The sequence below is a fragment of the Tympanuchus pallidicinctus genome, unplaced genomic scaffold (assembly GCF_026119805.1).
Source record: "Tympanuchus pallidicinctus isolate F22 unplaced genomic scaffold, pur_lepc_1.0 scaffold26, whole genome shotgun sequence".
Lineage (NCBI taxonomy): Eukaryota > Metazoa > Chordata > Aves > Galliformes > Phasianidae > Tympanuchus > Tympanuchus pallidicinctus.
Genome location: NW_026294743.1, coordinates 11825429 through 11969607, shown reverse-complemented (window position 1 = coordinate 11969607; position 144179 = coordinate 11825429). Strand labels below are relative to the sequence as shown.

Here is a 144179-nt window from a genome sequence, read left to right as displayed (position 1 = left end):
GCAAAGGATATTCTTGCTGTGTCCCTCTGGCTGTGACTGGCAGCCCAGCCAGAAGAGGGGACAGACTTCCAGGTTTGGCCACCCATGGTGCTCCATCAGGTCTTGTCCCACCTGGCTCTTCTTGCCTCCATGGCTGATGTACACTCAGACCAGGAACCTTCCCTTTGGCTCACCACAGTAACTCACACTTGATAGGAAAACAAAATAAACTGAATTTAACTGATGAATGGTTTCAGGTTTTGGAGTGCCCTGTTTCACTAGAGAATCATGAAGACTGTCAGACTATCAAAAGTCACCTTAGCAGTTAATCTAAATCAGAATGAGTTTTACCTTTACAAAAACAATGACCACTGCTACTGAAAATCCACTAATCTGCTTTCCACTCAGTGAGAATGCACAGATGCTCCTGGAACTGTAAAGTTTGTGCTGAAATGCGTCTGAGAAGATACACAAGCAGCTGGCTGTTGCTACCTTTTATGTTAATCTGTAGTGCAGAGAGTACAAAAGCTGCTAGCATCCCCTGGTACCCCAGAGAGACACTGACTCTCCCTCTCAGCCTATTTACAAGGAAGGGCCTGATTTTTCCTAGGCATACCTGGCTGAAGAATATGGTCCTCTCAGCCATCTCTTCTCCATGACTGCAAACTCTGAGTGGGGAGAAGTGTTTCCCAGCCAGACCTCAGGCTGTCAGCAAGTGCAGATAACACATAACTTTGCCTTTGTCTGTGCCCGGTCTGGTGGTTGGCAACCCTGCACATAGCAGGGGGTTGGAACTAGATGGTCATTGTGGTCCTTTTCAACCCAGGCTGCTCTATGATTCTATGGACACATATACATTGCTGCCCCATTGCTGCTTTTCATGAGTAATTCACAAGGTTTTTGGCATCTTTCCAATACCAATTAGGGAAAGGAGACAATAAGGGCAGATAGAGTCAACAAGGAAGGGCTGCTTCTTACGTTTGCCATGAGCTGACTAGATATTTAAAAGCATGTCATAAAGAAGTGGCAAATTGCACATCAGGATTTCAATTTAGATCAGTTCTGGAGTCAAAATATGCGTAGGGCCTTGTACTGGGTATATGCTGCATGGTAAAAGCAGAAGGACAGCTTGTGCTCTGAAGGAGCCTCCAATCCTCGGGCCAGGAGTCAGCTGGAGAAAGAACCAGCTGGGTTGACAGAGTGGTGTGGTGAAATGCAATCTGAAGAAGATGTGGAACAGCTGGCCTAAATTGACTACTTTTCTTTGATAGCAGCAGCCAGTTACTAATGGTGACAATCAAGGCCCACGTGGTTTCAAAACTCAAAAAATCTTTTCCTGAATCCTTATGAGCAGAATTGAACTGTGCATTAACCTTTTGTTGCATTAAGAGCTCATCAAACCCAGACAGCTCTTAATAGCTTTTCCTGATGAACAAATACCCACTGTCCAAAGTCAGAAGAGGTGAAGGTGGTAGCACAGCTAACTTGGGGTGCCTTTGGTTTATGAACCAGAAGAACTCACAAGGTATGTGATTTTTTGCCTTTTAGTATTTGACATTTTTAAGAATTATTTTTCTTCTGCACCATTAACTCATTAGCTTGAAATATGTCACCATGATAGGAAAGACTTGCATGGAAACATTCATTAAGATAGTGTTAATACAATGTCGGGAACGGTAATGTTACAAATTTAGTGTGACACAAGTACTCTTACTGATTCTGTAAAAGCCAGAGGAGAGTGTTATCCTAAGTGGATATTATTATAATTTACATACCAGATCATGTAACAAATCTTATTCTTGCAGCAAATGCTACGCATGAAACAAATTGAACTGTTAAGCTATCTGACTAGCAGCTAATCAAATCAACCACAGTGACCTGGCAACAGATGGAGGCAACACGTAACCTTGTTTGGTGCAAGGGCTGCTCCTGAAACTGGCAGAAAATGGTGGTTACCCACTCATTCTCTAGGTGGACCCCTGATATGACCCTGTGACTGACTCTCTTTTCCATGTGTTGTGTGAGACCAAGTTATTGCCAACAAGGGAATCAGGCTTGTATGGGAAGCTGGGGAGAGAGCTTTGGGACTCAGTAGATCAATTTGATGGCTGAACTTGATGATCTTGAAGGTCTTATCCAACCTAAGTAGAGTCAGTGAATCAATGAATCTATGACTGTGTAAACACCAAAATTGGGATTTACGTGGGTTGATGGATGTTTAGTGTTAAGACAGATCAAGGTGGGCTGGCAAATGCAAGTTTGAGAAAGGAGAGAGAAAAGAGAAGAGGCCTTAGTTCCTTGTTGACATAGGATGTTCAGTTCTCTTTCCTGACCAAGCCCTGGCCTTCCTTTACTGTTGCAGACTAGTTTATGTTTGTGTTAAAACCTATTCCTAGTGTCTGTGCAAGCATGCTTCCTCTTCTGAGTCTGTGTGAGGGTGAAGTGGGGCTGTCTGGTGCCATGGCTTGTGGTGGCAATGGTGGGACAGCCCTAGGCTGTACAGATTTCACACTGGTAGCATTTTAAGATCAACTACAATTCTAAAGTATATAATTTCTAACATGCTATCACATTTAAGAATAAATGCAGAAAAAATATAATATTTTGCTTTATATTTAAATGATTATGGATATTTACATCAATAGAAAGGGAAAATGCAGAATAGGATGATAAGTGGCAATCTCAGGGCTGTGTGTAGGCCAAGTATTTGCCCCAGGTGTCTTCACTCACTCAGAACAACATTAAAATATGGCCTTTTGGAGCCCAGAGGAAATGCATCTCATATGATTAAGGAGCATTTCTTACAAAAGTGCTGGACAAAAGTGCCAGAAGCAATTTCAACCCCTTTTTTTCCCAACCTTTAAACAGTTGCCTTTACAATGTCAATATTCACGTTTGCCATGTACACACAGATTGCCATGCCCCTACCCACACTGACATGTATGCTGAGCAATCTGCCAGCAGCTAGCCAAAAAACACCTCTGGTGTGTTTATGCTTCTGTAGAGGGCTGTGTCACAGTTTAGGCAGGTAACGTGGTCCATCCTCTCAGCTCAAAACAGGATATATTTTTTTTCTTTATAAAGACACAGAAATATTTCTTTAAGATTTCCAGTTGAATATCTTTCTTGGCACACTCATTTATACTCCCCTTAAAGGGCACATTATTAGAGAAACTTGTGCTAAACAGAATCTATGCAGCCTATTACCAGGGCACTTAAACTATCACAAAGCCAAAATAAAACCAACAAGAAGATAGCAACTGCTTATTGAGAAAATTACACATGATCTGGCTTTATAAACTTTGTTTGTCAACAGATTTTTTTTAAAGCATTGAGTCTTTTTCTATCTAAGGCCACAGCCAGAGAATATTGCCTTGTGATCTCCGGCTACACAAAAGCAAATTGCATTCTTTCAGCTTCCCTGCATAAACAGAGTACAGATTTTTAGACAGCAATCCAAATTACCAAGCCATTAATAGCAGATGAGGTAGATGGTATTAAATAGCAGCACATAAACTAGATTGCTTCTCTTTTCTTCCTGAAGCATTAAAATTTTCCAGGATATGTTTTTTTTTTTGGAGGGGGGGGGGGGGAGGGGGAGGCAGAACATTTTGTCTCATTTTACAAATGTGGTATGAAATGAAAAGAGAAAAAGCGCTCCCTCACTCCTCCTCCCCAGCTCTCCAAGGAGGAGACTCATCTTTGCACATACAAGGAAAACAGCCACCCACACACTGGAGCCCTTCAAGCAGAAAGCACCTGACAGGAATTTAAAAGTAGGTTTTCAATGGCAAAGTTGGCAGAAATCTACATGAAAGTAGTTTTTAAGGGAAGGGTATTATGTGATATGAATTAGATGAACACATGGAGCTGCTCTCTTTTTTTTCTTTTTAGCTGTAGAGTCTAAAATTAGATTTTTGTTATCATGATCAAACAGTGCATTTGAACTGTTGTGCCTGCAGATGAGGAATAACAACAATAAAATACAGGGGAACGTTATATTTTAATTAAAAAAATCTGGAATTCTTTAGAAATGTGTGCTAGCTGCTTGAGTTTTCAAAAACTCCACTATACACGGAGACAGCAGTGTGCATGGAGCATCTGAATGTAAATGTCAAATAAGTCAGTAAGCAAATATGGAAATAGCAAGTTGTTTACTTGATTTTTAAGGTTGCTTTATTAAAGTAGATGAAGTATTTGCAGTTTTGCTTTTGGGAAAAAATAAAAAGGCATTTTGATAAGAAGTATACTAAATTCTTCCAAGAGGTTTTCAGCTCTTCATACAGACATCTAAAAAGCGTTGCATTTCTTATCCTTTAGACCATATGGTTACATTAAGTACTTGCTTCTGACTGAGTTAATTCTTCTGTAATTAAAGAGGAAGGAAGCAGTTACTGCCATTTAAGACCTCTCTTAAATTTTGCATTGCCATAACAATACATAGCCTGAATTTAAGCAGCTTTCTTGGTTTTTGTTTTTCTCTTTGCTCGTTGTACAGCTGAAGCTAAGACTCTGTACCTATTTTGTTTTCTCTCTGGTGCAAAGGGCAAATTTTTAAATGGCTTGCTGATTGGCAAGCTATAGATAACTGAATCAGGCTAATTTCACTCTGGCTTTTTTGTTGAACTTGATTTGAATCTTCCACATGTCAATGGCACAACCATTGAAATGCAGTCACTTTCCTTGCAGAGAGCTTCCTCCAAATTGCATCATTTGTTATTAAAACAAAAGCTTGGCTTCTGCATTGCTCCAGTGGTGGTGAACGTTTTCTTCAACATCACTGTCACAAAGCTGTTTTGTACCAAATATCTGAGGACAACTGAGATCTTTTTGCCTATTGCCTCTCATATAAGTTAGCCTAGAAGCTGCTGCGTTAAGTCTGAAATTCAAATTGCTCTGCACACCCCCAGGGGCCAGACTTTCTGATTCCTGAACATCTGCAACAAGCCAGTGGTATCTGCAGGTGCAATCAGTCTGGCTTCTCACCCATTAATTAGGGAAGCATAGTTTGCTCAACTATTAATACACAGAATAGCAATTTAAGCTATTTAAGCTCCTCATCCTTCTGGCACCCATAGAAAACCATTACTCCCAACTACCAGCTTCCTTTTATCTCTACTAGTGTTAATCATAGGTGTGAAGTACAGAGAAAAGTGGATTCATTTCTAAGATAAACTATCTGTACTGTCCTTAACCATGCCTTTCTGAGTCACCACCACATGGACATCTCTGCCTCTAACCCTCTTGGCTTCACAAAGGAGAAATATACTTGGAGAGATCAGACAAGCAGGTTTTGGTGGTGTCACTAGCTGGAAGTCCTTGCAGCAATATGGATTTGTTAGTTTGTACCTGAAGCTGGATGGAATCATAGAATTGCAGAACCACTAAGGTTGGAAAAGACCTCTAAGATCATCCAGTCCAACCATCCACCATCATCAGCATTCCTCCACTTAAGCATGTCCCTTCCTACAACACCTAAATGCTTCTTGAACACCTCCAGGAATGGAGACTCCAATGGAGATGGAAACAATATATTTACTGTTCAAAGCCTGTAAGCCTTGTTTTGGGCTGTTCCATGAAAATGCAGGAGCTGTTGTTTGGCATATGCCAGTATCTTTGAAATGATGGATCCATCACTGGATAAGTGTCAAAACCTTGTAGTTTCCTGTGGTCATTTGATACCTGTACCCCCTTCAGACCCTAGGTGCTCTGGCCAATGCCAGGTGCAACAGCAGAGGGACCAGTGTGATGGAAAGAGGAGAAAAAAAAAAAAAGTTCACCCATCTCCAAGAATAGGCTCTCAGTAGAAAATCCACAGAGGAGGGATCTCCAACAAGAGATTCTTCCACAGTGGCAGTCAGCCTTTAAGTGAGGTCTAACGGAGGTGAAACCAGGCTCCCCCTTCCAGTAACTCAGGTGAATTGCCTTCACTTGTGCTCCCAGGGCTGACCAGGTCTTGTCTCCAGGTACTCAATCAGTGGTTCAGACCATGACTCAACAGTTCCCACACACCAGGATACAAATTTTTTATGAATGAGATAAAAGGAAGTGTGAGGATGAAGTAACTGGTGATCACTGTAAAGGGTTATATCTGGTGTCCTAGTGGTGTGTCAGTGTGGATTATTAAGGCAGAGATAAAAAATTATGGGAAGAATTAAGGGAAAACAAAAATAGTAGTTGATGAGCTAGCCAGTCATTCTGAAAGTTATATCCCAAAGCCTAATTTCAGGATACGCTCTTGCATACCTCAGACTTCATAGCTTCTGCTGGCCCCATTTCTGTCAGCACACAACAGCAGTGAAGGACAGCTGCTGCAGCTCTGCAGTGTGAATTCTTGGATCTGTCACTCATACAGGTTTTTGCTGTAAGCATTTCTAAGCTTGTGGTAGGTTTCATCTGAGAGCACAGCGAGAAATAACTCTCTCTGTTTGAATGTAAAACATACGTCTGAGAGTGCTGTGAAAAGTCAAATGTTTCAGCTAGTCACAAAAAAACAACAGGTAGTGCAGATGAGTGAATTCGATAAATGCTTGCACTGCATGACTTTGTTGCCCAGACACGGGTAGTGCAAAGGCTATAAATTATTCAGTTCTCTAAGGTTTTTGAAGCATTTGTAAGAGATAACCAACCGTAGGGATGACTCTGCTTTTTGCAGCAAACAGAAGGCATGCTCAGCTCTCCTGGTCTGCGCTGCTCCTGGTGTCCCACAGATCCTTATCAGAAATGCACTTCTTACACCAGCTGCATATACAACAAAGGTGTGCTTAAAATGAGGATTAGGTGAAACTACTGTTTCCTCAGCAGCGTTTGATAGGACAGGAGGGTATGGCCTCAAGTTGTGCTGGAGAGGTTCATGCTGGATGTAAGGAAAAACTTGTTTTCAGAGAAAGTGGCAAGGAACTGAAATGGGCTGTGTAGGGAGGTTCTGGAGTTGCTGTCCCTGGGGGTATTCAAGAAACTTGTGGATGTGTGAGGGACCTGGTCATTGGGAAATAGTGGTGATTGGTGAGCGTATGGTTGCACTAGATTATCTTAGAGATGATCCAGCCTTAGAGATTTTCCAACCGTAATGATTCTATGTGCAGCACACCACACAAACTGGTTCAGTCAAATACCTCTTCCTCATTTTCATCCTTAAAAGTATGCATGTTATATAGCATCATCTTTCAAGTTTTTCGTATGGTTCCTATCTCATAATGGGACCTCAGCATCAAACAGAGCCTCAGTGTGTTTCAGTTGTGAAGGTGCATAATCCTACTGATATTGCTCTGAATCTGTATTTCTGTTACGTTGAGCAGAGAAGGTGCTTGAAAAGCTGGTGTGTAAGATGCGTAACACTGAGCTCCCATGTCTTTTGTGTGTCCAACTCCTACAACACTCCGAGGTTCCTGAAAGTTAATTCACCATCTTCTTTCTTCCATGCCACTGAGCACCAGAACAACGCCAGCTGTGTAGTCCCTCCCACTCTAACACACTGCTGCACCACCAGCAGGCTTTGACAATAAAATCCCTGCTCCTGTTTCTTGAAAGCAATGGAGACATTTCTCGTCTCCAAGAAGCACTGCCTCTACTTGGAGGGGTAGAATTTTGGAGGAAAGATAAAAGGATTGAGTGGAACTCAATGAAAAATAGGAGAATTGCTCTTTACAGCAGTTTTAAATCTTATCCTGTGGACTTTCCAAATAATGTATGCAATGAATGGCTTGCAAATGTGAATAGATCTTAGAAGATGTGCATTTTAACTTTCTGATGTCATAAAATTCTAATCTCAGGAAACTTTCTACTGAACTACAGGGACTTCTCTCATTTTAAATCTCTTTCAGAAATGAGTTATGGATTGCACTGCAGCAGATTACCTGTCAGAGTAAAATCTTGCAACTCTGTGATGGTACACACGTTTCCTTTTATGACTTTATAAAATGCCCTGTAAACAAACATTATGAATATGTAACCGATATCTGAGGTCTTAGCTCATAAACAACTCCATGCAGCCACAGGACAGGTTCCAGTGTATTTGACTTCTTGTAAAGGAGGATAAGTCAGTTGGTGCTGATTGGGAATGAGGCAAATTGCCAGGAGAAGTTAGTATTTTTTAATCTCTGCCTGCCATTTGTCATTGGGCCAAGACGAAAATTTCCAACACTGCATGAACTTTGTGGCTCTATTTAAGTATTTGGCACTCCCACAGCGTAGCAATTTAAATCACCTACTCATTTTGAGGGTTGTTCTACATTTTTTCCTGTTTTTAGAAAGGTTACTAAGGAGAAGAAGATAAGTTGTCAAGCGTTTTCTTTTTTTTTTTTTTTAAATCACTCTGACTGCAGACCTAAGTATGACACTACAAAGACATTCTTCATTGTGTACTGCATATGGCTGGCATGGTGTTAACTTTTCCCAGAGCAGCCCATATATTGCTAGAACTCTGTTGATACCAATACTTTGTCTCTTGCTGAGCAGTGCTTGCACAGCACCGAGGTTCCCCCAGCGCCAGGAGGCTGATGGTGGGCAAGAGGTGTGGAGGGGACATCACAGGAGCAGCTAACCTAACCCCACCAAAGAGATATTCCGTACTGTATGGCGTCACACTCAGCAATAAAAGCAGTGAAATGATAAGGGGAGGCTCTTGGCATGAAATGTCTGTCCTCCCAAACAGCCACTATGCACACTGATGTCCCAAGACGTGGCTGAACATCACATGCTAACGAAGAGTAGAGAAAAATGAACAGTTGTTTTCACTCTCTTGGCTTCCATGCAGCCTTGGCTTGTTTTTAACTCTTTCTTTCACCTTTGGTTGAATTATCGTTGTCTCAATTCGTGGTACTTTTTTCCATCCTATTTTCTCACCCTTCTTCCTTTGAGGTAGTGGTGGAGTTTAGATGCCCATCAGAGTGGAACCACCACAGATTGATGTTATGACATCATGAGCTTGTTCATTTTACTTCACTTCTGTGTTCTGATGTAAGTGAAATAAGGCAGCCATGAAACTTAGCAGAGGGAAATTTGTACTCTATAGGGATTCAGAAGTTACCTATTGTGATGTGGCCACTCTTCTTTTTAATTCATGTAGATCTAGAAAAATAGCCCTGAAATATTTTTTAACTAATCTCATCAGGAATGAGCTGAAAAGTCTGATTTTCGAGGAGATAAAATTTCAGATAAAAGCACCCTGAGCCAAACTAGATGTGGTGGAGAGCACACGGACAGGAAATAATTCTTCTGGGGAGACAGAGATGCAATAAGTGATACTGCCACCCCTCAATATCAAATTGCTTGATAGAAGATGAGATTGAAGAGTAGCTAGAAAATTTGAATAAGGTTTTATCTACTACAAAAAAAATTACCTGTATCTTTTCAAGAGCCTGGCTGCTAAATTTAAGAAAATCAAACACAAGACAAATTCCATGATTTCCCCCCCCCCCCCCCCCCCCGTGTGTGTATATGTGTATATATATATATATATACACACATACACACATATATATACACACACATATATATATATATATGTAGCTTTAAAATCACTTTCCTACATGACTTACTAACAGAAAGCCATGAAATAAAAGGGAAAGCAAAAAACAGAAGTGTGATAAAACATCATGGTAAAACTAATGTCAAAATGATTTTAAACATGCTCAGGGCTGCAAAATGTCTCTGCAGCTGTGTAAGAGATTATTCTTTTGCACCCCTGTCTCTAAGCTTGCTGAGGACACAGATGGACACATCTAGGCAATTCCTGGTCAAAGATAGCAAATCTTTTGTCTGAAGATTTGCAGTCCAGGGGCAAGGAGAGAGATAAGCCTCAGCTTAATGGCTGGGAAGCAGTCTTTCGTGTGGCTTATCTTGAGGAAGATGCCAGCTAAGGGGTAATGCACATGGCTCTTCCCCAAGCACTCTTCTCACTCTTTCAGCTTTCTCAGTTTTTCCTCCTCTATTCTTCCGTGATCACTCCTGCATGTACTACAGTAGTTGCTTCTCTGGCTGTTCAGCGAGGTCTCACATGGCTCTGTCTGGGATCTCTTTGTACATTTTATTTCGTCATCTCCTCAATTGCTCATCTCAGCTACTGCCTCTAGGAGTGTGAATCATAAATCTTCCTCTCCTATCTTGTCACTGCAGCAACAACTCACCGTAACGGCTGTTATATCAGAGGTCTTTCTTTTTTCCATCCACATTTCTCATTATTAACTCCTTCCTCATTCATTAGTCATCAGTCAGGACTACAGCTTATTTGACATCCTTCTATGATGTGAGTACAGGTCCTTACATACCTATGAATTCTGTGGATACCTTTTTGTGTACTGTTGCTAGGATGGTATCTTATTTTATTCTCCTATCCAGATAAACTAGCCAGGCAATTACTAACCTTTTTATCAAGGAGTGTAGTGATGAGACAAGGTCTAACAGTTTTAAACTAAAATAGGGTAGGTTTAGATTAGATATTAGGAAGAAATTCTTTACTGTAAAAATGAAGAGGCCATGGCACTGCTGCCCAGAAAGCTGTGGGTGCCCCATCCATGGTGGCACTCAAAGCCAGAGTAGATGAGGTCCTAGGCAGCCTGAGCTGCTGGGGGCAGCCTTGATGGCAGAGGTTTAGAGCCAGATGGTATTTAAGGTCCCTTCCAACTCAAGGTGCTCTATGATTCTATGATTCCTTTCTCTTTTATAAATAAAGTATCGGACTGCCCTGTTTTACTGAGAATTTTTTGAAAAATCAGATCACTTCAAATGTAAGAAACCTGTGTTCCTCTACAATGCCCTCAACAGTCTGTCCTCCTCTTATTAGATATTACTGCCTTTCACTGAAGAATGATAGCATTTTTCAGTTGTTTACTTTTCTGTGATATTTGATATTTTCCAGGCTTTCCCAGACTGCAGCTCCCATGGGGGGAGGGCAAGGCAGGGGTGGGGAATCACCTTGTCGTAATTCATCAAGCTATCTCATCATGACTCAAACATTCTGCCTGTTCTTGATGTGTAGTGAAAACTTAACAACAGACATGTTGAGTTCACTGCCTCTTGATCTTGTCCCATGTGCATTATATGTCTTACACCTCATCTTCTACTAGAATGCAAGTTGGCTAGGAATAATAACAACATACCTCTTTTTTTGAGAAGCGGCTGCTCCTGTGGTTTGGACTTTGCCCACTAAGGGTCTGACTATGCAAATAAAAGAGAAATCAATTAAAAGGAGTAGTTTAGAGGTTTTTATTCCTCAGCAGGTCATCCTCAGCTGAGAGGAACAAATCACCATCTCAGCAATCCTCAGCTGAGAGGAACAAATTGGGTTTGCTCCTCATCTTTTCATGGTACTGTACTGTTCTAGTCTCTTGCATAGGGATAATACACTGCATTTCGTGTCCTCCCAAAGCACCTTAATAGCTTCCAACATTGAAAAAATAAATAATGCACAACTCTGTTATCATAAGCTTTTATTCAGTGTTCCTGCTACTAAATCTGATTTAAACCTAAGATGAATATATAGTTTATTAGCAAATATACAGAATCAATTAGTTACCATAGCAAACACTACTGTTTGATTGTTTTCAGCTAACCTCATATTTTCTCATTAGGGTTTACATTGGTTTTCATTTCCTTACCAGTCAAATGCTCCTCTGATGCATATTACCATCAGGTTACCGATTATTAAAAAATGGAACTAAAGCTTTTCCAGTATGTTTTCATAGTGGTAATTCTTGAAAATCATTGCAGATTGGACTAAGATCAGACATTTCAAGGTAAAGCCAATTTTAATGGCACTTCTTTATAAGTTGCAAGAGACACTCAGGAAGGAAGTTGCTTTCTTTTTAAACTAATGTGCTCTTTCTGAACCCACTCACATCTTAGTGTAATTTAAAAAAAAGTCTGTGCATTAACAGACTCTATTAAATTTGATTTGGACCATTTAAGAAGGGCGTAAGAAGTAGGTTATTTTACTGTAGGTGATAATCACATTTAAAATCTTGAGCGCAAGGCAACATGAAGTTAAATATATTGTCTCAAGAGGCTAAAAGTACTTCTGAAAATGTCAGTTTGTGGATTTCTATCAGGCTATAGAAAGGGAAAGCAGACATTCCAACCAACAGAAAATGTTTCAGGGAATAATAATTTTCAAGAAAAGCTATTCATTGAAAAGGCAACAATCTGAAAGCAGTGACACCAAATGGAAATACACACGAGAATTCCTTTGTAAATTAGTCAACTTTTTCAACCCAGTGACACCATTAACAGTTATTTTTATCATTACTGTCTTAATTTGCAATGTGAAAATACTGTAAGAAGATTGAGAGAGATTTTCTTACAGAGAAGATTACAGAGAAGATTAAAAAACAAACAAACAAACAAAAAACACATTTTAAAGTGTTGAAAGAAACTAATGAGAACCTTTCCAAGATGGATTCTTTGTTGGTTGGAGAACACAATTTGTGGCTGGTTCTTCATGAACTCCCTCTTTTAACATACTAAATTTTTTAGATGTTGTAGATTATAACATCTCCAATTCATCACGTTACCAGCTATTGAAATGTTAGCTTTGACTCTTATCTCATTAATTTTATCCACCTTCAGAACTGAAATACTAGAAACAATTTTGTTGCCAAGTTGTTATCAGTATTACAAAATGCTCCTGAGTGTTTTGAGCTTCTAAAATCTTAGTTGATGATGAATATTTTCATTTCAAGAGATAAATTTCTAATATCTTGCAACTCACTTGATGAGTTTTTGCATAATTCTGAAATACTGTTCTGAAATGTTTCTGAAGAAATTTTGACATGTTTTGTTCTAAGAGTTGACATTTTTTCTCTGACAGCTGAAACATGAAAGGAGGCTGAGGACATGTTGTGAAAAATACTGTGGCAAAGATGTGCTCTGTTTGTTGTTGATGATGATTTTTTTTTTTCTTTTTTTTCCTCAAAGCATTTGTTCTAATGGAGTTCTAATTTTGGGAGCTTGATTAACCAGGTTGAAACTGTGACCTTCTTCCAAAGAACTTAAAGAAATATCATAATTCAGAAGGTAGTAATTAGATTAAGCTAACTGGGTCACACAGTCTGGTAATTTATAGGGCCACTCTGTTTCAGATTTAAGATCATCTGATAATATAAAGTAATTGAATTCATTATAAACAGTGAGATTCTGGATATTTTCATGCTATACTATTGACATCAGAGGAGAAAAAAAAACATTTTTTTCACTGAAGATTTGTATCAGTACATTCCTCATTATAATGCTTCATGTGTGTGAACTGTCTCATTTAAAAAACAAAAAACATTTTACCACTTCTATCCATCTTGCACTATATATACTCTCGCATTTTCTTTCATAAATAAATACCTCTTCCTATGTTAATATTTATGTAGCAAAGGGTATTCTAATAGACAGATTTTAAAAAAGCTGAAATCTTTTTAAAGAGAAAACACAGACAACCATCATGGCTTCACCAAGGGCAAATCTTGCCTGACCAATCCGCTGGCCTTCTGTGACAGAGTGACAGCTTTGATGGATGGGGGCAGGGTGATGGATGTCCAGAGGAGGGCCACTAAGATGATCAGAGGGTTGGAGCATCTCTCCCATGAAGAAAGGTTGAGGGAACTGGGATTGTTTAGCTTGGAGAAGAGAAGGCTGCAGGGAGACCTCACTGTGGCCTTCCAGTGCTTGAAGGGAGCATACAAAATAGAAGGGGAACAACTGTTTATGAGGATGGGAAGTGATACAAGAGAAAATGGATTTAAACTGAGGCAGGGGAGGGTTAGGTTAGATATTAGGAGACAGTGGTGAGGTATTGAACCAGGTTGCCCAAGGAAGCTGTGGATGCCCCATCCCTGCAGGCATTCAAGGCCAGGCTGGATGTGGCTCTGGGCAGCCTGGTCTGCTGGTTGGTGACCCTGCACACAGCAGGGGGTTGGAACTGGATGAGCACTGTGGTCCTTTTCAACATATGACATTCCGTGATTCTATGATTTCACTCTTTACAAGTCAATCAGCTGAGGTTGAGTTTGTTGAGGTGTTCTTGAGTGTTTACTATCTTTTCCATTTAATTTCAGTTAGCTTGTAGAAGAAATCACTTGAGTTATTCACCCAATGGTTTATTTATTCAAATATGTTAGAAATTATATTTAAAAAATAGTTTCAAGTTAGCTTTTAAGATGTCTTCAATTTGAGCAGTTCACTGGATGAGTAGACATCTAGAATTTGTCTGCAAATATAATACTACAATTCCCTTCCCTTATAGGAAGGAAAATCAGAAAAAGACTGGGATTGAGAGGTTTTGCTCTGCTTGGTAGTCGAAAACATAAGATCTGGCACAAAAGAGACTTGACAGACCACCTACAGAAGAAAAAAAAAAAAACCACAGAAGAAGAATGTTAAGAGGTTGTTCTTCTCTTTGCAAACAAAAAAACAACTGCATAAAAATAAAGTGTTTGCTGTAGAGACAGGAACATTCAGCTAGGTAATGCAGCTCTAGCAGCAGCCATTTTCTAAATCAGCCTCAGAGAAGTCCTAAACATAGCTACTTAAGTGTATGTTATGTTTTATTAAACCACTTGCTCCTTCTCAGTTGTTAAGACCTCGGAGTGCTGATGGAGAATAGATTTTGTCCTACAGAAATATTGTCCTGAATTAAAAAAAGAATAAACAGAAACTCATATCTGTTAGCTTTTCTCTCTCACCCCAGATGGAAACTAAGTGCTTTCTCTTTTTCTCCATCTACAATCAGACCTTAAATTAAAAGAGCAATGGTTTAGAAGCGTGTATTATTCTGTTAAGGTCTGTGTCTCAAAGCTTGCTGGGGACACAGGTGGACTTGTTCAAGTCCAGGCAAGTCCTGGGCAGGGCTTGAGAAATCCTTTCTCTGGATAACTTTGATGGACAAGGCCCGGGCAAGGGTTGTGAGATCCTTTGTGTGGGGGACGCAGATGGACAAGGGCAGGGGCAACAAAAGAGAAATGAGCTGCAGCTAAATAGCTGTGAAGCGCTCCTTTGTGTGGACCTATCTAAGGACGATGGCCATCTCAGGGGCTGCTCAGTGACTCTTGCTCAAGGCCCATCCTTGTCACGTGGGCAGGAGAACAAGGAGGGTAAAAGAGGAACGGAAAACCATGAGGAGAGGTTTTCTGGCAACAGATTCCTCATGAAGCAGAACAGAGGATTCTGACAACAGGCTCCTCATGAAGTGACACCTGCATGCTGCCCAACTCTGCTGGGCTGCTGCCTGAGCGCTGCTGTTCCTCCCGGATCGGCTCGGCGCCTGCCTCCGCCGCCTGCTCGCTGCCCAACGCCGCCACGCTGCTGCTCCCCGCCCCCCGCTGCTTCTGCCTCGGACCTTCAAACGCCGTGCAGCGGGACGCTGCTGGATCCTGTGGTGACTCTCCCCGCTTTACGCAACTCGTGCTTCTTTCCCATCTTTTCTATCGCCCTCCTTCCCTTCCCCGTCTCCCTGATTAGGGTTTGTAACAAACTGGTTGGACCAGCATATGAACCGTTGTTTCTTAATCTCCCGCCGGGTATACAGATGTTAAAAGATCCTCATCTCCCTCCTGTAAATTGGAGCGAGACAAAGCTATTCCAAAGCCAGTCTTTCGGTAGAATGGGATTATGATGGGATTAAGATAAACACTGGCTGCAGATGTGTATGTCTGGGAAATACAGCCTTGCTGTATGACATCCATGCACTGTTATTGTGAAGGAGACATGCTGCAAGGCCACAGCTGGGCAGCTGTGAGAAAATCTATCACTTATGGCAGAGATCTTCAGACCTGGGTTGGCATCGCCAGCAGCTGAAATTCCTGGAGGTGTGAACACTGTTGGTATTGTCTAAGGAAAAAAAACCAGACAGCTCAGGAAGACCTGACAAATGTGTTCTTGCTCCTGCATCGGCATGCTAGGGATGGATACTAGTATACACACGTAGCTGTTGTTCACTAGTAAGGTACCAGTGAAAAAAAAAGACGGTTTAAAGACAGTTAATTCTGCTTACCACTGGGGAATCATACAGGGGATTCACTAGCCTGGCCACTGGGGGAAAACAACAGGTGTTTCTACTTGCAAGGGGCTCAAACAGGTCAGTACCCACCTGCACCCTGCCTGCCCCAACAGGTGGACCACCAGCACACATTGCAAATTGCATAGAGAAGAGCTGAGGTAAAATATCCTCCCTTAATCAAGCTCATTGATTTATACTTACTTGAACAGTGGCTCGCTTAAATTTTTCAGCAAGGAGTCGTCAGGATATGAGGAGAAGATTCTGCTTCGTGGGCTGTTGTGGAAGTTTTTTGTGTCAGTGTGGTTCTTATTTTCTAGCTGAAAGCTGTAGTTCAGGAGCAATGACTCAGGTGGTTTCTCTTGTGTCTGAGAGCAGCAATTATATTCCCTGTTCTGTTATGGTTAGTCTTCAGTGTGGGGAAAAACGTATATGGGTGGTTTAGGAGGCTGGCTGTGTTCCAGAGCAGGAGACACGATAGGTTACCATTGCTACAGTAAGTGTATAAGCAAAATTGAAATCTCCATATTGTTAGCATTTATTTTCCATAATAGCTTCAGTTATCTTAAATATAGTATTGTCTTTGAATTTATCTTCTAAGAGATAACAGTGGCTGATTATGTGAATGTTTACTTGAAGTTTCTCATTTATATGCTGTTGTGTTGGGTGTTTTTATTGATCTACCTGGTGAGAAAAGTAACTTAGTATGTATTTCACATATTCATTTTTCTGAAGTTAAATCCTCATGAGTTTGTAACTTAGACACATGTTGATCTTGAGAAAGGAGAACTCTTTCATAATTTTTCCTTTGGAAAACTTTTTCTGTCACTGCTTTGTTGGGAGGACAGTAAAACAATTGTTACTGGAATCTTGGATTGAGAAGTAAATGGATGCTTTAATCTCCGTACATCTTTAGCACTGTGCATTTCCTGAGCCTCTGCTAAGAGGTGGTGATGGTATTTCCTGAACTTCTTACACAATTTGATGTTGTTTTTGACACTTAAAAGCTACCATGTGGAAACTTCAAAGAAAGTAACATTTTTTAACAAAGGAATCTGAAATTTTATCTTAATTGATTTCAACGTTTTTCTCAGTGCAGGGGCAGACTACAGTTTGAAATAGATGGGTGATAACCTTTCTAAATATAATTCTGTGTTATGAAGTCCATGTATGAACCAATCCAATTCATGTGAGAGTAATTAATGTGCTTCCAATTGTTCGTTCCATCTGTTTCAAAGGAATAGTAGAGGTTCTACTTAAAGCAGTGCAGAGCTGTATAAAAGCATTTATTAGATTTATTAGATTTAAAAACTAGGGGGAAAAAAAAAGAATCCAATGACAAAAAATGAATATTTTGAAGTGTCTGGCGTAAGGGAGAAAATGCACTATTATACAAACTTGTTTCCCAGAACAGAAAATGAGTTGAGGAAAATAGCATCGAATTAATTGAAGTTGAGCTACAGCTGAAAATTGAGTGGTTTTATAGAGCAGTTAGCGAATGAAGCAGTGCATTAAAACTGCAGAGCAGCCATTTGTCTCGATGTTAGTGTGGTGTAATGAGTCTGTTCATTTGTATATCGGTGTATATCTACCTGACAGTGGTAAATATAATCAAACAGGTGCTTTGTTTGCATTACCTTGTGAAGGCAACTTGATATATTCTGCAGGAAAGCTGTTGGCAGAGGGGTTAGCTATGCATCTCAAAGCATTTTTACTCAGGCCTTTCAGCTATAGCATTAACTCCTCAGACCCGAACTACATTTCTGAGCAGTGTATAAGGAGTTGCATGGTAAACAACATTGAGCAATAAAGAAATCTTCTTAGATTTGGAGATGTGGCTAAACTATAACGATAACTAGTCCTTTTTCTGGTAGGTGAATCAGTAGCCACAGCATGTGACTGGTAGGAGATTGATTGGGTTGCTTCACGGATGTATGGTGAAATACTGTTAGTGACACTGAACCTCGTTAATCACAAGGCAGTTGTTCTGTTATGTCTAGTTTAAGTGCAGTGCAAAAAGATTTCTCAAGTATTCTTTTGTATCAGTATTTCACAGTAGTACATAGTTAAAATATCCTCAACTGCTACACAAACATCTAAGTTTTGTCGAGCTGGTATCATTCCATGGGAAAATCAGAAGAGAGAAACCAGCAGTACTAATTAGATGATAAGTAGTCTGGATGCTGGCAAGTTCTTTTCCAGTTAATACTTCGTTTCCTGAAGGGAGAGGTTAGCAGGGAGTGCTAGTGCTGTAGTATGTTCTCCAAATCCCCTGGTATTAGAGCATTGGAGCGATAACAAAATATAGGTTCAGTGTGGTATGTTAAAGAACATTAGGACCTAAGGTCAAGGAGCTGCAAAATTCATTAGTCATGTTTTCTAGCAGAAAACCAAGGCTTTTTTATTAAAGCACTTAATGGTACGTGAAGAAATAATTGCAGAATCCTTCTCTTGATTCACCAGGGGAAGTGTTTGCTGTTTTAAATGTGTATTCCATAAAAGACACCCCACAATTAAGTGTTTCCCCTATTCAAATTAGCAGATCAAACCCATGAAAAGGCTCTCCCCATGCAAACAATGACAATAGCTGCTGCACTGTGTGCGTTTATTTTCAAATGAAAAACACTGTTGTCTTCTTAGCTAATAATCTCTGCCAATTTGGCCTGATTGATTTACGGCGCATCATTTGCCATTGCTGTCCAAATAATCTGTATTCATGCCAATAAAAGGCAGTGTCAACAAGTGCAACAATAGTGCGCTTGTTTTTTTCACTGCTCCAGAAAGAAAAGACATCCTGGGTTCAGAGGGATCCTGAAAGAAATGCTGTTAATGAATGGCCTTCCCAGCTGTGCATGCTATGGTGAATGAAAAGTCTCCCGACAGGGTATTGCATAACGGTGTGTCAAATGTGCCTTTCTTCCCTCCTTGTTGGGTGGTGTTGACTTCAGTGCTGTGGTGCAGGATGCAGGCAGAGAATCAGCCCCATAGGCCTAGTGAAGCCGAAAGGTTTTATCCCTGTAGGCAAAGTGACGCTAAAGAAATGCGGGATAACTTTCATCTTTTCTCAGCTCTAGTTCATCCAATCTAATGGGAGTAAGTAGTTATGCAAACTCCAGAGAGCAAAGAGAAAATTAAGTGCTGTGATCCTTCACTGGTGCTTTTATTTTCCAACCTGGAATAGTAACTCCCTGAAATAGTAACCATGCTCCGAGTCCTACTCAAGAGCGTTCCACATTTCAGAGAAATCTGATTTTTCTTTCACTTTTTCCTCAGCCCTGGACCCCCCAGAACAGGATCTGATTTGGCATCAGTCTCCAGTAGGCTACCCACATCATCTGGAGAAGAGGCTTTCTGCAGAGTGAATGAAACAGCTGCAAGTGTTTTTTAGTGAGGGAAGTGAAAAATGTGGCGTTAGAGGACTTGCAACCATTGGAGAGTTTCTCCAAGTATTAGGGGACTGATTTCAGTCCCTCTCAAATGGAGGCAACGCCACTCATTGCACAAACATCTTTTTTATAACATGGATTATTGGAGTCACTGGACTTCTCAACTAAGTCCAGAGACTTCATCCCAGAGCTACTGTATTTCTATAACTTCGTAACTTCTATAGAGTGTTATTTAAAACCTCCTTTGCAGTGGAGACCCTAATCAAGATCAGAGCAGCACTGAGATGCATCAGGGGTGACGTTATTTAGATTCAATAGTATGTATTGTAAGAAGCAAAGATGAGTATGTGCCAAATGGCATGTGGATGCAGGAACATCTTCTCAGTTACTGGGAGACATTCATTTAAAAAAGAAAAAAAGAAAGAGAATTCATTAGAAGTTTCTGGGTTTTTATTACAAAGAATCAAGAAGTAATACTTTGATGCTTAGCAAAATGAGTACTGTTTTATTTTTTGGATGTCTTGATGTTCCAGAGAGAAAAATGTGAAAAATGTCTGCTCAGGTTGTTGTAAAGACAAAAATGGAAAACATAGAGACAGAAATCTGAATGGATTTGCAGGTTTTATGTCTTCATTTCGGAAGTTAGTTCAATTTGGTCGATATTAGATCATTTATTCTGCACTCTAAAGAGGGGTAACTAACTTCTGTTCGTTGGTTTGCTTGTTATATTCATTTAGGAACAGTTTATCCTTATTTTTGTTCTTGCTTCCCGTTATGTCTTTTTCTTTCAAGTACTTTACTTTCTCAAAAAAAAAAAAAAAAAAAGGCCAAAACACTTGTATATTTTCTGTTCAGAAAAATAGCATGTTGGTTGCTGTTGCTGGGTTTTATTTATTTTTTTTTAATGAACACAATATGACTTTGGAAATTCAAATTAAGTCACTCTTATGTTTCTACTCTTTGAAGAAATTTATGTGATATTTGAGGAATTAATGATGTTTAGAAAGTAATAGAAGTAATCAGTATAAGTGAATCACAATTAGGTAAGAAAATTAAGTCAATAAAAATTCACGGTTGATTCCGCTCTAATAGTAATCTTGATCTTGACTATGACTTTTTTGATGATATTTGGCTTCAGTTAAAATTATCATATTAGTTATTTAGTTTGGTAGCAAGTTTTTGGTTCAGGAACATTATCCACAGACCACTGATTGATTACATGATCATAAGCTGTTCTTAATCTGTCATCAGAAAACAAGTAGTGCAGTCCTTCGGTTCTTCATCAAAATCATTCATGCATATTGTTCTCATTCTGTTTCAAATGCACTATCTTATGAAGAGCTTTGAAATTTAAGAGTATTAAGTAGAGTTTATTCAAGTCGAGTTCTACCACTCACAAGAACTGGAAATGCTAAGAATACTTCAGACCCTGCTGCTATAGCAGCATGGATGGGTTTAGTAAGATAAACAAATGTAACACCTTGCGTGTGAAAGCAAAGCATTTACCTTTGATTGTTTATCTGAATGATGCATTGTTCCTTTTTCAGTAATGTAGTAGAGATGAAATAAAACCTTGATGTATATTTAGACAAAGGGTAAAATTAAGTTATTTCCAAAATATTTGTTTTTTTTTTTCTTTCTGGTCCAAAAGCTTTGTCAGTTCCCTGCCTCCCTCTTTGAACCATCTCTTCAAAATTCTTTGTAGTTTTTTTTTTCCTCCTTGGCCCTTGGTTTCAGTTGCAGAAGTTTATGTTCGCGTGCGTTGTACAGTCATCCCCATATCCTCCATCTGAAAATTTTACTCTAAGAGCAAATGTGCCATGTCCTTGGATTTATATATCTGTTGTATTAAAAAAAGTTGTGTGAGGCTATTCCAGCATGCGTTGTATCACAAACTTCATTTTGCATTGTGCAATTTAGCCAATGCAAAAACAGTGTGTTTTTTCTTCTCGCATAATAGAATCACTGGTACTCCCATAGCCACCTGCAACCTTACTTGCACTGCTGTCTGTGTGCAGCTCCTCTCCTCCTTGCTCTTCTTTCCTTGAAGCTAAGCAACCCTTTTAATCATTTCTCAGAAAGATGAACTTGGCCCTTCTCATAGCAGCAGATTACTTATTTTGCACATTGTATTCTCTGCATGTGTCTAGAAATTCGGCCTAAGCCAGGAAATGAGACCTCAGGAAGCAGTAGAATGTTGCTAATTGTTGCATGGACTCCTTGCCTTGTGCACAGCTATTTCAGCTTTTGTTTGCTAGGGCAGAAGTGATGAGATGTTTCTTGGTATGGAGTATGGATGGCTACTAGCTCTCATTAGCACACTCTCCCATTGTCATGGGTACCATGGGTGCACGTGGCAGCCATATCTGTTTCTAAAGCCATATGTCTGATGGATTTTAAGGATGGTCCTTCAAGTCCCTTCCAACCTAAACCACTCTACAAGTAAGGGCTACTTTCTAAGACTTAACTACAAAGATTACTACAAATTGAGAGCTTCCGGTTTCTCTAAAACAAAAATCAGCAAAGTCTTCCTATGGTGCTCACAACCTTCTAATGGGATCCACAAAATATTGAGTCTTTTGTTTTTCATGTTCTGTGCAAATCTTATGGGGAGCAGCTGAGGGAACTGGGATTGTGTAGTCTGGAGAAAAGGAGGCTCTGGTAGATCTTATTGCTCTCTATGGTGACCATGGAAGAATGTGGCAAGGTTGGGACTGGCCTCTTCTCCCAAGTTACAGCAATAGGATGAGAGGTAGTGGCCTCAAGTTATTCCAAGGGTGGTTCTGGTTGGATAGTTGGAAAAACTTCTCCAAAAGAGTGATAATGCACTAGAACAGGTGTGATGGAGTTACCATCCTTGGAGTTGTTCCAGAAAAGTGTAGATGTGGCACCTGGGGACATGATTTGGTGGGTTATATTAGTAGTAGGTGGGCAGTTGGACTTGATGATCTTAGAGGTCGTTTCCAACCTGAATGATTCTGTATCGGTTTCCAATTTAACTGTTATTTCTGTCTGTTTTCTGTGATGCAAGTATGGTTCTTTGCTTTCAAGGAATTTGAAAGTCTGTCCCCTTCCAGTCATCTTCAGTGATGTTGTGTTGATTCTTGCCTCTGGTCATGCTTAGTTCTGGCCTCTACCCACTTGTTATTTTCCTTCTGCACTAGAACCTTTTCTTCCACTCCTTGTACAGTAATATACTGATACATTCAGTAATTAGGTAAGGAAGGAAATGTTGTATGACAAGTTGCTACCTTTACTTCTCCTGTCAAAAATCTTTGCCTAGAGGACTTAGCAAAACAGAAAGTACTAGCAAAACAGAAACAACTAGCTACTAAAAATGGATATGTTTTCAATTTCTTCGTTCCATTCAGCTCTATCTCTGAAGCTACTCCTTTTGTTTAATATTAACAAGAATAGTTATGAGGAGAAGGATGTTTTCACTGAAGTTTTCATTTGTGGCTATGCTGTTACAATGGCATCGGTGCTTGTGCTACTGTGCAACTGCTAATAGTAAGTCGTATAGAAGTGAGCATAATTTCCAAAAGGCAGCACGTGCAAAAGCATCATCTGAGTCTCTAAAAGAGAAATGCAGTAAAGCTCTACTGGATGTGCTCTTTTATTGCATAACTTGACAAAATTCATTTTTAGCGTTTTTATCCTAGCATTTGGTTAAAATTTGGGTTGCTGACTTACAAAAGCTCAAAGGTTTATTTCAAGGTAATATTGATTAAGTGTATTTTCAGACAGACAGTTTTTTTCACAATTCAGTGAAAATAACTTGAAATTCTTTTCTGATATTTCCTTGTTTAGAGCCACAAAAGAAACTGAAAACAATTTTAAGATTGCTTGCTTTTAAAAAAAAAAAAAAAAAGTCAAGGTTTGGAGCAATGCTTTTTTAGTGAAAAGTGAATATTGGTCAATTCTTTCATGATTTGTGGTTGAATTGTGAAGTTCACAGTATCCTTAAACTCAGTTATATGCTGGCTGGGAGTGCAAATCTTTGAACTCTGCCTTTAAGTATAGTCTGTGGTGGTTGGTTATTTTTAACTGTTACTTTCTGCCTATGTTTGTAGAGAAAACCCCTCAAATATATGAGGGATAATTCAAGATCTTTTCATACGGCCCTGTGTCTACACTTTGTTCCAAGCATAAGCTTGGTAAAACAGCACAGTCTTTCATTCTTCACATCCTGTAAATCATTTTGTTTCCTCATTACACTGACTGTAGTGTGCCAGTCCTTCTGAGTTATGTTGTTTATATGATGCTGACAGCAGGAGCTTGTTTGAAAACAGACGACTTTTCTTTAAATAGCAACCAAACTATAAAAGGAAGGGAGCAAAGATCAGTACTCTAAGGGCACTTGAAACACCAGATTTTCAGTTTTATTTGCTTTGGATTAAAAAAAAAAATAAAAATCGGGTTTTCATCAACACAACGCTGTAAAATTTCCAGAAACTCATGAAGGTCATCATCTGTGAAATGCTTAGCATTCGGTAGATTCAACCTATGTTTGAATGAGGGCTCTTCAAGAAGGGGAGTCATTGCATTATTCTAGTATGTCTCTGTATTCTTGGGTAGCAAGCTAAATATATGCAGTATGGGAGTGCTGCTGTGGAGGTATTCATCTGTCACAAGTGAATAGTGTAGTATAAGCCACGTGTAGTTGTAGGTATGTGTTACACACAGCTCCATACACTGCTCCATACGTGCTAACATCCCTAGCCATAAATTTCTGTAGCCTTTACTTGTTTTGAAGGACAGATAGGAATTGTATTCTCATCTGTGCTTACATTTGCATTCCACCTAAACTTCAGGGTTCTGCTAAGTGCTGGCAGAGTAATACAGAGATTCCTTGCTTCCTCTCACCACCTCCCCCCCAGTATGTGCTCCACTGCTTCTTAGCCACCTTAATGGCATGCTTTTTCTTTCACTACTCTCCAATTCGCTTCCTAGTTGTTAATTTTCCCTAAGGCTATATACAGGTCTTTCTGTTTTTCTTTTTCCCAAATGGAAAAGGACATATGATTTGTTATTTAATTACTATTATTCATGTTTGAAATGAAGCTGGGCAATCTGTTACACCAGTTCTTTTAGCTCGGCTTCCCCTCTATCACTCTTTTTCTTCTATATAATAAGGACGTAAAACACAAAGCTATGAATTGGTCTCTGTTTAGATATTAGCATGAAACAAAGCTAATATTACTCTGAACTGTGTGCATGAATCAGGTACAGATCTCTGATACTGTTTAGCTCTAAATGAAGAGCTATGTTAGAGGAAACATGGGAGAGGAAAAATAAAATGTGCCAATAAACTAAGAGCCTGGTACTTCCCATTTTGCACATCACTAAATTGTGGAGTAAATGTATCTAATAATTTTCATACGATATGTTATAAAGCATTTGGATCAATACATTTCAAGCTGATTACCAGGCTTCATTAAGAAGGCATCTTGAAATTATAAGCATTACTGAGTTGTCAAGTACTTGGTGTCTGAATGTCAGGTTCCCTAGAATTTTGATGATTTCAAGGTTAAAAAGTTCAGTAAATAATAGAAGTTTTGATTGAACATTTATTCCAACGCTATGTTGTGAAGTTGAGTGGTCCCTTTAGAAAGGAACCGATGGATTTGTCAGTGATATTCCCTTTAAAATTACGTCTTGCTTTTAAAACAAATTGGATCTGTTTTAAAAACAACAACAACAAAAAAGCAAGAGTGTTCTATATGTGTATTCTCTGGTGTTTTTCTTAAATAACAAACAGTGAAATATATAATACGTGCTGTATTACGGTGCAGGACATTGACTCTCACTACCACAACCATACATAAATTTAACTTGTGTGTATTTATACACATGTGTATATATTCTGTCTATCGTGGCTGCAAATCTGAAAAACAAAACAAAACAAAACCACCATCTAGGAATTAAACAGTGAAAAATTCAGGGAATGTAACACAACATTCGTTTAGTAATAAGTTGCCATCTAATAGATACTAAACGTGTGATGTCTGACTATGACTTCCAGCTACAGCTTTCTGAATAGAGTGTAAGATGGGATTCCTTTGTCTTTTTTTTTTTTTCCCTAGAGCGTTTCCAAACAAATTCCAAGTTTGAGCACATAGTTCTTGATTTAATTAACGTTTCATCTACGGCAGATCACATTCTTAATTTAATGTGATGTGTTATTCAGTCAGAATAGACCAGCCTTTTCATTGGCGTGTATTTGTGTTGAGGGACATGGTTTAGTGGGAGCTATTGGGAATAGGTGAACGGTTGGACTGGATGAGCTTTTAGGTCTTTTCCAACCTTGGTGATTCTATGATTCACCCATGTCAGTCAAATACAGTGCACAAACGAATAAGTACAAGTGAGAAGTAAGAGTATTTTATAAATTTACATAGAAAAGCCAACTTTTTCTTCAGTTGATGACTGTAGCATATATTTGTGCATGCTGTCTATCCTGCTTTTTATTCCTGTAAGATGCAATTTCTTAGGTAGATGTTTGATTGAAGGCATAATACGTTCATGGCACAAAATCAAATAATATCAATGACGACATGCTGTTTGAATACCAAATTGTTATTGTTAGTTCTTCAGGGCTATAAAAATGCATTATAGTCCTTTAATCGAAGGAAAAAGGAAAGAAGATAAGAAAAACTGTTAGATATTAGATGAACAAAAACAATTTCTGTCTTTGCCGTTTCAGTCAGGGCTATTCAAACGTGTCAGGAAGACTCTTGCAGTGCATTTTGCTTTCGCTATTCAAACGTGTCAGGAAGACTCTTGCAGTGCATTTTGCTTTCCTACTGCAAAAGGTTTTGTACTTCATATTGAAAGTACAGTGTCTTTCCAAAATAGAAGGGTGTGGAAGTAGGCAGAGAGCTGGGTTTGAGTTCTCCCAAGCAAATGCCAAAAGCAACGCTGAAATGAAACTCTTAGCTCTATTTAACAGCTTCGTGGGAGCAGAGCTCATGGTTGAATGGGAAGATACATAGCTTAAAAATATTTTACAGCAATAAAAACTATTTTCTTCATCCAAGGACAGGGGTTGTTTAAGCCTTTATTCCCCACAACAACTTCTCACTAACCACATTAAAAACCCCACAGACTTTTTCTCACTGTGACTTGTCCCAGGGTTTTCATGTGCATTTGTTTAGTTAGAAGAGAGGCTTGTTTCTTTGTGTAAAAGAAGGACAAGATATAAAGTGCTGAATGAGTGTGTTTCAGCTGGCATCCAGCTGTGGGGAGTGAGTACATTAGAAGGCCTACTATGCATCTCATCCCGTTGTAGCTGACAGCAGTTCCTGAGACCATTTTCTCATCAAGATGGAAATCAGATAACAGTCGATCCTGTTGGTAGAAAGAGATTCATGCGAATGTCCCAAAGCTCTGGTGCCTGAACTGCTGTGGGAAGATCCAGGTCAGTATCAAATGATTTCTTCCACAAGGTGTGCAAAGATGTTACGTGGTCTTAAATGCAGAAATCTAGTGGGTACGGATGAGGAATATTTTCACAGCACGTTGCTTTACTTACGATAACTATTTGTCCTATGAAGAGCTATTTAAAAGTATGAGTTATCACCTACGCTTTGACGCAGCATAAAACAAGAGGCTATTTCTAGCTATTTATAATACAGCTATAAAATTTTGCTCTTAGTAGCTTCTAAATATATATTTATACATAATCCATATTAGGTGGTCAACCTTGGATGGGTATTTGAAGTATTTTCAGTTTAACACGTTCAGCGTTTGCTATGCTTGATTATATTTCTTCTTACTGCTGATGTGGTTACTCTTGTCCTCATCACTATTGCCTTATGTCTGGACAAAACAACACTTGTCTATCTTGCCTGGACAAGATTTTTCTAATGACATGGACCAAGAGTGCCAGCTATGATTTTCTCTCTAATCAGCTTGTCACCTCAGTACAGAATTAGGTAGGATGTCTGGAAATTGTACCTGATGGGATTTGGTGTCCACTGTAGTCTTTTATCTCATATCTGTAGTTTAAACTGTGCAGTCACCTGGGCCAGATGACAAATCCTAAGCCCTGAATATTATTATTTTTATTATAGAAATACTACAATCTTTTTACTATATTATATAAAGGATATAAATATTTGCTGTCTGGATTGGGTGGAATAAATTCCAAGTAGCTGTATTATTTTAACTGATGATTATGTAACTTAGATGGTTTCTTAGTCAGGTTGGGCATTTTGGCCAAGAAAGGTACAGTTTTATGAATTACTTTCTCTGATAAAATTAGGAAAGGGATTTGAGCATTATTAGGGAATCAAATTTGAGTTGGCCTGAGTATGCAGTTCTCCACCACGGTCACGGAGGTGGGAAGCTAAAAATCAGAAGCCTTGAACGTGCATTTTTCGACGTGCTGTGAGAAACTATAAGCAAAGTCTCATCCACTTTGACTCTGACCATATGAATCTTGGGGACCTTTATAGGTACAAGCAAGGGCAGACTTAGCTTTGTGCTATGGTCAGAAGTTCTGTTTTCATTCATCTTAATCCTACCTTCTCCTTTACCAACACTAGCCTTTGCAAGGAGCTCCAGGGCATTCACAGAGCCAGCTGACTCCCTCATCAAGTATTAATCAAACCTTGTGTGCAGAGATATCCTTGAAAACCATTTTGTCCTCTGCTTAGATTCTGTACTTAACAATGAAGTACATCTTAGATCATTTTTTCATACAGATCACGTGTCTTGTGTGATGGATCATGAAATCTATATTCTCCACAAAAGTAGGAGGCATGGTTTGAATTCTGTCCTGCTTTATTGTTTTTACAAAGTAGACCTGGCATTGCCATCATTGTGGTGCTTTTATTTCCTTTAGTATTTGTATAATGGTGTCACAAGTAGATTTTAGATATTGCATATTAAAAAATATGCTATTTATCATCTGCTTGAAGACATGAAAAGAACTGTCAAGATTTTAGTGATGACTTATGTGCCTAGCTGTACGTGCTCTGTTTCACTTCATTTTATTGTTTATTGTCCTGTAAATTACTATTAGGTGAATAGGTGAACGGTTGGACTGGATGATCTCTTAGGTCTTTTCCAACCTTGGTGATTCTATGATTCTATGATTCTATTCCTTTATTTTCTGATAAATCCACTCCCTGCTCTGTCTTCCACTAAAAAGTATGCAAGTTAAAGGCTTTGCATATTCTTTATGTACAAATCCACTTGTGTGACTGCCATACAGAGAGCATCCTGTCTTAACAGAGAGATATATTTCTTGTTTTATTGTACCTACCAGAGTGCAAGAAGCATTAGAAGAAACAAATACGTATGGTGCTCTTGTTTGTAAAGAACGTGCATGTTGACTCTTTCATTCCATAGGCAGAAGCCACGTATTTTTAGTTGCTGAGAGTACTTTATGTGGAAATGTTTTTTCCTGGAGTACAGTGACACTTGTAGTGCTTTATGCTTTGATGCTCATCTAAATTATTTCTTGTAGTAGCTTGAAGTTGAAATGTTGACAGATACGCAGCTGTCATTCAGACTAACATTACTGAAGTTGTTAGTGCTTGTTCCAGCTGAGCCCCTTACTTATGCTTGTATCTGCCTTAACAAATTTACTTTCCTAATGAGATTTAGGGCACTACTAGGAGTCCTCTACCCAGTCTGTTTTCATACTGAGCAGAATCTGTAAGAAAGAGGATGGAGAAAACCAAAACCTCTCCTTTTTTGATTCCCTTCAGTCTTCCTTTCCATTGCACTTTATTTCATTTTTCCTTCCTCTCCATCACAGTGAGCACGTGCATAGTAAGTGGCTGGATGAACTGGTGGAGTTTCCAATTTACTCTGCTACTTCTGTCAGAAAGGTGAATGACAGCTGTTTTTGTACACGTTGCCAAAAACTTGCCAGAAATTTGCGGAGGGCTCAATCCACATGAAGCATGGATCAGCTCATAGGTACAGGGCTGATCCCTGCCCTGTTTCCACTGCCTTCCAACACGAACCTCTGAAGCTACAGTCTGACTCACCTCTGTTCACAAGCAAGGATTAGTTGAGGTTGCCCTTGCATAGTTTAAAAAAAAGGCTAGTCTGGAACTCATCTGGACCTGTGTGTGTTACTGCTGCTTCAAAAACCAAGGGATTGTATGCCTACCTCATTCTAAAGCTCATATGAGTAAAAATCCTTCCTCTCCACGTTTTTCTGTTAGATTCAAATATTCAAAGTCATGCCTTCAGCTTCGCTATCATAATCTAGACGAATGGAGGTTTTTCATCCTTTTGCAGAGGAAACAAATACGCTTGTGGTGAACAAAGTGAGGCTTGCTCCCTGCCTGTCAGAGCCCTGGGGACCGTGTTTGGTTACAGCAGACTCCCTAGGTAGCAGACAGAGCTGTAACGAATCCACTGGATGGGAGAAGAGGCTGAATCAGTTCAAGCTGGAAATCAAGTGTGGATTTTTGACAGTGAGGGTAATTGCCTTTGGAAGTACTTAGCAAATGATACAGGTGCTTCCAAATTGTTAATGCTTCAACAATCAGTACTTGGTGGTTGTTTTTTATTACATTTTAATTAAACAGTAATTAAGGAAAGATCTATGGCTTGGAACCTGAAAGTTCCACCTTGGTTCAAAGTCTCTAACATACAAAGAGTGAACTGTTTTATTTTTTAAGTCTGTTCACGTAACGGCATTTGTTTGCTCTTTTTTGCTGTTGCTCTTGAGAAAATACACAGGAGACAGCCTAATGCCATGTAGTCACAAAGCAGTTTCCCTCCTGGTGGAGGAAAACGTCTTTCTTCTCTGAAATGCAGCTAGAAATGCAAAAGAAAGAAAATCATTTTCTCTTGCTTAGGTTTATCTCCTTTCTTGTATTGTTAACCATTTCAAAAAGCTTCAAGCCGCTTCACTTGGCTTTCATGGAGTATTACAGGGACAGAAGCTATCAGCACGAGGCTGCAGTCGTATGACTGAAAGCAGAGAACAAAATCCTGCTCTTCTTTTATACCAAGGTGAATCCAGAGCAACTATATCAGAATCAATACGCTTTTCTGTAGGTATTTTGGAAAAGAAACAAGAAGTGGGAAAAAGATCATTAGCATTTAAAAACAGAAACAAAACCCGTCAACCAGCCAAGTAAACAAGTTTTTTAAAAATAACGTTCAGGAATGCTCTCACATGTTTTTATTTCCCAGTCTCTTCCTTCAAAACAGCCCTGAGAAGTCAATTGTAGCTTTACAGAATCCTGAAATTCTTTTGTGTCATGTGTCTGCTTTTGTCTTCTATCACTGCCAGCTAACTCTGAGTGTCAAAAGAAGCCTATTACTTTGCAGTGTCACTTACAGCTCTCATTATAATTTCTTTTGTTCTTGCTCTGGCATTAATTTCTTTATGAAAAGCTGTCAGCAATTTTGAAGTGTTGTTCCACAGACTTGAAAAACCTGCTCCAAGGGGCAGATTGTGGTGTTTCCTACTCTACGTGCAGCTGAAATGGTAGCAGGCTTCCTCATGGCCAATTTTGTGATGGTTTCTGTTTGTAAACTTCCATCTGTTCTGGAAGTTCAGAATGCCAAAAAGTAAAGGATGAGAGTATAAGGTCAGTAGTATTCTGCACCTTGGGACCTGTGAAAGCTGTATCAATCATTCTGTTAATTTATATAACCTCTTCCCACTTCTCATTCAAGGATCCTAATCAAGGGAATCGACATTAGCTTCTACAAATGAATATTAATTTGTATGAAATTTGTTTCATCATTCTTTTCTTTTTTATTCCATAGTTGCTATCTAATAACAACTGACACGAGTCTAATTATGCTGTAAGTTAACATATGACATTACCTCTTAAAAACTATATGCAAATCATAGTAAACTCTATGGTATTTTGCAGCATGTCAGCTTGACGCAGCAACTTCCGAATGCTGTTCCGTGAGCCCCTGTGGCTGAAAAAGAGAGGATGGTGAAAATGAGGCTAAAGCAATTACACTGTGTACTTCAGCACAGTAACGAGTCCAGCTGATTTAAGGGCATGCTTTGTACAACTCGTTGTGCCTGCGGTAATCAGGAAACTGATGTTGTAAAATCATGTGCCCTTTCTTTCCTTGGCATTTTCTTTGAAGAATTTAAACATTGCCATGCTTTCTGACTTTCCATGTCATGCCTGAATTTTGGGCTTTGTATTTTACCCTTTAGAAGACTTCTTGCTCTCCCCAAATGATCGACTCACCATGATTCATGAAGAGAGACAGAGACCCCTACCAGCACACCTCTGTTTATGACTGTAGGGATTTCTTGAGCTCTTTGAAGTAAATCTGGTGATGCACACTTCTGTGACGGCACTGTTTCATCATTCCAATGTGGTGAAAGAAGCCTGGGTTGGGCAGTTGGTATCGTAATTCCATCTTTTCTTCGGCAGAAAAATAGAATCATAGAATCACCAAGGTTGGAAAGACCTTCCAGATCACCCAGTCCAACCGTTCACCTGTTCCCAATAGCTCCCACTAAACCATGTCCCTCAACACAACATCCAGCGAAACATAGGATAGTAATTGTTTAAAGTTAAATGAGGAAAAAAAATGCAGTTGAGAAAAGATTTATGTAAGAGCTTGACATGATGAAAGCAGTTCTCTGAGGATTAAAAGTGTGGGTGTTGTGTGGGAATAGAAAACCTTTATTTTAAAACTGGTGATGCAGTGAACTATGAAGTCTGGGATAATTTTAGATTAAACTCTGAAATTTCATCCGATCTTAAAAAGCTTGCCTCTCCAGATAAATGTGTAGCAATGCCCTTTCTTTACAGCTGCTGGAAGAAATTGGGAAGTATTGATGCTTTTATTCTTGCAATATTGTGTGATCATCACTGAGAATATACTGCTATTATTTTATTATTAAGGAATTTCTTGCAAAGTTACTGTTGTGTGAAAATCTGTCTTGCACTGCCTTTTTTTCTTTTTTTCCTCCAAAATACTGAGCATACATTTGGTATGAATATGCTAAAATATGCCAAGATGGAATTTGTCATATTTGACTTCTGATATTGAAAGGCTACATCAGGATTTGCAGCTTGGTTACAAAGATGCTCTTCTGTCATTATCTAGATGAAGAAACTGAAATACAGTTTTCTAATACTGTAACTAATTATTTCTAAGGGCAGCATAAATGCTTCTATTTGTCAATGCTACCTTGTCCAATCAAGCTAATATTTTATGGATAGGTTGTTAAACACCATATATATTAGTGATCCATGTTAGAAATTTCCTAATGAATTTAGCAAATCAGGTTTCAATTTGAATGGATTTTTCAAGATAAATTAAGAAATCCTCTGACTGCTGTCAACCAAGGCTTTTATGATTAACTCCAGCATTTCATTTTTCTAGTAATCTATTAATGATAAGACCTTTAAAATACGTTCATGGGAAATCTATTTTCCTACCAAGGGAGCAGATCAGTGGGGGAAAGGTGAATGTGGTTGGAGTTGCAAACATCACAGCTGCAGGGCAGCTCAGGGGTTTGGTGTGTAACTTGGGGGTACTCCAAGTGGCAACGTGCATGGACCAAAGCATACCCTTTTTGGGCTACTCTCTGATTTGACAATTAGTTGAGGTCTGCAGGTGGAGGAAGGTATCCTGACGTAGCCCTGGCATTTTTAGATTTGTATTGAAGTGGGCACCATTTGTTTCTCGACTGATTGCCAGGATAACTTTTTTTTTTTTTGCAGTGCAGGATAAAGGTTGATTAGGGCAAGAAAATATTCTGGAAAGGTTCCCTCAGTCCCAGCCACTTGGTTTTTTTACACAGCATTGAAAAATGAGGACAGAATAAAGGCCTTACCCTCTTCCACCTGTAGAACCAGTGCAATAGGTACCAGGTGTGATTCTGAGGGCATAGGACTGAGAAAGTTGCGTGGTGAGATGTGATATCTGAGACTTTCTATGAAAGCAGACCCTATCAGAGCAGCAGCAGCTGGCCATTTTCTGTATTGGTTGTATGCTGAACTTTGCATCCACGTTTTTCCAACCTTAGTGATTCTGTGATACACATAATGAAAATTATTTACCTGGGGATGGGTTGTTGTATTGAGGTCTACCTCTTGTTTCACCTACCACAGTTCTTTGTTGTTGTTTTATTTGCATGACTAAATCAGTTTTCACTGCATGCTTTATGAATGATTTAATCTCAGTATGGGCATAGAGAGCAGCAGAATTTGACAAACATGTTCATCAGTTGAATAAAAATTTCCCCACCCATACTCCACATTTGCATGTGTTTGTTTCCACAGAAAACATGGCTACCACCATAGATGCTTACTTAAAAATGAAGGAAATGGAAATGCTCTTATTGCTCGTTTTCTTCTGAGCTCTACTTCAAAGCTCTTGGAAATATTTCCTTAAAGACATGTTCAGCAGGAGAGCACACAGAGGTTAAAATATGTGGAAAAATCTATCTGTAGAAAAATCTGTCTTAAGAGAAGAAATATTTGCATAAAAACGAAAACAGCTTAGATGTTACCAATTGATGGTGGATCACTTCATTATGCAACGTACTTTATTGGATAGATGACACCAGTAAATCAATGGTAATTTATCCCTCCTGTTTATTCCCCCCTTATAAATTTGTTGGTTGTTGGTTGCTTGGTTTTATTTGGGAGGTAGGGGGAGGAGGTGTAGCTTGTCTTTCTCATGCAGCAGACTTTTAATTTCCAAATGTGATTCTGTTGGAACATAAGTAATAGTTGTAGCTTTTGTTACTTTGTGCTGCACTGAATGGAAATTATTTCACAGAATGGCTTTTATGAAAGTAAATGTATTGTTCAAATGCCATAGCTAGCTGATAGGTGATATTTTTATATTTCCCTCAATGGTTCATTTACCAGAAGTGAAGAGGGTGGATGATAATAGCAAATGCCAATGCCTGCTAAATTCCTTGAAACTTGATCTGCACTTTCAGAGGGCTTTCCCTCTTTATCAGACACTGAAGTATTGGAGCAACATTTGCAATCTCTCAGCATCCTCTTTCTGGAGAAGCACCAGCTGGAATAAAAAATGGATAGTAGTTTCACAGCTGCATTTTTAAAAGTGCAAATTGTGGGCTATTGCCCTCTGCCTTCATGAATACACTCAGTCTTTCAGCATATGGTGTAAAATAATATTTTCCTTGTTCCTTTTGTTCCCCAGTATTTTAACAAAGTTGGTCTACCTGGTGGTATGCAGGTTATCAAGAAACCTTCACTGAACAGTTAAATTTGTGAAGCTTGCAATACTTAAAATAAAAAGCTGTAAGTAATTCTTTACAAGTAAATCTTGTTTGCATGGTACAGATAAACAGGCAGGTTTTCTGACTGGCTAGGAGCACACCTTCTACAGAACCCTGCATACTGAATTACCTGGTGTCCTAGGAGTTACAGAATACAGAAAAACAACCCATTGCTGCCATCCAGCCCAGAGTGATCCTAGCTGCTGCCTCATGGTACTGAGATGAATGGCTATGGCAATGTGAGGTGCTCAAATTACATGTAGACTCTTCATCTTGCCAAAAGAGGAGCAACCCCATTCTTCAAGGACCAGCACCTGGCAATATCAGTTCTCTGCCATGAGACTTCCAGGTTTGTAGGTGTCATTGAGAGACTACTTGCATGCACAGTCTTCCTGAGGTTTTATCTATAGGAGAATGAAAGGAAGATTGCATTTTTCAGCTTCGATTTCTCTCTTTGTACCAGGAAAACCTAAAAATGAAATCTACTAATTCCTGCATTTCTGTGCCACAGACATCAGCCCTAAGCATAGGCTGTATTTGGGTCCTTTCCATTTTCAAGCTGACGCTGCCTCATTTCCATCATCAAACTTTGAAACATGTTGCCCACCCTGAGACAGTTGGGGTACACATAAAAGACAAGTTATGTATTTATACTATGCTGAACAACCTTTGTATTTTTTGGTAGAGAAATAGTACTAAAGAACTGAAAAGGGGTGTTTGGTCACTGTTAGGGAAATTTCTGCTTCAGTAGGCTTATTCTATCATCTTTATCACCAAAAGAGACAGGAGAGACTCTTCAGCTTTCTGTATTTGAATGGAGTCCATTGGAGCATACCTCTGTGGGGTTTCTGAAAGTATTGAGGGACACAGCCCCTGTCTTATCCCTGTACTCTGACATTAGGGAGTCCTTTCCCCATTGACTGAGGTACTTAAGGTTCAGATTCTTCTCAATATGCCTGTTAGCCATCCCCCTTCCCCCCCTTCATTTCCTTTATGTATACTTTGTAAGCTGGGTGCAGAGTTTGTTGTTTTCTGTCCAACTAGAACTATCTTTGTATAGTTTTTGTTCTGCCCAGCAAACAAGATCTGCATGCAGGTGCCAAGCTAGCATCTCCTGCCAGATACTTGCAAGGTAAGTTTATTTAACCACGTACTTGTGACTGAAACTCTCAGCTTTGTCTTGTTTGGCATGGACAAAATCCCCTATCCTTCCTTTGTTCTTCCCAAATTTTATTTTTCAAGGACACCTCCATGTTTTTCCTTCAGTGACTGATGCAGAAGTTTCTTCATGTTTCACTGAAGGCCATGGACTTTGCATAGCACTGAAAATAGAGTTACAGGATTATATACTGTAACTGTGATGATAACATCTTCTTGTCTAACCTCGCATATTAAGGCCTATCAGACAGTGTTTAGTACTGCTCAGCTGCAGTATTTCCCCACCTGTTTGTCTCAGGAACCTTTTTGATTTGGTCCCTGTGCCTTTGTAAGAACTCCTGGTTTGAGGAGAGAGCCACTGTCCTGTTCTGCAGCCAGTTGTCCAGCTCAGCAATGGGCATCTCCCAGTGCTGCCCTCTGTAGCGCCTGTCTCCTTCACCCCTCTTCTGAACGTTTCTCTGAACCTGATGATCATTCACACTCAGTGTTTATTTTGTCCCTGAAGTTCTTCAGGACTTTTAATTCTTGCTGTTAAATTTAGTGCCCCTATAAAGCTTCCTCCCATTTCTACTGTCTTACACATTTTCTTCTTTCTACAGTCAGTCTCCTAATGCTTGTTGCTACGTATTTTTGTTTGGCCTTTTTCTGTCCCATTCACTTTCTCTCTCTCCTTTTTCACATTCAAACTGCACCATAATAGAGCTAACAACTTAATTTCTCTGCGTTCAAGCTTGGTAACATCTAAAACTGAAATAACAAACAGGCATTGACTTCTCTCAATGTGTGTAATAAAACTTTTCATCCAGAGAGATTGAATATGGAACAAGACAAAGCCAGTATTCACTGAAACATGAAGCTGTAGTTACAGCAGCCATTACAACCCTTTTAAGCTCTGTTTAAAGAAAAATTACAGTAAATGAATATTTTAAAGAGGTGGAGTTGGATGCCTAGGAAAAGCTGTTTGTTTTTCATTGGGAAGAAAAGTCTTTCAGTTACCATAAGACTGAGGCATCCTGAAAAGACCAAGTTTTCTTTGCTCTCGTCACCTGGGACCACTTTCAACCTGCTGGAGAAGGTCATCTGCACTGTTACCCATGGGAAGGTTGTTTTGAGGTAGAAACAGAATCAGGAGTGATTCAAAACATCTGTGTTTTTCTCAGCTACTGAAGACAGAAGTCTGGGGCGTAGTTATTTACCCTATTCCTAGCTACCAAATTGCGATCATGCTTGCGTTTCCCATTAAATCTGGAGTTGTGGATTAATTTGTTGCTCTTCAAGCTGTTCAGCCCCCTTGGTGGAACCTTTGTGTGCAGTGCTTGATTTGGGGGCAAGGAAGTGCTTCCAGTGGCTCTGCAGTTGTCAGGTAGGAGGAACTGAGCAGTTCCTGTGCTAGGATGCTCCATGTTTTTGTGTTTAATAATGCATTTCCTTTATTATTATTTAAAAGCGCACCAACTGCTTTTAAAATGAATATTGCCACATTTTTATTAGGATGAAGACGTGTTGCTGGACCTGAAGAAAAAGCACACGTGCAGAACATGATGGGCAATAAGCCTGTAAGCTCAAAATTCCAAATATAAAATCTCTTGCTTGGGTTGCTGTGGTCAACTATTTATTTATAATACTGTGATGAGGGTGAAAGAGACTGCAAGGTCGAGTCACTTTATTTGCAGATGAGAAGCTTAAAAACAAACATTGTTTATGGGAAGCACAATTTTGGTTATCTAGTTGTCTCATGGAAATATTCCTTCTGAAGATTCCTCCTCTAGAAGCTGACCTATACAAATAGATGTATAGTTGCATAAGTTATTTGTATCTTCACCTAATCTGCGTATTTATTTAGCCTATAGGGGAAAAAGAAAAAGAGAAATCTGATGTTTTTCATCCACCTTAGTGTTCTTGCAACCTTTGCCATGGTATGAGTACTGCTGCAATGTACTATTCTGGGCTTTAAATATGGGACTGCCTGAGAAAACTTAAGCTGTTGTATGATGTAGCTGCATGTGCACAGAGCAGTAACTCTTCCTAGTAGATGATGATGGTAATTTGTCATTTGTACTGGCCTCTAACTTATTTTTGAATGTAGCAAAAAAATTTTCCCCAATTCTCATTAGTGTGGGAAAAGTGTGGCTAAAAAGGTATTTTTCAGAATGCTTTCACAAAGCTTTGTTTTTCTCTATCTCCTTGTTTCCTTGTAGATTAGATTGAGGTTTTTATATGAATAAACAAACTCCAAATTTAAACTGAATTCAGAATTTAGCAAAAGCCATGAACTGAGAGTTTATTCCATCAAGCGGTATGATGGTGTCTGATTTTGAGCTCTAGAATGTGCCCTGAGGCACTGTGCAGGGGCTTTTGCTTAAACATGGTAAATTAAAGGGACTGATTTTTACCTTCTGTAAAAGTTTATCGGCCACTTAAGCTGATACTTTCGTGAATTTACTAAATACCTTTTTTTTTCCTTTAATTTTGCAAATGTTTCACACACATTCCACAGAAACAAGTATTTGTTGATGTCAAAGGCTTTTTTTTTTCTTGGTCTAATTTCAAATTTAATCTCAGTAAGAAAAGAAATTTTGGGTGGCACAGGCTTTGATCACTTGATGTCTCTTATAGGGACAGAAACCAAAACCCCTGATCCTTCTCTCACAAAACACGAGATTGAATATTTTAATACAGACTTAATTTAGTATAACTTTTCTCCCAAGCCAAATCCATTGTTGAGACTGCCGCTGAATTAAGTGTGTTAGGAGTTATTCAGCTGTGTGTGAAGGCCAGCTGAATGAGCAGATCAGGCCAGCAGATGAGCACACTGTTGGGTTCTCCTAGACAAAGCCTTCGGTGATGTTAGCTCATAATTTGTACTTCCACAGCGCCTTCCCAAAAGGGAGTAGTGAGAATGAACTCAGTGAGGAAGCCTAAGCCAAGATAAGGAAAAATGTTGTTTGTTGATACTCTATGTGGAGAGAGAGTATTGTGGGACTAAGAGAATTTTTATGTCTTTCTCCTAGGTATTTATATGTTGAGTCTGAAAGTTGGCTATGATCTAAAAGCTGTGATCTCCTTAAGCGTTCTTTAGAGTGTTGACTCGGGAGAGAGAAGATGAACAGCATAATCTGAAATGTTTTTAGTGAATATATAGTCTCAAATCTATGTGACTTTACGTGGAGTTGTCATTGAAATAATAACCCAACACATCTGTATAAAGAAGTGGGAAAAAAACATTGACACATAGCAGATCTGAAAGGAAGAATAATAGATTTAATTATGAATTTAGGAGAAGTTTAGGCAGGAAATAGCAATCTTGCAATGTTCCAAAGTTGAAAAATACTACTCATCTCCTATTCTTTTGAAATAAGAACTGGTTAGATATTCTACTGAGAGAATACCGTTATGCAAAGAGGAGTCAATACAATTAGAAAATAATTTAGACAAAATAGCCACCAATCGTAAATGTGATGTTTGTTCCTTATGATGGTGAATTAATCATTTCAGTACCTATTGCATGAGTTTCCCTCAGTCTAGCACAAAAGAGGTATGGATGTGGCTGGCAATTTGCATTTTGGTAGAGATAATGTGATTTTATTTATCTGTTTGGACTCTGCATTATGAAGTACACTTTTATCAGCTTTTTTTTTTTTTTTTTTTTTAGCTTTACACAGCCAGATGTTGTGGGCAAATCTGATATGGATTAGAATTCTATAAACATACTATTGGTTTTTATCCTAACGACTAAGTAAACAATAAAATCAAGGTAAAAGCTAGGAAAGTAATAAGGCTGCTTAAACCAGGGGTTTCATTAGAGATTGTTTGTGTATAAATAATGCATACGTTTTTATACCAGCTTTGTCTAGCATACTATGGTATTTTTTTCCACTGAGGCAAAAATGAGCAAAGGTGACCTCAGAGGAGGATCAGCAAAATAAACGGATCAGAGAGTCGTGCTATCTTGCTTATTTTTTGACTTAGTGTTTTGGAAAGCTGCTCTGTTAGAGGAAATTCTTTCCACTCAGTTTGCTGCGTGAGGACGTTTAGTGGAGATGAAGTGGTCCTTGCAGTGTTAGCCCCTCTGAGGGCTCTTCAGCATCTGCTCTTCAAACGACGTTACAATCAAATTAATTATATTGCCATATTTCTCTTCCCACAGACGGTAACAACTTGATCCCTTCCCCGTGGACCATCATGGCTATTAGGGCTGTCTATCTCAGCAAGGTCCTTCCAGTGCTTTCTCCCAGACACTAACTGAAATGTGTGTGCTGTGCACCATCTCCCCCAGTGTGACTCTGCTGTGGGGCCCATGTTTCAAGGTACCTGCCTGTCTCACGGCACTGCCTCTTTGGTCCTTGCAGGACAAAGATGGGGGATATGGAGACAAATCAGATCAGAAAGCATCTCTAGGTTTTCCAGACTCTAAGGTCTAATGGGTTGTCCATACCTGCCAAGTATACATTGAAAGTGAGGGCTTTACGTGAGACCCAAGCAGAGTGTAACAGCACGGAGTTGGGGAAGGGAGGTCAAACCAGAAGGATGGAAGGACGTGTGCTTATTTGTAGCCAGCATCTACTTGTCTCTTTTTTTCTTGGCCAGCCATCTAGTTCTGACTAATACATTTGAAAAATACCTTGCCAGACAAGAGCAGCTTGAAGATGTGCCTGAGCTGTCACAGGTTAAATTCTCTTATGGTGGCTGTTGAGAGAATACTATGAGCTTCTCCTGAATGCAATCTCTGGTCATCCAGGCATGTTATAATAGAATGTTAAGATCTCATGTTTTAATGCCAAGTTGCTAAGCTGGCTTTAATCATGTGGAAACACCAGAATCAGTATTTCACTTTCTTGCATATTTGCAACTCCATTTTCAGTCAACGTAAATACGTGCCCTGCAATTTTCAAATGGAGTGTATGCAATTGCAATCAGATATTCAACTCAAAAATCTGATCATGTCTCTCTACTGGACTTTTATAAGCCCTGTCTTAGCAGAGAGAAAATCCCTTATTTCACAAGTTCATGACATTCCTTTTGGCAGTCCGTACCTTTTTGAATTACTGTTTTCAAGGGTGAAACAGAAGAAAAATAAAATTTCATGCAAAATCTCTGATGAACACCTTGAGAGATCACTAAGATCTGCAGCCACTGACATTTAAACAGGACTGATGCCTTCATTTCATAAAAACAAGGTCAAAGGTCCCCACTAATTCTTATGGTTTTGTTGCTGCTCTTGTTTTTATTCTTAAAAAAAATATACTAAAAATTATTATTTTTTTATCGATGTCTATTAACCATACTAGGTATTTTAAGAGGGCTGCCCCAAAAGTAACGTCTCCTATTTTAAATTGCCTCATGACATCAGAGGCACGTGCTGGCACATGCAGCAGTAGAAGTTGAACCTTCCCACCAGTATTCAATGAAATGTTGTTGCTGTGTGACAGATGGCAGCAGAAGGGCAGTCTGACTAAGGGGTGGCTGAGATAGACCTGTGTGTGAAGTAGCTGTGCCGCTGACTTCCTCCACGTGGAAATAAATGGTACCCATTGATATTGCTTGACTCTTGCTGGACGTTGATGGAGATCAAACAGTGTGTGTGAGCTCAGTGTGGTGCTGGGTGGTGCATTTCAACAGCGGAGTCAGCGATGTGGAAGGCAAGCCCTGTTTCAGACAGCCAGGCAGATTTTTGAATGCAGCATGCAGAATGTCGTTCGTTGTTGGCAAAAATGTGTAGCTAATGGTGTGATTCTGCTGGAAGAATAGTAGCTGAGAATTTACTCTATCAAATAGTGTCATTGTGCTCTTTGTAGCTGTTGTAGCTTCCATGGAAATAAATAGGAAGCGTTACTTTCAGAGCAACCTGTGTACCCTCAAAAGAAATGAAGAATGTGGTCCTCTTTCTGCACTATCATTATGATGAAGCACGAGTGAAGTGTATGAGGAGTTTCTGGAGTTCTTAAATGGGGAGTTAAATCCATGGTCAGACACATGCATAGGCTTGAAAGACCATTTTTCAGGCCATTTGCATTACCAAATATTTTGACTTCATTTTAATCTTGCAAACATATTATTTCATTAATGACCAAAAGTTTTTTCTTTCTGACTCTGTTTGCGAAGTAGCTTTTAAAAAAAAAACAAAAACAAATCCCATATTTTGTAGACTGTAAAAATTCATAAAGCCATAAAGTCATATGGCAGAAGCCATACCAGTACAAAATGAATGACCTGTATCTGCCAGCATAATTTGAAAACATCACACCAAGAACTTGCCAATGTCTCCCTTTCTCATTCCTTCTTGAAACAGTGAGTGGATGAGAGTAATGAACACTGTGTTCTATTCATAAAAGTGATTTAACTTCATCCTGAGGTCTGAATTGCTTCACTGTTCGTTAGAGGAAAAAAAAATCAATCATTGGTTAGCCAAGCTGTGGTATTTCGGAGGCAAGTTAAATTTTGCATATCAGAGTAAGACCTTTCCAGTTATTGATCTTTCATTTTAAAAATCAGTTATTTCCATCAAACTATAATATATATATTTTCTTCTTAGATTGGACGCAGACCTCAAAAGAAACTTGTTTAAGCATATTTGCTTTCATTAAAGTTTGGCCTGAGTGGGAATGGTCAGAATATACTCATTCTTGTTCCTGGAGAAGTCAGAAAGAAATATTTTGTGTCCAAGCATAAAGGGACATGAAATCTTATGAACTTAGGATTTAAGAAGAAAAATAGGGCGAAAGGTCCTTTTGAAATCAGTGGTCAAATCTTGTTAAAATAAAAGCTTGCAGCTCTTCAGATTAGTTAGCAGAGCAGTGTCTAAAACATGAGTTTTATTGAATAAAAAACTGTTTTATATTCTCCAAATAAACCTAGAAGTGGAGCAGTAGTTAAAAGAAATTTTGCTTTTCATGTCCCAGTGCAAGCAGCTATGATTGAACATGTAAGACTGCACCAAGTTTCAGCTGCAGATTGTGAGAATTAGTTTTAACCACAGTTGTACTGCTTGACAAACCATATGAGTCGTTCTGTTTTGCTCTTCCATCCTGTAAAGTGGGGATATGGGGATGTTAGTCAACTCACATTTACTGTCTGGAAATACTATGATGAATAGCAAATGTGTGAGTGGTTTACAAACGTTATTGCTACTTAAGTGCTGTTATGTGTGATTACAGTATGATTCATTGAACCTCTAATAGGTAACTTGCTTCCCACTTGCATGCTCTGTAACCTACTAACAGGATATATCATAACCAAATGGAAATTTATACTTTTAAAGCTCTGTCTTGGGTGTTAAAACAATTTATTGTAAATGCATCATGTAAGTCAGTAAATGCTTCTGGGTACCAGTTCAGAGAACCAGGTAGTTCTCAAATAAAGCTTTATCCACGTCAGTGAATCAGCTGGATGAGACCTTAGTCCAAAACTGAATGAAATTAACTCAACTGTCTTAAAAACACTTGGACTTGATTTCAAACAGCTATATTTTTTACCTTCTATGACAGGTAGCTAAACTGTTTTTAAGGAGAGACCTCATTGATGATTATAATTTTGGTTTCCCAAAGGTCCCTATCAAGCTCTGCATTATAGATAAAAATATATGAGGAGATAGCTGCAGGCATTGTTTCAGGGGATGTGAGTTATAAGAAGAAAAGACTTAGCTTGAGACTTGTCATTTTTTCTCCCAGTTTCTCTGAGCATCTGCATACATAGTTAGACATGAGGAAGAACTTTATCTCTCAGATGGTGGTCAGGCATGAAATGGCTGCACAGGGAGGTGGTGGAGTCGCCGTCCCTGGCAGTGTTCAGGAGGTGCCTGGATGAGGAGCTGTGAGATCTGGGTTAGTGCTTGTGGTAGCAGTGCTGATGGGAGGGCGGTTGGACTGGGTGATCTTGCAGGTCCTTTCCAACCTTGTGATTCTATGATTCTATGATTCATACACAGCAGGCTGCAGTGGCAGAAGAAAGATGCCTAGGCTCATGTGCCCTTGAACCTCACGTGGCTTCATCTATCCTTCTCCATTTGGTGTGAGCGGGCTGTCCCAACTCAGGGTGCCATCACAGATCTGCAGAGCAATCCCTTCTTGAAAATGGGTATCCTGGTGCAGTCAGAGGGATTGTATTGTTCTGTAGGACCAAGGTTTTCAGACTTTTCAATGCCCCATCTCTAAAACAACCTATTCTAGTGCCAGACCTGGAGGTTGGTGGTCCTGCCTTTGGCATGGGGGGGGGGGGTTGGAACTTGAGGATCCTTGTGGTGCCTTTCAACTGAAGCCATTCTATGATTCTATTCTATTTTTGACATGGAAATGCAAAACATGACTCTTGTTACTAGTGAGATGATGATCAGGGCTACCAGTAGATCCATTAGTGACAATAGTAATGTAACTACATTACTAATGTTTCAGGCCTTCAACTTAAAATGCAGATCTCTAACAGTGAAAAATAATTTTAAAAAAGCTTCTTGTCAATGCAGGCTGGCATGAAATTGCTCCTTTTCACTGCTAAAAAGCATTTTGCATTTCAGTGCTCACTAACCCTTTTTTTTTCTTTTCCAATGCCCTCTAGTGTTAATTGAAGATCTTGTTACTAACTATAAATATGCAGGAAATGCCTACCAGGAGCCCAGAGCTTTTGAAATGAATGAAATTTCTTCCTAACTAGTTACTGATAACATTTGGGCTGCATTTAGTAAGAACAAGTCCTCCTGAAGTTAGTTGAAATTAATCCCACTTAGATGTAAAGATGACTCAGGAAGAGTGGGAGTAATTCTACATGTCAGGATTGAAAAAAAGGAACTGATGAGAGAAAACTGTGTGCTGTAGATACAAATCTGTAGGAAAAATTTTGCAAAGATATAGAAGTGAATATCAGAACCTAAATTTTTATTTTTTATTATTATTATTATTATTTTTTGGCTGGCTTTCTGCTCCTGTCATTTCTGGCAATTTTATTCACAAAATTGGCTTATTTTGCCTCTCTATTTTTTTTTAACAATATATAACATTGACATTGCACTGGGAAAAAATTAAGTAAAATATCCAACTTATGCAATGTATTGTATTGGCGGTAAAGCTTTTATTACTTGAATAGGTGCTATTCAGGCTAATAGGACCTAAAAAGCACGTTAATTCCTTCTCAGAATAAGAGCACACGCATCTCACTATCATCAATAATAAATTCCTTGCATGACACGTTTTGTGGCCAAATACACAGCCTAGTTAGGAAACAAAAATGAAATGGAACTGATTAGGTGGTAGGTTGGACTTGATGATCTTAAAGGTCTTTTTCAACCTTTATGATGTCATCATTCTGTCATTTTCCTTTTAAAGTTCAAAACCAAGAAGTTTTTATTAAAAATGTTTCATTCAGGGTTTCAGTATCAAAACATCTCTGGAATATAGAAAAGGTACGTGGGAGAAAAATCATGGCAATACAGATGTAGAGAAATTTGTACAGGTGAAGGATAAGAGAATCACCGCTGGGATGGGAAGAGATTTGGGGGAAAGAAAGTATTCACTAAACACTTGTATGCAGTAAGACACAGAGAGCTCTGCTCTGTATTGCTGGTGGCAGTTGTGGCAGCAGAAAGAGGTTGGATATTCGCTGAGTAGCACTTTGCATTTTGCGTTATTCTCCCGCATCCTCCAGCCACGCGGAGGTACTGACAAACACAGCTTCCCAACACCGTTCTCCTAAGTGCTGTTATCCTGGTTTTATAAAGGAGGGGGAAAAAAGAAAGGTATGAAAACTGAGATGTCTTGTGTCACTGTGTCTGTGGCAATGCTGGAAGCAATGTAGGTCTCTTCCCTCACTGCTAGCTGGGAAAAGCAGAGTACTGATGTATATCCACGTATTGACAGTTAGAAATCGGCTCTGAAATCCATTCCTTAAGAGAAGTGGAAGAAGGCAGAAGAAAAGTGGATTTCTCTTAGCTTCTTTTCACTAGTCACCAGACTGCTTTATCTGAATTGCGTCGCCATTTTTGATCAAGAAAATGAATTCTGACTGCAGGGTAGCATTCCTCATTACTGGAAAGCAAAAGACTGCACTACATCAATGCTCCCTGTCTTATTGTTACACACGTTGGTGTGAAATTGGATTGATCAGTATGATCGTACAGATTTTCAAAGGTCATTTAAAGCTTCTGTGCTCAGCATCTTAATAATTTCTCTGCTGCTGGGACCCGATAGGCTGTGTCTGTTTCTTCTGAATTTCTTATGTTCTGTTACTTCTATGTGACTGCAGCCTGCTGTCATGAAACAGCAAATTGATTTTGCTCTTCTAAAGCATGAGTATTAAATAGTGACAGTCATCAAGTATTTACATAAAGGCTTTTCAGACTTTATTAATTTAAAATCACATTAGAGGTCTTCAGGGCAGGCTCAGTAGTTATTTTTTTTTCAATTGTTTTTGTGTTGGTTTTTTCACTGTGCTTATTTCCACTAAAAATTCCCCAAGGGCGAGACTGTGTTCATGATGCATTTCAGACTTCGGCTCTTAAGCTCTGGTCTGCTTTCCTGTAAACATCCTGCCAGTGTCCCTGTTTGCTGTTGCTTTGCATGTAAACCAGATTGAACACAGGATATCCCCACGAAAATCATTGGCTCTTGGCATTTGAGGGTGGAGGAAACAGGCTGTGAGTGAGGAAAGAGGCTGGTATCACCTGGCCAGAGAGCTTCTAGAAGTGCTTCCCCACTTGGAGCAGCATCTCTTCAATTCAGCGTAGTATTTAATCAAACTAAGTATTTGTGTATTTAGGGCCACATTTCTTGTGTGCAGCACTCAATATAAATGGTATTGTTAAAAGTGAAGAAGGAGACATCGGTTGCCATCCTTCAGCAGATGAATCGAGTTTTATAACGAGAAAAAAAAAAAAAAGCAATTTAAACAGTACTGAAATTAGCTAAAACATCTGAATAGATGGTGCTCAGGCTTTTTCTCCTGCTGGAAATCATCATTAGACAAATAATAGGCATGGATGTTCTGATGGAACAACTGACTATTAAAATCCCTAATTGAAAATGGAGCTGCAATTGAAACATTTCTGTCTGAAGTCCAAGTACGAGTGAAGATGACAGGGCACTGAGTAGATGATGCTGTTCATGTTCATGCAGCTTGTGAATGGAAGTGATAGATCTGCATTTTCCACGTAAATCCTTTTCTTGGATCAGTAAGATGTTCTAGTGTGGCAGCTTAATAATTGGACAGAACAGCACTGATTTTGCTGTGCAGCGTTACGTAGTGGTTTGACATTTCCTTGTAACTTTTTCTCCCTTTTGATATGAATTTTATTGTGAACATACCCAGCATCTTCCTGGAAACTTTCCTGTCATGCTGAAGAGTAAAGCACAGATTCAACTTCCTTGACCGACAGGTATCATTTGCAAGGTCTGTCTGAGTGCATTCTGCAGTATGGTCAAGCTCTATAGAGTGTCTGCCTCTATATTCTTTGTTTATGAATTACTGTCCTTCAGAATATCATGTCTTATAAACAGTGGAGTGCTTTGTATAGGATGATAGACAAATGGATGGCTTGCTATTAATAGGCTGATCACTGAGACTGAAAAATTTACTTATGCAAATGATCAATCTTTTCCTCTCTGTGGAATTAATTATTAAGGAAGGAAACAGAGACTGAGACATGAACTTTCAGCTGATGTGTGCCTCAAGGAGCCCTGGCGGACTCTGCCTGTCCTCCTGCAGCAGTTTCTCTCCATCCTGACTCCCCGCTGTGCACTTCCCCCCCAAACCAAGTGGGGCTTCCCTCATGTTGCTCACTTCCAAGGCAGAGGCACCGTACCCTGAAAAGCATCCTGTGGGTTTTCTTTGAAACCAAATCCCACAGGTTCCATGAACTGAATATTTTGCTCAGCCAAGGGGTGGTGAGGACCTGCCTGCATGGCCAGGGAAACCTTTGAGTGCTTCACTCCAGCTTGGCCAGCACCACACCGGAAGGTGATGAGGGAGAAGAATCCAGCAGCAATGGTTCATTTGGGGTTAAATGAATTAAAAGTCGAGCCTTGGTTTGCTGGGCTGCTGCTAGGCAACAAGTAACTTTCTGCATTCGGAACTTCCCCACTAATTGATTCTTGACACCATTCTTGGTTGGTTTGTATAAATAGAGAGCTGTTGCTGGGGGGGGGAGCGGGAAGGTGGGAAGTGGGGTGGAAGGAGCTGAGGGTTGGAGGTACAGAGCATCCCTTCCCATCACAGGAGGGATGCAGTCCTCGCAGGGGATGGCAACTACATTGATACACGATTGACGAAGCAATACTGATGCAGAGAAACAAAGAAATCTGCTGGAGACACATGAGATATTGTCAGCCTTTCAATATATCCACCAAACGCACACTTCTGGCATCCATTTATTCCTCAGTTATTTGAAAGCAATCCACAGCAGGATAGGAACCATCCTTGTTACAGGACTAGTGTTTTGCTGACTGGCAGAATGCAGCACTAATGACATGCACTGTGTGAGGCACTGGCAGCATGGGGAGCGGGGAGCTGGAGCAGGGGCACGCAGGGGCTTGAGACACTGAGAGAGCCAGGCTAATGGCAAGAAAAGGGAAGCCTGTCTGAAGGAAAACAGTGAGCCCAGCAAGTGTCTGTGTCAAAACCCCCTTTTCTAGATATTTTTTAACTGAAAAAGGAGGTCTTTATTATATTGGCTCTGTCCCCAGCCCTGGTAGGATTTCAGCCTGACTACTGGCTGCAAGACTGAGATGTTTTAAGGACTGCTTCATGAATTAAACTATTGTTCCTTATAAATAAACTCTGATTTTTTTTTTTTTTTCCTCATAAATTATTTATTTCCTATCTCTTTCTTCTGCTGCAGAGAAATGAAAGGCAGACAAGGAGGAGCAGAGAAAGAAAGAGAATGAAAATGGGATGTTTCAAAAATGATAGGAAATTCCTGATTATTTTTTTTATAGGAGTGAAAATGTGCCTTCATGATGCAGAGGTAATTGGCAGATGTTACATGTCTGTATCTAGCATGCACTTGCATGCATCTTGTATCACTGGTACTCCCAGTAAACTTCCTTTTCAGTACGTTAAAAAAAAAAACAACAGCATCTATATATATTATTTCTGAATCTTTCTACAAGTTCCTGAAGATGTTGAGAGAGATTTCTTTTTTCCTTCTTCATCATTCTCTCAAAAACATTGTGTTGCAGTATTGTTGACTTTGTGCTGCTGGGGTCAGGTGCTTCTCTAAGCACTGGGGGGTGTGGAAGAGAGTATTCCTTTATATAAATACATCAATTCTTGAGCATTTCAAGTGCTTTTCAAATATGCTACTGCTGCATTTTTTTATATTTATTACATCAGTTAGTAGTGGCTAAATCTCTTTAAAGAATAAATCAGACTGGATATTAGGAAAGAAATTCTAAAGAGTTTCTCATCACTGAAGACAGTGTTGAGGCTCTGGAGCAGGCTGCCCAGGGAGGTGGTTAAATCACTGTCCCTGGAGGAGTTCAAGGAACATTTAGATGTTATACTGTGGGACGTGGTTTAGTGGGAAATATTGGTGGCAGTTGGGTGGTTGCACTGGATGACCTTGGAGGTCTTTTCCAACCTGAGTGATCCTATGATTCTATAATTGATTCAACATTTTCATTTTTCATTAGAATTGCAGATTGTCTATGTAAGGCATAAGCCAGAAGAGATGTGACTAGCATACGTTTATTTTTAAATAAGCATACCGTGGTTCTCTTACCTTTTGTAAAATAGAAAAGCATTCGGGAAGTACTTAGGCAAATTTAAGTCTTGAACTCTGCTGTTTGCAATTCCTTCTGGTGCAGCAAAAGTGAAATGCACTGCCCAAGAGAGTGAGATAGAGCTGAGAGAAAAATCAAACTGATATTATACATCCCTTTTTCTTTTTAAATTACATCCAGCTCTCTCTTGATTACTCTTGGAAAATAGGTGTGATCCCATTTTATACATGGTTACAAGAAAAGTAGAATAAGTTTTTTTGTTTGTTTTCAGATACAGACCCATTTTTAACTCAGTAATTACTTGCACACAACTAACTTTACATTACCTAGGTGCTAGCAATTGGATCAGTACACAAACTAGCCTCATGCACATACCAACACTGCTAGGTTCGCTCTAAGCTCTTCATATTTTCTCAATATTTAGGATTCATTTTATATTACAAAGTTACTTTTGCAGGGATAGAGCACGTGAGTGAAAGCCATGCTGACTCTCTCCCATTAAGCTCGGAAGCCTTTCAGGGAGGTGAATGGAAATGAACTGAGCATTTGGTAAAAACAAATTAGAACTCATACAGGATGTATATGAATACCTTGATCATGCCAGAAAATTTACACATGCTTTAAAATGAAATTTTAATCTTGGACAAAAATAAGTCTTTGATTAGTCAAAATAAAGAGGAGACTGCTGCAGTCGCCCATGATGTCTATGCATGCCGTGCTTTGGGAAAAAAATACGAGTTAATTGCTATATCAATTTTCTCTAATCATTCTTGTTGTTAGCAGTATCGTTAAATATCATTTCTGTTAGAGGAGCAACTATTCCCTTTATTGTTATTATTAAAGTATGTGTGCTTGGCAGTGAAAAGTTAAATGATTTCTTCAATGCACTGTGGAGAAGTTTTACATACACTTTTATATTAAATAGGAAATAATTATAATGATGACATGGAGTAACTTCTGCTTAATGAAGGAATTGTGATTGTCTGCCTTTGAAACCCTTACAAGGCAATCTTGTAATAGACAACAATATCTACTGGGTTCTAACCTGCCCGTATAACATTATTTAGGACTGCTGCTGGCAAAGCAGTTATTTCACTTTGCAAGCCAAGTCGCAGTGGAAATTCTGGCAGCAATCAAAGAAGAGCCTCCAAAAAGATCCATGTGAAATAAATAACATTTTCTGATAGTATCAACAAGAAATAGACTTTCAAACTGTTATTATTAATACTTTTACACTGTCACTTGTTCTTTTACATTTTGTCACTAAGGCAAAGAAATACATATGCTCCTTCTGCTTTAGGCCTGCATGGTCTAGGATAATACTTTTTAAACCCTAGAATGAAAAAAAAATTCATTGCCATTGGAGAGGCTTTTTTAATACATAAACATAAAATCCATATCTTTGAATGTAACTCTTCAAATATCTTTCAAATATTTTGTCTGGTCTGCGCCAGAGATTTTGAAAAGCAGTAGAAAAACAAGCAGTTCAAACTATGAAGAAGTCCACTATGGGGTTAAAATCACCTCCTAACTACATAGTGTCAATGTTTTCCAAAGCCTGTGGTGATGTGGATGCGTTTTTGCCAGGCTGAGCTCTAACCACGTATCTGATCTCAGCTGCAGCTCAGCATCTTCTGGAAACTGGGCCAACAGTGTCTCAAGCTTGGGTGGTAAAGATGAGATGTCTAAAAAATGAGCACTTATTTTTAAAAGGTGGCCCAAATGTCAGGTTTTGTTCCAAGAGTGGAGTAAAAATATGATCCTAACAGATGTTACGTGTTTTCCATACATCAGTGGTTTTAAAGCATTGTGAGATTTTTCAGAAGGCTCTAAATAAGCAGTAAGTAGGACTATAAACTAACCATATTTATTATATTACAGTTTTTACATTATGTTTTTCCCACTGTACAGCACAATAGAGTGAACACAGAATAGTAAAGAAACACAGAAAGTGTTGGCTGGTGTTCAATATTGCTTTAAAACTGGCAGCAACATCTCTCTTGCCATGCCACCCATGAAGAGCAGCTTTCAGAGAATTATAGAATTGCTCAGGTTGGAAAAGACATTCAAGTCTTCATCAAGTCCAACCACAACCTGACCATCCTACCCCAACTCTAACAACCCTCTGCTAAATCACGTCCCTGAGCACCACATCCAAACGGTTCTTAAACACATCCAGGGATGGGGACTCAACCACCTCCCTGCTTAACAGCCCTTTCTGTAAGGAAGTGTTTTCTCTTATCCAAACTAAACCTCTCCTGGTGCAACTTGAGGCCATTTGGCCTCGTTTTTGGCCACACTTGAGGCCAAAAATGTTATCCTTACATTTTTTTCCTACCCCTCATGTTCCTCTTCCAATGCTGTTACGCAAGTTGTGATTGAGGTAAGACAAGGCCTACTGTTTGACTTGAAGAGAAACTCCCAGCCAGCTGCAGCCCAAAAATTAATTGAAGGGTTCTCTCTCTTGCAATTGTTCCCTTTAGGCCACTTTATTCTTTTTATCCCCATAGAACTACAGAAAGGAAACAGTATTATCATTTCTCCCAACAGAATCCCAATGCAAATACCACTGAAAACTGATACCATAGGAGGACTATTCCCTAGACAATAATTACAGCAATATTACTAGAAAATATTGCCTCCTAGTTTGGCAGGGATGCTGAATAGTATTGCCTTTGGCTGAGGATACCATGAAGACAGAAAAGGAGTGTGTTCACAGAATGGCTGACTGACTTCAGATATCCAAAAGATGACTGAAAGAAAGTAAGAGGTAATTAATCCCTTCTCTGTCTCCAGAGAGGGTAAAAAAGAAAAAAAAATTAATGCAGCAAGGGAGATTTAGATTAGACATTTAGGAAAAAAACTCCAAAGGAAAATATATAATAACATCAGAACAAAGTGCCTGGGGGTGTTTTAGAGTCACTGTCACTGGGGGATTAAAAGGAAGAGATAAACAGTTGTCATGCATGACATGGGGTATAGCCGCTCTTGCTTTGGGATAAAGGGGGTGGACCTGAGGGCTTCCTGAAGGTCCAGTCATGATACAGTATTCAGTGATGCTTAAATGAAAGCAAAAAAAATGTGATGGGTTTAAAATCTATTTCAAGGTATTCGAACCGAGGTCAAATGAAGTCTGGGTTTCTTACTTCAGTTTGGACTTTAAACGTCCCTAAGTCATAATACAAAACATCGATGCAAACACAGCACCTCCTGTCATCTACAGAGATTTAAAACATTAAATTCAGTATCTCTTTTGGTGGGTTGTGATCTTAATACAAGTTTTCTACATTTTAACAAATGAGACAAAACTGTTGAAACTAGGTGATCTTTGAGGTCCTCTTCAACGCAGACCATTCTTTGATTCTATGATTCTATGATTCTGATTCTATGATTCTGTATCTGTCTGTGTTATAGGCACAGTAAACTGGCGTGGCTACAATGATGTACAAAGACTGACCTATAAAACCTAGAGAAATCTGAAGATTGTTTTACATTCTGTCAGTTACAGTCTCTCTCCAGTTACATTCTGCCTGGTTACCCTTTAAAGCTTTCTTAATTCCTTTGCATGGGGGACAAGGTGTGGCAGCATCTCTGTGAAGAGCAGTACCCCAGGTCCACTCTGGGGATCTTGCTGATACCTGCAGGTATCAGGTATGTAGGACAGCTGAGATGTGGCAAGCAGGGCAGGTGACTCTGGAGGCTTGTGTTTGTCTGCATGTAGTCTATCAGTGACAGTCAAGTGTCAGCTCACACCCCTCAAAACAAGCATGTCATCAGAGGCAGCATGTGCTTCTAGAGGTCAGTCTCCAGCTGTTTGGTAAGGTCTGAATTTTCTTCTCCGTGAGAAGAGCTGACTTCTGCACAGAGCATATTTTCTTCAAAATCCATGCAGTAAGCAGTAAATGAAATTATTTGCTAGCATTCTCTCAAATAGGAGGATGTTCACTATGTTTTTCATTTCCCTTGGTAACAAGGGAATACATGACAGCTCTCAGCTCTCTTTTTTTTTAATGCTCTGTGCACAAAAGCTATCTCTGACCTTTGGTGTTTTATGGTAATTACACTACAATTATTGCTTTTCCATTTACATACTCAAGAAAATTTCCTATGATCTCACCAAGACAGCCTTGGGGATAAGGAAAGGCCACAAAACTACTACAAAACTAACATGAACTGTTACAGATATCTGTTATCTGTCTCCTATCTTGGGTACATGTATAAAGAAAAATAGCTTTTTTCACGTCACTGAAAAAATATTTAGAGTCTCCCTCAGTCTCTTTCTTAACAAATATCTGAAAAAAACCTTCATAAGCAGTGCCAGACTTGATATCTTAATTACAGCAGTAGTAGAACAACTCGAAGGATCTCTAACTGCAAGTGATAGAGTCTTTCTTTTGCCAAGAGGATAATGAGACAAATGGGGATTATTCAATTACACTAACTTCATCCAAGCCTTGGCTTCTTTTTTCCTCTGTGAGGAACACTGAAAAAGAAACAAGTAACAGAATAAATAGAAGACAGAAAGAAGAAAGAAGGATGAAGAGAAAGAAAAAAGCAAAGAAATAAGCTGAAGGAAAGAAGGGACGGAGTGAGGGAGGAAGGGAGGAAGAAAAGGAGAGAGGGAGGGAAGAATGGAGAAAGGGAGGGAGAGAAGAAAGGAAACTAGGAAGGAAGGAAGGAAAAAGAAAGAAAAGGCATGGTAGGAGAAAAGAAAGACAGAAAATGCATAACAGGGAGATAAGAAGGTAGGAAGAGAAGAACAAGAAAAGAGCAGGATGAAGGCCAAGGGAAAGACGTATAGAAGGAACTCATTTCTAGATCTTCCCTGGTGAGAAACAGAAAAGATTTTTTGTGCCGTATGTAACACAGGAGGTAAAACAGAAGCTAATTCTTGAGGGCATTCAAAGTAGCAGTAGATTCTTTCATACATGAGCAAGGAAGTGTGTGTCATAGTATCTTTTAAGAATACTCCTGAGAGTATAACTTGTTTGAGCCTTTAGCAGCTGGAAGTTGTGCTGTCGGTGTGTAAAAGGAATGTTTTCTCAGGTGGTAAATCAGAGTATCAGCAACCATTTCAGCAAAGCTCTGCTCAGTAACATTAGCTATGTACAAGCTTTTAGTGTGTAGTGATCGTTTTTCGAGGAGGGGTGGCAGAAAAAATTTCTGCCGTGACTATAAATGACTGATTTCCAGCCTCAAATCTGGCTTAGATCATTCTCTCAACAGACACACACACAGTAGCTCAAGGACATTTCCAGTTATACTGCATCATTGCAGAAGAGAATGAACACCAGCAAAGGGCTTCTTCAGAATAAATGCATTCCAAATATGAGACCATGAATATGCATGATTTCAGAAGGAATTTTTTAGATTTGTCTAGTGCTGGAAGGTTATGTCTGGTATCTGGCACTTCCTTTGTGTCAGCTTTGCTCAAATTATTATTCCTAGCATCCATTTTTCCTCTGCATCATTTGAGTCTTTCCCAAACGTGTTTCTGCAAGCTGATATACTATGAAGACGTCTCAATTTTACTATTTTTCTAGAAAGCTACCTCACTGAATATTTGTGGTGCATAGAATATATTGTGTTTTGGTAGATTCTACTGCTCGAGTCATTTCCAGGGTGATAGTACCTTAGCACACAAATCTCAGAAATAATTCAAGATACCTGGTAGCACCTGAACTTTATGAAATCCTGAAGTTATTTGGATAGAAAAAGCACAGATGCTCATAAAAGAACTGCAGAACAGCTTCTGTCCTGACAGTAATGCATAATGGTGAAAAAAGTCTTTTTCTCATCATATATAAAGCAAAATATTATCACTACAGGGAATGCTGTTGCTGCATGCAAATTTTATGTTGTTATATGTCTATATTTCAATGAGGATATGTTTCTAGGTCATTTGTAAAAAAGAGCAGTTCTTTGTGTATGTTTATCTTTTTTACAGTAGATTAATAACAAACCTCTTTATGTTTTCATAGTCATCAATTAGCTCAGAAACGTAGCCTTGGCTTGGAAATTAGGTAATATAACAGTGCTCATTTAAGCACTGCCAATGCTCAATGAAGCAAAACTTTCCAAGAGTCGATTGCTTTCAATGTAGCAGTTGTACTACTTTGAACATAGAGTTCATTATCTTTTCAGGATGATTTCAGACATTGTTATTGCATCAAAATAAAGCGCTGATGCTAACATTATGCTTTGATGCATGAAGCAGGCCTCAGATGACACATGAAGTTGTCCCTCAGGTTACTGTCTCCTATTGCTGTTTCAGGTAGGCAGAAACGGTATGGGAAGAACTTCCCTAAGGACTGTGAAAAAGGACTTCAGAGCCTTGGAGTGACAGGCCAAGGGTTCAGGAGCACAAGTCATGTTATCCTCTATCCCTGCAGTTATAGGGAATGATGAGGGGCTAAACGTGATGGGCTGACGGATTAATACCTGGCTCCAAGCCTGATGTGCCCAGCAGGGGTTTGGGTTTTTTGACCTTTGCTCAATTTACATGAGACCAGGCCTGCTGGCAAAGAGTAGGAGCAGTTTATCCCACCACTGGAAAGGGGTCTTACCATGGGAGTTGGGAAGGTTCATCGATAGAGCTTTAAATTAGGTACGAAGGAGTGGGGGTGTAACTGGGGTCATACAGAGCCTGTATGTAATGTGTCAGTGCTTGTAGGAAAGGGATGTGCTAGTGAGATCCCTGTCTTGTGCCCTGGTGAAGGGGGAGGACTGCTCAGCTTTTTGTAGGAAGAACACAAGGGTTGGTATGACAACAACAAACACTCAATATTAGCAGATAGCATGCTGAGATAGCACAGTGGTCCATGTGATAGCTATAAACCCCTTTACTGCCCTTCCAGTTTTTTACTCTGTGCCTATTTCCACAGAGAGATAGAGTTGCTAGTGTTAGTAAACAGTGATTTTATCTGTTCATTTTTGGAATTAATACAGCAGCACGTTACATAAATATCTAGAAGAAAGAACTGAAAAATAAAGAAATGCATTATTCTGCTATTTTACTTTAAAATGTTGATATTTTTTCTCCTTCTATTAGCTGTAAGGGATATCTTTCAGTAATTTAGTACTGCTGTTCAGCTGGTTTTTCCATTTGCAAGGTTTTCTTATTTCAAGGTGAACATGGCACACACTGTGCTTGCTGCATATTCAGAGCAATCCTTTCCATCTGTACACCTCCTTCCCAAACCATCCTCATCATTTTTTCACGTGGAGGAAAAGCAGAAAAGGTGGTTTTGCCTGCTAGAATATAAACATCTGTTTCCTTCAGACTTCCATAAATACTGAAATTAGAGGAAAACAGCACTTTGGTGGATCAAAGAGGTAAGATCTATAAACAGACATTAGATTGAGCTGTTGGATCAATCCAGTAAAAAAATGAGGTGAGGAACCTATTAAAAGTGTCTTCAAGCAGTCAAACAAATCCACCTGAGCTCACAGTGTGATGTGAATATGAAACAGGGACCAGCTTAATTGTACAGAGAGGCTTTTTTTGATCCACAGATGTCTTCCGAGCTTCTTTTCCTGCAGGCCATAAAAGAGGAGTAAGCAGTAGCATTCTCTCTGTAAGCATTCTCTCTATGCATAGCTCCTTGGGTAGCAGTGTGACAGCAGGTGTAATCTTCAGTCTAAAGAGCTGACTTGCCTCCAGCACAGCATTTGCATTACAAGAAATATTTTAGGATTAGGGGTAGGGTTAGCATTTTAGTTCAATGTTTTGCTCCCTATGAGAGATATTTCTGCAGTAGTGATGGGAATACAAAATAATGTCAATGACAGTTTTTGAATTATGTTAAATTGACATGTCTAGCTATAAAATGTACCTTTTTAATTATTCCACGGCATGAATATTTTATAAAGCACAACTGGCTCTTGATAAACAGAAATATCTATTACTCAGGGGGAATACTTTAGGCTACGTGAATGACTTCCCTGAGTTCAATTCCAACTGTTTCGGTAAACATGTTTACAATATTTGAGGAATAAAATACCACTTTTGAGATAACCTCACCCTAAAAAGGGAAAGCACTTCACTGTCATGTTTGTGAATCATTGTATCCTGCAAGTGCACTGTTTTTTTTAGTTTGTCCTCAGGCATCACTGTGGTCACTGTTAGAGACAAGATATTGGAGTAGAAGGGCATTGAATCTGATTCAACACTGCCTTACATACTTATGACATTTTAACATCCCTAGCTTTGAAAGTCTGAAATGTAAAAAATGAAAAGAACATTTTTGAAAGAATGTAAATTTTTTTTCCATTGCTTTTGAAACTTTGTCAAGAACTTTTTTTTTAATTCTTGAGTATGCACATAATAAGAGATGATTATTCCCAGATATTTTATGTCACAACTAGAATTCTTACATCTTAATGGAATATAGAAAAAAAAAATCTGTTTTATTTTATTACTTTCTCATTAAGACAAGTTACTGTAGGATGGACTGCTTGATGGATTAAGAACTGGTTGGCTGGATGCAGCCACAGGGCTGTGATCAATGGCTCTGTGTCAGGTGGAGGCCGGTCACAAGCGGTGTCCCTCAGGGGTCGGTCTTGGGACCGGTGCTCTTCAGCATCTTCATCAATGACAGATGATGGCATCGAGTGCAGCCTCAGCAAGTTTGCAGATGGCCCCAAGCTGAGCGGTGCAGTCGATGCATCGGAGGGAAGGGAAGCATCCAGAGGGACCTGGGCAGGATGGAGAAGTGGCCATGTGAACCTAATGAGGTTCAACGAGGCCAAGTGCAGGGTGCTGCATTGGGTCGGGGCAACCCCAGGTATTGATACAGACTGGGGGCAGATCTCCTTGAGAGCAGCCCTGCGCAGAAGGACTTGGGGTCCTGGTGGACGAGAAGCTGGCCATGAGGCAGCAGTGTGCGCCTGCAGCCCGGAAGGCCAGCTGTGTTGTGGGCTGCATGAAAAAGGGGCGGCCAGCAGGAGAGGGAGGTGATCGTCCCCCTCTGCTCGGCTCTTGTGAGGCCCCATCTGCAGCGCTGCGTCCAGGCCTGGGGCCCCCAGCACAGGAAGGACGTGGAGCTCTGGGAGCGGGGCCAGAGGAGGTGAGGCACTGGCACAGGTTGCCCAAGGAGGCTGTGGATGCCCCATCCCTGCAGGCATTCCAGGCCAGGCTGGATGTGGCTCTGGGCAGCCTGGGCTGCTGGTTGGTGACCTGCACACAGCAGGGGCTGGAACTGGATGAGCATTGTGGTCCTTTTTAACCCAGGCCATTCTAACATTTGTTCCTAAAATATTTCTTTATTATTTAACTCAATAATTACTCTTCTTTGAACCATTCTACATCATTGTAGTTTCACAGACTTCATTATGTATGGTAGAAATTAGCTGAGAATAAGGCCTTCCAGTTTAGTCTCGTCTTCAGGATTACAATAATTTGTGCAGTTTGTTGGTAGATGCAGTTCACAATAAAAAATAGACATACTATGGTATTCTTCCATAAAAATAACATTTTGCACATTCTCCCAGCTCGAAGACATGTTTTCTCCTGAAGTCCTTATGTATCTCTTAGTGTTGAAACCTCAGTTACCATCAAATCACAGTATCATATAAATGGAACAATTCCAATGCAAACTCCTTTTTGGCAGATGATTCCAGTGCCAGGCAAAGGGATACTGTCACTGAAGATACTTCATGTCCAACACAATATAGTACAAAACTTTTTACAGTTGCACTGTGACAGTAAAAACAAGTGATAATGACTTTTTAATAGAATGGAAATCCTACTCCAAATACACAAGCAGTGGAAAAGATTTGGGGTAAGAACACACGGAACTGTGGGACCTGTAGGAGAAAGACAAGTTACATTTTGGGACTGACTTGTCTTTTTATGTAGGACAAGAAGACTAGTTGTTTGAACTGAGCTCATGACCTTGGGACCACCTGTTTCCATTTATTTGGGGCTGTCAATCTGCAAGGCAGAAGGGAAGCACAGGAGGAGCAGCCTCTTGTTCCTCTTCCCTGTGCTGCTCTCCCCTGCGCAGCCCTGCTCACCGGGTTGCTGGTCTGGAATTGGTTTCCATGGCCATTGGGGTTCCATTCTGCCAGAGAAGCCCCTTTGACAAATGGGTGGTGAGATGCCAGCACCTCCTTCTGCCAGCAACACCTCGATGACCAAGGGACTGCAGTCAGGTGGTGTGTTGTCAGCACCTGCGGTGGGGTGAGGAGTCAGCAAAGCATAGGAAAAGCTTTGGGGTAAGAACTGGGCGATTGTGGGGGGATTCCTTGGACCTGAAGGAGCAAACAGGCTCCATTTTGGGGCTGACTTATCTTTTTATGTAGAACATGAACACCAGTTGTTCGATATGAGTTGTGGCCCCTGGGATCACCTTTTTATGTTGGTGTTGGGCTGTCCATCTGCAAGGCAGAAGGGAAGCACAGGAGGAGCAGCCTCCTGCTCCTCTTCCCCGTGCTGCTCTCCCCTGCACAGCCCTGCTCACCGGGTTGCTGGTCTGGAATTGGTTTCCATGGCCATTGGGTCTCATTCTGCCAGAGAAGCCCCTTTGTCAGAGACTGCAATCAGGTGGTGAGATGCCAGCACCTGCAGTGGGGTGAGGAGTCAGCAAAGCAGTGGAAAAGCTTTGGGGTAAGAACAGGGGGATCTTGAGGGGATATCTTGGATCTGAAGAAGCAAGAAATTTCCATTTTGGGACTGACTTATCTTTTTTGTAGGACAAGAACTCCAGTTGTTCAATTTGAGCCCAGGCCCTTGAGATCCCTTGTTTTCCTTTTCTTCTATCTGCAAGGCAGAAGGGAAGCACAGGAGGAGCAGCCTCCTGCTCCTCTTCCCCGTGCTGCTCTCTCCTGCACAGCCCTGCTCACCGGGTTGCTGGTCTGGAATTGGTTTCCATGGCCATTGGGGTCTCCTTCTGCCAGCAACGCCTCGATGACCAAGGGACTGCAATCAGGTGGTGAGATGCCAGCACCTGCAGTGGGGTCAGGAGTCAGCAAAGCAGTGGAAAAGCTTTGGGGTAAGAACTGGGCGATTGTGGGGGGATTCCCTGGACCTGTAGGAGCAAGACTGGCTCCATTTTGGGGCTGACTTATCTTTTTTGTAGAACATGAACACCAGTTGTTGGATCTGACCTCAGCCCCTTGGGATCACCTGTTTCCAATTATGTAGGGCTGCCCATCTGCAAGGCAGAAGGGAAGCAAAGCAGGAGCAGCCTCCTGCTCCTCTTCCCTGGGCTGCCCTCCCCTGCACAGCCCTGCTCACCGGGTTGCTGGTCTGGAATTGGTTTCCATGGCCATTGGGGTCTCCTTCTGCCAGAGAAGCCCCTTTGGCGAATGGGTGGTGAGATGCCAGCACCTGCAGTGGGGACAGGTATCAGCAAAGCAGTGGAAAAACTTTGGGGTAGGCTTTTGGATCGTGGGGTGATTCCCTGGATCTGTATGAGCTAGAAAAGTTCATTTTGGTGCTGACTTATCTTTTTTCATAGGACATGAACTCCAGTTGTTCGATCTGACCTCAGGCCCTTGCGATCACCTGTTTCCATTTAGGTTGGGCTGTCCATCTGCAAGGCAGAAGGGAAGCAAAGGAGGAGCAGCCTCCTGCTCCTCTTCCCTGGGCTGCCCCCCCCTGATCAGCCCTGCACAGCCCTGCTCACCGGGTTGCTGGTCTCGTATTGGTTTCCATGGCCATTGGGGTCTCATTCTGCCAGAGAAGCCCCTTTGACGAATAGGTGGTGAGATGCCAGCAACTGCAGTGGGGTGAGGAGTCAGCAAAGCAGTGGAAAAGGTTGGGGTAAGAACAGGGTGATCTTGGGGGGAATTCCCTGGACTTGTAGGAGCAAACAGGCTCAGTTTTGGGGCTGACGTATCTTTTGTTGTAGAACATGAACACCAGTTGTTAAGTTTGAGCCCAGTGCGATGGGATCACTTCATACCATTGGTATTTGGCTTCCATCTGCAAGGCAGAAGAGAAGCACAGGAGGAGCAGCCTCCTGCTCCTCTTCCCCGTGCTGCTCTCCCCTGCACAGCCCTGCTCACCGGGTTGCTGGTCTGGAATTGGTTTCCATGGCCATTGGGTCTCATTCTGCCTCCGAAGCCCCTTTGTCAGAGACTGCAATCAGGTTGGTGTGGTGGCAGCACCTGCAGTGGGGTGAGGAGTCAGCAAAGCAGTGGAAAAGCTTTGGGGTAAGAACAGTGTGATCTTGAGGGGATTCCCTGGACCTGTAGGAGCAAACAGGCTGAGTTTTGGGGCTGACTTATCTTTTTTGTAGGACAAGAACACTTGTTGTTTGAACTGAGCTCATGACCTTGGGATCACCTGTTTCCATTTAGGTTGGGCTGTCCATCTGCAAGGCAGAAGGGAAGCACAGGAAGAGCAGCCTCCTGCTCCTCTTCCCCGTGCTGCTCTCCCCTGCACAGCCCTGCTCACCAGGTTGCTGGTCTGGAATTGGTTTCCATGGCCATTGGGGTCTCCTTCTGCCAGCAACGCCTCGATGACCAAGGGACTGCAATCAGGTGGTGAGATGCCAGCACCTGCAGTGGGGTGAGGAGTCAGCAAAGCAGTGGAAAAGCTTTGGGGTAAGAACAGGAGGATCTTGGGGGGAATACCCTGGACTTGTAGGAGCAAACAGGCTCAGTTTTGGAACTGACGTATCTTTTTTCATAGGACATGAACACCAGTTGTTCAATTTGAGCCCAGTGCCATGGGATCACTTCTTACCATTGATATTTGGCTTCCATCTGCAAGGCAGAAGGGAAGCAAAGCAGGACCAGCCTCCTGCTCCTCTTCCCCTTGCTGCTCTCTCCTGCACAGCCCTGCTCACCAGATTGCTGGTCTGGAATTGGTTTCCATGGCCATTGGGGTCTCCTTCTGCCAGCAACACCTCGATGACCAAGGGACTGCAATCAGGTGGTGAGATGCCAGCACCTGCAGTGGGGTGAGGAGTCAGCAAAGCAGTGGGAAAGCTTTGGTGTAAGAACAAGGTGATCTTGAGGGGATTCCCTGGACCTGGAGGAGCAAACAGGCTCCATTTGGGGGCTGACTTATCTTTTTATGTAGAACATGAACACCAGTTGTTCAATCTGACCTCAGGCCCTTGGGATCACCTGTTTCCATCTAGGTTGGGCTGTCCATCTGCAAGGCAGAAGGGAAGCACAGAAGGAGCAGCCTCCTGCTCCTCTTCCCTGTGCTGCCCTCCCCTGCACAGCCCTGCTCACCGGGTTGCTGGTCTGGAATTGGTTTCCATGGCCATTGGGGTCTCATTCTGCCAGAGAAGCCCCTTTGACAAATGGGTGGTGAGATGGCAGCACCTGCAGAGGGGACAGGTATCAGCAAAGCAGTGGAAAAGCTTTGGAGTTGGCTTCTGGATCGTGGGGTGATTCCCTGGATGTATGAGCTAGAAAAGTTCATTTTTGGGGCTGACGTATCTTTTTTCATAAGGCATGAACTCCAGTTGTTCGATCTGACCTCAGGCCCTAGGGATCGCCTGCTTCCATTTAGGTTGGGCTGTCCATCTGCAAGGCAGAAGGGAAGCAAAGGAGGAGCAGCCTCCTGCTCCTCTTCCCTGGGCTGCCCTCCCCTGCACAGCCCTGCACAGCCCTGCTCACCATGTTGCTGGTCTGGAATTGGTTTCCATGGCCATTGGGTCTCATTCTGCCTCCGAAGCCCCTTTGTCAGAGACTGCAATCAGGTTGGTGTGGTGCCAGCACCTGCAGTGGGGTGAGGAGTCAGCAAAGCAGTGGAAAAGCTTTGGGGTAAGAACAGTGTGATCTTGAGGGGATTCCCTGGAGCTGTAGGAGCAAACAGGCTCCATTTTGGGACTGACTTATCTTTTTATGTAGGACACGATCACCGGGTTTTCGATCTCATATCAGGCCCATGGGATCACCTGTTTCTCTTTGTTTTCCGCTGTCCATCTGCAAGGCAGAAGGGAAGCAAAGGAGGAGCAGCCTCCTTCTCCTCTTCCCCGTGCTGCCCTCCCCTGCACAGCCCTGCTCACCGGGTTTCTTTTCTTAAATATTTTCCTTCCTTGTCATGAAATATGTCATCATTTAGTTTCCAGTCTTGTTCAGTTTCATGGTGGGATGTAGTTTTCGCATGACTTTTCTCCTGTGGAGCACTGACCTGCTGTTCGTAGCCCTCGCTCCCTTGGTTGCTGGGCAGAGAACTCTGGTTTGTTCTGCCCTTGTGATCAGCATTCTGTGCTGCTATGACACCTTGCTGATTCATTAGCCCATCCACCACCAGTACTGATCTCTTTACACATGGCTGTTTTAGCTGCATTTTGGAGCTGCGTCTCTGGAGCTGTAGGCTGCTCCTGTTAACATGGCCATGATGTAGCAGGGCTGTTTCTGGCCTGGGATGAGGCTGCTGCCTTCCACCATTCATGTAGTACAGAAAGCAATGAGTTGTTCTTAAGTTTGTGCCCATTGGTTCTTAGGCCATGTGGTCATGAAGATCACAGTCATTGCCTTTGCCATCTCCACCTGGATCCAGACAGGACGTGTTGAGAGGGAGAAAGCGCAGTGCCCTATAGTACAGCAGGAGGAGGAGTTGGTAGCAAGGGGGAACAAAATAGGCACCGGATTATCCATGATGAGATGACTTTGGACCTGCTCCCAAAGCCAGACACTCACAAGTCCTTGGGGCCAGATGGATTGCACCCTAGAGTGCTGAGGGAGTTGGCAGATGTGGTTGCCAAGCCACTCGCCATCATTCTTTGGCAGTTCTGGCTAGCCGGGGATGTCCCAGTGGATTGGAGACTGGCAAAAGTGATGCCCATCTTCAAAAAGGGCATAACGATGGTGCTGGTGCTGGGGAAGGTTATGGAACAGATAGTCTCAGGAGCCATCATGAACAAATTAAAGGTCAACCCAGATCAGATCAGGCCCAGTCAGCATGTGTTTATGGATGGTAGATACTGTCTGACAAATCTGATTTCATTCCATGACATGGTGACTGCATGTCATAGTAATCCTTTGGAGTAACCAAGGGATCTGGGGCTGCTCAGTCTGGGGAAGGGAAGGCTGAGGGGAGACCTTATTGCTCTCTTCAAATACCTGAAAGGTGCCTCTAGCGAGAGCGGGGTTGGTCTCACTGGTGACAGGATGAGGGGAAATGGCCTGAAGTTGTGCCAGGAGAGGTTTAGGTTGGATATGAGGAAACACTTCTTTACAGAAAGGGTTATTAAGCAATGAAACAAGCTCCCCAGGGAGGTGGTTGAGTCCCCATCCCTGGATGTGTTTAAGAACCGTTTGGATGTGGGGCTCAGGGACATGATTTAGCAAAGGGCTGTTAGAGTTGGGGTAGGATGGTCAGGTTGTGGTTGGACTCGATGATCTTAAATGTCTTTTCCAACCTGAGCAATTCTATGATTCTATGATATGACACACATGTTCAAGTTATTCACTGTAGGATGTCAAAATTCGTCTGTCAGTCTGGTGAGGGAGAGACTCTTAGAAGAACACCTGAGCTCATGCTGTCTATGAAGCTCAAGAAACTTAACTTTCATATTTATGTTCTCAAGATATTTTGCAAAGATCTCTCCTCATGTTTAAGAGCTCAGTCTTCACATTTCTACAACTTTAGATCCAGATAAAAACTTCTTTTGAAGTTGAGTCAATGAGTCTTAACAGCCTTACCTTATCTAATCTACAATTGTTATTACTTAATGGTCTTGAAAGTAGTGAAATTAAAATGATAATAAACAGCATACAGAGATGTAACTGAGATACTCAATATAATGTTTTAGCAATGTCACAGTACAGAATATAATGATTCACATAATCCTTTCTGATATACAAATACCACAGCTGCATTTGGCACTTCCAGCACATTTTAGAATAAATTGTACTTAGGACTAATTAAGGAGCTAATTAATGCAGAGGGATGCTGGCTGGAGTTTATAACTTATTTTGAAAGCAGGACATGGTCTGCTGGGACCTTAGCTAACACAAACTTGAGTAACAGAACCATATTTTAGACACCTGTCTCTCCTTTTCCTTTAGAGGGACAATCAAGCCACTATGAAGTCTGTGTGGGAATTACATCTCTCAAAGGAAAATGGCAAAACCTGCACACAGAAGCCATGTGGAAGAAATACTTGGCACAAATTCATTCCAAAATCAGTTGATCTTTGATTTCAATGCCCAGATCCACATTTCACAGTCACCAAGAGTACCAAACCATTTTCTTTCCTGCTTTTTCTTCCCCTTCCCTTCCCTTGCTTTCTTCCCCCCCCCCTTATTTAATAATAAGGCACAGACTTACGAGGGCTTTCAATCATTACTTCTCTCAGTACCATCTCCTCGTGTGCTCTCAACAGAGAACTGAAACTTCTTCCTAATTCTAAGATGCAGAGAGCTCAACAGAGGCTTTACAACTGCTCAGAATTCATGCAATTATTAGAGAATCAGCTTTTCACTCGGGTAGATGATGATAGAACAAGGGGGAATGGTATTAAGCTTCAGGAGGGAAGGTTTAGATTGGATGTCCAGGTTCCTAGGTCCAGTTTTTTCCAATTGAGAGATTAATTCCTTAGCCACATTTGAGAATAAGCAGGAGATCACTGGCAAGGTATGAAAATTATGAAAAGAACAGCAGCCATGTGATTCCCCAGTATTTTTTCAAGGTGAGGGGGGCATAGTAAGGAAGCCTATCTTCCCAAATGAGGATATTATCCTGAGAGCCCTACAGAAAGGATGAGCTAGAGTGAGATCTTTTCCTTTTTAAAGTCTTTTTGGCTCTGACCTTCTGAAGAAGAAGTGCCTCTGTGCTTGAAATTCTGGTTAAAAGTTTATTTATGTCTGTGTTGATTTGTCTTGTGTTCTTTTGAGGAAGATAAATTGTTGCTAATATGTGCATAGGTGTTCAGAGTGCTGGAGAGCACTGAGGGGCTGCATCTACTGCAAGACTTAAATAACTAGCCTTTGATGTGACTTCTAGTGGAACCAAGCATAAGACTACATGTGGGAATCAGAGTCTTTATGGTGAACTGCCTCAGTCTTGAGACTTAAATAGGTGAGAAACCTCACACTGCTTCTAATGGGCCCATGGAGTGTGAGATGTCAAGCTACCAGCTGAGTTTCTCGTTCTGGGGGATGATAGGCACATCCACAGTGGGATATTGCAAAGTGTTTGGATTAGGTGGCCTCACATGCTGAAAAACAGGTCAGAATTCAATGGTTGTATTTGTTTACTCTCAGTGCAGTTCAGCGTTCGGCTTTGACTTTTGCACTTGTCTTCTCACATACTATCTTCTAATCTTTGCGAGCTTCTCTGTTTGCCCCTGTTTTGTCTTAGAACAAAAGTCATTGCAGCATCAAAGTCAGTTGCCACAATAATCTAGTAAACATCAGAAGATACAATTATGCATAATTCTCAACCCTCAGCTCTCTGTGTTAGCTATTCTTTTTAGAGCCACTTACTATAGAGAGGTCTGTATGGGTGCCTGCGTCCTGCTGCAATTTGTAACTATGGAGAGGTTTGCACTTGGCAGCCCTTGGAGGCTACCTGATGACATCGTTCTAATTTAAAATTATTTTCACCCACTTTCAACCCATTGTTCAGAATGCCAATTTTTGTTTGAAGCTGTGATTTCTCATAGAGCCCACGATAACTGTCTCTTGGCTGTGCTGCTTTATGTACGGGTGTAAAATGGTATCCTAACAGGGTATTACAGTTAATCTGTCATGGTAATTATGAAATTTATTTACCTCACCATAGTATGTTTGAAACTATATTTAAAGATTCATGTGGTGTTTATTCAGTTCCAGTAGCATTTAGCTTTCCACACAGCAGCAAGTCATACTCATAAAAATAAGACACATTTTAAACTATTGCCAGTGCACCAGATGAAGTTTATGAGCTTGGAAATGTGTTTATGGTCTGGCTGATTCTTGTTTCTCTTAACCAAACAAAATGAAAAAACACTTTAACAAGTGCAGTCCGTCGTTTCAAGACCTCAAAGATGAAGGCCTTCTTCAAAACTCAGCTGTTTTAATAAGGACTGAAAGAAATAACCAGTCTAACATTTGACACTTTTGTTTCTTTTTTTGCTGTTGTTTTGATTATCTTTGTAAGGACCAAATATTCAAAATGGGAAAGTCAAATTGCTGGCGATGATTCTATGATCATTCTATAATTCTGTCCCATTGTTAGCAGCCTCTCTACTTTTCTGCTGGAAGAAGTGATGCTTTTCAAGGCAGCAGCCTAAGAAAATCAGGTCAGCTACTAGACCACACTAAAGTCAGTGACCACTCCTGGCAGACTTTGAGACTTATATTGAAGTTCAGTTACAGATTTGAAATGCAGAAATAAGCAGCAATCTGTCGTGTTGCTCCAAAAAGCTCCATAATTTGGGATTTGACCTTTTCTGTTCTTCTGCTACAATTTTTTGGGGTGCTCAAGTCAGAAAGTAAAGATCAAGCATAACTTGCAGAAGACAGCTGCTTTCAGCCCAAGTTTATGTAATGCCTAAGACATGTACCAAATGTTTTGTTTTTCTTTCCTGTATTGCTTAAATATCTAAATGGAGACAAAGGCCAAACAGAATAACATTATATTTTTTAGCTCTGCTTCTTGCTGACTCAAAAATTCTCATTTCCCTCTTTCCTTGAAATGAAGTAGGTGAGAGCATTCTCAGTACTGTTCTGAACTAATGTTCATATTTGGTACTTATTATATTACCTGTCAACCAGTCAAGAAGAAAGAAAAGCCTCTTTTTTCAGTCATGAGCCTAACCCTTGTTATATGAGAATTAGATTTGATTTTAGTATGTTTCTGAAGCTACACACAGCTTCTCTTTCTGTTCTCTTTCTGTATCTCAAAATTCCCATGGAATCTGCTGTAATTGTGCACCAAACTTACCAAAGCTACATTAAATGTACAACGGTTCATTTGAATATCACTCCTCTATTGGAAATGAATCTATTATATGCAATCCCTGCATAATGCATGGCTGAATCTAAATAGCTCTTTCCATGAACAGCGATAACATTTCTTATAATTAGTTTCTGTACATAATACACAGCATTTACTATTGTATCACACCCATGCAACTGATCACATGAGCAGTAAAAACATCTCTAAACCTAAATTCTTGTAGATAACTGCTCACTGCTAGGGGCGGGCTTTTGGAAATAAGAAGAACTGGACTTTATTTCAAGTCAGCTTCTGAATTTTTTATGGTTTGAGGCAAGTCTTTAATATCTGTGCTATAATTTTCTAATATATAAAAGGGGATAATGATGCCCGATGACCTCTGCGAAGGTGCTTTGGTCTTTTATTGTACAGAAAATGTTATTATTACTGTTCTTCATGAAATAGATCTATGCCATGGATCTGAGGCAAAGCTTTAAACCACATGGAAAAGTGAGTAAATTTGTAAGAATCCCAGACAGGAGAGAAATTAAACCTACAAAGCTTTGCAACCTGGCCAGTGCTTATATACCAAGTATGAGAAGTGGAATCAGAAAAGGTCTTCCCTGTGTCCCCCAGCTGCAAAAGTAAATGGGGTAAAGATCTTTCCTTACAAAGGGCTGAAAGTTGAGAGGATACTGGACCATTTCAGATGTCTGAGCACTGTTAGAGAACTTCCTTGTGGTTTGTCTGCTACCATTAACAGCAGGAAAGCTCAAACTGACTGCGTTTTACAGACAGCATCCGCTGTGCAATTACATCTTATACAAGAGAAAATGCAATCTGGATACCCAAAGACAAAAAAAGAGAGACAAAGACAAAAACACCACATGAAATACAGAAAGATAAATCTCCTAAAATCAAAATCTGAAATAAAGCTGGACACAGTTCAGAGGCTCACCATACCCCTGGATTAGCAGTAGCTTATCACTCAGACTTGCAGAAAATTGGCAAAATGAGGTACTTTTAATCCAGGTAGGCTTTTAGCTTCCTTTCATTCACTTTGTTACTTATGCCTACAAAAGATGAAAGGAAGTATAGAAGTGTGTCTGAAAATTATATTTCTTCTTATGCATTACCAGGCTTCTGAACAATGAAGGTCTATGAAATTATGGAAAAACAATGGAGTGGGAGACATTAGAAAGGAAAAACAGCACAAAAAACATTGAATGAGAGATTAAAAAAAAAAGGAAAGATAATTCTGCAGATATGACTATAGTTGATTTTTGTTATCTGTAAAGAAATGGTGCAGATATGTTAATGGGGCATATGTTAATGGGGCAATTAATTCCAAATATAAACAAATTAGTTAGAGTTTGGCTTTTTTTCATTTACTTTCTTTTTTTTTTTAACTAGTTTTTAGATTTCAAACTTTCCTGAGAAAATTGTAGATTATCCTGTCCTAATAACTACTCAATAATTTATGGGATATAATGAAGTCTTTCAGTCTTCCCACCAGCTTCTGTTCCCATTTTGAAAAACATCTGCATTACTGATATTAAAAATGTACTCTTATTAGATTTCTTCCTTCTTCTGTTTCCATGTTCTTAACACTATCAAAAGCAAGGAAATAGTAGCAAATTTCTTTAGCCTTGAGCATAGTGAACTGATAAAACAGGCTTAAATCAAAACCTTTGAGACTCTCCTCATTTATTTCGGCAGATTCTGTTTGAAGCACTGTATCCAGAAGGATCTGTGTAACTCAGAGAGACAATTTTTGCCACAACAAGGTTGCAGCAGATAACTGACTGCGATTCTTATTTGCAATGAGTCACAGAATCAGGATTTGTCATTCTGAGTCTTGCCATCCATCTTTATAGGGAAAGAAACTAATAGGAAGGAGGCTTATCGTGAATGTACAAAAAATGCATGTATTAGTACAGCTGCACAAATGAATAGCACTCTCAATTCCCTTGCATTTTCAGCACAAGCTAATCAGTCTCAATAAAATTATCTTCGTGCAGCTACATTTCAGGAAAGGGCAATTTTTCAATACTTAATTGAAATTTTACTGTTAACTGTGATGAGAAGACTCAAAAGTCGTTTCATAGAAAACAAGCTGTTTTGTAAGCAGGAGAACTAATAGAGCTGGGTTTCTAGTGGATTTGTGACTTGTTACTTTCCTCCATTTAAAAATAAATCTCTGGTTGACTTCTGATGCCTTCTGACACTTTCTCTACAATTCCTAGGAGTCTCCACTTCCTCTTATGTTGTTTATTTTTCTTTGCCCTGGCTTCGCCAGTTTTGGGTTAGAGTCATGTATGGTGGAAATACCTGCAGGTTTTAATCATCTGACTGATATCTGAATGGAAATATATGACTATATTTTTTTCCAGTCTCTCGGTAGACCAGGAATAGTATCCTGCTGTGACTTCCATCCCCAAGTCAGATTTGGCTGCAACTAGCTAATATATTCAAAAGAAATTAGAAGAGGACAGATGTTCACATAAAATGATACAGAAAATTGCACTATTCCCCTCTCTACCCTAAAATTTGAACGTGAATGCCATAACCACAAAATGCATTGCTCTTTTAGCTCACAGGAACTTAGGTCAGTGAAGTGAATGCCGTGCTAGCCAAATGGATTACAAAGTGGTTGCAAAGCTGGTGCCCTTCAGCCAGGCAAAATTTGGATTGACACGTACAATAGCTGAATACATGCTTCTGTGAATCTAAAATAAACCTGGATAAATTGGTTTTGTACGGAAGAGGGGGAGTGTTTTTCCTTGGAACTGGAGAGTATTGACTGTATTAATTATTTTTTTAGTGTTCACCTGAGTACAGGGCTGAAGCAGAAGTTAATGTTGTCGAGTAGCTTCTGCTGCAGTGTTTTCTTTGTTCTTAATCCAACAGTTGTCATGAGTAGTTCTTCCAGTTTCTAGGGATATATCAGCACAGACATGCATAGATGGTACATTACAGATAAAGTATGTAATAAATCCAAGGACTTGATGACCCTTCAGATTACAGGCATGAATTTGACAGAATTTTACCACAATAAACAAGTCTGCATTGTTAAGGGTGTGCAAAGAGTGTCATGCTTCCCAGTTTCTAGAAAACAAACGTGCACCGATGGCATTAAGCAGTCATGCTTGATAACATTGAAAGTTAGAAGAGTAAATTTGCATGAAAAATTCACCACCTTTCTCCATCTCCTCTCTCTTAGGCACAGCTCTTGTAGCTCAGAGATCAGTTGCACGGTGGGAGGTGTGAGAGGTGATGCCTGCCGTGTGGCTGCTGGCAGAGCTGGGCTGTGTGGAGAGCTTTGAAGCTCTGCACCTGTCAGTTCTCTTTCTCAAAGATAATTTCCTCTGAGAATACAAATTCAGGATGAGCAAAATAGAGCCCAAGAAAGGAAGGAGGTGGAAAAAAAGGATGGAAATCTTTGCTGTATGAGCACTGCTCAGTTCAAGTCTTCAGCTGAGGATTGAGAATCATGACTTGTCATCAGCTGAGCAAGCCTATCTAACTTTAAATGTATGCAACTTTAAATGTACATAACTTTAAACATATCTTTCAACTTGCTCAACAGAGACAAGCGTGCACCAGCTCTGTTCTTCACCTGCAGTGAAGAACAGTATTAGAAAGGTGTGTCTTAGAAAAAGTAGATGTTTAAATTTGTTTGCAGGGATTTCAGATATTTTTCAAGCTGTATACCCCCAACATTCTATCTGTGGTGAAAATCATCACTGTGTTCTTGTAGGCTTACTGCTACTCACCACCTATTTGCAGACAGTTTCTAGTACCACTGCCACATCCGCCTCTTGACCAGAAAGAAGAAAAGACAACTCGTGCACAATGCACACTATTCATGGGGAAAAGAAATATCTGGGACAAGTTCTTATTTTTATGGAAAGTGCTCTGGGAACTTTATTGTCCAGACAGGTCCAGATTGCTGCTGCATTAAATGATCAGAAAGCCTTTAGAGCACAAGATCTACTGTTTGGGTTTAAGTTCAATGCTGTGCCACCTCAGTGTCTTGGGAAGAGAAATTAGGACTTTCAAAGGCATTTGGTAAATGTGCAAATACACTGGAGAATTTCTCTTTGAAGAGACTTTTAAAACGCTGTCTGGAAGCTTCCTCTTGTTAAACACATAGGTGATGGTGTAAGATAACATGGCATGTTGGTCAGAAGTCAAGTCAAACTACAAACAATCCATGCATTATCCTCTGTACAGTTTATCCTCCTCTGTAACGTCTGAAAATTAGGCTTATACCAGCTGTGACTTACATTCTGCCTTCTTTTTGAGTGTCTTTATGTCAAGCTTTGCTATTCAAAAACTGTCCCGACCACTGTTGTTGCACTGTGTAGATGCAACATACTGAGGTTTGGACCAGTAAGAAAACTTCATCCCCTCACACTCTCCTTACTATTATATCACTTCATCAGTGAGAAATTTCACAGCCCGAAAATGTAACAGCTCACTTTCAAACCTAACAATCACAGTAATATCACAAATAGAAAAGTGAATTGGTATTTAAGTAAATTGGTGTTTTCTTTCATAAAGAGAGCTGAAAAAAAGAACTTCCATTGCAGCTGTAAGCTTCAGAGTTGAATCGGAAGATAAAATGTGCAACTGATATGTATATATTAAAAGTAGGAGCAGCATCTAAAACTTTTCTTGCAAAAGGAAGATGTAAAAATGCCACAGACTGATCAATTCTCTATAGTCTCTGAAGAGTGGTGAATAAAGACAGATACACTTTTAAATGTCTATCTTCTTTTCACAAGTAATCTTTAATGTTACCTCATAAAAATGATAGTCTTTAATGCCTAAGTAATTAAGGTAGGTTATGCATTGCTAGGAACCTGTTAGGAAATCATAATTGCTTTATAGGCCACTCAGTCAGTAGGCTGCAAAGCAGCCTACCAAGTTAAAACTAAAATAGCTGTAAATAATTTATATCAATAAGTCATGTATGTTTCCTGTTAAAGGTTTCATTTAAATATAGATTGAAGAACTGAAGCAGAGCATACTCACGAAGAGAAGCTATGTGTTAAGTAGTTATACAGAACAAACGAGTGCCAATTTCCTCTATAGTGTTTTGTTACCTATAGCTATGACCAGCTAAGAGAGGATGGTGAGCAATAAAGGACATGGTATTATATAGCTGGATAACAGTGTCAATCTTGAAGAAAAATGAAGAACTTAATTAATCATATATCTTTATATATGACTTCAGCTCCAGTATATAATAATCCACCATTAGGAGGTTAGAAACTGAGATGGTAGCAAATCACATAACAGTGAACTGATAATCCTGAGCCTTCCTTTTTTTCTACAGCAAAATTCTCAATATCAAAATCCTTTCAGGTCAGTTTTGTTTCCAAGTCTGTTTTATGTACCCTAGAAAGATTTTTTAATTCTTTGTTACATCCGAGGGGGAGATGGGTTGTGCTTGCTGAACAAATGCCATACTGAATTGCTGACTTGACAGGAAAAAAAAGAGTAAGGAACATCTTTGATGTTAAGCCAGGAAGCATTTTACAGCCATTCCCTTAGCTCAGCCTCCAGCTCTATCTGTGACCCTGTCCCTGAAGCCTATGGTAGTCCCATCAGTTGGTTGGTATGATGGGTACGCATATTTGCCGGCTTCTCTGTCCTCAGTCCTGATTTTCCTTCCCATAACCCTCAAATGGGAAATTAATTATATGTCAGAGAACATACAAAGGATTCTAGGAGGGCAGAGCCTTCTTTGCTTGATGCTTCAAAGATATAACTCGTTACACAGCTGAATTCAGATCATTGTCAACACTGAAGGCAGCTAGGGCCACAGCAAAGTGTACACATTTTTGGTTACCCAATAGGTATTACCTCTCCTTTACTACTAAAAGTAAACACTTTTTTCTTATAATGTTATAAATTATCAGCACGCTATCAAAAGTTTTACAAATAAGGCTATTTAGCATTAATTTCAAAAGCTAGGGTTGAAAAGTCAGGAATTCTAAGTTTTGTGTAGATTTTCTGAGGACCTTCTCAGGAAGTTTTGGGTTTCAGCCTAGAGCCACAGCATCTCGTGGATGGAAGTCAACATGTGAGTTCATAAGCTCTTTTTAGATGATTATCATAGTTAAGCCAGTTGTTAGCTCACTTCATTGAATGAATCTATTGAAGCTCCAGATGGTCAACAGTGGGAGTGGCAAGACATTGATTAGATACTGTTATCTCAGGCAAACAAAAGGCTTCAAAGGTTTTCTCCAATAATCAGTCATGACCATTAAAAGGAAGTTTGATTCAACTTATTCAGGGATATCAAATCACCCTCCAAATGAGAGATTATTCTGGTTTGTATGTTGTTCCTACAGCACATTTTTGCTCTATGAGAGTTAATTCTCAATGCAGTGCATTTTGAGTGTTGCCTTCAGCAGAATAGGTCTATTTTTATGTACAGAAAACTAATTGAGTGTTCTCAAGCAATAAACTCAATCTTCAAAAATGCTATGATAAAAACAGTGTGCAAAAGGGAAAAAAGTACTTGGCAATGCATATCTAAGCTATCACAAAGGGCTAAAACTATTTTCCCTAGCTAAAACTTGTGCCAGGATTAAATTCTCAGAAGTTAAATTGTGCTCCTGATGAAGATATTGGGCTAATGAGCTTTTTCTTTGAGATGTTGTGGACAATATCCTATAGTATATTAATCAGCTTGGAGCTACTTTTTAGCAGAAAAACTCCTGGAAGCTGTTGAAAAAGCCAAAACAGGAATGGAGTGATAACTCCTACGCAGTAATTCCCTGTTAATAATCACAATTTGAAGAATTAGGGTGTGTGCTGGCGGCATCTCTTTCTATTACTTCAGTTTTGACTCTTTTAGAAAGTGTAGCTGTTAATGTAAAACCATCTATGATGTGTGATGGGTCACATATCAGGCAGCACTTATTGGTAGTTCTTATGTCAGTGTCATTTATCTGAATTGCCAACTGACTGCTTGACACTGACTTTTAATGCCCCGTCTAAGAAATTGAAGTATATTCTTTCACTGAATCCTCCTGCACCACGCACTTTGGATTTTTTTTCACAGGAAAACCATTTTGCAGAGATATATGGTTCTCATGGGGAAGAATTTTCAATTGCAGGGTGACCAGCTGGTAAAATACAGCTGGGAGTGTGGGGCACCACGGCAAATGTTCTGGCACAATTCCCTTGCAGCCTGGCATATGTTCCCATGGCTAAGCAAACTTACAGGACAGGTGTTAAATGACAACATTTTTAGCACACATAGAAAGAAAATATGTGGTTTATTCACTGGTGTTTCTCTCTTTTATCATTATCGTGGCCAAACACTTCCTTCCTATCCCATTATTCATTACTTCTGTGATTCCCCAATGGCATGCTGGGGGCTACACCTCAGCAAGAGAAAAGACACTAGTGAGAATGCATCTCTTTCCCTTCCACACGAACATCTGCATGTATAGGTACACTTGCTATTCATTGCCAAAATGCTTAATTCAAGTTTTTAAATAATGACCTATTCTCATTTTCTTTCAGTTGTTGCAATAGGGAATTTAACCTTCCTCAAGTAGAATTCTTTCAGTGAAAACACTCAGAAGGATGCAAAGACTGGCATGAGAAGACAGAGGAGCACTTGAACATTTACATCGGTTACTCTGATGACAGTAATTAGGACTGGAAGAGGACTGTAGCAGAAATGCTAAGTCATGGTCTGAAACCAGTGATTGAGCACCTGGTGGGAAGGCAGGGCCAACCCATGGGAGCTCAGGTGCAAGCAGTGCACCTTTCTGATAGGAGGGGTGGAGACAAGACCCACCCCTTCCCAGACCTCATTTAAGGGTTGGCAGTGCAGCCAAGGCTTTCTTGCTAGAGATCCCTGCTTACCTCAGGCCTTCTGAAGGTAAGCAGCTTTTTTTTTTCCCTTTATTTCTGTGCCCAAGGTTTTTGCATTTGAGCAAGCTTTCTCTTGCTGCAGTCTAGGACTTTGCTACTGTGCTGTAATTGCTGTGCTTTCTGTGGTGTTACAGTGTTACAATAGCACTTTTTTCCTATTATCCTATATATACAAACACTCACATCTCGCAGAATTCAAACTAAAGCACAATGGAGAAAGATAAAGAAAGTTTTTTGGGCTTAAATAACTGTTCTCCAGTAATGGTTTCTCCTAACTGGTTAGTTCTCATTATTCTTACGACAGTATTATGTACATATTAAGTAAATTTATTTAATAGGTTCTCATTTATCAGCTCTGTCTTCTCAAAGATTACTGCCTTTTTGGTGAAATATGGCTTATGTTGAAGGTCCATACCCAGATCCGAATACAATATTCACAATGATTCCCACTGATACACCCTCCCCTGTAATATCAGTGTCGGTATTAGTTTTAGTTTTTTCTTACCTAGCTGTATTTTGCTGCAAGTATTATAGCATGGTATGAGAAATGTGTAGGATAAGCAATTTCTATGTTTGTATATCCATGTTTCTTCTATTTGTATGCTAGAGTATGTTAATATACTGGGTTACTGGGCAGCGCTTTAAGAACTGTGAGATTCTCTGATAGAAAATATTATGGAACTGCCTTTAAGTAGATGTAATTTATGGCAGGAATACTGAGATTAAAGAGTTAATCTAAACTAATCCAAGCTGAGCGGTGCAGTTGATGCATTGGAGGGAGGGCAGGCCATCCAGAGGGACCTGGGCAGGATGGAGAAGTGGCCATGTGAACCTAATGAGGTTCAACGAGGCCAAGTGCAGGGTGCTGCATTGGGTCGGGGCAACCCCAGGTATTGATACAGACTGGGGGCAGATCTCCTTGAGAGCAGCCCTGCGCAGAAGGACTTGGGGTCCTGGTGGACGAGAAGCTGGCCATGAGGCAGCAGTGTGCGCCTGCAGCCCGGAAGGCCAGCTGTGTTGTGGGCTGCATGAAAAAGGGGCGGCCAGCAGGAGAGGGAGCTGATCGTCCCCCTCTGCTCGGCTCTTGTGAGGCCCCATCTGCAGCGCTGCGTCCAGGCCTGGGGCCCCCAGCACAGGAAGGACGTGGAGCTCTGGGAGCGGGGCCAGAGGAGGTGAGGCACTGGCACAGGTTGCCCAAGGAGGCTGTGATGCCCCATCCCTGCAGGCATTCAAGGCCAGGCTGGATGTGGCTCTGGGCAGCCTGGTCTGCTGGTTGGTGACCTGCACACAGCAGGGGCTGGAACTGGATGAGCATTGTGGTCCTTTTTAACCCAGGCCATTCTATGATTCTAACATTTTCTATATAGGGTTTCTCTGCAGATAAATAAAGTAAAATATATCTATCGCTGATATCAAAACACTGAAGGCATTAATTTTCTAATTTCTTCTTTAAACAGTAGAATTTCTGATTTGAGAACTGGTGTGGTTTATTCATTATTAAGGTACTTCTTAGAAGAGATAAGTTAGTTGTTGTATTATGGTAAATGGAAGAAATGAAAAATGTCTTTATCCTGAACAAGTTTCGTACGTTCCTTTGCTGGTAAAGTTCTTTTCAAGCTTAAGCTGAGATGCCAAGTGCCAGCCTCTAAGAGTGTAGAGCAGTCAGTGAAACCCTAAGAAGGTGCATGTAAATGCCTCCTGACTGAAGAGTCATAGCAGTTGAGAGGTGGGAGGATGGCAAGTTATTTTGTTTTTTTTTTTTTGCAATAAGAAATTATTAGGCTTGGTTGTAATGTTTGTAGACATATTGTAAGACTTTGTGTTGCATCACCCTGTGATCTAAGACCAGGGCAAAAACTTAAAAGTGATATTTGATGGAGAGGATGAATCTTCTGATCCTGTTGGAAGAACTGCCTCTGATTTCAGGGATCCACCTGTTCATTTAAGTGTAAGCATATATAAATCCACTCTGAGAAATTCAGGACTGTCTTTCGTGATTCTCTGTCTTTTCCTTGAGTTTAATCAGCATTGATGTCAAAGACCAAACAGAGAACAGAAGCAGACTCTTGTATGAGGTACTAGCACTATTAAGAGGAAAAAACCTGGCTGTTTTATAGCAATTGAATGCTTGCTGTCTTGATTAATTACCAGCTTCAGAATAGCATATCTGACCAAGCTTTTAAAGGAAAGGAGCCTGATACCATTCTTACCATTATTAAAAAATATAGCTCATTTTTCTCACTTTTAAAACACACATGGGATTTAAAAGGGTTAAAGCGTACGATGTTCCCTCCAGGCAATAGCGTAACCATTTCGCTACAGAAAATTGCAACTATCAGTGCTTTCTGTTCTTGAAATTGCTTGCAAATGCATATTGCTGCAGAGTCTGCCAAAGTGGTAAGAATTTCCATGTCTAAAGACATGGCAGGCAAGGGGAAGGTGGTTTGGTGGGACAAGGTTCTCCCAGGTAGCCCAGCAGAACGTGATGTATTATATCCTGCTCTCTTGAGCCTGTTACTGGAACAGGGTTGGGTATTACTCCCCATAGGTAGCAGCCTAATCAAAGCAATATTTTGTTTTCTGATAGGGCGTATTAATACTCAGGGGACATTTGGGAGGTCTCCCAGTTTGATGTGATTTTTTTCTTGTTTATTGTGTGTTTGAGGCTCCTCCGTCAGACATCTTGAATGCTAAAATAAACTGTGAAGAGGTGGCTTAGTGGTGAAAGAACAAATTAGTAGGGAATATGTATACAAGAAAGGCAGTTAGAGATCTCTGTCACTTATCACAAAAAACACAGGATAATAAGGTACAAATTGGCTTTGAAAAGTCTGCTCTTTTCAAACGTTCTCCTATTTATGATGTATTATGCTAAGAGCAAGATTTTGGTGAAGAAAAGAAATCTTACAAAAGGGAACATATTTTCAGTTATTTTTTTCAAGCTTTCCCTTAAACATGTTTATCCATATATAATTAATGTCAGAATTTCATGGAGAGAGAGTATGAATTGAGAGAGATTCTAATGCTGCCCTAATATTTTCCAGAAATTGCAAGTATGGAATCATAGGTCACAAATGATGTATGTTCTCTGTGACCCATTAGCACGAAAGAGATTTAGGGTAGTATTATTTATCAGCTCTGCCTAAGTGCAGTCCTTCACAAATTAGAAAAACAGAGAATATTACTGGCTCATTCAAGAACTTAGCTAGCTCTCTTCAGTTTCTACCAAATACAAGTAAATTAAATACAGGCTGAGTCAGTGAAACAACTTCTAATTTTGTTTGAACTCAGAAAACACATTACTTGAAGTAGTCTATGCTACTGCCTGTGCATTACAGATCCAGTCTTTGTCACTGGCATGTACATTTCTATCTCAGACATTCAAAATTTAATGGTGAAGAAGCTTGCAAAAAAGTGCTTGCACAGCAGGGTGAAGTGCCATGAATGTGCCTTTAGTCTGTGGGTATTGTGGTGCTTGAGGGGAATGGTGAGATTTCGACAATTTATGACTAACAAATACCTTAATTAGAAAATTAGGTAGCTAAAGGGGATCGGTGCACAAGACAAGTTTTGCCATAAAAAATTATGAGAAAGAAAAAAGCTGAAACCTTAACATGGGCCTTAGTGGTGCAGTGTCAGCAAGAAAACACCACCACAAAACTTCCTTACTGAGGACACAAAAGCCATCCAATAACTGCAGTGGTTTATCACAGAATGGCCCAGGTTGGAAGGGACTTCAAGGATCATGAATCTCCAACCCCCCCTGCCACAGGCTAGGGGATTATTATCAGTAGGGTAATGATTTGGGAAATTACATATTCAGTGCCCTTATCTCCTGTATTGTCTGCAAATAAACCCCTCTGGGAAGTGATACGGGCAGAGAAGAGGAGGTGCTCTCCTCTCTCTCTCTTGAATTTGAAGGAATCAGCGCAGGACTGCTTGGCAGCATTGTGTTAGGTGCACTAACAGTAGATCTTATCACCATACCTGTTTGGATTTCGTTAATTCTTCCTTTGCAGGACAGGGTACAGCTTCTCTAGGCCTTCCATCACTGCATGCAAAGCCAGATAGGCGCTCTAAAACTCCACTTGCACTTCAGAGTACCTTGAACCATCACCCGTGTGCCCTCATCTCAAATAGTTCTAGAAATACTTCACAGCATTGTATGATCCAGTTCCTTGATGAGAATCGTGAAGGGAGGCACGGAATATGAAGGGATAAAAGAGAAGCTGTCTTCAGTGAGCGCACATGGCTCTCTGTCATAACAAATTACCCTGTGATGCTCGTGATTAATTGTGCTGCCTCTTGTATCACAGTGCAGTAATGCAAGCCAAATAAGCACAATGCAAGACTGTCTGCAGAGTTAGTAAGCTTTTTGCAATGCATATTTGTCACTGTCTGCCAGCTGTGACAGTCTTTCAACATGTATGTGATCTTGCCTGTGGTGTCCTGAATTAAAATAGATCATGTAGAGCCTTGGTTCAGCAAAGGTCCAGTGAGCCTATTCAAGCTGACAAGCCAGAAGGTACTACAAATTAGAATGAATTTGTGCCAATCGGTCTGGAGCTAGTTGCGACTTTGTCCCACTCTGCCTTTTCTTTAAGATATTCTGTCATCAGGTTTCTCTATGTATGCAGTCATTTTTTATTCTTTGCGGACATTTTGGAACAGAATAATAGAGTTCTGTTGGAAGGGACCTTCGAAGATCACCAAGCCCAATTGCTTGAGACCTTCAGAGCTACCCAAAAGATAAAGCACGCTACTGAGGGCATTTTCCAAATGCCTCCTGAACACTGACAGGCATGAGGCATCAACCACTTCTCTAGGAAGCCTCTTCCAGTGTTTGACCGTCCTCATGGCACAGAAATGTTTCTGTTGGCCAGTACCTTGATTCTGTTGTAACTGAGATACTCTCTTCTTGCTTGTACTTAAATTATGCATGTGCTTCTATGTTACTAATGTCTCACCAAGCCTGAGTTATAACAGCACAGCAGAAATCCTAATCCAAACAGGTTACAAAGTGCTTGTTCATGTCAAAATATGAATTGCAATTTAAGGCACCAAATGAACCACAAGCTTTCTGTTACCAGGATTTGTAGAATAATCCTTCTGCCTCAGACAAAAAGCTAGTTAGATATACATTGAGGAAAGCACGTAATCTGAACAAAAGTGTTTCTAAAATACCATGTTGTGACATTTATTACTAGTTTATCTTCTGGTGTTTTGATTGTGCTGCTTTTTATTTTTATTTTTTTTGAAGGCAAAAGGAAATCTGTCAAAATTTTCTGAGACTGAAATTTGGAGGCAAACTTGGGAATTGCATCTCTCTCATGGCAGATAAAATTTCTGGAGTGTTATTAGGAATTTAGATAACCTTTGAAGATTTAAACTTTAATATTTACTGAGCTTTGCCCTCCCTTGGGGTGCTACTATGGGAAGGACAAACTGAGTGCTTCAGAGAAATTCTTTTTCTCACATCAGGGAAGGCTGTAACTTTGGCTTCAGTAGTAGGGGCAAATATTATTTGATCTCCAACTCCAGATTGAAAGTATAATCAATAGAAACTGGAATCACTATGCATTTTTTTCCCCACTTTCTGGAAGAGTAGGTCAGTTTCTGAGTGAAGGAGGTACACATCATCACTGTACGCACTGCACTGCAGCCACTCCACCTGTTTTTCTGCAATTAGTGCACTTAGTTTGTTATGAGGAATCCCTTATATTCCCATGTGACAAACAACTGGCTGCAGAATGTTTCACTAGAGTCCTTGCTGTTACCTTCAGCACAAGAGTTCAGTTTCCCATGCGTTGTTCAGTAGAGGTAAGAGCTTTGATTTTCTACTCAGCAGGGGACTATGATTCTTCTGTTGGAACAATCACACACTGAGCTACAAGTGGTCGGGACAAAATGATCTGCAGAGTTATATGACAGCTAACTAGGAGCATGTTACATGAGCCAGAGGCTGTATCTAGAAGAGACAGGGCACGTAATTCAGCTTCCAGTCAAAATTAAGTGAATGTGTTTTTTTCTGCTCAAGTTAGTTATGCAGAAATGCAGACAGATCTTTAGAAGAATTATTACAGTTCCCCTGAGAAAAAAAGTGGGTTTTTTGGAAGAAAAACAGAAGCATGAAGCTCTGCTCCTGGAAAGACATGCATTACTTAGCTTGTTAATGGAGGGTATAAAATCAACAACTAAAGCTGGTAGAGAGGAAATTCAGGCTAAATAGATGGAAAAAGTGGTGACTTCAGTCCTTTTCTGTAAATTTTTTCAATTAAATTGAGAAACCACTAGTAAAGATACAGTAGCAACTGACATAAAGACATGCAAGGATTCGTCAGGATTTTCTGATGCATTTCTTTGCTTTTTTAATACTTGAAAAGAAACTTCTCGCTTTCTGGGAACCTTAATTTTACCTCTTTTTTTTGTTCTTCTTTTTTCTCTTTAATGAATATCTGAATTAGGCACTGAATAGATGTGGACTGTGATAGAGGATGTGGAAATATACCAGGGTTAACTTCAATCCATGTTATTTTTTCTGTAGCTCTGAGCAGTCGGGGGGGGGGGAAGGTGAGTTCTAGAGGCATGATAAATTTACTGAATTAGAAGAGAATCCACTGATGCCAGTGCTCTGTTAATAGGAAAATAAATAAAATGTGGTCAATAAATGGTAGCTCTTTCTTAGGCTTAAGTACCTTGCTGGGTGTGCTTCTGTGTTTTCTCTCAGGTTGCTTTGGGCAGGAACAGCATATCAGAGTATCATGCTGCTGGCAGGATATTCATTGGATATTCATGGGCTCCAGGAACTGTACTTGTTCATTCATCTCACCCAGTCACTGTTTGATCCTAAATACTAAAAGAGCAAAGTCTGTATGGGGGAGCCTGAAGAAGCCTGCAGCCTGCTGGTGTGTTCAGCACGTGAATCCTGGCTGCGCTGTGGCTATGACAAGGGGAGGACACAGCCACATCAAAACAGAGATGCTTCTGGACAGTTAGGGAAGCAGCCTTTAAGAGCACATCACAGAATCACAAGGTTGGAAACAACCTGCAAGATCATCTAGTCCAACCACCCTCCCATTCCTATCAGTGCCACAAGCACTAAACCATCTCTTGTAGCTCCTCATCCAGGCGCCTCTTGAACACTACCAGGGACGGTGACTCCACCACCTCCCTGGGCAGCCATTCCAGTGCCTGAGCACCCTTTGAGAGAAAAAGTTTCTCCTAATATCCAACCTAAACCTCCTCTGGTATAACTTCTGGCCATTTCCTTGGGTCCTACTATTTGCCTGGGAGAAGAGGCCAGACCCTTTTGCACCACAACCTCCCTTCAGGGAGAGGTATTTGCTGTGTGCTGCAGGGGGAGCTGACGGAGAATTTTGTGAATAATCAATACAAGGCTCATTGGTTTTGTACCTGTATGGCATTTCTATGACTTAATCATAACCTAGTTGTGCCTTTCATAGAAGCTGAGAGAGAGTGCAAACGGATGACATAATTTAGAAGGCGTTTTTAATCAAATTATTTCTTAGAAGCATTTATAGAGTGATGTCTTGGGCAGTAGCATCCAATTACTCACTGAAATTATCAGTGCTAGTTTACCCTTAAATATCCTTTTCCGAAGATAACTAGATCCCAATGAACACAATTATTATCCTGAAATACTGTGTGCTCTTTCACAACTCCTACACACGCTTTGCTGGAACTGGTATGCATTACTCTTGGGCTATCTTCTAGGAGCAAACCTTGTCAACCCTGCTTGGATTTGCGACACCTCACAGCAACTAGCTGCAATAATTTCTGAGCACTTCCTCTTCTCAGCTCTCTGCCAAGTTACAAAATCACACAGTCCTGCAACATAATTGACACTGACAGCAATTAAAACTGAGAAGTTCTTCCCATAATCTTTCACTCCAGAAAGGGCAGTGACCTTGCTGAAAGGCAGTCAATACTGTCAGAACAGGAGACATCCCCCTGGTCACTCCTCTGCTGCAGTCCATCAGTCCTTCAGTGGCTTAGTTCCCTAGTTTGGGTTATTAATTTCTTGCCTTGCATGTGAAAGCTAATTGCTCCACGCGACAAACAACGTTCAGCTACTGCAGTGATACACATGAAGGGAACACAAGATGGAGAAAAAATATGAATAGTAAAGCATAGCAGCTGTTGCCAGGCCATGTCTTGAGATCCAGTTTTTGTTGCTACTTCAGGGAAGCATTGCAGAAGGTCCCATCACGCAACGCAGAGCCTCAGGAGATGTAAAGCAGATGTAGTAAAACCTGGCACCAAACAAAGCACAAATATGACCCTGTCCCAAATTGATTATTAAACACTGCATTAATTTTCCCTATAGCTTTGAAGTCAGAATCAATCCAAATCCTGACCTCTCTTACCCTCATGGGACTCTACTGATTCAGAACAATTTTACACCAGCAGGTTTTTCTTTACTGTGATGTCCAGCAATGGTTTTGGTTTGTAGTGATTGTGACCAATACATCTAAATCTTTTTAGTGAAAGAGAGGGTTCTTTGGAGTTCACAAGCACAAGGAACTAAGTGATATTTCATGCTACAACATTAAGATCCTGTATTTGGAACAACCCCTAAGATATTCATTTTATTGTGCAGTCTTCTGCTTCATACCTAATCTGAAGCAACAAAAATGTCAGAGCTCATCCTTACATCTTTCTACTTCTTTACAATTATTTTCTGTCAAATTACTTGTGATTGTGTTGATTAAAGTTTTCCTTCAGTTTTGCCTGTAGCTGAGATGCATTTCTCATTTATAGAGTTTGACTTTCTTCTGTCATTTCATAATGTCATTAAGCACATATTTAATGTTTGTTTATAGGGATGAAAGCGAATTCTATTACATCCATGGAGCTATTAAAAACTGCTTTCTCTCAGCAGCCCCTGTCATTGCTGAGTTCTGGTTCTCTGAACACAAGAGAGCTTTATTTCTGATCTTTTCTCACGTTTTCTTTCCCATGCACGAGAGTGTGCTGGAACATATATATATATATTGGCTATGATTTTGAAATGTCATGCTCAAGAACTGAAAATAATCTTTGATGGGCAGCAAATGTAGAAGCTATGCATGGTTGTTGGCTTCCTTCTGGTGAGAAGAAGAGTAACTTCTTAGTTAGAGAGGGCAGGGAAAAGACAGAAAGGTCTTTCCACAGTTGAAAAGCAGCAATACTTTGTAGTCTTCACTATGAAAGCAAACCTCTGAGTGTGCATCCCATTGTGGCTGTGAGAATACAAGGTAAGAAGGAGGACAGCAAATGAAGGCTGAAAACTGGAGATAAAGCATTGATTTCTCTTTGTTTCAGGCTGACAGATCCAACTAAACCTGAAGTTTAGCTACACCAAAGACAGTTACCTGGTGGTGACAAGATTTTCTAGTAGATTTGCCCCTGGCAGAGCATCTGCAAAAGTTAAGCCTACTCTTGGTATCAGCAGAAGCCTTCCTTCCAGCGCCCTGTGGCCAACTCTCTGTTTTGCTGAGTATTCGAGTCCCTTATCTTTACCTTTCATTGTTTTAATTACCATTCATTCATTTAATTTTTGGCTTAAAATTAAAATATAAAACAGTTGTGTTAGTAAACATTGGTGCGATAGGAAAATCTATGAAACTGAAGAGCTATTACTTCCATTTGACTAAAAAACATTCTGCTCTCTGTTCCTTCTGGCTGAGGACCAAGACACCATGGCTTGCAGTCTGTCCTCTCCAAGATGTGTCGCTGCAGACTCTTCCCTCCCACCGATGCAGGGAACAGAACACGTCGCATCGATTCTGCACACACATCCTGACGATCCATCGCCTACCAGATCCTTTTTCAGGTCTCCTTATTCAATCTGTCAGTTCTTTAAAAGGCTCTGCTTGATATATTTCCCCCTGCTGTTCCAGAAGTTTTCTGCTATTGGCCTATATAACCATCAGGAAAGGTGAAAATTGGTCTTTAAAACAAAAAAAAAATTTGCTTTAATTCATATGTAAGGTTCAAAAGGAAAAAATGTAGAAAAAACTCAAAGGTATTAGTAATGGTGTTATTGTTGCTATTTAGTCCTCCAACATCTTTTTCTGGAAATAATGAGAACAGGAAATAGAAGTGCTTAATTTCATAAACTTACACTTGTAGCAAGTTACAATCCTTATATTAGTTTCTCTAGTTCTCCAATTCATTATTCCAATCCTTATCTTGTTCATTCTCGCAGCTTACTGACATTTTATATTCTGTACTTGAATTGTTGGGTGCATGTTTGCGTCTTAATTCTGAGACATACGGAGAAAAAACCCTTTTATTTACAACTCAACAATTCTGGTGTTGCATTTCCAGCCATTTCATTTTCTCTTTAAGTTAGAGAAGTGCAATTGGTTAATACATATTCATACGTATTTCCTATGCTGAATATCTCCATCTCTAATAGCAACTAGATTTGTTGTTACTGAAAAGCAAAAGATCTGTGCTTGCTTCATAAGTATCAGAAACCTTTTCTGTGTGATACCTAACACTGTCTAATTATATATAAAGCAGAACTGTGTAAGTCTAAAACATTTTTCCAGCTCCCAATGTAATTTTGTTTCCTTCTAACAAGTAATCCATTCCTGCAGTTATTTTACTTTCATAACAGGTTTGTTTTTTTAGGTAAGAAATAGGGAGGGCAGTGTGCTTTTTATACAACCCATAATTTCAAGCTACTTTGTCAGTGAAAAAACTGTTGATGAAAGTCCTGAGGAAAGGAATGCCCCTTAAGGGAGCCACAGGGAAAAGGGAAGAAAGGTCTAAACTTTTCTGCAAACAGCTGAGCTTTCCTCCTAATAAATCAGGGTTTCTAGAAGGATCCCAATGTCTCCATCCTAATGATGTCACAGCTGTTGGCAAGGAGTGAACAGGGAACTATCTATGGAGACTTCCTCTGATGATCTTTTCCCATCAGCTTCCTTGAAAAAGCCCACATCATTCCTCGAATGCTGAATTCAGAGTAGAAGTTCTGTTATTCAGTTCTGTGCTTCTTTCCCCTCTCAGAAGAGAAAGGGAGGAAGATGAAATAATGAAGTGGGAAGATACTGAAAAAATAATGCTGAATACTGAAAACTGACAATCCACATCAAGAAATTTGATCGTGAACTTAGCTGCCATTGCCACTTAGCAGTTTGGGGATGCCTTGTCAGTTCAATTACTGTTCTTGCCTCTCTAGTCCTTCTTGCGCCTAGGCTCCTGGTAATTGGGCCTGCAAGAGCTGGTTGGCATTTAAACAGCTCTTCTTCCAAGCTCAGGATCAGTGCATCCCTGTGAGCAAGAAATCAGGAAAGGGTGGCAGGAGACCTGTGTGCATGAGCAAGGAGCTCGTGCACAAACTCAAAGGGAAGAAGAAGGTCCATGAAATGTGGAAAAAGGGTCTGAGCACTTGGGAAGAGTATAGAAATGTTGTCAGGGCTTGCAGGGATGTGACGAGGAAGGCTGAAGCCCACCTGGAATTGAATCTGGCAAAGCGATACAGGATAATGAAAAAGGCTTTTTTAATTATGTTAACAGTAAAAGGAAGACTAGGGAGAATGTGGCTCCCCTGCTAAGTGACGGGGGTGTGCTCGTAACGGGGGATGCTGAGAAGGCGGAGATACTGAATGCCTTCTTTGCTTCTGTCTTCAGTGAAAATCTCTCCCTCAGGAATTGGTTTCAGCAAGGCATTTGATACTGTCCCCCACAACATCCTTACAACCAAGCTGAGGAAGTGTGGGATGGATGAGTGGGCAGTGAGGTGGGTTAAGAACTGGCTGACTGGCAGAGCACAGAGGGTCGTTGTTGGTGGTGCAGAGTCTGGCTGGAGACCTGTAAGCAGCGGTGTTCCTCAGGGGTCTGTGCTGGGTCCAGTCTTGTTCAACATCTTCATCAATGACCTTGATGAGGGGATGGTGGCCACCCTCAGCAAGTTTGCTGATGATACGAGGTTGGGAGGATTGGCTGACACAATGTGATTTTTGTGCATTGTTCAACATACTTAGTGCTTAAAGAATTGTTAACAAAATGAGCATGCCAAGATTTGTAGTCACAAACATTGACAGTGGTGACTGCAGCCAAAGAAAGGAAGGATCTTCGAAGGGAAAGTTGAAGGTTACCAACCTCAGGAAGAAAATCAGTCTCTTAAATGTGACCTGGTAAGAGAGGAGATTCAGGTGTGCTGCTGCACTTCAGTTGAACATGTGCAAATATCATATTCCAACAGTTTCCATAATATTGAAAGACTTGCCAGTTTTGATGCTTCTACTTAATGCCACATAGCAAGAGAAGCAAGACACATTAACACCTAATTCTGTTTCTAGTGGGAACTAGTTGGTATTCATAATTATTTTTAAATACTGTCACTAGAAATCACACAAAATATTTATACCAACATGTAAATTGGGCTCTAAAAATTGTACACGCAAGTACTGATGTCAATTAGAAAAGGTAAAAAATATCTTGAACTCCTCAGATTTTTATATTTTAAATCACTCAGTCATGCTTTATGACAAAAAAACCTGTGCAGTCTGAACCTTCAAGCATTAGCAGGTCCACTCAGCTCTGTTTACATGGGGTGCCTTTGTAGCATAACAGATTAAATTCTGAAATTATAGCTCTTGTTATAGATTAGCAACAATTTTTAGAAATGTAACCTTTGTGTTTTCTCCTGCTGGGGTGTGTGTTGTTTATTTTTTCTTTTCTTGTATTTTTGTTGTTGGTTTTTTATTTTTAAAGTTTACCTTAACTTCACTGGTACTCAGTGTAACATGATGTGAGGTGGGGGATTCACTTTTAAGTTAACATACTATCTTGCTTTTAAGGGAGTCAATGAGACTTTGTTCGCCCACGATTATTTTAGGTAGATGTTATACAAGATTTTTTTCTAAGCTCTTAGTGCCCTGCAGAAGTTCATGCCCAAAGGATGTTCTCTGTTTTAATAATGTTAGGTTGCATTTAGAAGATATCACAAGTATTGATCTTAATGAGAAGGTGATGTTCTGTATTGGTCAGGTCAGCTGTGATAGATATTACACTTTTGGCAAGGCTTGGTAATTTTTATGTTTTTATTGATCTTCCTTCTGGTCTAAATTGCTGTTCAATAGCTGAATTACCAGCCCTGTTATAATGAAATAACAAGTGACAAATAATACCGCTTTTAGATCTACAGTGCCTTGTATCAGATTTTGGGATCCTAACAGAGATTCTGCTAATGCTGGTTCAAGCCAAAGGCTATTCCTTTTTCACAAGGAATCAGTTTCTTTGGGTCTAGGGTAACATGTCGCACGTATTCATAGCTTGTGGTTGGCCACAAAGGTCAAAATTCAACTATTAGCATTCAAGGACATTACGTTAGTTTGGATGTTGCCTGGGGGATATGTCTAGCAACTTGAGACTGAAAATTTTCCTCCATCTGTCTCCTGTCAAAGAATAGTAAAATACGCCCATGTGCTTTACAGTATCATCCAGGAATGTCAAGAGAGTCTCCTCTCAGCATAAATCAGGAAGAGTCACTGCTGGAAAGAAGCTGAGTGACCTTCCCCTGAGAATAAAGGCCTTTACCATGAGAATAACGTGCAAATTTCTTGAATCTAGTCACCTATCAATATAGCTAGAAACTGGTTAGACCTCAGGTGGAGACGACTTACTTTGTCTATCTCAGTCAAGACCCTGTTGTACCACTGTTGAAAGTAGACCCTAGTATTGGTTATTCCTAGAACTGAAAGCATTGTCAATGTACTTAATTCTTCTGATACAGTACTCAGCAAACATACAGAACTACGTGTGATCTTGTGAACTGAGAGATCTTGATGTTTTTAATGTAAGGCAGTGAAGCTGCATGAAATACCAATGACATCTCTGGCCCCTGGTGATGTTCTGATGTTGCCAGATTGGCATTATATGCACTGAAGACTACAGCTGCTATTCAAAGTCTTCTCAACTCTGTCAAGTAGGCAAGAACAAACAATAAAGACCATTCCTTTATCAGAATTGTAGGCGGCTGTAAAAAAAAATCTGTAGCTATTGAGGCCCTTAGAGACAGAAATACTTATTTTTGCCCTTTCAATTGCTGAAGAATTGAAGTTAAGAACTGGTAAGCTCCCCTGCAATTTCTGTGCTCAGCAGAATTGTTCCTTAAGCAGCAAAGTAGACTTAGAGCTGAAAGGTATCCTGATTTTTCTGATCAAGTCCGCAACAGACAAAAAAGTCTACTTATTGTTCTTATCTTTCTGCCACCTCTAGTGCCCTAAACCTTGCATTGTTTTACTTATTTTTAACACAGTTGCATTCAGTATATCTATTTTTCGAACACTGACAGGAGAAGAATAGTTTATTTCTGACCTACATAGATCACAGGAGACAAACTTTCTGTCCACAGATGCTATCTTTTTAACAGCCAGATTTACCACTTGCATCTCTTAGAAGGTATATATTGGTGTCACGTACTTGCACAAGGAAATCTGAGTGAAAGACACAGATGGGACCACATATGCTGGCATTTTCCTGCGTCATCATCCAATCAATCTCAGTTAAGCATGCAAAATGAAGAATCTCATTCTTAATGAGGATTATGCTGTGTTAATTAACTACACATTTACAAGAAAGGATTGATTACCTGTCAAGATCTTCAGCTCCCGTGATCCTTTTTTTTTTTTTTTTTTTTTTTTTTTTAATTTTAAAGTAAATTCAGTGCATATGATGCTAAATATCTCAGTCAGAAAACTTGGCTATTGTTTTAGTAATGTTTTGTTTGGCTGCTTATGCCTCCATGAGAACTTCAGGAAATTTTATCTAGGTTCCATCTCCTCAATACACGTCCAACAGAATCATTCAGCCCTTTTGACATCCTAATGATCTGAAGCTGATTTTGTAGAACAATTTTTCTCTCCACTGCAGACCGTACCTAAACAACAATTTTTCTTAGCCTTTTAGGCAGGATCATTCATAGCTTTGAGCACAGTGTAGAGTTATCCAAGTAAATGCTGAACTTTTAGGAAACAGATAAAGTGATTTTGAGCTTTGGTCATTTGTGTTTTGTCTGGACCACAGCTAGTTAGAATCTATTAGCTGTACTCTGCAGTTTGCCATTCGGAGGTACTTTAAGAAAGAGAGCCAATAGAGTAAGCAAATTCAATTACTTTAGGATTCAAGGAAATACTTAGACCACATCTGCCATTATCACCATATATTGGAACAGCAGTTCTGTAAGTGGCCTTCCCATAATGATACGTTTGGTGCAAGATGCAGAATCAATTACAGCAACAGAATTGAAAATCTCTATATTGATAACATTAAATTAACTAAAAGAAAATATAGCTGTGCCTACTGGAGATAACACAAAATAAGGTTAAGATTTAGTAGTAGAAATATACTATCTGAATACTGACTGTGGAAGATGATTTGGCTCCAGGGATAATTTGTCTTTATTGCTTCTGTGACAAAATTTGTGGACATTTGTGCAGTTTCACAGAAAGGAAGTTACCTTTGCAGTATTTAGAGACAAGGAAAGTAATTATTTTTTTAGTTTTAATGCACATAGGTTAACAATTGGTTTAATGTATTGATCTAATCTGAATGTCCATGTCATATATATGTGGCTTATTAATTGCATCAAGAAACCATTGGTAGAAATCACTGTAGCCTTGCTATATGGAGAGGTAAGAGAGAGAGAGAGAAAGAGTCCTGTTTTTCAGTGCTAGTTCCTCTCCATTTGCATTTTGTCTTTCAGTGTTTCATTAAAATAAAAATTACAGTGCTTCAGAGATTCTTTTATTTACCACATAACCAAGGCATTATTACCTAACTGATTGAGTTACCCAATGATCTCTGACCACAAGTGATTGCTAACACTTGTAGCTGTTCACGATGACAAATCATTGACTTATCTGTCACTAATTATTAGTTAATGGTAAATGCCTATCAACACAAACTCTGTGCCTGTGCTCTTTCTAATTCTATGATTTCAGCCCAATTATTGTTTAGTGAAGTTTAATATTTTGTTCCCTGAAATCTATTTACTGCTGTATTTTCTGTTAAATGTAAAAGTATTTATTTAAAGTAACCAAGGTTAGAGAATCTCCCTTGTAAACTCATGATGGGGGGGAAAAAAATGGTTGTATGGAATTTTTACAAATGTCTATTATTTTTAATTAGCAGTTGTATACTAATACTGAATTAGCAAATACTTCTATTTGGGAGAGAGTTAAATATACTTACAGTTGTTCAGGAACTGTGGCTTTCTGGAATGGCTACCAGGCTGATGTAGTGATTGTGAATTGTTGCTCTCCTTGGTCAACTACTATACTTACTGGACTGAGAGGTCAGGGCATTGTAATAAGATGTGACAATCAAAATTCCTTGTGTTTAATGTGTTGCTAATCAATATAACGTGATAAGATGGTAGAGGTTTTAAGTGAGTAAGAATAGCTCTACTTTCATGGTGTGTTTCTTTTCCACTAATTAACCCATTTTGCATGTAGCTTTGCTCATTCATAAAAGAATATTTTTAAGCAGCTACTTACTATGTCTAAATGTGAAAGTGCTAAAATTAATTATACAAATTTGCTCCTAAAATATAAATGGCAGTATCTTACTTTTAGTTGCTGATTAGATTTATTACTTCAGAGTTAATAAAAGCAAAGAAGTAGATAATTTAGTGGTAATGAATAATAATAATAAAAAAAAAGCCCAGCCTGGGTAATAGTTCACATAAATTAACAGGAGCAAAAAAGTGAATCTTTAACAGGGCGGTTGAAATTATAGGTGTGTGGAGAATATGTGATCGTGAGACCAAGGAAAAACGGGATTAGTTGTTTCACTGACTTAGTTCATTTGGGAAGCTGCCCAATTTTGTAAGGAGTTGAACATGTTTCTGCTACCACTGCTATGCGACAACATGGCTGAAACTTTTTTTAACCATCCACATCTTTCAAAAAGGAAGAGTAGCCAGTTTTTTTTTTTTTTTCAGCTTATCAAATCTTACTGCTTATTTACGCTAATATGCAAATGTTTTTTGTGATCATTGACCGGCTGGGTACAAAATAAGCATGATGTTGCAATTAGTAGTTTTGCCTCCTAATTCACACACAGGTGCTGAAAATTAGGTAAAATATTCTGACTGCAACTCACTTGAGAAGAAGGGATGGAAGAACATCAGTGGCCATTGATTAACGTCAGTTGCGTTCTTTAGGTGTAGAAAGGAAGGAAAGGAAAAAAAAAAAGGAATGAAGGGACTGAATATGAACAGACATTAAAATGGAAAGAAATTACAATGAGTTGAGTTGGTCTAAAAAGCACATCACCACAGGGCAAGAGCAATGCATTCAAAAGCGATCTTCCCATGTGATATTCTAGGTGAGTAGTTCACCTATTTCTGACTGGCTCCTCAGTGCTGTCTTGCAGTATAGGAAAGGCAGATGGATATACTGACTGGATCCTATTGTCCTTCTGCCACAGGATCTCCTTCTGAGTTTTAAATTCTCACATCAAATTGCCATTTTATGAGCATTTTGCTCCTTCGCACTCAGTTACACGACACAAACATCTGATGGAGGGTATGCCATTAAGCATTAGTGTGCTCGCTGTATTTGTGTCCATACTTGAGTGTTTTTACTTAACTTGGCAATGAAGGTGCTGTATTGTTAGGATACAAATACCTCTGTGCTGTCTGAGGAAAGAGTAGAAAGGATTAATGAAAACAAAATACTGTATGATAATACAGAAACCTGCCTAGGCAACCATTTGAAAATGGAGAAAGAGATTCTGAAAGCTCTACCCTCCATGTTCTTCATTATACAGTTATTACATTGCCTTCCAGGCCTATTTGCTAAGTTGCTACTGAGGCATGAAACAACTTGCGCAACAAGAAAGCTTCAACAGGAAGATGAAACTCCAGTTATTCAAAAAGTCTGAACTTGTGGAGTGTTCATCAGACTTCCCAGAATGAGTTACACCGTGCCCTTTTTGCCCTCAAAAACTGTTGCTTAAGGATTTGGCTAATAAGTTGTAAAAGGGAATATAAGCTATGGAGAAGTAGCCTGGGATTTGAAAGCGGTGTGTTCTGTCAGCTTTGATCATAAATGTGTAGTATAAACAAATCACCTCTCTGTGTATTCGATACCTTAATTGATAAGCTCATTAATCCTATTCCTCTGTCAATTTCTGAGAGGCTTTCTAGCTGGTTTGGTAGTGCTATGGTCACCTATGAAGGTATGTAATAATATTTAAGGTAAGTATTAATTGTTATCAGTGCCAGTTTGAGGAGCTCTCAGGATCTCTTATTTCCCAACCTCAGGCATGATCCTGAGCCAAAAAGTTGTTGGTAGACATTCAGAAGAGCAGGATGATCTTCTTATAGCTCTTTTTTAATGACATCCTTTTAAATGACACTACTTTCCTAGAACAACCATAAAGGCATTGTGCTTGACTGGAAGACATTCAGAGTGCTTTACAATTCTACATTAAGTGTAGTACACAGCCAGCACATGTATTTTTCACAAGGAAATTGTGAACAAGGCATTTTTCACAAGGAAAACACTGAATAAGTACATGAGAAACTTGTATTGGACTGTTATTTTGTGCCAGACATTAAAGCAGTTTCGCACATAACTGAAAGAGAAGAAAAATATCTATTTAAATTTATGTTTTTAAAAGGAAACGTTTTCAAATATGCACTTCATTTCTCTGCAAAGAAATAGATCACTCTGTTACAAAGTAAGACAGCCGTGTAAAATGAGTGTTCAAACCAGAAAGAAATGACTGCGTATAAAAGAATTGCTAAGTATTTTTCTCCAGTGATCCTAGTAAAAAACAGGGACAGTGAACCCATCTGTTACTGCCTCTTTGAAAATATGCTACTTTCTGTCAATATTGTTATTAACCTTCATGAATTCTCCTGGGACTTAATCTGAAAATTAAGCTCAAAGAATCCCAAAGGCATCAATGTTTGGGAACAGGACCGTATCATGTAAATTTCTCTTTAGCCTTGCAGAATTTCTCTCGTTATCATCCCAAGTAGACAGAAATTAAAGGTAAATGCATCCAGCAACATATGTTATTGCAAATAAAATATGTCACAAGGTGTTCTTTTATTCTTAAAAGGAATATTGATCTCAGAGTAACATATGCCCATGCAGAGCTTGAACCTCTCAATTTTTCTCAGCTTTTTAATTGTAAGAACTCTTTCACTATCCATCTTAGAGGGACTGATTGCATTCAGATAAAGGTTGAAAGCATACATTCTATTCTTAACAAAGCTTCCAGCTACAGAGAATGCACATCAGGAGTTAATCATGCACAGTGCTGAAAGCAGTTAGTAAGTAATCCCAAAACACATAGGTCCTCTGCTCTTAATTTCAAGGCTGAGATAATCACGTTTCGGTCTTTACATCAGCCTCTTTCCTTCATCTGTCAGGAAGCTCTAATTACTTGCTTTGCTGGATACCTTGCTTTCATTCTTAGCAAAACTCCCTTGGGAAGATGCACCACAGCTTTAAGAATGACATAAAATCATAAGATTTTTAGAGCTTTCCTCTCTAATTTGTTTTCTCTCTCCTACTTTTTCAGCATAAGATTGATGATCTAGGGCAGATACACTGAAACATAGATCTGCAAAAAGTGGCCTGCCTGTGTAGTTGGGAGCAATGTATTGTTTTCAGAAGTTTTTAATGTAGAACAGGGAAAATATGCACCAAAGGTGACTGTCATATGTCCTTCATCTTGTCATCTCCCACCCACTTGTTCTTTCATCCTCTATTCAGTTTACTAAGGTATGAAGTCCTGTAGAGCGCATACTGGGTCTAGACCACTATGGAAAGATTCATTTCTGTCACCTGTGAAAAGCAGTCTGTGACAGTCCATCATGTTGACAGCTGAATATACAGATCAGCTCTCTAAAGAATGTAAGACTTTACTTGTGTTGAAGTATTAGTCCTTCAAGTAAGCGTTTCCAAGGCTAAGTTAGTGCTTTTAACTCTCTTCACAGATTCCTTCTATTTTCAGTTTTAAAACATGAAAAAGACTGTTTCCTATCACAGAAGATCTTTGACACAACCGCTTTTATTTTTCCAATACGATTGCAGAAGCAAAACTACTTTTGACTCTTTGGATGTCGAGAAAGCTAAATAAGAACATTGCAGAGGCTGCAGAAAATGCTGAAGGGCTGATTCCATTATATCAGATACAGTTCTCACAGACTGCCTCAGCTCCTTGTTGTGGTGCAGCGAGGTGTCATCTGTTCTTAGTTCACCCCTCTTCCTCAAAGGTAGGGAAGTACGTGTGGCAAAGGTTTGTCTACGCCTGGTGCATTGAAAATAGATGGTTGCAAAATGTAGGTCAAACTTCTTAACAGGAATCCTGATTAAAAGAAAAATTTGAAAAAGAACAAATCAGAGCCAAAAAAAAATATTCAGTGCCATCATACTTCTCTGGCTACATCTTCATTCGTGGTAAGAAAAAACACAACACAAACACATAAGAATTCATTGTAAGTTCTGTGAAACGATGGGAAAATAAAGAGAAAATAAATCTAGAGACGCATCAAAAGGTATTTCCATAAATCAGGAAGCTGAAGGCATATAAAGCATACAAACAAAATTTTGAAAATAGTGCAGGCGTTATATTCCTTTTAGAATAAAATAATCCATGTGCTTTTGTTTTTTTGCTATCTTTGTCTACCAGGACTTGACCTACATCTGTTGAGAATAAGGATGGACAAAGCACACTGAGATAAAACAGTGGAGGATTCCATCCCCTTTAAGGTGCATTCAGGTACACGAGGTTCATCAGGTGTATGGATGTGGGTGGTGCTTCTGAAGAAAACAGATAGAAAAGAATTGCAGAATAAGGACGTTTGATTACATAAAAATGTTTAGCTGGATGCAAATTCCTTCATTCAAGTCTCTGTTTTATGATGTTTGCATTTTTGAACTGTTTTTAGATTGTTGCTTTCCTTACAAATATAATCTTGGCATCAACTGAACATGTGGAACTGCTTTGTTATTGCTACTGTGTTTAAAAAAATGCTTATTTAGCAGACGTAATCTAAGAAAAATAAGTTAATAACACGTAATTGCTGTTAAAAGAGGTATTTTAGGTAGCTGAAGCATATTAGGGGGCACATAGGTGAATAAAAGTTACAGTTTTCAGTTAGTGTGCATAAAAGTTGTTCCTCACTGGTACTGTAAACTGGCTACACTGCAATCACTGAAATCTTCTCAGTATTCATTTTGGCAACATAAATGATACCTGTTTTAGTATGTCTAGAGTCCACTGAATATAGTTATCCTTAGTGACAACATAGGATGCTGGTTTCCAGCTTTGTCAGCTGGTGTCCTAGTTTGGTCTTTATCCTGTGAACCTGTCTGTTGATGAGCAGGCTGTGTCTGAGCCTAATTACCCTTACTGCCCTGATCCTGAGCAGCAGATGGATTGAAGATCCATATCTTCACCACCACCATGCCTGATGGCCTTGGCTGCTACTACAGGGAGTCCCCACTGCACCCTACTCCTGAGGAAGCAGCTTGCCCTTGCTGTTCCCAAACACTCCCATGGCTTTCAGACACCTCCTCCATCACCTCAGATGAAGAGGCTCAAACTGCCCAGCTTGACTGACATCTATGAGTATTGTGCACTGGCCTTGTAGTCGCTGTAATGCCCATCTTCCCAGTCTTCAAGCCAGTAGGGTTGGTTTCTTCCCAACCTGACTGACAGCCAGGGATATTGAATGGGCGATGTAACTGAAGACAAAGTCTAGGGCTGACAGCTCTGAAATGGCTCCATGTGATAATGTAGCAACTTGGACATGTTTGACAGTAACTCTGATTGTAAGCAGAAAGGGCAGAAATTTCTCAAAGCTATCTTAGAGGAAATGTAAAAGAAATGTCCTGTTCTGAAAAGATGATTTGGTAAAAACTGGATCAGGAAAAAAAAAAAACAAACAAAAACAACCTGTCTCTATGCATATTTTGAATATGCTGAGTCTGAAAATAAAAATAGCTGTTTGATGCTTTGTGTTCCCATTTGCCCCGCAACAGCATCACAGCTATAAGAATGAACTAGATTTTATTCCTTATGTGCATCTTCAAGAGTTTTTTTCTGCACCTAGCTGCTTACATCAGCTGACAGGGCATGACTGCATAGCAAAGTTTGTTGCACAGCTGTCAGTGATGCTCTAATTTGGCTTCCAGTAATGATGAGGATGAACAAGATAGAAAGAAGTCAGCTTGATTCCTAGAGCTCATGCTGGGTCACTAAGGCTAAATGTTGTAAGAAGAAAATTATGCATGGCAGCTTTGATCCAATTAAGAGCTTAGCCTTATAGTTAACATTAAATATGCACAGAATTTCCTCGCCTTGTGACTTTGTATGTCTGATATATCAAACTGAGAGGGAAATAAATACAATAGAGATTTCATATTTTCTCTATAGTAGGATTTCAAAAATAAATGCCCTCCTAGAAAACGCAGAGGTAAACTGATGAATCTTGTTGCCTATTTATTTGAAATTATCTCATGGGCTATACAGCAGCTTTGAAAGTTTGGCTGCATTTCCATCTCTTCTGTTTAAATGGGATGTCAAACAAGTTCAGCCTTCTAGATAGGTCTACTTTGAGGTTTTTTTTGCCTCCAGGACAGAAAGTAGTACATGTTTTTTCAAAACTACCTTAAAGATCACCTGCCTTTTTTAATTTTCAAATCACTTATCTTAGTAGTTTAAAAATAGTAATGGTAGGGAAAAAATGCCATTAAAAAACATTTTCCCAATTGTATTACTGACTTTCACTTACCAGTGATGCCAGTTTGCCATCAATCAAATACTGGCTTGCCTGCTGACCATTTAAAGCATCTTTTTCTTCCTCCCCTGTTTTTTGTTGTTTGTTTTTTCTCAGCCATTGCAAAAGAAAGATAAATATTCCTTAGCACCAGCCAGGAGGAAAAGGTGAGTACTGCCAAAATGCTATGGTGATAGTGCCTTGTTGAAAACTGTTCTCCCTGGGCATTCTGTAGGATATTCCAAAAGGCCAGACAGTATCAGAGTGTTCTAGATTTAATGAAGTAAATGAGTCATATTCCAGAGTTATGGGGATGATGATGAAACTGATAAGATGTAATAGAAATAAATCAGTGTTGAAAGCTGCCACAGAAGATGCTATCTGTAGATGACATCTTTTAGGTAGGTGTTTTTCCTTTCTCCTGTAATCAGCTAGGACTGTAGAACAGCCAAGTATCTGAACATTTATTTCTCTTCCAAACAGCTGGTAGTGAATGGGAGTGATGAGTGGGATGGAATAGTGGCATTCAGAAACATGGTTCAGCATCACCTTATTTGAAGTTTACTTAGCTGATAGTCTGTGTGATGTCCCAACACTATGCATTAATTGTTTGTAAGCCACTCCTTGTGCCCTGCCAAGAGAATCGTGTTGCCTGGGTCTAGAGCTTCACAGTACAGCAGAAAAACAGAAAGCTTTCTGTTGGAGGTGTGGGGTAGTCAGCTCTCTTAAATTTGGCTGCCCTGTTTTCAAAGCAGCTGGGACAAAACTGCAGTAATCTAGAGCATCCCCTTCAGAAGCTTGAAATCTGGGGTATCGCTTTTTGCCTTTAGACACCCTGTAGACAATTTCTGGTTTTCATTCAATTCTATTTAAGTTAAGATGTCAAAATTTGATTTGCTGATTATTTAAATTGTTTTCAGAAATGCATCAGAAGTCTTATTTGGTCAGTGAGAAACAAGTTCTGTGAAGAACACGTTATCATTAGTGACAAAGAGGATACTGTAAGGAAACCTATGTAATTCAACAAATATTCTAAATTGTCAAATTAACCTCAGAGTCAAAAATAATCCTGTTGGGAGACATTCTTACACTGTTGTTCTGTGAGTTACGGTGAGCTGTTACCATTAATTGTGAGGAACATAATCATTAGCAAAGCATATAAATGATGCATATTTTTGTTGTTTAGATCAGAAGCTGACTACTCTCAAAGCTGCTGAGCAATGTACTGAAGGACTGAGGACATTCATATCGTTTATAAACTGGAGGGGAACAAAAGCAACAAAAAGAAGAAATAACAACCAAAAACTGCCTTGCAAGATGTCATCTTTCCTCCGGACTCAGAGTTTGACACGTTGGTTCTGCTTAAGTTGAAGTTTCTGTTTTAAGCAAATTCAAGTACACATTCCAACTATATTCTCAAATCCTTTGACAGCCAATTGTGTGTACTAAGTATTACTAGAAACGATGGATAATTACAAACACTGGAATGTTGCAAGAATTTTTACTTCAATTCCTAGGTGTCTTTCCCAGCAAGATTCTGCTTCTCAGCAGGAAGATTTGGGAGTACGTGGTCAGAGTAAGTTTCTTCATGTCTTTAAGGTTTTCCCACACTGTCTACTTTGTTTTATGTTCCATCTGTGGCTCTATAGCAGCATGTGCCAGAAAGATAAAAGAATAAATTTTCCATGGACCCATTGTTTCTAATAGGATCTTACCTCTGGTTTAGCTCTTGATTCTTCACGCTTAGCATTTTGCGAGGCGCTAGAAGCCAAATTCCTTAAGTATAAATGACATCACAAGAAAACTGGCACATTACAATGCAAATTATTTTGTGCATTTAAGGAAATGTATCTATAGGCGTAGTTTGTTTTAATAGTAAATTTCCTGTAAATTCTGCTATTTTAAGCAAATTATTGTAACCCTTTAAGTTATTGGAAAATAATGTTTGACATATCCTAATTATAACTAATCCTGCAGTTCAGAAGCTGCAAAATATGTTCTCGATAAATGAAACCTCAAGTTCACATCCTAAGCTTTGATTAGACATTGGAGATGAGGGTAGAGTTCTTAAAATTTGTGATCTTTGCTGTGTTCACACAGAATCAGGAACTGACAATCTGTAAGAGACTTCCACTGGATTAATGTCATGAATCTGCTGCTACAGTGAAGAATCCTGGGAGTAATTATATATATATATAATAAATATATATATAATATTATATATATATATATTATATAATATAATAAATGTAGAGCCATTTGGCCTGCCATCACTGCAAGGGAGATGTGCATTTTTAACAGGTAAGACTAAAATTTTCAATTCAATAAAGCCATCTATATCAATGGGCTGGACTTTTAAACCAAACCACTCCATCTCACCAATGTGATAGACTGATGTCTCTCGCAGCTCAAGTGGTATATTGACATTTTTTACTGATATTTTTATTAATTTATTATTTATATATTTTATTAACATTGATATTTTGACGTTTTGTGCTTTGTGTTTTCCTCTTCTATTTTTCTAGTTGCAGTGTAGCAGTAAGGAGAGAGTGCTGCATACATCAGAACAGTGAAGGGCTTTGCTATATTCTCTTCAGTGCTCAGTTTCTAAAATCTGTTACATAGACACTTTTTCCTCCTTTTCTGGAGATTAAAAAAGAATTTGTGTTGTTCCACATCAAAGGAGATTGAAAGTGTGAACTTGGATTTTTCTCCTCTAATTGGAAAGTATAAATGCTGCTGTCTTATTAAATAATTCATGTCTAAGACAATGATAATCACAGTGTGAAACAACCTAATACCTGTTACTCATAGTCTTGATTACACGTAGGTATTATTTTCTTATTGAAAATTCATTTATTTATTGGAGAAAACCCTTAACGTAATCTGTTTGATTTTTCTGTAATACCATTTTTGCTATCTGTTTCCCCTCTCAGAGATTTTTAGGTCTCAGTTCATGTATTCATAAATCCCATGCGAGTTCTTTGTTCGCATGAGGAAACAGTACTGAAAGTACTGGATGATTTTGGAGCACCAAAACTACCAAAGTAGAAATGACAGTAGAAACTGCCTTCTTAAGACAGATTGGACTGGATGGCTTCTATTTTCCCATTTATTTCCCTTGATTTTAGCATTTGGACAGAAGGAGCACAGATCAGATCGTATCAGTGTGGTCTTGAAGACAGAATGGCCTCTGTCCATAGGAAGTGTAGTCTCAAAGAATTTTCTGATGAAAATGATCTTCAAATGCAGGTATTTGCTAATCCTTTCAAATCTTTTGTTGAAATGCAGGGAAAAAAAAGCCATGCCAGTAGGAGCCATCATCAGAAGGGTGCACACCTAATGCCTTTATTGTGGAGCTGAAAGGTAGCTGCTGGAAACTACTTTTCCTATGTATAGAAGTTCTGGGAAATCATATAAATATGCTTAGCTTTTAATCTAACATTTGCTTGCAACTGTAAAAACATTTCCAAACTTTTAGAGGAACTCATAGTCTGTAAAATACGATTTCAAAGTAATAAAAGTGCAGAAATATATAAACATCAATGTAATTAAAATAAGCTTTCCTACTCTCAGAATGATGGGAATAGAGGGAGAAGGTATTTTCAGGCAGTTACATAAATTTGAAAAGATGACTGCAATAAATAACATTCACTTAACAATACCATGCAGAGGGAAAGCTTTCATGGTGTGCCTGCATATACATGCATTAAATGTAAAGTAAAATCTGGAGAAAATAATCATCCATGATCTGTTCATTGTAATGCTAACAGAAGCAAAACAGCCCTTTCATGAGCACATTTTTAAACAGACTGCAGTGACAGAAGGTGCTCTGCAGCCCTCTCCTTCCTTTCTGAATTCATGCTAGGCTCCCATCAGCATCCTTTGCATTCAAATGACACAACTGCGGGTCTTGCTCACTCCTCACTGAACGCTCAGCCTGATTTCCTTTTCCTTTCCAGCAGTCACTGCGCTGGCAGCATAAGAGAAAAACAGAAATCTGAAAGACCGTTTTGTTTCTTTGCTATGCAGATTGTTGCAGTTTACTTAGCACAAGGTTCTGCAGTTCAGGTGGCTGGATAAACAGGAATGGCCTGCAGCAAGACCTACAAATAGGATCAAGATACATTTTTATGATTTCTGGGCTCTTGTCATTGTCACAGTTATAGATTTGAAAGGCTGTTCTATGTGTATTTTCAAGATCGATTTTTACATTGAAGCCTTTGGAAATGCAGCTTAGGCAACCCTTGGGCATCTGTCATTGACAACCATTTAGGTGAGAGAGGACATATTGATCTGTTAATTGAACAATCATTGCCCCATTTTTGTCACATATATCCTGCTGTCACTGCTCTTACTCTGTGACCTGAAACCCTGTTTTGGTGAACTCATAACCTTAAAAGATCATATAAAAGAAATCCTACAAGCAAAACAGCAGTAAAAAAAACGAGTGCTGCAGAAATGACAGAAGCACTATACATTACACAAACTCACCTGGAAATACAGCAAAATCTACTTTAAGATTTAAATTCCAGCAAGAGAACGTCAGTGATGATGAGACCTGCCTTTCTGACTTTTTCTAAAGCAGTCAATTTCATTTCGGGGCCATTGCAAATGATGTTCTGCACAGCTGCACTACATCTTGAAGTCTCAGAGATTTTCAGTTCTTCCTTTAACACAAGATTTAAGCTAGACCTGGTCAACGTTTCTAATGCTGACCTATGTGTTTTGTTATTTTTCTTATAGCTCTGAGAAGTTTTTATCTCTAGACTTTGGCTGGCTTGTGGACAAGAGAATATTTGACCTTTAAATTTCACTTATTTCTTGCTCTTCCTTCCTAATGAACATTTTCACATTGCTTTTCTCTTGAAAAGGGAGTGCAAGGTGATGTCTATGATCAATTACTCGCAAACTGGAAAGACTGTTGTCAACCTCTGACATAACACTTCATCCCTATCTGAGGAGTCAGCAACAGATTTCGACTGTCACCTGAAGGTAACTGAAAGCTTTCTCATTCTAGAGGTGCTCTCAAAATCTTCAGGACTGAAAATTGCAACTTTTCCATAATTTGTTCCAGTGAACTTCCATTTCAGTGAATTCTCCCATGAACTTCCAGGTTTTCTGATTTCTAAATTGCAATCCAGGGCAAATAGAAGTTTAAAATACTTTCATGCTATCTCCTTCACCTCCCTTCTTCTGCCATGTTCTTCTTCTGGTTAAAATGTTAAAATGGGATGAGAGAGTTGATGCTAAAAGATAGAGTCACACTGAATTCAAAGCAGGCAAATAAAATAATAAAAAAAAAGCTTGCATATTTATACTTCTTGAGCCAAGTTTTCAGTTAGAATGAAACTTAGTTCCATAAGATTATACCAGGTGTGCAGGGTGAGTTATGCTTGTGCCCCCTGATTTTTGTTCTCCGTAAATACAGGTAAATTATGGATTTGCACTGACTGAATAGTCTCAAAACATACAGGATTTTTAAAGTGTTCCATTCAGGTTTTCTATTAAAATATTACAGTCAGCAGATTGTATCAGAAAGTAGAATCTTGCAAAGATCTTACAGTTTGTATGGCAAAATAGCAGACGTAGTCTGCTTTTAGTTTCAGAGGTGGGAAGATTAGTAAAGCAGCAGCTAATAAAAGTGAGGCAGTACAAACAACAGGACTATTGTTTTGTAATTGATCTTCCTCTGGAGCTAATTTCAGGCAAATGGTAGATGTGTGAGAATTGATCATAAGTCCAGGGTGCCTGTGTGTCATTCTGAGTGCATGTTCTGGAATAGATTGCACTGATATTTGGACTGGATGACCTTGTAGGTCTTCTCCAACCTTGGTGTTTCTGTGATTCTGTGATGTAGAACAATGGTAGTCATGCTGTTTCTATTATTTGAAGGTATTTTCAAGGCCTTAAATACCTGTTTCAGCTTGTAACAGAGTACATTGGTGGTATGAGTTAAAGGAATTACTTAAAAAAAAAAAAGATAAATGGAAAGTCCATTTTAAGTTTACCCAGTCTAGTCAGAGAAGAAAAGCTACTCCCTGTCATCAGAGGTAGGATGAAATATCTTTCTTTGCACCCATCCAGCTTGCAGTGCTGCAACTAGGAAATTGTCCCCAGGCATTAGTACTGATATTGAGGAAAACACACTGCTCCTCAGGCTGATGTGAAGAGGCCTCTCTTTTTCCTTAGTGTTTCAGCTGAAGGCTGGGGTCCATCAGTGAAGTGCTTCAAGTTAAGCAGTGTAAATACACCTTCCTCTCTGTGCCACTAACATAATAGATGACTTTCATTTTAATATTATGCATTAGCCAATGAAAGACTCACGCTGACTTTCACGAGATTGAAGACAAAAAATATTTTTTGGGGGGAAAAAAGAAGACTGCCTAAGGAAAAAGTAATTTCCTTTGTCTGAAAAACAAAAAGAGAAAAATGCTCAAATTCGGGAAACGTTTATTAAAGCTGAGCAAATGGAGCTCACAAGAAGAGAAAAGGATGAATCTGTCAAATCTTCTAAAGGAAAGCAGACACGAATCCTACATAGTGTAAGTACATACTTATTTATGTATATCTAGCACTCATATGTGTAGATAGTGAGACTGCCAGCCTGCTCCAAATACGCTCTATTCTGCACAGCCATCCAGGAGCAGCAAAACCACCAGATTATTTAATGCTAAGCACTAATGGCAATCAGAAATATTGATAACTTTTGAGAAAGAGTCATTACTTATCCCCCCCGAGTGATCTGGTGATTCCCTTGTAACTAAAATCGATCTTTTTCCCCAAATCAACCAGACCTTTTTCTGACAGATTCTGCTCTTTGTCATGTGCTGCTAACCTGCATGCCAAGTCAGTGTTTTATTAAGTGTGGAGATTGGGGATTCCAGTGTGATTTGTGAAGAAGGATAAAGCAGTAGATTCACTCACTCTTCATTCCTTGAAAAACCCAGAACCAAGGACTGTGATGAGTGCAGTTATCTATTTTTGTTACTTCTTATACTTACACACAGCTCTCATGAAAGAAAATTATAGATTTATATTTGTTTTCTAAAGCTTATATTAAGACATTCTACATTCAGAAACAAAGCTTCAGACAGCCCTGTTTATCTTCTAAAATACAAATGCACTGAATGAATATACTGCCATGTGTTTGGCTTTTAGGGAAAGTTGGAAATTCAGTCTTCCACAGAAGACTGCAAAAATGAGTCACTCCAGATGGAGTATATTACATTCCTAATTAAAGAGCACAATACAGTACTCCATGTATTCAGTGCTCTTAAAAAAACTCACTGGCATAAACATTATGCTGATGGGTCTATTGTGGGGAGAACCGCTTCTGATGGTGGCTGTATGTGCTTGGGTGGATGGAAACAGTTCTCCATGTTTCCAGAGAAATCCAAATCGTCTCCTGGCCTCCACTTTATTCCATTGCTTAGAAGTGGAACTGAGCAGTACTTAGGGAATTTAATGGGATAAAGGCGTAACTTTTTTATTAAAATTGATATCATGCACAGAAATACGCAGCCTTTCGCTCCCTCCCTATGGGATTGGGGAAAAAAACCATAAAACTTGTGTGTTGAGATAAAAACTATTTACTAGAACAGAAGGCAGAAATAGTAGTAATTACATATTTGTATGTATTTACAAAATGAGTGATGCACAATTCAATTGCTCACCCCCCACCAAGGTTGCCCAGCCAGCTCCTGAGCAGCAGCTGCCCCTCTGCCTAACTCCCCTTAGTTTTATAGTGGTTTTTTTTCACATGATGTCATACGGTATGGAATATCTTTTTGAATAAGTTTAGGTTAGCTGTCCTGGTTCCATCCCTTCTCATCTCCTTGTGCCCCTGTAGGCCCCTCGCTGGCAGGACAACATGAGAAGCTGAAAAACTGAAACCAGAACAGACATATATAATCTAAGTTTATGTTCTGTCTCTCCTTCTGAATATGTTTCAGTGTATTTAAATACATCTGGAATGGGCTCCGCAGGGAGGTGGTTGAGTCACCATTCCTGGATGTGTTTAAGAACAGTTTGGATGTGGTGCCCAGGAACATGATTTGGTGGAAGGGTTGTTAGAGTTAGGGTAGCATGGTCAGGTTGTGGTTGGACTTGATGATCTTGGAGGTCTTTTCCAACCTGAGCAATTCTGTGATCTGAATTGTAGCGGGCGCTTGAGTGACATTCATCCATGAATAACCTGATACCTAGATAACAAGGTATAAAGCCAATCTCCTTTCTTCTCTCTTGTTCAGTTAATATTTAGTATATAAAAACTGCAAAAATTGCAATGAAAAAACAAAAAGCATCTGCCCTTCTATATCCTGGTGTACATCCCTACCCTTGATTCGGGCATGTTCACTGTGAGACCACAACAAGCTTTAGGACTAGACAAGTTCTCACTTCAAAATGGATTCCCACTGCTTTCAATTTTATCTTCTTACTAGACATCACATCTCTGCTGAAATTAGACATTCACATTTCTTTTATGCACACAATGATCTGCATCAGCGGTAACAAAAAGCTTGATTGGTTTGTTCGACCAGATTCATTACCCTGCATGGTGTCTGGTCTAATTTCAGTCATCATTTTCAGCTTTTGTGAAACAGTCATATGTACCTGATTTAAAGCCAAATTTTGTGAGCAACTTGAATTTAGCATCTCCTATCACACTGATGAATTCCCCAGCAGAAAACTCTTGCGTACCCTAATTTGTAGGTAGGATTGTGTCCTTGTAAAGCACTCTGCTGTAATCAAGGACTTAAGGTCACTGTCTAAACTGAAGAATTGCTATCAGTTGAAATGGAATCTACATAACTGAGAATTTAAGTATACTGCCAATTGTTATGTTGTTTCAATTATGGTTAAATAGATTTGTAATGAAAAAAGTGAATTCATTGTCTTAGATGGACAAAATGAAGAAAGTATCCACTAGCACTGGTAATATTTTAGTTTTGCTAAGTGCACAACTGCTAACGTCAAATCACTTTAATCAGAAAAATATTCCACTGTTGTGGAATTCACTGTTTTGAATGCAAGAAGTGGCAATTTCTTGTGTTCTGCAGCTCTATAAAATGGCCCATGCCTGCCTCAGTTCTCCTATGTCACCATAGGAGGTTTGGCTGGGCTTAGGCACAAGGGTCTCTTGAAGCCTCTCACAGCACATCTCTTTCTTGCACGGCTCAGGGCACTCCTTAGCCTTCTTGAAGAAGTCCACGACACTTAGGCACATCTCAGTTTATCTGCATCCCACACAGTGTTTTAGGGCCCCTTTGCCCTCTGGACGATCCATAATCATGTTGTGTCAGGTTTTGTTCTGGGCATGGTAAATGTATTTGCCATGTATTTATGAATTTGTATTTGTATGACAGTGTGTAAACGGCCATCAGCCCATCAGAGACCACGATGAGCACATGTGATTTGACATAAAACAGCTCCTTGCCATAAAACAGTGGCTACTAGCACTCTGTCAATCGTTATCTTGTAATAGCTCTCCCTATCCTACTTTGGTGCTACAAGCATATGGAATGTCTAGCAGGTGAGCAAGCAAAAAAAATAGTAATAAAAGAGGGAAAGAAAGGCGACTATCCTAAAATAATTACAAAAAGGTAATGTACCACATATGATTTGAATAAATGATAGGTGGTAATCCTGTTTATTTAGAGCAGCTATTTCTGTATAATTATTGCTATATAAAGCAGGTTAATTGCTGTTATAACTTTAGAAGTCATTGGATGACTGTTGTCAAAATCCTTCAAAAAAGACTTTGAGTTAAAAATTAATTATCTACGTATTGAGTAATTTGCAAGATATTTCTGGCACAGCCATTTACTGTGATAATTACACAATATTTCTTCCAAGGTATAAATAGTTCAAAGTTTGGTCTTCTGTGATAAACTCAGACAATTTTGAACTCGGCTTTGTTTGTTCTGTGTCTTAGAAGCATGCTTCTTGAGTATTTCAGCAAAAATACCAAACAGTAATGATTTTGTTCATTATTAAAACCTCAGAGAAACTTCTTTTGACATGATTTGGATGAAAGGAAAGAATTTACTGTTAGGATGGTCAGTGATAAGAACAGCAAAGTGCTCAAGGATGATACAGTTCATGTTTTGTATGTGGAAAAAGAAGCCTAAGACTGGAGGAAAGAATGGTGCAGTGTCAGGGAAGAGCCTAAACCAGAGCTACGGAGAATTGAAGTTGAAATATTTAGAGTAGGAGAGTAACAATTGTAGTAGACGAGGCAAAAATACATAAGATGAAACCATAGGCTGGTGTTAGAGTTGAACCAACAGAGCAGGTTATAAGGAGAAGTTATAGATGAGTTGGCTACTATTGGTATCAATTTTTCCCTCCAGAACTTAGAGCTATATCTAAGACTCCTGAGCCTTGCCATGTATTGGCCAAAACTAAATGCATACCAAATCCACGGGCAAAACTTTTCCTCTAGGACATATCTGTCTATTTGAATGCCAGAATTCCACAAGAGGTCTCTGACTTTTATGTGAAAATAAAGCTGTCGAGGAAGAAAAGTTAAAGGCTCAGAAGTAGAGTGGCTCATGTAACCCTAATTTTGCCATTTGAACAATGCAGGAGTCATTGATTGCAAGATCACAGCTCATTTTTTATCTATGAGACATTTTAATCAGGACAGAAAGTCGACCTGCTTATAGGACTTCTTTTCCTATTTGCAAATTCTGGAAAGAGCAAAGTAATCAAGCAGGATGATAAAATATCATCTCATGCTTAAGACAACAAAATTCTGTTGAACTGAATCCTAACTTCTGCCACAGGGTTTCTGCGTAACACCAGTTTGGTAGATTATTTTTTGAAAAGTTAGATATTCTATGTAGTGCTATAAGGCTCAAGGGGATTGAAATAAATTTGATTTCAAGAATTGTTTTTATTTATGTTCATAAGCCTCACTGTGAACCAGTCCCATGCACTAACTTTTTGCTCACGTGTGCCCACTGCGAAAACCCCTTTTACCATTGTAGCAAGCAACACTGGGATCCTCATAAAAGGTCGTATGACATCATGTACTGGGGAAAAGAAAAATAACCTACTTAATCAGACCAGGTGTAAAGTATTATTGCTAGTCCTATCTTCTGGTCTTCAAACACTTCCAATGTAGAACATTTGCCTTTTAAAGCGTGAGAGGCATCTGAAACTTCTTATCTAAGTATTCATTCTCTCTACAGGTTAATGCCTAGAATTGTCCAGTAGGTTAAAAGATCAAGAGTTAAATCTGGCTTTGAAACAATCTTCAGGAAGCTTCTGCTGCACACATGCAGATATCATACTTATGGCTTAGGGCCTGCATCTATGTAGTGGGATTAAGATAATCCTGGTCCTCGTACACAAGGTGCCATGGTGAATTAACTGCTTTCTTATGTGAAGCACACCAATACTATGGTGATAAAGAACACCAGAAAAATCTTCAGTTCTCCCTTCAGAGAGTATTGGGACAATGTGCAATCTACAAAGCATGGCATGGCATAGAATACAACATGCACAAAATAACAAATTAAGTTTGTAATAGCAGCATTTGAGCTTCTTTTAAGCTGACATTGCCTACAGTGTGAATTCTGGCCTTCTGCAACCTTAATGTTCTTTTAGCATTATTTATTCAAGGTAATGTTTTTATAAAAGTATAAAAACACTTGCCCTGTGTGCCCAGGTAGCCAAGAAGGCCAATGGCATTCTGCCTTATATCAGAAACAGTGCTACCAGCAGGAGCAGGGTGGTGAATACTTAGATTCAGCTCCATCATAAGGTTTTGCTTGTGGCCCTGTCTCAATAGAACTGCAAAGACTGAAACAGCTTCTGAATATCGCACAGCAGCATTAAGATACAGGGAAAAGTAATGACTTGCAAGGATCCTGGCTGCTTCATCAACAGCTGCACTTAATTTGCCCTTCTTTTAATTAGAAGTGCTTAAAAACCTATCAGCTGACACTTCTAATTGACAACATACTCTGTGATTATAAACTGATTAAGCTCTGTGATCTCATGACCCTTTGTAAATACTTCTGTCCCCTTTTCACCATAAGTTAGTCAGAATTATTTCCTGTGCATCTATGTTGTTCAGCTAAATTTGAACTCTTAAACTCAACTGCCCATTCATTATCATTATCTAGTCACCACAGCAGTTATTTCTGTTCGTGTTTCTGTATTTACTAAAGCAGTAAGTCTGATTGAATTTGGCCTAAAAAAAGCAACTAGTGTTAGATTTCTGCTAGCAAGCACTTCCTGAAGTACAGTTCCACAGAAATATTGCCCACAGGCTTCCAGTTGCCTATCTGCTCAAATATGGATAAACTGATACAGCTTGAAGTAGCTTAAAAGCTCTCTCTTAAAACTAGCCAAGACAGCTTCTCAGGCAACTCTTTGAATGCCAGGCTTCTTTGGGTAGCTTTCATCTTATTGAAAGAGGATTACATCTAGCCCCTTTTTACTGAGAATATCATAGAATCGTAGAATGCTTGAGGTAGAAAGAGACATCTAGAGACTGTCCACTTCAGCAAGGTCAGTTAGAGCAAATTGCTCAGACCTGTGTCCAGTCAGACTTTTGAGTATCTTCAAAGGTGGAGAGTCCACAGTCTCTGCTCAGCCCGTTCCAGAGTTCAGCCAAGCTCAAAATGCAACAAAATATTCACGTGTTTAAGTGGAATTTCCCTTATTATGTATTGTTATGTTCATCAGAGTCTGTTTCGGGTGGATTTTGGTGGATGCTGGTGGGTCTTAGTGCTTTTGAGAACAGAAGAGCATCGGGCCACTTGCCTGTTACTTCAAATCAGAAAAGCATGTTGCCATATGCTTTTCTTCAAATATTGTGTTTTCACATCAGTGGAGGTTTAACAGAAGGCAGAATTCTCAAAAATCTCAATAAATGACGGCCCTAATTTTTGAAAGAAACCGAGTTTCACTGAAAAAAAATATGAAGTATCAGCCTTTATATGGTGCAGTGCAACTTCTACCCTCCTGTTGTAATTTCATGCAAATTAATTTAGTATGCAGCTAATCTATAGCTCTTATTAATAAATATGAATCTCCTACATCCTCAGTTCATAGAATACAGGCATTTACATTGAGGAGCCATTGTCAGAAAGAAATGCTCTTTCCTAAATACAGATTGTAGAATTTCACTTTTGTAATGCAAATCTGAGACTAAGCAGATTGAAGGCCAGGTTCTGAATATAATTATGGGCACTATAATTAAGTCATGAAGAATATTGATTTGAATTCACACAGAATCACAGAATCACCTGGGTTGGAAGGGACCTCAAGGATCATGTAGTTCCAACCCCCCTGCCTAGCAAGGCCACCAAACATCCACATTCAGATCAGGTTGCCCAGGACCCCGTCCAACCTGGCCTTGAACACATCCAAGGATGGGGCATCCACAACCTCCCTGGGCAGCCCGTTCCAGGGCCTAACTACTCTCCTTGTGAAGAACTTCCCCCTAACATCCAACCTAAATCTTTCCTCCTTCAACTTTGATCCATTTCCCCTAGTCCTGCTGTTGTCAGCCCTTCTGAAGAGTTTACTCCCCTCCTGGGTGTAGGTTCCCTTCAGGTATTGATAGGCTGCAATGAGGTCGCCCCGCAGCCTTCTCTTCTCCAGGCTGAACAAGCCCAACTCCCTCAGCCTGTCCTCATAGGGGAGGTGCTCCAGCCCCCTGATCATCTTAGTCGCCCTCCTCTGGACCCTTTCCAAGATCTCTATGTCTTTCTTGTACTGAGGGCTCCACACCTGGACACAGTACTCCAGGTGGGGCCTCACAAGAGCCGAGTAGAGAGGGACAATCACCTCCCTCTCCCTGCTGACCACCCCTCTCCTGATGGAGCCCAGGATCCCATTTGCCTTTCGAGCTGCCAGAGCGCACTGCTGGCTCATGTTAAGTCTCTCGTCCATCAGGACCCCGAGGTCCTTCTCTGCCGAGCTGCTCTCAAGGACCACTCCTCCCAGCCTGTACGGGTGCCTGGGGTTCTTCTGGCCCAAATGCAAAACCTTGCACTTTGCCGTGTTGAACCTCATTAGGTTCACCCGAGCCCAGCCCTCAAGCCTGTCGAGGTCCCTCTGAATGGCATCCCTTCCTTCCGCCGTATCAACCGCACCACTCAGCTTGGTGTCGTCAGCAAACTTGCTGAGGGTGCACTCAATTCCCTCATCGATGTCATTAATAAAGATGTTAAAGAGCACCGGTCCCAAGACAGACCCTTGGGGGTCATCTACATTCGTAGATGTTCATTTCTGATTTAGTTTTAAACTTCTCTGTAGGCCATATTCTTTAAAATTAATCTTCCCTCTCTCAGAGATAATCCACAAAAAAACCAATTTGTAAAAAATAACAATTTTTAGAAGTTTTTTCCTTTCTCTGCCTTCTCTGTTGCTGCCATTTTATTTTATTTTTTTTCCTTATACTGGTGTGCTTTCCCATTAAGAGAGTTTCAATTTAGGAAACAAAGTCCTACCAAGAAACATAAGCAATACTTGTATAATCAAGACTAATGGCAAATTGCAAAACACCTCAAATTTTTATAGTAAGCTTATTCTTTATAACTACAAAAAATCTTAAGAAATGGCAAGCTATGTTGCAAATCCTACTGCAGAAGAGAAGACAATGCACAATTCACGGTATCTCTTAATGAATTTTGAATTTGCCTGTACTACATCTGTTTTCTTTATACAAAGCTGCTGAAAATAAAGGTTACAATTATATGGTAAAGGAATGCTTGAAACATTTCTAGAGTGGCAAAATACTGAATATCTAGAACAAGGATTTTCAAATCCCAATCCTGTCCTTCTTTACTTTTCATCTGCCTGCCTGCCAAAGAGTCCATCCAGATTGAGATGAGTGAATACTGTATGCTGCATTGTTAGGTTGTAGGGTTTACATAAAAATTGGTTTACTTGAAACACAGCAGTAGAAAAGCTTCATCAATTTAGCAAGTTTGTACTCTTGGAATATTTAATAAATGCCTAAGTTAGCTTCTTGCAGGAGCTGCAGGGATGCAGAATGAAGATTTGCAAGTAGACTCCATAAAGACCCTAGACTCGGTGAAACCAGAAGCAGAAGTCCAACAAATCAAGTTTCTTGTAGAAATACTGGGTAGATTTTTACTTGGTATTGGATAAAAAAATACAAATTTCACCGTTTTTTACCCCTGGGTTTTTACCCCAGGTGCCCAGTCTTGAATACAATCACTGCACTGGAATTCCCAGTTTTCATCCGTGTTCTCTCCTGCATAGATCTGATGGGCAATAACCAAGACCTGCTCTATTTTTCCTTGATTGCATTATGAGCCACACTGGATATTTGACATTTTTTCCTGTTTTCAGAGGCAAAGTTGTATAAATTACTCCTGTTTCTTGCCTAAATACGCTAGGACAAGAGATTAACCTTATGAGACCTTCACAGCTCACTCAGATACTAGCTGAATTTGGTCCAGACAACTGCATTTTACACACGGAGAGCAATCCACTAGTCCTCAAGCCAAGAGAAAATGTAGGAAGTTAGGCAATAAGCAGCAGATCTGAGAGACAAGTGAAGAAATAGTGAACATAAAAGGAGAAATTAGACATGTGGAGTGAGTTGACTGAAGACATTGATACAAACATTGAGTTTCTCTGTTTAGAATCATTACGTGGAAACGAAAGATTTGTATTACATGCTTTATTGATTATGGCAAGAGGTTTAGCCTTTAAAAAGTGAACTGGAATTGTAAAGGAAGGCTGATTTTATAATCTTAAATTCGTAATGCTAAACCAAATATGTTGAGCTTAGAATAGCATGAAAAGAGAGCTCAAATTTTAGGTCTTTTTCAGGATTCTCCAGTACTTGCTGAGACAGTACTAAAAAAATTAAAATAAAAATCTGTTCTCGTATTTAATTGTTTTCAATATCCCAGAATAGAACACAGAGGACATCTTATGCCAATTTTCTGACAGTCACTTGGCACAGCAGTAAACTCTCACTGGTTTCTGAATAAAACATGTGCCCATCCTGTAGTTCTCAAACTTCACATTGTGTGAAGTGCTACAAATTTAATGGAGAATGTTATCTGCACTCTGTCTGCTTGCCAGGGCTTAAGCTAGTTAAGTAATTTTTAATTCATTTTTTACAACATATTTATTTGTATCTTTATATTACAGCTGAGGGGACTCTTTAGAAATTCCCATCTCTGAAAAACAACGTTGTTGACAGCCTGTATGTGGTCAAGAAAAATAGGGTGAGTGCCTTTTAATACCAGAACAGAAAAAAAGAAGGACCCAACCCTGCTTGGAAAGAAAAGGGAGAAGCTGGGACAGAAACAAAAAGTTTGCATTTTCTTTGGGCCCATAGAGACTAGGTGCAGAAGCCAAGTATACAAATTCTACAATTCCTAGCTCAACTATAAAGCAAGAAGATTTCTTTATTGGGAGTAATGGCAAAAGCAGAATAGCCCTCATGGTCTCTCGATCTTCAGCAGCCCCTCAGAAATTCAGGTCTTTCAAATCAGAGCTTGACAACAGGCCTAACAAAGACCATTACCCTGTAATGCAGCATAAGTTTTGTAAATGTTAAAACTCCTACCATCACTTTCTCTATATCCCTCTTTGCTCAACTACCGGCGTGTGGGTCAGAACTTTGTTAAGCACTTTGAATGTCTTATTGCTACAACCTCAAGGAAAGAGATCACAAAACTTCAGGTCCTCCTAGTGCTTCCTTTAATTCTTTTTCTGGTGGGATTTCCACCCAGGTGACTCCTCTGACTACAATTGCATTAACGTCTTACAGAGAAAGCCACAATTTGTACTCATGCACAAATGTCTAGACAGCTTTTCAAGGTAACACACAAAAAAATCTTATGGGCAAAAGCTAAATCCAGAATTCCCAATACCTACCTACACCTACAAATTTATTCCCATCTAACGTTGAAATTTGTACTATCATCTTTGCTTATTAGTATTACTTATGTACAGTTTGATTTTTGCTACATCTTCTAGAAATTAGAACATTTTCATGTCTAGAACATACAGTGTGAACACACTAACTATAATTAAAATATTCCCAGAAATGATCAGTATGACATGTAAGTCTAATTGGAATTTTGATCTCCACAGTCTATTTTCAGAATATAAAGAAATTTGCAGCAAAAAGCAATACACTCATCTGCAGCAGGAGCTCCAAATGACTGGGAACCACTCATGGATCACAGAAGCACACAGAGTCATAACAAGAACGCATCTAACTGAGTCAAAGCATAGGGCAGACCGGATTTGCAACATCTGTTTACAGACTTCTAGCTTTTTTAAAACCTTTGGACAGCAAGACCCTGATAAAGCTTTATGGAGGTGAGTAGGTTGATTTGTTAGATTGATTGGAGTGAATTCAGAAAAAGGTTGTACACTACGTCCTCCCTGCTACACTCTAACACCTTCCTTCCCTATCAACAGTCTCCTTTGACCTGGCCTTGCAGACAAGGCCTTGCACAGGTGGACAATGGGCGACAGGACTGATAACCTTCTTGCTAAGACAGATCAACAACCTCAAATCTGTCTCAAACTTGGGGGTCTAAAAGAACTGATAGCAGACATCTGGTTCAGCACCTGAAGATCAACTGAGCACGTGCCTGAAAAGCAACCTGTGACTATGAGTCAATCACCTTACCCCATAAATAGTGAGCAGCAGGTGACCCCCTTTGAGCTTCCCTGTGTAGCAGCTGGTTGTGTGGTAGCAGCTTCTCTTGAGCAGGGACACCTGTTGTAAGTACATCTCTACAGAAATCCCTTATGTCTTGATGTCAAGATGCCTTGCCCTACAGATCTGCAGAAAGTGACTAATTGTTTTAGGCTTTGCTAGCTTTGTTAAGATTGTACTTTTGAGTGTATGCTTTGTTGGCTTTGCTAAGATTATATCTTAAATCGATAGTGCATGTATAATCCCTCAGATGTAAACCATTGGCAAAGTCTAGGGCCAGGAGTAGAGTCAGCTCTTACTTGTGTGTTTCAAGCTGTTCAGAAAGCAAGGGGGTCTACTATGAAAGCTATGAGTCTATGGGAGGGTTTCCTGTGTGTGTTTCCACTTTCTAAGCAGTAAATGATGAAGTGCATCCTTAATCTTCAATTGCTGTTAAATCTCTGTGTTATATCTACATTATGTCAAGACATACATTCTTGCTTCTCTCTTAGGAGTGCAGTATAGCATAATTTGTTTCCACCTGTGAAAATAAAGTACTTGACTGATGCTATCAGTGATAGAAGGCAGAAGTTGGAAAGGTCTCTTGAAGGAAAAACAATGAAAGTGAGTCTTATACCAGTTGATGGCAGTGTTCTTTGTGCATGTAAGCTGGAACCTCATGTAGAGCAAGAATACAAGTCATCAGGCTTTCTTACTGTCTCAGAGCAACAAGATCTGAGATCAAACAACTAGCAGTGAAGGATAAATGGCATGAAATTCAAACTTTGAATGAAGTTCAGTTTGTATGTTTTTCCCTGAAAAAATAAAGTATATGCAGTCATGTAAGGAGAGTGGAGTGGTTGGGGAATTAACTACAGAGAGGAGCTATTTACTTCTTCCTGCAAGATGAAAGGCAATTGCCAATATCACTGTCAGTTTTGAAAGTTTGTTTTGTCCCAAGACTGGCACAATCACACTTAAAGAATTTGAGAGCACTCTGGAGAATTAATACAAAAGTATTAATCCATTTGAATGGATGTCTCAGGATTCAGCTTCTTCTCCAGCTCTGTGTTTACGTTATGCAACATCGTCACAGTTTGAGAGACTCAGAAACCCTGGACAAGGTCCCTTACATCTACATTTAAGTTAGCAAAACTATCTTTGGTATGCAGAAGCTTTAACCAAAGATAATGGAAGAGAGTCAAAACAAGGAAATAAGTGCTGCACTATTCAATGAATTAGTCAGTAATATTGCAGAGAGTGAATTAGATTGCTTAGATTGGTATGGTAAGAGAAATCTGAGAAATAATAAAGCCTATTTTAATACTGTTCTTAAATACTGTATAGAAACACTTTGCCTCAGCTCATGTCATTTCTAGGACTTGTCAGAACATGACACTTTCTTGTTATGGATGATATGAAGATTGAAGATATTTGCCATTTAAGCAATAAGAAGGCTTTTATTTGCACATTAGTTTTCATTTGCCTTTTCCTAAAAAGTAAATACCAAAACACTATGCTAAATACCTATGTAGATATGAGTATGGCAATGAGGCTGTCCAGAATAGAACACAAACTGGCCATCGAAGCGCTAGCCCAAGGGGGAAAAGGTATTACTTCAGTCTGTAGCTCTGAATGCAAGAGGGAATGACAACCCTCACTATTCTGGAACAGCTGGAAGGAAAGAGATAAAGCCCTTGATACAAACAAGTTTAAAAATAGTTACGTAAGGTAACAAAACAGACCTGTGCTGATGAAATGGGTGATTACTGACAATGACTCAGATGCTAATGCTATAGACTGCATCTCTAAGGCACAGGCAAACATTTAGGCCAAGATAACTTCCAGCTTACTCTTATCACATCGAATTAGCAGTAAAAATTTCCTGGTGATTCTTTTGCAGAAAGTAGAGAATATGAATCTGAGGGAGATAAGTACTTTGTATTTAAAACAACAACAACAACAACAAAACTCTTGCAAGGAGGTTGTTGGATGGAATATGTGGATTGGACAAGGCTCCAAAATATTCTTACTCTTGGTGTTGCTGGTTTTACTTAATGTCTTGAAGAATGAGCATTCTTACATAAGGGAATATTACATTACATAAGAGAATAAAAGTCATTCATGCTACCTTGTCCAGGTGAATCTTAAGGATGGGGAAGAAGTCTGACAACTTGAGATGTTACTGCACGAGGTAATATTTCAAAGCCTGATTGAGTAGTAAAGAGCAGCAAAAGTGGAAAGAAAGAAATAATACAAGCTGCAATACACAGGAATAGTTTGTACTTATTTATTCATACTGAAATCAAGGCTATCATTCCATCAATCAGTTCTGAATCATAGAAGCTGAAGAGCTTTCCTGATCATGAGACCCAGCCAAGTCTTCAAGCTTATTGTGTTTGGGAACAATGTCTACTGGGAAATGCTGCAAGTATGTGGATGATTGAAGAAAAAAAATTCTAATTCACAGTAAAGTATTATAGGTCATCTGAGCTGAACATTTTATTTGGTCTGTTTTTAAGTACTATCACTTTTCTTTCATCTTTGTTTGCTGGCAGGAAAGAAGTTGAATATAATGGGTTTTCTTTCCAACTTCAAATACAGTTGTCCCCTGAAGTAGTGACTCACAATAGTTGATATGTTAATGCTGCTGCTTATTCATGCACCATGTCATAAAGTGATGGTACTTCTCCCACCTTCAGAAAGGAAGGAGTGATTCTCCTATGAATATAGAACCCTTCATCAAAACCAGTGACCCTCAAATTCATAGGACAAAATGACATTGTCCACGTCAGTGAGATGTCATTTGTTATTTCTTATTATATCGTTAAGACAAGCACCAAAACTGCTCAGTAAGTGCAGTCAACTGACTGTCCTCCCCAAGTAATTACATCACTGCAAAACTGTTAAGAATAGAAGTCTTGATGAAGATGGAAGAAAGCCCTGAACGGTTTCAGAGTTGCCAATCTTTTACTGTCGTCACTGCTGACACAAGAAAGGATTTGAAAGGCAAATTTTGAAACGGTGAAAATACAACTCGTAATTTTAGCACAGACTTATATAGAGACCTTGAAATTTACTTGGACAACTTACTCTTAAATTCTAGGGGAGTTTTAAAGATGGAAGACTTGACGCTTTTCCTAGACTTCAGTCACATATTTTTTCCTTTGGAAATACACACGTGCAAGGCACCTGAATTCTAGACATTCCCAAACTACCCTCAGACAGCATAGGAAAACTCAGTTTGATGCTGAGATGAAATATTGTCCTGAGTACTAAAAGAAGAGCTAGAGCAGTGCCATACACAAGCAGTGCACCCCACAGGTGTAACTAAGGTATTTTTTGTCCTTGGTTGGCATGGCTTGTCACTTCTGACTGTGGGAGATCTGTGGTGGGTTGTCTGCCTTGGGTAGGCATATCAGGGCCTTTTCATGTTGTAAAACTACGACAAGGAGTGAACTGATAACAACGAAAGTGCTGTCTTCCTCTTGTGCGTTTAATAGATAGCATCACAGTAACATTCCTCATTTTCTACGACATTCTGAATATGGTTGTATTACATTCTAGATAACATGGATGGAGATAAAGCTCCCACAAGCATACAAGCAGGCTATCCAATGTAAAAGAATGTAGAAAATTGCTGATCAAAAGCTCATCATGTGGTATAAAGATCTGAATGTCATCTTTGGTAGCTGAGTAAGGAAAAAAAATCAGGAATTTAAGTTTTTGAATGTAATGAGATCGAGTTCTATGTTTTATTATAGGTATTGTTGGTAGGACGTACATGACATAAAATAAGAATTAGAGTTAGATATCAGAAAGTGAACATTTTATGGAATATCTTTAGAAGTTTTATAAAATATATATTTCATGATGCTAACAACTTTTAGAGCTGATATATTTTCCTCTGAAGTTATAGTCTCTTCTAATAACACTCAACCGCAGCACGTAGAACCAAGATGAGGGGGAACAAAATAGTGCTGCAAGTTTAAATGAAATCGGATTAATTATGAAGTTTAGTTATTTGAATTAGAAGGAAAATAAAAATAAAGAAAGCACCCACACCTCCTTGAGATTTATACGTATAGCACAGCATTTACTTTTATAGGTCTTGTCCACAGAATATTGCATTAAATAATAAATATGAAGACTTAGCATCGTGTTGTATTTCAGTCTTAAATACATAAAGATCAAAACCCATGGATAATGGTAGCAATAGAGACAGAATGTTTCTGTTTAAAGTGAATGGCAATCAGCTGAGACTTCTTGAAATGCATAGGCATGACTAAATCAATAGGAAAATTCTCAATCCATTATTTTCTAAATGAAGTTTGATCTGTGCCAGTTATATTTTATGTCGGTCTATACAAGGTTATGCTACGTAAATACAAACAGAATTTAATGAGCTGTTTGTTTTCCATTTATTAGGTGGAGTTTTGTGAGATACCACCTGGAAATCGTGCACTGGGAACTGTGACAATACAGACCAAGGCTCTGCTTCGGTTGTGTGCAAAATACAGGAAAAAAAATGAAACCATTTAAAATGAGTAGGAACAAGAATGTGAGAAGCATCTGAACTCATATTGCATTTCAAGCAGCAGAGGAACCAGATTATTCTATAAAGAAAAAAAGAAAATCTTTCATCCCAACAAGGTCATGGTTCATTATTCCGGATGGTTCGTTTGTGTCTGAAAGAGGTGTGAGGTGCAATTTGGTGGCACTGGCTGGTGTTGATGCTTTTAACCGCTCCCTTAATTTAATACCAAAACTGTCATAAAATAACTCTCCTACTATCAGTCTTAAAGCAGAGATCAGCTTGCACGGTGTTTAAGCAATTCTCCTAACATGGCATAAGAATCTTGTCAGTCAAACTGAGCACAACAGAAGAAACCTGTAACGCACCTCTCGTATGGCTGCAGATTTCACCATACCTCAGTTCAGAGGCCAATACGTCTACAACTTCACAAGCATTTAGTTCATTCTTGAAATGTTTGCAGATTGAGTGTTTTCCAATTATTTATTTTTTTTTCCAGTTGCAAAAAGGATGTTGTTGGTGGCCTGAGACCTTACATGCTCAGGTTCGTCTCAAAACATATTTTATGGTTGAGTTATTGCAGACCATTTAAATTAAGGATTTATAATGGAATTGCTGACATGACCTTAGTTCTAGTTTTTTGAATGACATCATTATAATTATGAGAATTTAATGTTTTCAGCTTTAGTGGAACTGATGGAGTGCAGGCAAACAACCACCAGCAGCGAGTGAGAAGTAAGTAGTAGCAGAGCTGGGTAAATACACTCATAGGAACCTGAAGGAAATTTCAATAGGAAAACAAATAAAGAATATTTCAGACTATAAATAAATACCATCTTAACTTCCTTTTTGAGTGAAACAGAATAAAGAGTCACGATACCATTAACAGTCCTCCTCTTCCTTTATATAAAAAGCACTTGAGAATATCCAGAGATGCAGGATGTGTTTAAACCAGAGAATGACGAGTGACTCATCAATAAGATAAAAATAAATTTAAACTGAGAAACAGGAGCTGAGAGAAACGAGCTCAGCAGTGAATGGGAGACAGAAAAATTAAGAGAAAAAATAATTAAAGGAAATACAAAGTACTGTTACCAGACATGTATTTCCCTTCTAGCATTCCTTCCTATGCCAAATATTAGCTTGAATGTTGCAGAATGCTGTTAAATTTAAAAGTCAATACACGGTTTATCCTGTTGTGTTTTGTCTTGATTTTTGCATTTAGTTAATCAGTGGAAATGTTGAATTTCAACAGATTGCACAGTAGGACTCATCACATCTTCAGTCTCTTATTTCAGTATCCAATTGGTCCAACTCATTCTAGACCAGGATCTTTCAGGTTAGTCACATAACTTGAATAAGTGACCTTCTGTGACCGAGAAGGAAATGAAAAAGTGCTGCACTGAAAACACTGTCACGCAGTGTCACAGTACTGCTCTTATTTGTGCACTTGTCTTTAGTGGAACAGGTAAGTCCATATCAGGTCTACAAATAACTTCAGTGTTGTCAGTGTGAGAGAACAGCAAAACATAGAAATGAAGACACGCTGAAGAGCTGTGTAAGCTCCCTAACTAGAGCTGAAGCCAGTATACAAATACAAATGTTAATGTCTCTTGAATTTCAGCAAAGCAGAAACCAGAAAGGTTAAGCTCATAGCAATATTTCAGTGACAGCTCTGGGAATCAGAAAGAGTTGGTATAAAACTTGACTTTCTTATCTGCTGAAGGAAGTAAATGATACTCATGATTGGTAGTGTTTTAAAAGAAGAGAAAACAAAATGCAGTCTGCGTTTAGGTGTTCACTGTGCTGGTACTGATGTGAACACAGTAACATCAGGTTTTTGTACATCTGGTTTGCTGACTATCACTTCATTTTCTTCTTGTATTTCTAAGCAAAAATGCAATAAGAAGCTTCTAATTCAGATGTGTTTTTAGTATAGCACAAAAACTGCAATGAAAGGCCTCTTGGAGCCACTCTGACATGTTTCCAGGTTACTCAGAAATACTTCAGGTACATATGGCAAAAAGATTCATACCTAGACAAGAAGAATAAATTCAGGATTATTCTGAATTTTTCAGTTTGAGATTTTCACTCCCTGGAGATTTTTACAAGTATCCAGTTTCTTGTCTCTTGTACACAGTTATTACTCTGAATACAGCTAAGGAATCTACTTAGTCAATCTTGTGTACTCAATTCAAAAGTGAAGTTCATGCAGAGACTTGTGTCAAAAGAAACAAAAAATGCAAGTGTTGACCAACGTATTGATTTCAATTCTTATACGCCTCTTTGACCAGTACTCTCAGAAATTTGTTTCTAGTGAAAAACAAGTTAATGATGTTGTTTAATTTCATTTCAGTCACATAATTTTCCATTTTAATTGTGCAGATACCTCTTTCGTGACGTATCTGTCTGCAGTTCCACACTCCCTCTTCATGCTTTCAGTTAAGCATTTAACACGTGTAATGCTTTCAAGAATTCTTCTCAAACAATAGAAAGAGTTCCTGGAGAATACAACGCATCTATTCATACTTGGTAGACCAAGTAGCTTTTTTTACAACTTGTTGATTTTTTTTTTCTTTTCAATATTCTCCATAAAGTTTTACATAAGCCAGTGTTTGGGAGCTGCTGAGTCAGGGCCTGAACCTCTAATTGATCACCTGGGGTGAGCCATGAGTCAGCCAGAGGAGCACAGGTGAAGGCAAAGCACAGGTGAAGGCAATTCCTAGAGCTATTTAAGAGCTGGCTAGCAGTGGGGAAGGATCTCTGCTGGAGATCTGCTCTGCTGGAGTTTTGTGAGTGAGCCCAGGATAGGGGTAAGCTTTCTATCTATTCTCTTTTTGTTATCATAGTCTGCTTTGCCAAGCTCTCTTGTTTATTTCGTAGTTATTGCATCTTAATATTCATTGATTACACAGCCTGACAAATAAATGTGTGCAATATACCTTGCTGGTTATTTCAACAGGTATCCCAATCTTCTTAGATCATTGGGGAATTACACTGCTGATGGTTCCCTGGAGGCTTTTAGCACTTGATTTTGAACCCTTCAGACCACAGAGTTGTATCATTGATTTCAGTGATTATAGTGTCCAATCTAAGCAAAGCCTACTTGTCTTTCTTCTAAACAAAACCTACTAGGGCAGAAAAGGCTTCACCCTAAAAATATTCATGCAAGCTGTTCCCCAACTCTGGAAATCACTGAACTCTGCGATTCTTCATCAAAGCAGTTTAAATCCATAGTTTTCCTTTTTTTTGTACGTACTACAGCATTTTAGTATTGACCAGGTTGACTACAGGCATCTGTCTCATATCTAAATTTAATCAGACTCAAACATTAGATTTCTCTGCTGCCTTTGTCAGTTCTAGCCTTTATTAAAAAGGCAATCAATATATTTTGCTGTGGGAGATACAGGGTAATACTTAAAAGCTGTTCTCAGAACAGGCATGGAAAATAGTACTTCTTTTCCAGGTTGATTGCTTTGAACTGCCAGGCTGTAGAGGTTTCTCTTGCTCCACCTGACTGATCTATTGTATCTTGAATTCTACCTTGCTCAGTGGATTAGATGCATCAAAAGTCAATGACATGTAAGTAAAAACTCGCTCATCTCTTGTCTCCTAATTGCTTAGGTTAGTTGAAACATGCATAACTGAGTTAAAACTGGATCTGGCTACAGTGATGGAGTAAAGCTAGAGCTGTGTTTTAACTGTGAGGAGTGTTCAATACTAAAGTACTAGCTGCACTAATATCACTCAGGAACTGTACTCAGGAGAGACGAGTCAAAAGGACAAGCTCACGTTTAGTTGCACAAGGAGGTCTCAGACTTGTTCCACTGTAACAGTGGGACAGAATCCATTGCTCAGACCTCCAGTGAAGCCTGACCACCCATGAAGACTGGGGGAAAACACTCACTGAGTACCTCAGCTTTTTCCATGTCTGAGGAGACCAGCTCTCCATTACCTTTTATCAGAGAGGGAACACTCTCCTTGGCCTGTCTCCTCCTGCCTGTGTACCTGTAGAACCCCTTCTTGTTATCTTTGATAATTCTCTCGCCAATTCAACTCCCTCTGTGCCTTGGCTTTCCTACACATGCAGACAACAGCCCTGTATCCTCCCAGACTACACAATCCTGCTCCCACTTTCTGTACATTTCCCTCAGTTTAAGCTGCAGGTCCTTGCTCAGCCATGCTGGTTGCCTGCTTCCCCTGCTTGGCGACTTCTGCTGGGGGATGGAGAGCATTGTGTTCTCAGAAGGATGCTTTTAAAGAGTTGCCAGTCCTGTTCTGTGCCTGCCCCTAAGGGCAGTTTCCTAGGGAATTCCATCCAGCAATTCCAGCTGCAGTCAGAAATTTGCTATCCTGAAGCACAGGGTCCAAGGACTTTAGAAGGTGATGAAAAAGCTCAATATGGTGTATAATTCACACTCCTCCTTTTGTTTCGTTCTTATTTCAATGTTAAAACAGAGAGGACATTAATATTATCCCCGGTGTGTTGTTTTGAGCACATAATTCATTTTTCATCCCCTGTTTTTCTCTGAATGCTTCTGACCCAGTGATAAGCGAGTTTAATGAAGTACAAAACGAAAGCTACCAGTCATTTCAGGAAGTCAGATTATGACTAACATGGCTATCTGATTTTAGCCAGATTTTTCTTTCTATTGTTGTACAGTTAGAACGCATAGTGACCCTATGGGGAATTCTAGCTGTGCTGGGGAAGTCAGCATGAAAATTATGAGTAATTATCTGGGCATGACATTTTGTGAAAATTTGCCTAGGATGCTATTCCTAATATAGTTTCCTGTATTTCTTGTAATGTCACTTATTGTCTATATTAGTTTTTCCAGATACAAAAATGCACAAACACAGATGTAGATAGGGAAACTGCAAAGACATTAGTGCTTCAAATTACACTTCTGCTGAGATTGACTTTAAGTATGAAAATACAACACCTCTGAGTGCATTTCTTTGTCACATAAATTGTTATATAGCCCTTTTACTCTTTAAATATTTTCTATTTCTAGTTCTATAATAATTGTCTACTGAAATAAGTCCCTGAGTACTGGTATTAATTGATGCATATTTATTGTTGAAATGATTTTTCTTCATTTTCATCATATTTGAAACAAAGTAGATGAGATTACATGTGTTGCAGTAATTAGATAACATAATGAAGGCTTGCTTTCCTTCATTTTTCTTACTTATTCTTTCTTGATTAAAAAAAAAATCACTAGTTTTCTCCCGTTTCTTAATGAAATTGAGTTCTTCGTTTTCATAAGATTGCTATGTAGATACCATGCTTATAGAAGTATGTAAAATGGCATTACATATAATTCATATACATATACAGAGGAGTTAAATATAAAATATAGTCTTTCTCAAATTTGTCATTCTAAGACTAAAATGAATTTCTTTTTTGCCTATTCCTGTGCTGGGAAAATGCTGTGTTAATCTACTGTAGGAGAAATTGATAGTGGCAATCAAGAGAAAAATAATACAATAAAGAAACAAAATATAATCATTGCTTCTCAAACTGTTCAAGATATTTAAAATATTTGTATTAAAACGTTAGTATTTACAATAGTATATTAGATATCTAATTTAAATATTTATAAATACTTAATGTTTAAGGCTTAGTTAATATATTTAATACTTAATTTGAGTATTTGCTGATCAGCAGTGCTGAGCATGCAGAAATTTGTCTCATGTTTTCCTGGGGTAAATATTTAATTTGATTTCTTTCCTTCCTTTCTCAGATTCTAAGGCTTCAAATGGAAAGTATGCACCCAAATTGAAATTGCAAAACCAGAAATGTACTCAATTCTTCCTAAGTTTTAAGACTGCACAGAGAAAAACATTTTCGCCTACCTACCTACATTTTCACCTGAAATACTTCTATGTAGAATTCTGCTTCAGGGCCTGGCTAGTTATTGCTCAAGTTTGAACAGATAGACTCTTCAGCTTCCTTTAACTGCATGCGGCTCAGGGTGCAGCCCTTGCCACAAGGAGTAAGTAACGTAAATTGCTTCGGCACTGACTGGAGCCAAGAAGGAAATGTGGTCAGACGAGTGCCCTGACCACTACACCAGAGATTCTCTCTGGCCCAGTCATTTTAATTATTCTGTTGAAAGCCAAGCAGGAGGTAGAGTGCCTTGTGCCCAACTTGGCAGCGCTGTGCTGTCTGCTGCGCTTTGCCATCGGCCTGCTTGCAGCCTCTTGAGCACATGGGTGATTGCATGCCTCCTTTTTTCAGCATCTCTGAGTCTCTTCTTGCAGAGAAACCTTGAGCATCTAATTCAGAATGCAGAACGGATGTACTTGCTGGACTTGCTATCCTGGAAGATAAGATCTTCCTATCTCTACTGTTACACAACTTGAGGTTTCCATGGCCTGCACGGAAGGGTCATGTAATAAACCAACACTATAGCAAGCGTGACTTTGAAGAGAAGAGAGAAAAACAGAGAACATGAAGGCGGTAGTAGTAAGGTCTCAACATTACTCAACATCAAACTAGCTATATAAACTTGCTGATATGTTTTATTATATTTTTTTTAGCACTTGAGACTCTCATGACGGCCATCTGCTTCTGTTGCATTTCCTGAAAGCTGTTTGTTCCAAGAAACACGGGTGTGAATGACAGTTTTTACATATTTATTCAAGGAAATTAGTAGAATAAGCTTTATCAGTAGAATAAGTATAATCCATGTTCCCAAGCTTGTTGGTTGAGTGATGCCAAAGAGCAAATTTAAAACACAGGGCAGTTTACAGTTCTGTTATTACATGGTAGCAAAGGCTCATTAGAATTCTCATGATGTTTCTGCTTTTCCGAAGTATGTAAACTGTAAAAATGGATGATAGACAAGCTTTACATCTTGGGTAATGTGTGATTAAATTACAGCCATTTAAACTAAAATACATGAAGATTATCACTTTGGGATGTTGTTTGCTAAAAACGTCGTCTTTACTTTCAGAGCTATCTATGTTTAGTCTGAAATGCACAATACCTCTGTGTCCTTTACCCAAAGCATACAGTTCCTGCTGTGGAACACAATAACCAGGAAGATAGATCAGGCAGGTGAGGAACCACAACCAATTTACAAATAAATAGAAGCAACAGGAATGTCTCTTCCAGAGCTCAGTTCACAGCGTTCTGTCTGAAGGAGATGGTGAAAGCTGGGAAGTCAAACATGTCTCTTCCCCAAGAACTGGGATTTCAACAGAATATAAAACATGTTTACATATTCGCCTGGAGAACCTGACAAAGAATACTGCTGGATCTTCAAAGGCCTGCTGTAACAATTATTCAAGCTAGATATTAGGGTGTTGTTTTGACATCTTTTCTGCTGTGAAGCCAGATGAAGGAAGTGCTGTGTCACAATTCAAGACTAAACTGAGAAATACAGTTTACAGGATGATCCTTCCAGTTTGTTTGAAATCTGTGAGTGACATGTAAGTAGAATGTTTTAATTAAGGGTTTTACCTTAACAGTGCTATTAACAAATGCCACATAAAGCGTTTATGGAAAATCAATTTAGAACTATTACACTCTCTTATCCAGAGAGCCCTCTCCTCAGCAATCTCTAATCTTTCCTCTTTTGGCATTAAATTTTACCTCTGGACACCTCTGGGTAGGTAGAGAGATACAGTGAGATAATGATGCTACATTCAGTTTTGGATTACAGTCTGTCCTTCCATTAGACTGTCATGTTTACAGTTTACCTACAGTTCTGATCTGGGGCTTCATGCATACCTTTGAGCCTGATTGCGCACCTCCCTTCTGATTTGATCATAACAATGAAGAAAGAACAATGCATTAAAGCATTATTATATATGTATATATATACACACACACACACACACATACACATATATATATTTTGGCTCTGTTTATGGAGATGGGATGTTGTTAATGCTCAATTTGCGTTATGTTATTTGTATGCTTAAGATATGGGATGCATATTAAATTGAGCTCTCTACTACTACACAAAAAAATCAGTCTGTCTGACATCTCTAAATATCAGACTGCAGTAACATTTTATTTTCCAGCTAGACGTGTGTTTAAATACAGGGAGCCTGGCTTCTTTCCAACGCTCGTTTTTATTAAGGCCAGCTGTGAAGCAATTATTGAATACACTAAAAATGGCTCTTGAGAGTAGGACAATATGAGTTTTGTCCAATATTGATTAACACATTGAGTTTTGACTAAGTACAACATTTTAAGAGCTCGCTCTGCTTTGAAGTAGAATATCTGAAGAACTTAAGGAACATAATTTCTGAGAACTGCGTGGATCTAGGTCAAGGGCTGATTGCAACAGAAAGTACAGACATAACTGAGTATGCTTTTTCCTAAATAATTAATGTGCTTTCAAATACCAATAAAGGCAAAATAATGGAGAAAGCACAAACCAGGCAATTCAGCTCGACAATGAAAACGTGCAATGGAAAATACAATCTATATTGCACATGCATATTATATATAAATGCTATTTATATAATGTTTAAGTCTTATTTTATGGAAGTAGAACGTCTCCTTTCTTTCAGGTTTGTAACCCAGTCATTCTGACAGAGATGTTAAGGATTTCTGATGGATTTCCCACTTTCTGTACGCTTTTCAGGCACACTTGGATGTGTATTTTTTTTTTACCATATGAACTTCTCATGTGTTTGCACAAACACCTGAGGCATTCGGACAACATATAAATGACAAATAACTGTATCTAGGAGGACTGTGGTCTAATTTTAACTTCCTTGTAGTTACTCATATTTTCAAACAACTAAAATTCATTGTTCTAGCAATAAGACTCTGTTCGATTTTACATTTGCATACTAATGGACAAAAGTATTTGAATTCCTACAGATATCAGTTGCTGGCTTGATGCAGCCCAGCTGCTTCCTGTTAAAAATGGTGATTAGAAATTAATATAGCTATCCCATGCATTCACAGCTTGAGATTTGTAATATGTAAAGAACAATCATTCCTAAAGGGGCCTCGCTTGTGAATGCTGTATTTAATTAATGCCCAAGGGAAAGAGCAGAAGAGAAGGAGGAAAAACACTGCAGCTGAATTTATTCTGCAATTGTAGCAACGTTAAACACTGCATGCCAGATTTAATGGCCTGTATTCATCTAGCTAGCAGAGTGCCTCACTCAGAACAAATGGTGCTGTCTGCCTTCAGGAGATGAGGATTTTCATATGAATTTAGGAGTGTGGAGTAGATCTCTATTTTATTTTCTCTACTGACTTATGCTAGGCCTGCCATCACAAACACCCATGCTCCTCCACAGTTAGCTTTGTGCCTGGGATATAAAGATTTTTTTTCACTTGTAGCATGTCTTTAGCTTTGTGATGAGGAGGCAGCCACGCAGCAGCAATCTGTTTAAGTTGTACCAGTCATTTAAGTTGAGACTGACACTTTCTTTTAGTGCCTGGCTGCTTCTAGTACGTGTGAGAAGGTGCCTGCAACAGCTACAGAAAGATCAAACGCGCTAAAGTAAAAGACTGGGATCCTCATGTGCATCCTAAAGGAGTGGCTCTGCATTAAAAGCAAAGATTTGAATATTGCTGCAGAGATTAAAAATGTTAAAATTATATATATATTATTTTAAAAAAAAAACAAAAAAAAAACAACAAAATGCTAACATACCGTGTCATTTTTTTATTGGTACATTAGAAAGCACTTTCATGCACATCAAAGATTACCCACTGAGGTAATCCCAAAACAGGCTCTGCTTGGACTGGAATTTGCAATGGGAAGAACACAAGACCACCCCAGTGAGATCAGGCCAGATCCAACCTGCCCAGATGCTCCTGCTGTTTGGTAAACCAGAAGAGAAGCTCCAGGTAAAATTGACAAGTGTTCAGAAACAACATCTTGTGTCCATTGCCTCTTGTCCTAGCACTAGACATGAGCAAAATGAGCTGGATCTGTTTTCTTTACATTCACCTTTCAGAAAGATCCTCCCTACTGTTTATTTTTGGTTTTGTTGGTTTTTTTGTTTGTTTGTTTGTTTTTTTCAAAGCTGGTCTGCTTTTCTCTCTGCAATTGAGAGTTAAACGCTAATCACAAAGGTTCTTTCAGCTGAGCAAGAGCATATTTTATTGAAATATGTTATAATTATGAGCATTCAGGCCCCAATATGTATTTCTGATCACACTGGTAAAAACTTCCCTCCGTAAAGAAGGAGAGATAATGTCCATACAGCTGTTACAGCAATAACTTTTCTATATATAAATACAGAAAGAGTAGCACATGTTAAACATCAGACTAAACTCTCCTCCTATTTAACCTTCATCTTTTAAACTATGAATAATGTATGCACACAATGGGAGAGTGCTAGGGGTAAAACAACAGAGATCAAGACGAGGCGTCTCCCCTGGCTAAGCCCAGAGCTCCTGACGCTGAGACCTTTCCTCTGTTTCATCACATCCAGGCCCGCTGTGGACTTCTTGGGCCAGGCAGGAGCATTGAAGGGTATTGCCCATTGAGGGCTCTTCCCAGCTTAAATTTTTGCTGTCACCTTCATTTTCCCATATGCAAAACTGGGCAGAAGCTTTCCCCTTTGAAAGGGGCACCCAACTGTGTGCAGGGCAGTGGAGATAGCCCAGGACTTACAGACAGTTCCGTAGCCTTCTGCCATGGTGGGGGGCAACTTCTCCCTGTGGCCTTCAGCCTGCTTGGACTTTAGGCCATCCATATTAAATGGCTAAACAGTGGGTACTCAGTGTAGCAGTGGGCACCTCTGGAAGACTCTTTCCTTGAGGCCATGTCTTTCTCCTCACAACAGAGCAGCCTCAGTGTCTAGCTTCTTGCAAGCTGCAGTGACTGAATCTTGTTTGTAGGTGTCATGCCAAAGGCTTTTGTCTTTTATGCATGATTTTAAAGCAGGTACACATGAGCAGTATTCAGTCTGAAGCAATGCTGTGGTGTTGGTTCTTCTTGTTTGTGAGTGTTATGGTAAGTTTGCTTTCCATCTCAAGATGTGTTTACACACTAAATCATTCCTTTACTTGTTTCAGGGCTTCCAAGCTAGTTTCAGATTTCTCCTTCAAGATTAATGCAAAGATAGCATGGGGTGACATTCAGCTTCAGGCAAATTATCTGAGCTCAAGATAAAATACCTGTGTGCATCCTTATCAAGGATCCCTTCCACAGAGCCTGCACTGGGCTCTGCATTACCTCAGATTCACTTGTTGTCTTTGTGAGCTGCACTTGCATCTTGGCTGCGATATAAAAATATCCTCAATGTCAGCTTTAGGAAGCCATCTGCTTCCTGCAGTAGAGAATGAGTGTTTGGGATCCGGATTCTTGAGAGTAATTATTTTCATGCAGTGGTCATTATTTCGCTTCACTACTTATGTTTGTGGGCTGCTGTAGATTTCTTGCCCTTCTGGAAAAAGCTTGCTTTTATTTTATTTTTTTCTCCTGTTTCTTGTTCAACAAAACTGCTAACTCACAAGCAATGATGTGCTGTGGTGTAGCAGGTGGTGCTGTGATGCTAGGAATGCACAGTAATGCTGACAGTCACTCAAGAAAGCAAATGGAGGAATGCTCTTTGTGCCTGAGATTCCAGGTCTTGTATCTCACAGACCTTTGAAGCTTCAGGTCTAGTTATACCACAGAGTAACTCTGATATTTTTTTCATTTGCTTTTGGTTAGCTAGCATAAGCAGTTTCCATAATATATTAAAACCAAAACAATGTCCTAGCAGTGCTATAGAAGTGTCAGAAAGGGAGGCTTATCACCACGAGCAAGAAAAAGAAATGTTCTGACAGTCACTTAGAAAAGAGAGCTGATAGCTATATTTAATTTCTGAAAGTCTCAGTTGTGACGTCACCCTCAAATAACCATAACACAGCAGCAATGAGATATGCAAGCTTAAAGTACAGTCAGACCATTTCTGGACTTATATCACTTGTGTTCTGCATTTGTCCCGTGTTAGAAATTAATAACTTTCTGGCAGCTTTTAGAGGAAGATCTCGCCATTCTTCTGAGATATGTAGCATCTTGCATAGAGATACTGCACCAGGAAATGGCAAAATCCCTCTGAAATTCTGCTTTTCCTTTTTCAGGAAACCTTAATATTTCTGGTAGAAGAACAGTAATGTAATAGAGTTTGTATTCTCTGCAGGGAATGCAAAAAACAAATGAAGTGCTTTACATTTCATGTTTTTCTTTAACCTTTTTCAGTAAGACACCTGTTATATTCTACTTGTCTATTAAAATTATGAAATCTGGTCTTGAAAGAGGTCATTTTCATTCCAGGAGCTCTCTTGCAGTTCCTGATCCAACATCACTGACAAGGAGAAGGAAGCCAATCTAAATCTACAGAACCTCTTTTTTCTGTATTCAACCACTTTGTTCTCTAGGCTTTGAAAGAAATAAGACAGGCAACTACACCACTGAGACTGAGAACTGGACTCCCTTACTCAAAAAGTTATTAGGAAAGGTAAGCTATTGGTACTTCCTAAACATACTGGGAGGTTAGGTGATATTTGTGCAATTGCTGTTTATAGGTTGTGTGCTCTACTCATCTTCTGCCATATCAGAACGTATCTCAAAAGAACTGTTTAGTAATTGTGGATCATTTGTATAGACTTGGAATGCTATGTTTACTCGCTTTTCTGTATTCTCATGTGACTTAAATGTTACTTTCCTGCTGGTTCATCAACATTCAGAGACAAAAGTGCAGGAATTTGACATGACACAATATGGCTGAGAAAACACACCTATGCTTTAAAACTCTTCCAAACAGAAACAATCTATTTTTCAGTACACAAATATATTCTCAAAATGAAGAATAAAAAAAAAAAAAAAAAAAAAAAAAAAAGGAAAAAGAAAGAAGATGAACAGCTTTTAGCTTTGACCTTCTAATCAGGAGGTTCATAGAAACAGCAGATGTTGACTTAAGCTCATGTTAAGGTGATGTTGATTTAAGCTCACCTGCCATTTTTTAAGTCTTCCCAGAGAGGATATAAATATGTGCTACTGTCACTAGGTGACTGCATGAAGTTGCACCTACATGCTTAGATGCTAGGATCTTATTAATCTGCTCAAAGGAAGCGTAGCACAAGCAGCTGAGAGGAATTTCTGAGTGTTCTCCGGTGAAACAGGATCAGGAATTCTCACACACATAAAAAAAGCAGAGCAAGTGACATTGCTGAACTCAAAGGTATCACTCAGGAAACAAACTGAAGGGCTGATTCTTGATTAAGTTGTGCGTTCTCCTCTCTCTTCTCGTGTGGGAATGCCTACATGTTTTCCTTTTTGAAAAGGGGCAATTTGGCTGATTAAACCAGGCTGCACTTTAAATACGAGCCGGTTACCACGGCAACAGTTTTACTTTGACACACAGCTTATCCTGTTTTAAGTGGTGCAGCCTGTTGTTATGGCAATTTGGAATGCCACTGTTTTTTCCTTCCAAAGCAGCACTACACAAGATAACAATCCCCCCCCCCCTCCGCCCCGTTGAAATGGGTTCAGTAATTAAAAAGCAGGAGTTGATTTAAAATCGTGTAGAATGGTGTCGTTTCTCACACTTAAGAAGCTAAAATTGACTGGAACAGGAAAAAAAAAAGGAATCAGAGTTCATGAAGAAATAAAAGTAAAGGAATCTGTTTTATACACTGAAGGCAAGGGGAAGTTCTTTACTATGGGACTGGTGAGGTGCTGGAACAGCTGCCCAGAGAGGCTGTGATGCCCCGTCCATCCCTGCAGGTGTTCAAGGCCAGGTTGGATGGGGCCCTGGGCAGCCTGGGCTGCTATGAAATGGGGAGGTTGGTGGCCCTGCACGTGGCAGGGGGTTGGAGATTCATGATCCTTGAGGTCCTTCCAACCCTGGCCATTGTGTGATTCTGTGTCTTGTAGGTGCATTTTTTAACAGATGAATCTGCTAGTGAATTTATTAATTCACTGTGTTTTCTGCTTCATGAAAAAACACATTACTTCCTGTTTTGCAGATCTCTTGAGGAGAAAAGTCTAAATAAGTCGTCCCCTAAAGCTCTTATTCTTACAAGCAGTATGAATATTCTTATTGAAATTTCATTAACAGTAGTAGTAAATGATCAGGCTTCTGCTCTGTAACAAATATTTTCCATAAAAAGAAAGGAAAAAAAGAACATCACCACAAAACACCATTGCTTAAGTATCCTCCTAATGGACCTCTTCCTGATGCCACAAACACCTTGCATTAGGCACTAAGTGATCACAGACCGGCAGCTTCCCTATTTGAAATAGGAGTGAATTCCAGCCCCGCTGCCACAGACGTGTTGAAAGAATCCCTAAACTTTGATCTGCAGAAATATTCGGTTCATGTTTAAGCAAGAGCTGCGGTGGTGCTAGGAATGGAGAGAGATCTGAGAGGCTCCCAACTATCCAAAGCCTGGGAACAAAAGAAGTGAACAAGAAACTTCAATCCAATTATCCAGCCCCAAATGAAAATAGTGGAAGAGCTCTCTGCGTGAGGCAAGCACGGTTTCAGTGCACCTGCTGGAGCTGAAGTAATTGCCTGATAAAGTAGTTACACCATTTGGAAGGAAAAAAATGGCTTTTGTTTATGAATTTCTTGAGTTGTGAAACAGATGAGCATTAGTCCTTTTTCTTCTTCCTTTCTTATAGAAAAATATTCAAGACTTGCCAAGGAAAGGTAGTCACCAGAAAGACAAAGATTCCAGATAGCCTGCATCCTCCTTTCATCCTCTTCAGTTTTTACCTACACCTCCTCGACTCACAGACTCTTTACATTGCAGGTCTTCAGCAGAATCTAGGAAGGACAAATCCCTTTCTGCCATCTGCCACTGTAAGAACATCATCTTTTCTGCAAGGGTGCCATCCTAGCATTTAATTCCTGTTCGATAAACAGCATAACTTTGTTCAAACCTTTTTCAAAAGCATATTAATTTGTTTATTGATTTAACTCAGTGGTTCAACTCTTTCAGTTTTCTGTCCCCAGTAACACCAGCTGCTTTTTGGTTACGTATCCTATGTACATATGTGGGCTCATGTGCAACAGAGAGACACTGCAATAGTCTTCAGTGGGATTTCCATCTTTCTTCTCTGCCAGCTTTATTGACAGCATTCCGTGGTCTTTTGTCCTCATTAAATAATTCAACTTAGATTAAAATTTCCCAGTGTCACAGACAGATTCTCAGTACTTGGGAAGATACTGACTTAAATTTCTACTGCAATTTAGAGATTTGAAGCTTGATAACAGAAAAATGTTCCTCTAGAATAAAAGACCTGATCCATTGCAAATATAAGTGTATAACCTCTTGGGGATTTTGAGGTTCTCTACATGCGTCCATCTCCTTTTAAAGTGCTTAGATCTCCCTCTATTTGTTATAAGACAACAGGAGTTAAATTTGAGAGTTCGATGTTGCCTATCTCCTTTTACAATTATAGATTTTAGCAGGTTTGGGGAATTTTACCTGAAATATCTAAGGGTTTCATTTATTAATTTATATGTTTAAATATTTTAAGTAACACTATATATGCATCTTATAGTATTGACAACAATTATTCTGGTTTTTGAAATTACTCTTTCAGTCTTTGCTATGAGAAAGATAATATTAATATATCAGAATTATCCACTTCGAAATTCCTCTTCCATTAGTTTCTTTCTGCAAATAAATAAACCTCAGATGTGATATTTTAAAAGAAGTTTATAAGCAATGTTTTAGATAAATCAGATAGATAGAAATAATACCTGACAGATTTACTTCCCAAATAGACTTTTTGGGAAGCTAGCATGAAAAGAGGTATTTTCAGATCAAACCTGAGTGCTGTGCCTCAGACCCCTCTCTTTTTCTTTTCACTAGCATCAAAGTTGCTTTGAGTTTTCCAATTAGTTTCCTTAAAGCACTGCTACTGTCTTGCTTTAATATGTCTTTTCCTCTCCTGCGGCTTTTTTTCCCCTCTGATAACTATCAAGAGTCATAACAACTATTATTCCAGTCTTCTCCCCTTTTTTGGTGTCTGTGAATTTAATTTCTTTCTGAGCTTGTATCTTTGAGAGCTGCATTCCTTCCAGCATTCTGCACCCTTGTTTCTGTTTTTATTCCTTTGGTTTTATTTTACACTCTTGCTGATGAGATGCGAGGACAAATCTTTTCTCAGATGTTCCTTTCTTTTCCTTTAAGAAAATCTCACTTGTTGCAGGGAACATGAATTCGAAAAGAGAGCAGAGGAGCCATTTTCTGTACTTCATACATCCACAGAAGGGTGAGCAACAAAGTCATTCTGAATCAGTTCAACATAAATCTGATCTAGCTTGCAGGATACAACTTATTTGGCTGCCACAGCAAAGATATTAGGGGTACCTAAATGTCTTTTGACTGCCATTTTATGGGTGACTGCAAAAGTAGTTGGGGAGAATATTTTCTATTTCCCTGAGACTTGCACAAATCTGAACTATGGAAGAATAAATCAGTGATCAGCTTGTACAAGATACCAGCTTTATGTGTTTGGTGTTTATAAGCACTGTGGCAGCACTAGCTAATTAGGGCTATAAAGCTGAGGGTGACCATCTATTTCTGTGTCCAAGCAGACAGAAGAAACTCAGTTGTGGGGTGAGGCTTGTCCACATGTGCCTTTGCATCCGTGGGCTACAAGACTTGCTCAGGACCATGGGGCAGGAGAACAGTAGCAAAGAGTGGGACCAGCACTCAGCAGCTCCCTGGGCTCTGCTTTAGGTAATGAACCCTTCAGGTCCTGATGTCTTCAGGGTCACCCCAGTCCCTAACCTTTCCCTAAAGGGAAAATCAACATTAAAAGTTGGTTTGAATTGCAGAGGTGTGCCACTTTCCAGTTAGCTACTCAAGCACCCTGGAGAATGCAGTTCACATTGAACATCTAAGCAATTTACCTTATGGTAACATCACATATGTGTCATCACATACTGAACAACTCCTAAATTTTCAGACAATTTGTCTAAACTGTGTGCATCAGCCTCATGTGCTCCTCACTGGAAGATTTCTGCAGTATGATTATTCTCTCTGAAATTAGATTTGCTCATTACTCTTGTCTCCAGGTTGTTGTTGTAGATGTTCTACTTTCTTTTTTACTTCTGTTCTTTTGGATCTGTGCTTTTCTCTTACGTCCCTTCTTTTCTGCGTTCCTTTGCTTTTCGTTTTTCAGCAACAGATTCAGGAATTCAGCACACTGCAGATAAGATCATTAAAATGCCTTTTTAGTGTGACAATACGAGGAGATCAACAAGAGATAACGGAGGGAACATACTTCACTCATTTGTTCAACAGACAGTGCTGCTAAATTCAGGAACAATCTCTAGCAAGCCTGTGTATGTGTATGATTTCTGTTTACAACCACTAGCTATGGGATGAAATCAGGAGATTTTAATTTCAATCATCACAAATTGTTCTAACTTATCTTTAGCAAGGCTATCATACCGTCAAATAATAGTTAAAGTATATTCTTAAGCTACAGAAGACGAAAATTAGAAGGTGTCCTGGATAAAATTTAAAAAAAACACCAATTCTGATTCTTATTTATGCTCACATCTCTAAATCATTACAGCTGATGTAGATGATAATTACCATTATCGCATTCCCTAATGTTGTCACAAATGCTTACCTCACTAGTAAGTCTGCATGCCCCCTAGCAATTACACTGAATAAAATCCAATTGCAGAAGGAACGCTGGTGAGCATGACATAGAGCTACAGCAAATTGAAATGGCATTTCAAAATTTGCTAGATTCCTTTTATTCAGGCTAGCCCAATTACTCAGCTTGTTCTCATTACACTCTTTGATATGAGTTATTTGATGGGTTGCTGCTGTGTACATTACCACACTGAGCTGGCAGCAGTTAGCTGTTGTTTTATGAGGGATTATTTCCATAAAGGGGGAAAAATGAAACTTGTACACAGTACAGGCAGACACCGTAGGAGCGTAGCATCAGATCTCGCTTTTGCAGTTCAGTGTAAGGGCACGGAGAAGCAAATCCAACAAAACCCAAAATGAAGGGGATGGGGCTGGGCAGAATATCGTCGATGTTACTGTTCCACTCTGAGTCACCAGCTAAACAACAGCACCTAATTTCAGTTTATTCCGTGAAACTCAGGATCAACCTAGATAACTGTTTTCAGTAACAGCATTACCTGTTTATTTGGCAGGATTTTTTTTAATAACAAGATTTTTAATAACAAGATATGAAACTGTATGTGGGCCAGAGCTAGCTAAGTAAGCAGGAACAGTTTTTAACTACACTAGAAACTTGCTGCATCAGCTGTACATGCTGCAGAAGTCTTTGGAACAAGAGAGCACTATGCCTGCAGCTTCAGCCATCTCTGTTCTGTTCAACAGAATGATTCTCTCAGGGCACTTGCATTTTGTGTCTCTGGCACTGAGGTGATGTCTTTTCTTGTCTGTCTTTGCTTTCTGCTCACCTCCTTCCCATTAGCGTGGCATCCTAAAATCCTCCAAAGGGTACTTCTGGCTCTGCTCAGTCATTCTATTTGCCTTAAAGCTCCAGAATGTTCAGAGTGTAGTAGGAAAGACTGCAGAACTGTTTGCACAGAGAAATCTGCTCATGTTTAGAATCAAAGGGAGGTCAACACACCCCCCAAAAAATCAACAATCCTTTCTCCTGTGACATTCCGTGTTAAGAAACTCCATGACAAACAAAGAGTTGCACAGAAATAGCTTGTTACAGTACACTATGTGGGGAAGATAAGGGAAAAATAAAAGTTGCAAGGAATTATGAAATTGCCTTTTCCCTTTTTTGTTAAGAATTTAATTTATTAATATTTAAGGTTTTATAACAACAACAACAAACTAAACACCGATGACCAACTTCATGGATACAAGGATAGAAAAAAGGTATTGACTTCTCAGGCAGGCTGTCCTTAAGGAAATCTGATAGCTGGCAGAGGGAAATTTGGCTGAATTGGGAGTGAAGACAATCCAAAAAATGATAAAAAGAGGACATGGTCTTGAACTGAAGGGATGTTTCCCCTGCCACTGGCCAACATAGGCCATGTCCCTCCTGTCTCTGATCATCTGTCTTTTTTAGAGCAAACCTATGCAAAAGGTTTCTCTTTGGAGGTGCTCTGATGCTTTTCTTCACTCAAACCTCTTTGCTCTGCAATCCAAAGTTATTTATTAGGTGGCTTCTAATCCTTGCCTGTCTTTGGAAAGATATTTTTCACTATCAAACTCAAAAAGGAAGAGCGATATGAGAAGTTGTTGCCCTCTGCATGTGTGCATTTGGCTACCATTTTGAATGTTCAGAAATCTGACAGAGCTACTTGTCTGGCATGGTTACAAAGCATAAGCAATCAGAAGCCAATATTTTGTTTGCCCTGCTGCAGATTTATTCCTTTCTTTGTCAACAAAACTTGAGAGAGGAAAGAGGCTGAAAAAATTCAACTCCATCCTGCAAGCAAGAGGAGAAAATTCACTCTGAAAGTGAGGAACACATCTGAAGCTGTACTGAAATTCTCTCACGTTTGCATAGAAAGAACCACAGAAGAACACGAATCCACCAAAAAAACCCCACCCACACCTCTTTCCTTACATAAATTCTTTATCATCCTGCAAAGTTTATCAGCAACTAAAAGTCATAACAACGTTGGAGATAAAATTATATAATGAAAAGAAAAAATCTTGGCGTTTCAAGACTTAAAGTGCAAGCTCCACATTAAACATTCAAGGATGTTGACATTTATTTCCTTCCTATCTGCAGTTTTTGAAAAGACATTTATTATCTTCCTTACCCTTTTTTTCCCTGCCTCCCTACCCATACCTGCCCACAGTAGTAAAGCAGAACACCTTTTTTTTCTCACCTATGCTTGAAGCAGCTGAGAAGCACCCGGGTGCTTCATTGTGCTACACCTTGTGTGGAAACAGAAGCACTGACTACAAGAGAAAAGTGGGTGGGAATGTTTGGGAACTTCAACATTTCTGGAAGATTCATTGCAATATATCTTCCAGTGTCCTCATTTCTCATATTCTCTTGTTTCCAGTTACCCATGATTAATAATAGGCTTTGTTCTAGTCACAGTCAGGTTCTTAGCACAGTTTTCACTGAACCTAATAGGAATTAAATTGCACAACACTTCATTTGAGGACATATATAAAAATAAGATGGCCTACTGAACTACTTTTCACAAGCTACATCGTTCAGTGAATTTATTCTTTAAAGGGTGTAGTCTGATAGCTTGTTAAAAGATAATTCTGTCATTGGGGATTGGGGCTTTCAGCGGAAGAGTTGTTTGGTTGATTTTATTATTATTATTAATAATAATTCATTTATTTTGCTTTTTTATTTAGTTTTTGTGTTTTGGGGTTTTTTTTGTTTGGTTGGTTTTTGTTATTATTGTTGTTGCTGCAGGATGAATTTGCTCATTCCAAGAGTTTCAGAAAGTGCGTTCAAACAAGAGATTTCACATTTCTCTTTCATATTTGTTTCATGTTGGTCATAGGTTTAAAATCATTTGAGTTGGAAAGGACCTGTAAAGACCATCTGGTCCAACTCCCCTGCAATGAATAGGAACACCTACAGCTCCATCAGGTGCTCAGAGCTCCATCCAGCCTGCCCCTGAGTGTCTCCAGGGATGGGGCATCCACCACCCCTCTGGGAACCTGTGCCAGTGCCTTACTACTCCTACTGTAAAAAACTTCTTCCTGATATACAGTCTAAATCTTCCCCCTTTTAGTTTGAAACAATTTCCACTTGTCATATCATAACAGACTCTGGTAAAAAGTCTGTTCCCTTTTTGTATTACAAGTATGTAATTTATTTACAGCACTAGTAAATGAAACATTAGGACAAATATTACAGGTACTGAAGTTTCTTTGTTGCCTCATGGCTTTAAATTTTGTATATCACTGCAGACTTTGAAATAATAGGAGACAGTGACAATAAGAAAAAAATAATTACAAAAATTTTATGTTGAATTTTATGTTGATAAAAACATTTTTCATCTGAATTTAATGTATTCGTTTAGATCAAAACAAAGCAGGAGAAATTTTTTTTAGTATGTTTTTAAAATATAAAGAAATTTTCCTCAGTGCTTTCTTTCTGGCAGGTAAAGTCTCAGGTTGCAGATAGACCTGCTCACTAACTACATCTGTTTTGCATGATAACAGCTTTATTAAAATTACAAATGTCAAAATCTGAATGGAATGAGCAAGGATCCCGATCTAATATCTTTATTTTCTACTATCTTTAATTGAAACTGGATATCTTCAAAATTTAACTTGCAAGAAGATGGCCAATACTGAGCTTTTTCTTCTGAACTGTTAGCAGTGTATTCTAGCAAAGGAGAATTCAGATATTCAGTTAAATATAAAGAAAGACCTGACCATCAGAGGCTGTCAGGACAGGTTCATGTCTTGTTGTCTGACTTCGGAAGTTGTGGAGATTTCTGGCAATGCACATTGTGCTGTGCAGCAAAGGGCACTTGGAGAACCTGGACAATGAGCATAAAGCAGCTTAGTCAAATGGTTTCAAAACAGAATTCCCTTAAAAGAAAGTCCAATGGATCTGAAATGTCGCCAACTGTATCTGCACCTAAGATACGTATCAGACAAAACTTTGAGTGGAAAGGAACATTTCCCATACTTGCACTTTTGGTGACCTGGATCAAGATTTCCCAGTTTGGAGCACAGTGTAGTTAGCCCACTGTCCTTGGGACAGTTTTTTAATCCTCTCAGTCCATTCATCAAGTCACAGTAATTTCCTTTCTCTCACTTTTAACAGTGGGGTCAGAAGTCCCTCTCTTCTGTTTCTTTCACTCTACCACAGTACTCTATCTTTCCGCATGCAGCTTCCCTTTTACTTCTCTTGAATCAGTCCAGAATACAGCAGACAAAATAATTCCACATCAGAAGTCTGTAATTGCCATCCACATTATAGGTGCTCCACAGCCAGAAACATCTAAATCTCCACTTCTGGCTCCTTCTATTCTTTAACTGGCTCCCATCCTGTCCTTTTATTTAGATTTCCTCTAGCCAGAGAGAAAATGCTTATTTAAAAGCCTTTTTTTTTTTTCCTTCAAAATCTGACGGACTGCCCTTCCTTTTGTTCCACTAATCTCCATCACTGTGTTGGTCGTGCATTTTTTCACTTTGTTTAAAGACATGTTTAGTTCATCCTCATCTCCTTGGGAATAAGATTTACATCTTATGCGAGTGTCCAAAAGAAAACATTAAACTGAAGTGATCTGACATCACTTTTTCTCTTAGGTCAGTGTCTCATATTTTACTATTCATTATGTTGTTGAATCAGCCTTGACACACTAAATCAAGCACTATTTCATGCTAACTTGCCAAGGAAAGCATTATCAAAACACAATTTTGTTAAGACTTTTGAGGAGAGGAGACAGCAGAACGAACATGCTGCTGCAAAATTCTCCTACTGCAGAAATTTAAGATTTCCAGTACTGTTTCTAAGAAAGATGAGGAACCTAAATAGCCAAAGGTACTTGGTATCTTCCTCCTCTCACTATAGCGTTTAAGCTCTCATAACTTAAACCCACAGCTTAAACACCATGGCATAAACACTGCGAGGGGGCTTCCTTCCTCTGCACTGTCACTGGTTGTATGGGAACTGCTGAGTATGGCCTGAACCTCTGATTGATCACCTGAGGAGAGCAGTGAGTCAGCCAGAGCAGCACAGGTGAAGGCAATTGAATTCCTAGAGCTATTTAAGAGCTGGCTACCAGTGGGGAAGGATCTCTTCTGGAGATCTGCTCTGCTGGAGTTTTGTAAGTGAGCCCAGGATAGGGGTAAGTTTCCTATCCCTTCTCTTTTTGTTATCATAGTCTGCTTTGCCAAGCTCTCTTGTTTGTTTTGTAGTTATAACATCTTAATATTCATTGATTATATACTGGTACATCACCCAAGTTGAGAATATTGAACTAAACAGAAGGCCTCTAAGCAGGTTTTTCAGAGATGCTAGGACTGTGTATAGCTAATTTTCCATTGCCTTTACTAAAGGAAATCCTGCCTGTAATTTGTATTGATAATCTCAGTAAAGCAAGTTTAATGCCTATTCAACTGTACCAAAAACCTCAAAGGTATAAATAGGAAATGGTTCTGATTTCATTC

At 39.4% G+C, this 144179-nt stretch overlaps 3 long non-coding RNA genes across 3 annotated transcripts; all 3 read left to right on the top strand.

Moving 5' to 3' along the window:
* Positions 1-96830: 96830 nt before the first annotated feature.
* On the top strand, positions 96831-101116 carry LOC128084406 (uncharacterized). The gene is made up of 3 exons (XR_008208522.1): positions 96831-96922; positions 100111-100500; positions 101025-101116. It is a non-coding gene; the product is annotated as an uncharacterized LOC128084406 (long non-coding RNA).
* Positions 101117-102059: 943 nt separating this feature from the next.
* LOC128084405 (uncharacterized) lies at positions 102060-115156 on the top strand. Its single transcript, XR_008208521.1, has 4 exons — positions 102060-102290; positions 103799-103919; positions 105303-105469; positions 115080-115156. It is a non-coding gene; the product is annotated as an uncharacterized LOC128084405 (long non-coding RNA).
* Positions 115157-124292: 9136 nt separating this feature from the next.
* Positions 124293-137329, top strand: LOC128084394 (uncharacterized). Its single transcript, XR_008208509.1, has 4 exons — positions 124293-124702; positions 126868-128560; positions 130783-130952; positions 137266-137329. It is a non-coding gene; the product is annotated as an uncharacterized LOC128084394 (long non-coding RNA).
* The last annotated feature ends 6850 nt before the right edge of the window (positions 137330-144179 follow it).